The sequence below is a fragment of the Cololabis saira genome, chromosome 7 (genome assembly GCF_033807715.1).
Source record: "Cololabis saira isolate AMF1-May2022 chromosome 7, fColSai1.1, whole genome shotgun sequence".
Lineage (NCBI taxonomy): Eukaryota > Metazoa > Chordata > Actinopteri > Beloniformes > Belonidae > Cololabis > Cololabis saira.
The window spans coordinates 42,308,426-42,434,837 of NC_084593.1; the positions used below are offsets into that span (position 1 = coordinate 42,308,426).

General features: G+C 45.4%; 2 protein-coding genes and 22 non-coding genes across 24 annotated transcripts; all 24 read right to left on the reverse strand.

Moving 5' to 3' along the window:
• Window positions 1-31,753: 31,753 nt before the first annotated feature.
• Window positions 31,754-54,759, reverse strand: LOC133447292 (zinc finger protein 665-like). The gene is made up of 4 exons (XM_061725928.1): window positions 54,701-54,759; window positions 53,918-54,016; window positions 49,481-49,575; window positions 31,754-32,919 (listed from the first exon to the last, which is right to left on the reverse strand). The coding sequence occupies exons 3-4, from the start codon at window positions 49,547-49,549 to the stop codon at window positions 31,813-31,815; spliced, it is 1,176 nt and encodes a 391-aa protein (XP_061581912.1). The 5' UTR covers window positions 49,550-49,575; window positions 53,918-54,016; window positions 54,701-54,759; the 3' UTR covers window positions 31,754-31,812.
• Window positions 54,760-69,763: 15,004 nt separating this feature from the next.
• Window positions 69,764-69,835, reverse strand: trnad-guc (transfer RNA aspartic acid (anticodon GUC)). The gene has a single exon. It is a non-coding gene; the product is annotated as a tRNA-Asp (tRNA).
• A 416-nt stretch (window positions 69,836-70,251) lies between these two features.
• On the reverse strand, window positions 70,252-70,324 carry trnav-cac (transfer RNA valine (anticodon CAC)). The gene has a single exon. It is a non-coding gene; the product is annotated as a tRNA-Val (tRNA).
• A 1,567-nt stretch (window positions 70,325-71,891) lies between these two features.
• Window positions 71,892-71,964, reverse strand: trnav-cac (transfer RNA valine (anticodon CAC)). The gene has a single exon. It is a non-coding gene; the product is annotated as a tRNA-Val (tRNA).
• An 865-nt stretch (window positions 71,965-72,829) lies between these two features.
• Window positions 72,830-72,901, reverse strand: trnad-guc (transfer RNA aspartic acid (anticodon GUC)). Its single transcript has one exon. It is a non-coding gene; the product is annotated as a tRNA-Asp (tRNA).
• A 1,607-nt stretch (window positions 72,902-74,508) lies between these two features.
• On the reverse strand, window positions 74,509-74,581 carry trnav-cac (transfer RNA valine (anticodon CAC)). The gene has a single exon. It is a non-coding gene; the product is annotated as a tRNA-Val (tRNA).
• Window positions 74,582-75,446: 865 nt separating this feature from the next.
• trnad-guc (transfer RNA aspartic acid (anticodon GUC)) lies at window positions 75,447-75,518 on the reverse strand. Its single transcript has one exon. It is a non-coding gene; the product is annotated as a tRNA-Asp (tRNA).
• A 2,367-nt stretch (window positions 75,519-77,885) lies between these two features.
• trnav-cac (transfer RNA valine (anticodon CAC)) lies at window positions 77,886-77,958 on the reverse strand. The gene has a single exon. It is a non-coding gene; the product is annotated as a tRNA-Val (tRNA).
• A 1,568-nt stretch (window positions 77,959-79,526) lies between these two features.
• On the reverse strand, window positions 79,527-79,599 carry trnav-cac (transfer RNA valine (anticodon CAC)). Its single transcript has one exon. It is a non-coding gene; the product is annotated as a tRNA-Val (tRNA).
• An 887-nt stretch (window positions 79,600-80,486) lies between these two features.
• On the reverse strand, window positions 80,487-80,558 carry trnad-guc (transfer RNA aspartic acid (anticodon GUC)). Its single transcript has one exon. It is a non-coding gene; the product is annotated as a tRNA-Asp (tRNA).
• Window positions 80,559-81,002: 444 nt separating this feature from the next.
• Window positions 81,003-81,075, reverse strand: trnav-cac (transfer RNA valine (anticodon CAC)). The gene has a single exon. It is a non-coding gene; the product is annotated as a tRNA-Val (tRNA).
• A 1,053-nt stretch (window positions 81,076-82,128) lies between these two features.
• On the reverse strand, window positions 82,129-82,200 carry trnad-guc (transfer RNA aspartic acid (anticodon GUC)). Its single transcript has one exon. It is a non-coding gene; the product is annotated as a tRNA-Asp (tRNA).
• Window positions 82,201-82,644: 444 nt separating this feature from the next.
• trnav-cac (transfer RNA valine (anticodon CAC)) lies at window positions 82,645-82,717 on the reverse strand. Its single transcript has one exon. It is a non-coding gene; the product is annotated as a tRNA-Val (tRNA).
• Window positions 82,718-83,603: 886 nt separating this feature from the next.
• trnad-guc (transfer RNA aspartic acid (anticodon GUC)) lies at window positions 83,604-83,675 on the reverse strand. The gene has a single exon. It is a non-coding gene; the product is annotated as a tRNA-Asp (tRNA).
• Window positions 83,676-84,119: 444 nt separating this feature from the next.
• On the reverse strand, window positions 84,120-84,192 carry trnav-cac (transfer RNA valine (anticodon CAC)). Its single transcript has one exon. It is a non-coding gene; the product is annotated as a tRNA-Val (tRNA).
• Window positions 84,193-85,078: 886 nt separating this feature from the next.
• trnad-guc (transfer RNA aspartic acid (anticodon GUC)) lies at window positions 85,079-85,150 on the reverse strand. Its single transcript has one exon. It is a non-coding gene; the product is annotated as a tRNA-Asp (tRNA).
• Window positions 85,151-85,594: 444 nt separating this feature from the next.
• trnav-cac (transfer RNA valine (anticodon CAC)) lies at window positions 85,595-85,666 on the reverse strand. The gene has a single exon. It is a non-coding gene; the product is annotated as a tRNA-Val (tRNA).
• Window positions 85,667-86,386: 720 nt separating this feature from the next.
• Window positions 86,387-86,458, reverse strand: trnad-guc (transfer RNA aspartic acid (anticodon GUC)). Its single transcript has one exon. It is a non-coding gene; the product is annotated as a tRNA-Asp (tRNA).
• Window positions 86,459-89,160: 2,702 nt separating this feature from the next.
• On the reverse strand, window positions 89,161-89,232 carry trnad-guc (transfer RNA aspartic acid (anticodon GUC)). The gene has a single exon. It is a non-coding gene; the product is annotated as a tRNA-Asp (tRNA).
• A 1,858-nt stretch (window positions 89,233-91,090) lies between these two features.
• Window positions 91,091-91,163, reverse strand: trnav-cac (transfer RNA valine (anticodon CAC)). The gene has a single exon. It is a non-coding gene; the product is annotated as a tRNA-Val (tRNA).
• Window positions 91,164-97,531: 6,368 nt separating this feature from the next.
• trnav-cac (transfer RNA valine (anticodon CAC)) lies at window positions 97,532-97,604 on the reverse strand. The gene has a single exon. It is a non-coding gene; the product is annotated as a tRNA-Val (tRNA).
• Window positions 97,605-98,478: 874 nt separating this feature from the next.
• On the reverse strand, window positions 98,479-98,550 carry trnad-guc (transfer RNA aspartic acid (anticodon GUC)). Its single transcript has one exon. It is a non-coding gene; the product is annotated as a tRNA-Asp (tRNA).
• Window positions 98,551-98,993: 443 nt separating this feature from the next.
• trnav-cac (transfer RNA valine (anticodon CAC)) lies at window positions 98,994-99,066 on the reverse strand. The gene has a single exon. It is a non-coding gene; the product is annotated as a tRNA-Val (tRNA).
• Window positions 99,067-104,384: 5,318 nt separating this feature from the next.
• LOC133447697 (zinc finger protein 665-like) lies at window positions 104,385-121,582 on the reverse strand. Its single transcript, XM_061726431.1, has 3 exons — window positions 121,488-121,582; window positions 117,786-117,880; window positions 104,385-105,815 (listed from the first exon to the last, which is right to left on the reverse strand). The coding sequence occupies exons 2-3, from the start codon at window positions 117,852-117,854 to the stop codon at window positions 104,538-104,540; spliced, it is 1,347 nt and encodes a 448-aa protein (XP_061582415.1). The 5' UTR covers window positions 117,855-117,880; window positions 121,488-121,582; the 3' UTR covers window positions 104,385-104,537.
• Between the last annotated feature and the right edge of the window lie 4,830 nt (window positions 121,583-126,412).

Consider the following 126,412-nt stretch of genomic DNA (forward strand, 5'->3'; position numbering starts at 1 on the left):
CGCTGTCCGGCTGCAGGAGGAACGTTCTGCCTGAAAACTCATCCTAAATGTCTAAAACAAAGTAAAATGATCAGAACCCACCGCGAGTCGAACCCACAGAGTTCATGGGTGATGATACAAGCTCGGCGGTGAGTTTATTGTGCATTTTGACGGAGTTAGCGTCGAGTAAAAGTGGGTTAGCCACCAGTGCTAATTTAGCTGCTAAATGCTAAGCTCCCGTGTGAATGTATGGACGAGAGAATGTGTGTGTGTGGTTCGTGAACACTGTGTATCGGCTGTGCCGCGTGTGTGTCGCGTGTGTGTGTGTGTGTGTATTGTGTGCGTGTGAGGGAAAAAGGAGAAATTCATTTTATTTCTTTATTTCATCATTTTACCCAAAGAATTGATGCTAAAACGGTTTTATTTGAGTTATTTGATAAATTTCATTTGATTTACACTGGATTTACACTGGTAAAAAATAGATTTGTAAGAAAAAAGTGATAATATATTTTATTATTATAAATAAATACTTTTGTTTATTTAAATTCATACATAGGTTATATTTATGTTATTTTATTTATCTTGACTAAGAATGTATGACCTATACTAAGTTCATTTAACTGAAATGAATGAATATGACCTGTTCTATAGGTCAGGTTTTTTGAGAGGATTTGATTCGGTGACACTTGATGTCGGAAGAGAGGACATCAGCGACACCAGTAGTCGACGCTAGAGAGAGAGAGAGGATACCAGCACTGGATAGCCACCAGGCGGCTTCCAGATACCTGTTGGATCAACGGATCCAGAGAACCAGATGGCGAGCCGGAACAGAGGAATGCAGGACCACTGAACTTACCTCCCAAACCTGCGGTGTGGTAGGACAGTGAGCTACACAGAGATTAAAGGGCCCCAACGAAATAAAACCACTGAGCTCATAACAAAGAAAGAAAAGACGATACAGATTGAACACAACACTATTTTTTATTTTCTTTTATTTTGCGCGCAGTTTGTTATTTTTCTTATTCTATTGATATTGTTGTCATATTGTTCTGTTGTTGACCAACAATATATTTTGGAAACTAAAACTTGTGTGAGTGTGTTCAATGTTGTTGTTCCATCCTGGGCTCCATGAGCGTTAACTTTAGACTTCTGATAACTAGTCCAAACTGAACAGAAACTGAAACCAAATATTAGCACATGTAACTTTATTAGGCAAACAGGGGTTACACAATGTCATTGGAGAGTCAGTGTCCATCTCTTTTTAATCTTTTATATCGGTCCTCGATTCTCGGCTCTCCGCGGTCTCAGCGCGACGGGAATGCAGGTGAAGCCCCGCGAGTCTCGGCTCGGTTTGCCGCGAGGCTCTGGTCCAGCTGGTCCGGGGTTCCCCGCACCTCCGGGGACCCCCTCTCGGAACCTCTGCTGCTGGGGTCTGGTGGTGGAGCTAGTGTACGGTAATGGAGAATGACTGGCTTTTGGTCAGTTGTGGAACTGCAACAAAATTAATTTCTGCATGAGACCCAATGCGAGAAAGAGATGGTCGGCCTTCCTGTCCTGTGCACCAAGAAGAGGACTGGAGTGGTTTTCCAAGTCCAAATAATGTTATTGCAAAGTCATACACGTTTCCGCCCAGTTTCGAACAGGGGACCTTTCACATGTGAGGTGAACGTGATAACCACTACACTACGGAAACAGACATGCTTTGAAAATGGCGGGCCTAAAAATAAAATACTGTAAAAAACTCTGCTACAATTCTTGACAGTAAGATGGATACTGCAGGTTTTCTCCTGGCTGCTCTCAAAGACTCATGCTGATGTTAACCATTACACCATGGAACCCACTTCTGCTGTTATTGTGGTCTGACATTGTGGTGGTGGCACCTGACAGAGTGCTGTCCATGAGTGCTGTCCATGGTACCGAGAGCGTCTGGGTGTTTAGGGTACCAGGGCCCTGGTCCTCCAGCTCCGCGGGCTGGCTCTTTCACTCCGGTGGCTGGTGGGGGGGGGGCTTAACAGCGGGTCCCCGGGTTCGCACGGTGAGCCGGGTCTTTGGGTGGATCCGGGTCTGGATGGTGAGTCAAAGGTGAGTTGCTGAGCAGCGGGGCGGTGAGACGGGTTGGTGAGTGGCTTTCTGCGGGCTGGCTCTTTCACTCCGGTGGCCGGTCGGGGGGAGCTTAACAGCGGGACCCCGGGTTCGCACGGTGAGCCGGGTCTCTGGGTGGCTCCGGGTCTGGAGGGTGAGTCAAAGGTGAGTTGCTGAGCAGCGGGGCGGTGAGCCGGGTTGGTGAGTGGCTTTCTGCGGGCTGGCTCTTTCACTCCGGTGGCTGGTCGGGGGGGAGCTTAACAGCGGGTCCCCGGGTTCGCACGGTGAGCCGGGTCTTTGGGTGGCTCCGGGTCTGGAGGGTGAGTCAAAGGTGAGTTTCTGAGCAGCGGGGCGGTGAGACGGGTTGGTGAGTGGCTTTCAGGGCCGTGCTGTCAGTCTGTGTCTGGGACGAGGCGACAGCGGGCATAAAAAGCGATTCTCCCAGAGATGCTCTAGATGCTGTCCTAAATAACTGCTCTTTTTACTTCTTCAATGACATTTTCTGTGTGTATAAAATCCACCCTCAATCAGAGTTTCCTCTGATCAAGCTGTAGCATTTAGAAGCTTCTTTGGCAGGCAGACAGCAACTGCTAGTCTATTTTCTTAATGACCATTGTTTACTTGACTCAATCATGTAGGTATCATCGTACGAAACAAGAAGTCTCCCCGTCGGGGAATCGAACCCCGGTCTTCTGCGTGACAGGCAGAGATACTGTCCATTATACTAACGAGGACAGCTTTGTGCCAAAAGAACTTCCTGATTGCAGGAACTTAATAACTGTGTACCAATGTCATTGGAAAGTCAGTGTCCATCTCTTTTTAATCTTTTATATCGGTCCTCGATTCTCGGCTCTCCGCGGTCTCAGCGCGATGGGAATGCAGGTGAAGCCCCGCGAGTCTCGGCTCGGTTTGCCGCGAGGCTCTGGTCCAGCTGGTCCGGGGTTCCCCGCACCTCCGGGGACCCCCTCTCGGAACCTCTGCTGCTGGGGTCTGGTGGTGGAGCTAGTGTACGTTAATGGAGAATGACTGGCTTTTGGTCAGTTGTGGAACTGCAACAAAATTAATTTCTCCATGAGACCCAATGCGAGAAAGAGATGGTCGGCCTTCCTGTCCTGTGCACCAAGAAGAGGACTGGAGTGGTTTTCCAAGTCCAAATAATGTTATTGCAAAGTCACACATGTTTCCGCCCAGTTTCGAACAGGGGACCTTTCGCGTGTGAGGCGAACGTGATAACACCTACACTACGGAAACAGACATGCTTTGAAAATGGCGGGCATGAAAATAAAATCCTGTAAAAAACTCTGCTACAATTCTTGACAGTAAGATGGATACTGCAGGTTTTCTCCTGGCTGCTCTCAAAGACTCATGCTGATGTTAACCATTACACCATGGAACCCACTTCTGCTGTTATTGTGGTCTGACATTGTGGTGGTGGCACCTGACAGAGTGCTGTCCATGAGTGCTGTCCATGGTACCGAGAGCGTCTGGGTGTTTAGGGTACCAGGGCCCCGGTCCTCCAGCTCCGCGGGCTGGCTCTTTCACTCCAGTGGCTGGTGGGGGGGGGGCTTAACAGCGGGTCCCCGGGTTTGCACGGTGAGCCGGGTCTTTGGGTGGCTCCGGGTCTGGATGGTGAGTCAAAGGTGAGTTGCTGAGCAGCGGGGCGGTGAGACGGGTTGGTGAGTGGCTTTCTGCGGGCTGGCTCTTTCACTCCGGTGGCCGGTCGGGGGGAGCTTAACAGCGGGACCCCGGGTTCGCACGGTGAGCCGGGTCTCTGGGTGGCTCCGGGTCTGGAGGGTGAGTCAAAGGTGAGTTGCTGAGCAGCGGGGCGGTGAGCCGGGTTGGTTAGTGGCTTTCTGCGGACTGGCTCTTTCACTCCGGTGGCTGGTCGGGGGGGAGCTTAACAGCGGGTCCCCGGGTTCGCACGGTGAGCCGGGTCTTTGGGTGGCTCCGGGTCTGGATGGTGAGTCAAAGGTGAGTTGCTGAGCAGCGGGGCGGTGAGCCGGGTTGGTGAGTGGCTTTCTGCGGGCTGGCTCTTTCACTCCGGTGGCCGGTCGGGGGGAGCTTAACAGCGGGACCCCGGGTTCGCACGGTGAGCTGGGTCTCTGGGTGGCTCCGGGTCTGGAGGGTGAGTCAAAGGTGAGTTGCTGAGCAGCGGGGCGGTGAGCCGGGTTGGTGAGTGGCTTTCTGCGGACTGGCTCTTTCACTCCGGTGGCTGGTCGGGGGGGAGCTTAACAGCGGGTCCCCGGGTTCGCACGGTGAGCCGGGTCTTTGGGTGGCTCCGGGTCTGGATGGTGAGTCAAAGGTGAGTTGCTGAGCAGCGGGGCGGTGAGACGGGTTGGTGAGTGGCTTTCTGCGGGCTGGCTCTTTCACTCCGGTGGCCGGTCGGTGGGAGCTTAACAGCGGGACCCCGGGTTCGCACGGTGAGCCGGGTCTCTGGGTGGCTCCGGGTCTGGAGGGTGAGTCAAAGGTGAGTTGCTGAGCAGCGGGGCGGTGAGCCGGGTTGGTGAGTGGCTTTCTGCGGGCTGGCTCTTTCACTCCGGTGGCTGGTCGGGGGGGAGCTTAACAGCGGGTCCCCGGGTTCGCACGGTGAGCCGGGTCTTTGGATGGCTCCGGGTCTGGACGGTGAGTCAAAGGTGAGTTTCTGAGCAGCGGGGCGGTGAGCCGGGTTGGTGAGTGGCTTTCAGGGCCGTGCTGTCAGTCTGTGTCTGGGACGAGGCGACGGCGGGCATAAAAAGCGATTCTCCCAGAGATGCTCTAGATGCTGTCCTAAATAACTGCTCTTTTTACTTCTTCAATGACATTTTCTGTGTGTATAAAATCCACCCTCAATCAGAGTTTCCTCTGATCAAGCTGCAGCATTTAGAAGCTTCTTTGGCAGGCAGACAGCAACTGCTAGTCTATTTTCTTAATGACCATTGTTTACTTGACTCAATCATGTAGGTATCATCGTATTACGATCAAGACATCAGAGTTGTTTCATCTCAACAGAGGATTTGACCTCTGCAGTTATTGGAGGTTCCTGGAGTTTCCACAAGTGGAATCTGAGACAGAGACTTCAGATATAAGCTGGTTCAGTTCTGCACATGTGCTGTTTTCTGATGACTTTCATACTTGATTCATTCTGCTTATCTTCTGTTTCTTTGGTTTTCCTCCTGCATCTGATGAAAATAAGGACAACAGCAGCCAGAACCAGCATCACCCCCGACTGCTGATCTGATGATCACGCTGGTGTCGATCAGAGAGGAATCTGGAATCAAAGGATTCAACTAAATGAATGCAAAGGAAATATGAACAATCCTCTGAATTAATTATGCATGGATGAGCTTTATTGTGATAATAAACAGTTTAGATGATGTTTTGTACTTCTCTTGGATCCTCTCTGATGTTTCACCATCAGATCAGAAACACAGTTGTTCTGTCTGTTTGTTTTTTCTTTGTTTATTTTTAATTGATTGGCTAAATATTTCCCCGATCTGTTAGCGTGTGCAAAGTTTTCCAGGCGAAGCCTTTGTACTAGAAACTGCGTTTTTGCGTCAACTATTTTATATAATTCTATTTTAGTTTTCCTTATTCTACTAAGGATATGTTCGTCCTCTAGCATTTTAATTTCGCATTCTAATTCTTTCGTTTTTAAGTTATCTTTCCTTTTCTTATTTGAGGAAAAGGAAATTATTTTACCTTGCATTACTGCTTTTCCTGCTTCCCATAGAACGCTCGCTGATATTTCTGGCTGATCGTTATTTTGCAAAAATATGTCCCATTCTTTCTTTAAAAAATGAGCAATGACGTATTAAATCTCCAATTTTTGGAGGATGATACACTCCCCCTCTTCCCCAGAGTGAAAGAAACTGGTGCGTGATCGCTGATAATAATTGGGTGAATTTGTGATTCTGAGATACCTCTCATCAGAGAGCTACTGACTAAAAAATTATCTAACCTAGAGTATGAGTGATGAACAGCTGAGAAAAAAGTGTAGTCCCTGAGGGTTGGGTGGAGAGAACGCCATGTATCACAAAGACCCAGATCATTCATATATTGCTTAAAATACTTGCTGACTGCCAACTCCTGTGTCCGCCTGCATTACTGAGCCTGTCCACTCCAGGGTCCAGAACCATGTTGAGTCCTCCGATGATGACTGTGTTGTCTAGGTGAGCAGAAAGTGAGGTGAAAAAAGAGTGAAAAAACGAGGAGTCATCAACATTTGGACCATATATATTAGAAATACATAAATTCATGCTTTGAATTTGTAAGACTAGTGTTAAATATCTACCCTGAGTCAACGTGTGTGTCCTTTATGGAGCCAAATCAAGGCCAAAAGTTTTGCTAATTTGAAAATAAAATTTGAACCTGAAAATTCTTTTTTACAGTTTCAATGTTATTTTTTTCAGTATCAGATCTTTTTTTCAGTTTCAAATCTTTTTATTTCAGTTTCAAATCTTTTTTTCAGTTTCAAATCTTTTTTTTTCAGTTTCACGTCTTTTTTTTTCAGGTTCACTTCTTTTTTTTCAGTTTCAAATTTTTTTTTCAGGTTCAGACTTTTGGCCCCGATCTGGCGTGGGGGGCGTGGCATCAACTGAGAGGGGCGTGGCATAATGAGTGACAGCAGAACAGAGAAGGCGGGGGACGTTCCTCAGTCATGTTGCCTTCAGGAAACGTAGGTTGCAGAAGTTTAGTAGAGTAGTAGAAGTTTGATTCAACACTGTATATACACCATATTCACGTGATTGGCAGTGGAAAAAACGGATACTAGTGACACATTTCTGTTTAAAAAGCTGTTTTAGACCGTACTTGGCACCAATCGCAGTATAAAAGCAATAAACTATGCCAGACTGTACAGTTCAACAGCCACACTTTAAAGTTTGACATTTCCCACTTCCACATACTACCAAGTACGGTCTAAAACAGCTTTTTAAACAGAAATGTGTCACTAGTATCCGTTTTTTCCACTGCCAATCACGTGAATATGGTGTATATACAGTGTTGAATCAAACTTCTACTGATAACTTCTGCAACCTACGATTCCTGAAGGCAACATGACTGAGGAACGTCCCCCGCCTTCTCTGTTCTGCTGTCACTCATGATGCCACGCCCCTCTCAGTTGATGCCACGCCCCCCACGCCAGATCGGGGCCAAAAGTCTGAACCTGAAAAAAAAAATTGAAACTGAAAAAAAAAGAAGTGAAACTGGAAAAAAAAGACGTGAAACTGAAAAAAAAAGATTTGAAACTGAAAAAAAGATTTGAAACTGAAATAAAAAGATTTGAAACTGAAAAAAAGATCTGATACTGAAAAAAATTAAATTGAAACTGTAAAAAAGAATTTTCAGGTTCAAATTTTATTTTCAAATTAGCAAAACTTTTGGCCTTGATTTGGCTCCATAGTCCTTTACAGTAAAATGTACTCTCTTATTAATGAGAATCGCTCCCCCTCTTTGTCTAGATTTTTTCAATAAAGGATTGCAACAGTTTGCCCTCTAGTTGTTATACAAGGTAACTGCAGTAATTGTAAAGTTAGAAGGTTTAAATGACAAAAGTACATCCTGTTATTCCTTTCAAAATAAATTGACAATAAACAGTTAAAAAGGCACGACAACGAGTCTGTTTCGAGGAGAAATTAGTGCAAAAACAATCTTCATCTGTCTTCTGTCATTAATTAATGTAATTACAGTCGGTAATCTATGAATAGTTCTGTAATTAAAATGAATTACAGACGATAATGTCGTTAAGTGGAAGAAAACGAGTTTCTAGTGTCACCACCAGAGGGCGGTCTGTTCTCATCATCGCAACAACAATCATCAAACTGTCTGCAGAAGAATAAAAAAAAAGCTACGGATTTATTTTATATTTTAGCACTTTAACCAAAAACAGCGGACCAAAGTGCAAAACTGCAATAAAAGACAATATTGACATGACACAAGACACGAAACATAAAACAGATCATGAAACCTAAAATAGAGAAGAATCGAGGACCGGACATGTTTTTTTAATAAATCTTTATTGACAAGGATTACAATTTCCAGTCTAAAGATCTGAACGTCCAGTGAACAGTAAACAGGTGGAACAGAGAACAGAAGAGCCAGGGGTTACAGTGGATTATATACAAACTTTGGAGAGGCCGCAAATATTCACAGTCTTAATCGCCTTTTGATTAGAAGAATTAATAAGTGATTTAAAATAAATTTCCATTTCCTTCTGAAACACAACAAAACAAGGTTTTTTGTTAATGAATTTACTTTTATGTATACATTTTTTTGCCAAAATTAAAAATAGATTCATTAAAAAGAAACATTTTTCTTCTTCTCTAGGAAATTAAAGGAAACCAAAGACAACATTTTCCCAAAGCAAAGAAAATTCTTCGGTGAGATGATCAAAAATAATCTACCGGGTTCTGCCCAAAATGTTTTTGTGTAAGAACAAAACCAAAACATATGTAAAACAGTTTCTGGATAAAGGTCACAAAATGAGCAGTTTGTATTCATGTTTTTCTTTTTAAATTTCTGCATATAATGACTGGCCGGGTAAAACTTATGGATAATTTTGAAGGAAACTCCTTAACCTTGTTTACAATTAAACATTTATGAGGGAGCATCCACACTTTCTTCCAGTTAATACTTTTAATAAATTGATTCCAATAAGCAGTAACATAATGTCTCTTTGGAATAGAGCACGTATTTTCCTGTTAGTATTTCGGGGGTGGAATGAGAAACAGATTTTGTCTCTGGAGAGTTAATTTAACCGGGGAGAGCCTGTCAGCCTGTTACAACTCCAGACAAAGAGGGGGAGCGATTCTCATTAATAAGAGAGTACATTTTACTGTAAAGGGAACACACATTGACTCAGAGGGTAGATATTTAATATTAGTCTTGCAAATTCAAAGCATGAATTTATGTATTTCTAATATATATGGTCCAAATGTTGATGACTCCTCGTTTTTTCACTCTTTTTTCACCTCACTTTCTGCTCACCTAGACAACACAGTGATCATCAGAGGACTCAACATGGTTCTGGACCCTGGAGTGGACAGGCTCAGTAATGCAGGCGGACACAGGAGTTGGCAGTCAGCAAGTATTGTTAAGCAATACATGAATGATCTGGGTCTTTGCTCCCCCTCTCCCTTCCCCTTAGGGGGTCTTTCACCTCCTACCAGGCCATTGCCTTAAATAAGAATGTATTCTTAGCAATTCTTGCCTGGTAAAATGGTTTTCTACTACTACTACTTTGCGATACATGGCGTTCTCTCCACCCAACCCTCAGGGACTACACTTTTTTCTCAGCTGTTCATCACTCATACTCTAGGTTAGATTATTTTTTAGTCAGTAGCTCTCTGATGAGAGATATCTCAGAATCACAAATACACCCAATTATTATTAGCGATCACGCACCAGTTTCTTTCACTCTGGGGAAGAGGGGGAGCGTATCATCCTCCAAAAATTGGAGATTTAATACATCATTGCTCAAAGACCCAGACTTTATTAATTTTTTCAAGAAAGAATGGGACATATTTTTGCAAAATAACGATCAGCCGGAAATATCAGCGAGCGTTCTATGGGAAGCAGGAAAAGCAGTAATGCAAGGTAAAATAATTTCCTTTTCATCAAATAAGAAAAGGAAAGATAACTTAAAAACGAAAGAATTAGAATGTGAAATTAAAATGCTAGAGGACGAAACTATCCTTAGTAGAATAAGGAAAAGTAAAATAGAATTAAATAAAATAATTGACGCAAAAACGCAGTTTCTAGTACAAAGGCTTCGCCTGGAAAACTTTGCACACGCTAACAGATCGGGGAAATATTTAGCCAATCAATTAAAAATAAACAAAGAAAAAACAAAACAGACAGAACAACTGTGTTTCTGATCTGATGGTGAAACATCAGAGAGGATCCAAGAGAAGATTCACCTGCCAGGTTGTTGAAGGAGACAGAGTGAAGATAGATGCTGAATACACGCTGGACTTTACAGGAAAGACACCCTGAAATCATGAAGACAAGGAAATAAAGGAGAGAAGTACAAAACATCATCTAAACTGTTTATTATCACAATAAAGCTCATCCATGCATAATTAATTCAGAGGATTGTTCATATTTCCTTTGCATTCATTTAGTTGAATCCTTTGATTCCAGATTCCTCTCTGATCGACACCAGCGTGATCATCAGATCAGCAGTCGGGGGTGATGCTGGTTCTGGCTGCTGTTGTCCTTATTTTCATCATATGCAGGAGGAAAACCAAAGAAACTGAAGATAAGCAGAAAGAATCAAGTATGAAAGTCATCAGAAAACAGCACATGTGCAGAACTGAACCAGCTTATATCTGAAGTCTCTGTCTCAGATTCCACTTGTGGAAACTCCAGGAACCTCCAATAACTGCAGAGGTCAAATCCTCTGTTGAGATGAAACAACTCTGAGGTCTTGATCGTCCAGTACGGAAGAGTATTAGGGCCATGCAGGAGAAAGAATATTTGAGAGGGGAAGATTCTTTTTTATTGTGCACTTCGAGAAAAAAGTCCAAATCTCGAGATTAATGTTGAAATACAATTTGGTGAATAAAGTGGAAATGTCTCTTCTGGTCCATCAAATCCAGTTAGCAGAGCGACTGACAGCTCTGCAGCAGCAGCCGTAATTAACTAACTAACTACATCCTTGGAGTGTCTATAGGCCTACGAGGCATTTTGGAAAGACAGTCATATGCGCTGTTTTCTATAGTCTCAGAAGGTTGACTTTATTCTCAAAATTTTGCTCAACATTTCAACATTATTCTCGACATTCCGACTTTTTTCTTGAAATTGTACATGGACATTAATCTCAACATTTTAACTTTTTTCTTGACATTTCCACTTTTTTCTCGAAGTGCATAATGAAAAAAGAATCTTCCTCCTCTAAAATATTATTTAAATTTTTCTCCTGCTTGGCCCTAATGCTCTTCCGTACTCCAGAGATTTGTTCCTGGTGTCTTTATATGTGAAGAAAACTACATTTATTCTTCTTTGAAGAATAAGACACTTAAAAAATGCTCAAGTTGAATCTGAATGTTCACATAAAATCTTGCTGGAGTGTTTTGTATCAGCTGGATATTTCTTTGTTGAGACGTCCTGATAATACCTTTAATGCAGAGCAGACGTTTATTAGTAGAACCATTATGTACTGAATTAACCTGATGGACATGTAATGATGATGTTGTTGACTAACTCTTGAAATGTGACCTTTGTTTCAGATGTTCAGCAGCTGATGCTCCACAATGTGAGTATCAGAGCGCCGTTTCTTCCCTTGTGGTCAAACATGGAACTGCAGCAATGTTGATGTTCAGAGGTCGATTCCTCTCTGGAACAGTGGAATCAAGTTGTGCTTTAAAGGAGCTTGAGGCAAGAATAAGAAAAGAGACTCATTAGCGCCACGACGACCGTCGGGGGTACTGCAGCCAACAGCTAAGCCGGCACGGGAGAACGGGCATGCAGCGTCATGTGACGTCACATCCGCAGGACAGCGCGGGAATTTCCGGTCCGGAATTGCAGCACATTTTGCAGCACACAGCCTGTTCAAGGCAACGGAGAGATACACTAGAGGGCTCATTCTTTTTGGTTTGGAACGCTTCATCTGACATTATTACTAGAAAACTTAAAACGTATACTAATTTCTTTAATAAATCCTGCCTCAAGCTCCTTTAAAACAAATGTTGGTGTAACAGAGTTTAAGAGAAATTCCTGCATTTGTGTTTGTCTCCAGAATGATCCAGAGACCAATGTTAGCTATGCCGCTGTTGGTGGTTTCAATCCAAATACTTCCACTCAGATGTGGTTTTGCTTCTTCATAATGTTTCCATCTTAAATGTGGGAGGACTATTGTAGGATTATGGAGAGTAATGAAGAGTTTAGCTGAGAATCTGTGAGTAGATACTTTTACCTCCAGGTGAAGTCAGATAGATGGAGAACAGCAAGTCCTTCTATTTGCAACGGGTCACTGCACAGTACAAAGAATCAGAGTCTTCAAAAACCTGTGGGTGACGTCACCGAGAGCTTGTCTAGTTCTTATAACATTTATGATCTGATCTCCTTCTCGTCTCTTGTGGCTGAAAACAACTTACATTCATCGTGACGGAGAATGAAACCTGTGGTTTCAAACAGCAACACAGATCTTAAAGACACTTCCTGAGTATTTCTTGTTTTTTTTCCTCCAGGGTGAGTCAGAGAACAACGTGACCTACGCCTCTATTGATCACTCTGGAAAGACTTTTGCTAAGAAAAATGTAAGTAAATATAGAAGAACAGGTGATTACACTGGCTGATAAGCAGGATTTCTGATGAATCGTGACGGTTCTGGTTTGTTTATTTCAGGTCAAGGAGGAAGAAGATGTGGTGACTTATTCTGCTGTGAGGATCAACACCAACCAACAGTGACCCCAGCAGTCTCTGCAGCCGCGTCTCCAAACCCAAATAGAGGATAAAATACCTGGAGGACGTCCGGTTGTCCAGCTGCTGACAGGAAGTGGACAGTTGGACTCATGTTCAGTCGCATTAGATGTAGTTGTTCAGCAGGAGCACTTGTTGATCACTTTTCTTCTTTCTCTGCTCTACCCTTCATTTGTACTCTGATGGTAGAATCTGGTCTTTTATATCTGGAACTGTTGATTGCATTTTAGGTTGAGTTTTTTAATAAGTCTTAATTTTGTCTCACTGTCTCATCAACAGTTATGTCTGTTTTACAAGCTTTATTTATTCAGTATCAATAAACTGGACTAAACAAGTGTCTCACTCTAATATTCATTTGGACTTCCTTTAGTTGTCATGTGACCGTGTCCTCGTTTCAGTCAGATCATCATGTATCTAAACATTCATTTCCATCCAGAGCTGCATTTCTATTTCCACCAAATGTTGTGTTGATGATGGGGGAGTGGGACTGATGTGCAAAGTCTTCTTCAGCCCGTCCTGAACATCCTCACTGGGTGAAGGTCTGGATTTAGATTTGATCAAGGCAGCAGCGCGAGTGCTGACAGGAACCAGTAAGAAACCATCTCTCTTGTGTTGGCCTCCCTTCATGGGTTCTCCAGAACATCTACAATCAAAGTCCAAACTTTATTGTTATTTGCGTATAAAGTCCTAAACCAGGAGTGTCCAAACCTGGTCCTTGAGAGCTACTGTCCTGCATGTGGACACCGAGGACGGGGCTGGTGTTGGCCACAAAGGGAGTGCTGGTTCAGTTATTAGAAAGTTATTAATAATTGTCTTACAATAGTTATTAATAACTAATGAAGACGATGACTTATCAAAATGAATCAATTAAAATGGGGCACCACCTGACTTATCAGGAAATAATATCTAAACAGCAAAATGGGTCTCAAAGTAGCTGTTATTCCCTACGTGCCAGCCTGTTGCCCGGGGGGGCGTTACAGAATAACAGTGAAGGAAGGAGTCTGAGCACAGACCTTTACAACCAGCAGCTCTGACAAATATGGATAAAATAAACACAAACAACTTCTCTCATTCAAATTAATCAGAATTTATTTACAAAAGTCTTGAGAGTGAAACAAAACGTGGGATAAACTCAGATGCCTAAACTACACAAACACACACAAATGTGTGTCAGTGCGTATGTGTGAATTATTTCTTTCAAACTAAATTAACTAAATTTGTGCATTTTAACTGAACTCTCAAAATAAATTATATCAGCACTGATCACAAATGTACACTTTTTATCCAGTGTGAAAACGTTGGTGTCTCCTTAGATGACTTGATGTGCCAAAAGCTGCTCCACACTGATCACATCTGTACGGTTTTTCTCCAGTGTGAATACGTTGGTGACTCCTTAAAGCACCTTGATGGGCAAAAGACGCGCCACACTGATCGCATCTGTAAGGCTTGTCTCCAGTGTGAATACGTTGGTGTGTCATCAAATTATCTTGCCGAGCAAAAGCCGCTCCACAGTGATCACATCTGTAAGGCTTCTCACCAGTGTGAATACGTTGGTGACTCCTTAAAGCACCTTGATGGGCAAAAGACGCGCCACACTGATCGCATCTGTAAGGCTTGTCTCCAGTGTGAATACGTTGATGTTGCTTTAGGTGGCCTTGTCGCGCAAAAGCCGCTCCACACTGATCACATCTGTAAGGTTTGTGTCCAGTGTGAATACGTTGGTGACTCCTTAAAGCACTTTGCTGGGCAAAAGCCGTTCCACACTGATCACATCTGTAAGGCTTTTCTCCAGTGTGAATACGTTGATGTCCCTTTAGGTTATCTTGTCGGGCAAAAGCCGCTCCACACTGATCACAGCTGTACGGTTTATCACCAGTGTGAGTTTTCTTATGCCTCTTCAGTTTTGATGAAGTGGTGAAAACGTGCTTACAATCATCACAGCAGTGTCTTTTGGGTCTTCCTTTAAGATTCTGTAACAGAGAGAATGACTTACATTACCAAGGATGCATTATCAAAAGTCTTTTCAGTCTCAATCAAGTGCTGCCTCTCAGGTTGTTTCCTGTGAGACAACTAGTTCTAAACAGTACGACACCTTCAGATGAGACTTCTTATACATCTACGTAATAAGTGTAAAATTTGAGAGCTGCTGAAACACACACTCAAAACCCATTCATGAACTATATATTAAACATAATATTGAACATGAACTATTGTGTGTGTGTAACACACACACACACACACACACACACACACACACACACACACACACACACACACACACACACACACACACACACACACACACACACACACACACACACACACACACACACACACACACACACACACACACACACACACACACGTTCGGTTCGGAGGCGTACCGAACGAGTTTCCACACGGACATATTAAGTAGAGGACCGCACGTCGTGGAGCAGAGCGCTGCTGCAGCTGCCGATAGGCAGTTGCGCTCACACCGAGAAACAACAAGCAACAGTTGTAGCCGACGTCATGGCTAATGCCGCTAGTATTGGCAATAACCCGTGCTTATTAATCACAAAACACAGTTTAAACATCATGACCAAATCCGCTCCGACCCGGTGTGTCAGTATCAGCGCAGACAGACTGCAGCTTCGCCTGATTTATGGTTCCGCGTTAAATCGACAGCGTAGGGACGCGGTGCAGTGTGCGTCACCGCTTTCCCTACGCCGTCGGTTCTGCGTTGGTGTGACGCGGAACCATAAATCAGCCACCGGGAGCAAAGGCTCGCTGGGTTGATGTTGATCCGCAGACCAAACTTGTTAAGGAGCATCAAACTCACTCTTATCTACGCGGAAATAACGCTAAAATATAAAGAAGGCGTCCCAAAGTGTGATCTATGGTGAAATAGGAAAATTAAGATGTGTACGCTATATGTGTAGGCTGTTCCCACTGTTCCCTTCAGTTCTGCAGCGCAGCTTGAAACCCCGCCCGCCCACCCCCGCCCCGCTGCAGGCACTGACGCTTTCAGTGTGAATGCAGGGTTATAAATGTTATTTAATCTGAGCAACAACTTTAAACTGTTCAGTGTTGCATTTGTTCAATTTTGCACATTTGATGTAGAAAAGATTTGTTTTTAAGATTTTGTTGTTTATAAGTCTGAGCCTTATAAATGTTATTTCATCTGAGCAACAACTTTAAACTGTTCAGTGTTGCAACTGTTCAATTTTGCACATCAGGGAGATATTTTTTTTAAGTCTGAGCCAATGTTATTTTGTGTGTGTGTAATAAACAACTAGCACGTTTATATTTTGCATTTTGTTTTCTTACTGTACCGAAAATGAACCGAACCGTGACCTCCAAACCGAGGTACGTACCGAACCGAGATGTTTGTGTACCGTTACACCCCCACACACACCCCCACACACACACACACTTTGGGGGGAAAAAAAATCCAAACCTACATAGCCCTGTGTGAAAAAGTGATTGCCCCCCTCTTTTAAAACAAATTATCTGTGGTTTATGACATCTTTGGAAAGCTGAGTTCAATTTCTCCAGCCACACCCAGGCCTGATTACTGCCACACCTGTTCTCAATCAAGAAATCATTTAAATAGGACCTGCCTGACAAAGGAAAGTAGACCAAAAATCCTCAAAAGCTAGACATCATGCTGCGATCCAAAGACATTCAGGAACAAATGAGAAACAAAGTAATTGAGATCTATCAGTCTGGAAAAGATTACTTCATTCTTAAAGCTTCCATTACATTTCTAAAGCTTTGGGACTCCAGCCATTATCCACAAATGGAGAAAACATGGAAGAGTGGTGAACCTTCCCAGGAGGCCGGCCGACCAAAATTACCCCAAGAGCAGCGACGACTCATCCAAGAGTCACAAAAGACCCCAGAACAACATCCAGAGACCTGCAGGCCTCACCTGCCTCAATTAAGGTAATTGTTCATGACTCCACCATAAGAAAGAGACGGGGCAAAAATGCCCTACTTGGCAGAGTTCCAAGAGAAAAACCACTGCTGAGTAAAAAGAACATAAAGGCTTGTCCCAGTTTTGCCAGAAAACATCTTGATCATCGCCAAGACTTTTGGGAAAATACTTTGTGGACTGAAAGGAAAAAAGTTGAACTTTTTGGAAGGTGCATATCCCATTACATCTGGCGTAAAAGTAACACGGCATTTCAGAAAAGGATCATCATAGCAACAGTAAAATATGGTGGTGGTAGTGTGATGGTCTGGGGTTGTTTTGCTGCTTCAGGACCTGGAAGACTTGCTGTGGTAAATGGAACCATGAATTCTGCTGTCTACCAAAACATCCCGAAGGAGAATGTCCGGTCATCTGTTCGTGACTTCAAGCTGAAGCCACTTGGGTTCTGCAGCAGGACAATGATCCAAATCACACCAGCAAGTCCACCTCTGAATGGCTTAAGAAAACTAAATGAAGACTTTGGAGTGGTCTAGTCAAAGTCCCGACCTGAATCTCATCGAGATGCTTTGGCATGACCTTAAAAAGGCGGTTCATGCTCGAAAACCCTCCAATGTGGCTGAATTACAGCAATTCTGGAAAGATGAGTGGACCAGAATTCCTCCACACCGCTGTAAAAGACTCAATGCCAGTTATTGCTAACCCTTGATTGCAGTTGTTGCTGCTATGGGTGGCCAAACCAGTTAATAGGTTTAGGGGGCAATCACTTTTTCACACAGGGCAAAATAGGTTTGGATTTTCCTTTCCCCTTAATAATAAAAAACCCTGCATTTTGTGTTTACTAGTGTTACCTTTGTCTAATATTTAAATTTTTTTGAAGATCTGAAACATTTAAGTGCGACAAACATGCAAAAAAATAAGAAATCTGGAAGGGGGCAAACCTTTTTTCACACAACGCTAAATGTTGCTGCTTTTCTTTTGACGTGTAAATGAAGCACACCTGAGCAGTGAGCCGAGCCACAATTTGTTTAAAAAGGTTGCGGTAAATAATCTCATGTTCACTCTACTGTTCATCATGCCACCAAAAAAGGCAACAAATACAGAAGATCTGGAAGAGATCAGACTGTCACTGAACTTTATGTAGGAGGAAATAAGCGGTGTGGCCAAGCAGCAGACAGAACTGCTTGGTTTACTGCCCCTGGACTGCTCCTTCAGGGGCATCATGCTTCGTAAACAACTAAAGATGACCAAGGGGATGTCGTCCACTTTGAGGGATTTGATTTTTACTCAACAGACCGATTAAAAGGGGAGGGGGCGTTGAACTTTATGTGAAGTCGACTCAACATTTGTCCTTTTCCCTCGAAAATATCATGGAATGTGTCACAGTTGAAATTAAACATTAAAAAAATAAATGTGATTTTAAGCTGTGTATACAGCGCTCCTGGACCAAATATTGATATGTTTGAGGATAAAATGACAGAAATATATAACACAATCAATAGCAATAAGCATCTATTTGTCTGTGGAGATTTAAATATAGATTCCTTAAATCCGCATTCATGAACTCTGTGTTCTGTATGGGACTGTATCCAACAATTACACATCCAAGCAGGATAACCGTGAACACAGCAACACTTATTGATAATATATTAACAAATGTTACAGAAGGGAATTTAACTGGTGGTTTACTCAATAATAATAATAATAATAATAATAATAATAATAATAATAATAATAATAAAATATTATTATTATTATTATTATTATGTATTATAGTATTATTATGGTTTACTTATAAGTGATGTCAGTGACCATTTGCCTGTTTTTGCTGCCTTTGAATCGTCTGCTGAAAGTAATTATCAGAAAGAAACCAGAAATTTGACGAGGAAAATACATGTAAACATTGAAAATCTTAGAAAGGACTTTATGTATCAAAACTGGACAGAAATCTATGTTGACAAATCATATGGAACATTTATTTCCAATTTCTCCAAGTCATATGATAAACTCTGCCCTCTTGTGGGCAAAGCAGGTAATAAACGGTAAGTAGACAAACCATGGATAACAAACGGGCTACAGAATGCATGTACAAAGAAAAATCTATTGTATAAGCAATTTATAAAGCTTAGAACAAAGGATGCTGAAAGTAAATATAAGATATACAAAAATGACTTAATATCATGAGATCTTGCAAGAAACAGTACTACAGTAAATTATTTGAAAAAAATAGAATCAATATCAAATGCACTTGGAAGATTTTAAATGAAATCATTAAAAAGAAAAAAGTTGTAAAAGATTATCCATCTTACTTTTACTCAAATAATAATACAATTATTAAGGAAAATAAACCTATAGCAGACAAATTCAATGAATATTTTGTTAATGTTGGTGAAAATCTAGCTAATTCTATTGATTCCCTTAAAATGAAAACCTGGGATGATAACAGTACAATCAACATTATTTCAGATTCAATGTTTATTAAAGAAACTGATGAAAAAGAAATAATTGACAGTGTGTAAATCAAAAAGAAAAAAAAAAAATCAACCAACAGTAATAATCTTGATATGTCTTTGATAAAAATTATTATTGATTGTATTGTAAAACCCTTTAATTATATTTGTAACTGGTCACTGATGACTGGAAAATTTCCAGCAAAGTAGCACCAATTTTCAAACAAGAGACGTATTAGTACGGATGCAGGAGCAGTGGTCTGTGGAAGAGGCAACCTGTCTTTTAGTGATTTTGTCCACGGACGATGTTACGTGGACCAAGTCCGTATTAGAGCAAATACGTTGTTGTTGCTTCAACTTTCGCACCAATGCAATGGCTGCGACGTAACTGACGTTTGCAGTGACGTAATGACGTGGCTCCCCTTGGAAACCCAAGCTATGAAAAAGCAAACCGGTTTTCAGCTGGTTCGCAAGTTAAACGAGTTGTGAACCAGCACCGGCCCATAACCAGCCCTGGAACTGGTTTGGTGGAAAAGGGACGTGTGGATGTGTCATTGTCTAGGATTCTTTGTTTCAGCCCATGTGGTCAACTGTAAGACAATGTGGTCTTACAGTTGATGTTAGACCTCAGAGTTTGGCCCCAGGGTTGATGTTAGGCCTTTCCATGTTCAACACGGGGCTGTGGCCAAACACTTGCAAAATTGTTAGACTTGCAAACTTTAAAGTCTTTGGAAAAAAACTTTGGATTTATATTTCAATTAAATATATTCTTTTATTTGCAATTAAAAATTTTTTTTTTACAGTTTGCATAGATTTGCTTTCAATCAGATTTTTTATTGAAAGTTAAGTTTTAGATTAGATTATCCTTTATTTCTCCCTCAATGGGGAAACTCACTTTGTGCAGCAGCAGTAACTTAACACACACACGCAGGGGAGGGTAAAAAAGTTAAAAATATATAATTACGAAATATAAACAGTATATACATTGGAATGAAAATAAAAGTAGTGCAGTACGGTAAATAAAGAAAGAAAAACAGTGCAAAACAGCAGTAGGATGTGTTTGAGGTAGACAGATATTGCACATGTTATTTTCTTTACCGAACCAAAAAGCTCCAGACTGCTGCGTCTGTGCAGCCCCACATTTACAAACACAGGGCTCTCAAGTCTCACGCATTGAGCGTGAGACACACGCATTTCAACCAGTTCACACGCCACACCTGACATTTCTCACGCTGAGAGGTTATAAAGCCGAGCGCACAGAAATTAATACTGAACGGGCGAGACTTCTCCGCTGAGTTTACAGCGGTCCCGCGTCAGCGACCTACCAGCCAATCAGAAAATAGTACGTCTTGTTGCTGGGCAGTTTTTTTCCCCCGCTGCATGCTCGTTCCATGGATGCGCGTGCACGCACAGGTTGCAGACGAGTTGGAAAAGCAAAGCAAGGTATACGGTAGGTAACTACTTCTTTATTATCATTCACTAGGTTAGCCATTGGCAAACTGTAAGTCTTCACTTATTGGGTCTCCTAATGTTGGTTTTATTAATTCAGCGGCGGTTTTGTAGTCTGTTTTGTAGCCGGTTTTGTAGTTTATTGACCAAAAAAAGAATAGCGTGGAAAGCTAGTGCACCTGTTTTGTATGGAAACCTAATGATGCAAATCAAATAAAAATGAGTCACACTACCAAATAAACCACAATTTATGTGTGTTCTATTTGAAATAAATCCAAAAGTTGAGTTCATAAAGTAACTTTCTTTGCATTCATTTGATTCCCAATCAACATACACTGGTAAGAGTTGCTTTACATTGTTAATATGGTCTTAAAAACTGTTGTGAAATGCAAAATAATAGAATTTTTTTTTTTTTTTTAAGATTTTTTTGGGCTCTAGTGGCCCTTTATTGGAGATGCAGACTGGAAAGGGGTAGAGAGAGAGAACGGGGAAGACACGCAGCAAAGGTGCGCGGGCTGGATTCGAACCCGCGACCGCTGCAGGAGGAGGACTGTAGCCTCAGTATATGAGCCGCTGCGCCTCCGAGCGGCCCAAAATAATAGAATTTTATACATGCAAATATGTGATTAATTACTGAAATTCAGCCATTAAGCACGATTAAAGAAAAATTCATCGCTTGACAGCCCTAGAAAAAAGTAATCATGTATTCTTTCAATCCTCATATGTGAGTTTGTCTACCCAAATAGCCCACAACTGTGTATAACGTTATTTGAGCTTGGAGAGCAGCTCTCCCCTATTCTAAGCCAGTGCTTTCTCCACAAACCATAACGAAACAGAGCTACATGTCTGTGGATTAAGCCACAGCAACACAGTCAACTCAATGTAAAGTAAATAAACAGGTGCTTATACTTGTTCTAATGCAAGCCGGCAATATGTATAAACTCAGATAAGTCTAACAATAGGTAAACTAAAGTATTATTAAAGACACCATATTTTTTCATTATTTTGATAATAGTTAGGCCTTCAGAGAAGGTCTAGACGGCCCTGACGGTCCGCCACTGGATTATAGTTTTAGTCTGAAGAGTAAACGATGAACAGAAAGTGTGCCTATTTTTTACTGTTTGCCTTTGTCTATTTCAAAGATGTCAGGGAAGAAGCAAAAGAGCATTCTGTCATTCTGGGCAGCAAATAGTCAGCCCCCTAAAAAGGTTGCCAGGTCAGGCTGAAAGCTGAAAGCCAAACACACACACACACACACACACACACACACACACACACACACACACACACACACACACACACACACACACACACACACACACACACACACACACACACACACGTTGAGCACTGCTGTTGTGAAAAATGTCTTACTTATTATCCATTTGTTGTTGGGTTTTTTCTTAAATGTATAAATAAAACAATTTATTTTAATTAGCTGGATTTGTCTTATTGGATTAACCCATTCTTTTCGTTTCTATTTATGCTGGTCAATTATAAACAGTATGTAAACTTGAACTGGTTTTTAAGTAGCAAAAATAATTGGGAGTCCGGATTGGGCCGAGGGGCCGCTGCGGCCAAAACGCAGAATTTCAAGTCGCTCCAGCCCTAATAGATGTAATCTCACTCCAAACTTTTCATGAAACTTGAGAGCCCTGCAAACATTAACGCGCAGAAACGTTTATATGAACTTGTACAGTAAAATAAAAAAACACAAGTGTCTGTGTTACCTGTGGTTTAGTTCAAACACGCTGATACAGACACAAATAAAGCGTTTGGATCGTCATTAGCAGACAGAAAAACCGAGAACGAGCGGCCACGTGGACCCGAACACTGACCTGCAGACCAGCAGAGGAGAAGCTGGAAAAGCTGGACTCTGGACAGTCCTGGTCCTGGTCCCGGTCCTGGTCCCGGTCCTTCTCTGGATCTGGGTTCTGCTCCGTTTGCATTCTTCCAAAATCGAGCAACTATTCAATCTAAAATCCTCTTTCTATGTCTGTAGAAAACGAGGCTCCTCCGCCGCTGTGAGAACTCTGCCCGGAATCACGTGACCACCAAACTGACCGGATACGACCTTCTTCTTCTTCTTCGCTAGGTTTATTGGCGGATCGCAACCAACGTTATTAGGTTATACCGCCACCTACTGTACCGGAGTGAGTAACATCAGGATTTATACATCAGGTTACAGTCTAACTCAAAGGAAAATGATAGGGGAAGAAAAGAAAGAAAACAAAAGAAAAATAAATAAATAAGCAAATAAATAAATAAAATAAGATAATCACATATATATCCTATTGTCTGGCCCTGTCTCTTTAAGAAAGACAAGGAGTGTCCTGTAATAATCCCTCATGTTCGCACTGCTCCCTAACAACCTTCTAAACTCCATTCACGTCCAGCTCGTACCCCCTGTCTCTTAAAGCCTTCCTTTCAACCTCATACTTGCCACATTTAAGAAGCACATGCTCTAAACTCTCTTTTAGACTTCACACTTTTAATCAGTTAAAGTGTTAATATTGACTTTCTGATCATTTTGTTGACTCCTTTGATTCCAGATCCCAGTGTGATCAATACCAGATTGATTATTGGATGGGTGGTCAGGGGGCTGATGGTGGTTCTGGTCAGCATCGCTACTATTCTCATCATTTACAGCATGAAAGTTAAAATGAACAATCCCAAAAATCAAACAGGTTTGTTTGACCATGTGATGGAAAATTCTCCCTTGGCTACTTGATTAAACCAAAACTGCTGAGAGCAGCAAAATAATAGCCTTGGCCCAGCTAAATGTACAGACTGGTAGTCTGCTGAAAAAAAGATTAACATTGACCTTAAAGATTTTTTTGTCTACTCGAATCGTAAGAATGAATCCTCCTTTATGCCTTGAAATCATTCTGCTTCCTCTGTTTCATTGTCATTCTGCATCGAGACGCCTCATTTATGTTCCAGCCTTTTTTATGCAATTGTTTAATTAAATCTAGTGAAATCTGGATCATTTTTTAAGTCTTATTCTTGCTAACTTAGATACTCAGTTTGTTGTTATTTTCATCATATGCAGGAAGAAAACCAAAGAAACAGAAGATCAGCAGAATAAATCAAGTATGAAAGTCATCAGAAAACAGCACATGTGCAGAACTGAACCAGCTGATGATTGAAGTCTCTGGCTGTATCCGAATTCGGACACTACCGCACTATATGCTACATACTGCAAAGTATGCACTGCAGCAGCGTAGCAACCTCAGCACGGGCCCCAGTGCAAGATATATTGACGGGCCCTAAGTGCATGTTGCTAATTAGGCGTACCCGCGCAATCACGCACATGCATGCGCTCACCCCCACTATGAGGTCTATATAGATTTTACCAACAGTTTGTTCAATTTTACAATCAAATAAATGACTTGGGTTATTGTAGCCTATTAGAAACTTTTTAAGAGGTCAAGATTCTAAATGTAACAGCCCAGCTTGGACTCACCTGCACAACAGTCTGCAGGTCAACAAACCTCACCATCGCATCAGACAGCACGGGAGGAGCTGTCTAATACATGGCGGTGCTGAAATGACCACCAAATCATTTTTCTTACAAAGTCAAGAGTGCATCGCTACATGATAAAGCTTAAGGCAAGAGGAGATAATAAACATTAAGTCAACAATAGCATGACAAGACAGGAGATAGATAGATAGATAGATAGATAGATAGATAGATAGATAGATAGATAGATAGATAGATAGATAGATAGATAGATAGATAGATAGATAGATAGATAGATAGATAGATAGATAGATAGATAGATAGATAGATAGATAGATAGATAGATATATATATAGATAGATAGATAGATAGATAGAACCTTATTCATCTATCTAGTAAAAATAGAGAACATGAAGCTTCACTTTATATTCAGACAAAACTACCAACTACAGACAAAACAAAGCTATAGCTCAACGGGTTTGAGTAGGCGACTTATGTACAGCAAAGATTCCAGTCGGCCCATATTTTGCAAATTTCCCCGATGTGGGACTAATAAAGGATTATCTTATCTTAAATGTTGAAATAGCAGTAAAACCACATTCATTGATGAAATGACATAAGGGATGGAAAGGGATTTTAATAAATGTATTGAAATGAACATATCAGTCTATTGAATTTTTTCATTTTATTTTATTATTAACAAAATTGTCCTCTCTGTCGAGTAGCTCTCTCTCCATCTTCTCCTCCTTGTCCAAACCCTCTCTCTGCATCTATTTATTTCAGCTCCCGGACAAATTCTCTGTCAAAACACAGCAATGAAAAGTAGTTATTTCATGAAAATACAACGAACTACCGATATATAACGTTGTCATAACACTTAGTTCACTTTTATTTACGTAGCAAGCAGGCTAAGATAACCAACAAAAACCTAACATACTATTAAAAACCCACAATTTTTAATTGTTGTCCTTACACTAAATTGAATTAAAAAGGTTATATATTAAAGTTACTTACATTTATATTCCTCCTCCCTCTCCACGGTGTAACTAGTCCTTTCTGCCTTCACATCACATCACTGTCCGGTTGCAGCTGTTTTCTCAATAAAGCTTTGAGAAAAAGAAAAAAAAAGCGCTGCCTGCCGAGGCCGCATTGCATTCTGGGATATTGTAAGCGAGGTAGGCTGGTCTGAAGCATGCTGCGGATTTTTTTCCGAATCAGTACAACATCCGGGTATTTTTCGCACACTGCAGATTTCCTTCTGTTCACATACAGCATACTATTTACTAAACTTTGGCCAAATCAGTGTATACTTGTAGTACAGTATGCGAATTCGGAAACGACCTCTGGCTGTATCCGAATTCGGACACTACCGTACTACATGCTACATACTGCAAAGTATGTACTGTATACTGCCTACTAAATGAAGGATTCAGTACGCTGCTCCAGCAGACCGTTCACACAGCAGTGTGCTACAGTGTATCCCAGAATGCATCTCGCACCAAAACGACAGCGAAAGCTGAGATTTAAAAGCAGACTAGAAGCTGTTGTAATTCCAGCTGTAGCGCTGTTAATATGCCACTTTATTAAGTTTTAATATTTTTTCAGGCGTAAAAGTAACCGTTAAGATCCCCACCCTGGGCTCAGTTTATCCAAATAACGCCTGTTAAGAAATTTGATCCAATGTTTCGGGGATCAGAAGAGCCGCCGGCCCCGGGGAGCATCAGCAGCTCACGGCCGGAGAACAGACGTGATCGCTGGGTCAACCTGCCGTCGTCCCGGGGAGAAACCTGCAGCTCTGGAGAGTTACTGCTGGCTGAAATAAATCATTTAGGAAGATAAATGTTGGTCTAATAGATTAAATCTAACAGTTGTATCTGTCACGTTAGTTTGTCTGAATATAGTGAAGCTTCATGTTTTTACTAGATAGATAGATAGATAGATAGATAGATAGATATTTTTATTCAGAAAAATTACCACACAACAGCGGTCCAACAGTATAGGCTATATGAAAACTTGTTTCTTGTGTACTTATGCTGCTGTTGGTGGTTTTAATCCAAATACTTCCACTAAAATAAAGGTAAATGACTCCCTCAGATGTGGTTTTGCTTCTTCATAATGTTTCCATCTTAAATGTGTTTTACGGGACTATTGTAGGATTACGGAGAGTAATGTAGAGTGTAGCTGAGAATCTGTCAGCAGATACTTTTACCTCCAGGTGAAGACAGATAGATGGAGGACGGCAGGTCCTTCCATGAACTTGTGGGCCGTTTCCGAATTTGCATACTGTACTACTAGTATACACTGATTTGGCCAAAATGTAGTAAGTAGTATGCTGTATGTGAACAGAAGGAAAATACCTGGATGTTTTACTGATTTGGAAAAAAATCTGCAGCATGCATCAGACCAGCCTACCTCGCCTAGTATATCCCAGAATGCAATGCGGCCTCGGCCGGGCAGCGCTTTTTTCTTTGTTTGTTCAAAGCTTTATTGAGAAAACACCAGTGCAGCATAAAGGAGCGGCGACCACAGCACAATTCAGTGATGGCGATGGCGGAATCAACAGGGTGCACCGTGGAGAGGGAGGAAGAATATAAATGTAAGTAACGTCATTACATAATGTGGCCGACACAATTTAGTGTAAGGACAACGATCAAAATTGTGACAAAGCTACGTTGCTCATTTGTAATGAATGTAGAACTTGGCATATTTGTCCTAATAACGTTAATACATAGCGATAACGTAACGTTAAGTTACGTTGGACAGGCGGAAGTCTCTCTGCAGCTCTCCCTCTCCCAGGTAGAGGCGCATTACTGGGGTCTCAGCATTCAGCTGTGAGTAATGCCCTCAACGAGCATGCTGTTGGAGTGGGGGCAGTGTGTTTAATTAACTTTCTATTCTGTGTTTTTACTTCATAACTATACTTTTAGAGTTCACCTTTTCCAATAAACTGTTCTCTAACAAAGTTGTTTGTCACAGAATATTATTTACTGACTTATCTGACAGTATTTGGCTGTTAGCTTTGGAGTTTACTGCTTTACTTAGCCCTAATAAGATTAACCCTTAAAGAAAGTTTGATATACTTACATGGGACACATGTGCACAAAGGATGGCCAACCTATATCGCCACCTGCGCCTCCTTAGGGCCACATTATGATCTGACATTTCTCTCTTGTCTCTGTACTGTCTGTTGTCGCTACTCTCTCGTCTAATTTGATGTTTTATACCAAGTACGTAGAGGTGCACTAAATAAAAACCCAAAAGTAGCTTAATGACATGTAATAAAATGAAATTCGATTGACTGATGTGTTCATTTTAATACATTTATTAGAATTGTGACAGCCTTGATCTGCCGACAGATCAGCGGCGCTGCTTCTGGGGCTCCAGTGAAATCTTGAAGCTTCACTTTATATTCAGACAAACTAACGTGACAGATACAACTGTTAGATTTCATCTATTAAACCAACATTTATTTTCCTAAATAGTTTATTTCAGCCAGGGTTGACCCAGCGATCGCGTCTGTTCTCCGGCCGTGAGCTGCTGCTGTTACCATGGTAACAGCTGCTGATGCGGCCGGACCGGCGGCTCTTTTGATCCCCGGAACATCGGATCAAATTTCTTAACCGGCGTTATTTTGATGAACTGAGCCCAGGGTGGGGATCTTAACGGTTACTTTTACGACTGAAAAGATGTTAAAATGTAATAAAGTGGCATATTAACAGCGCTACAGCTGAAATTAAAACAGCTTCTAGTCTGCTTTTAAATCTCAGCTTTCGCTGACGTTTTGGTGCGAGATGCATTCTGGGATACACTGTAGCACACTGCTGTGTGAACGATCTGCTGGAGCAGCGTACTGAATCCTTCATTTAGTAGGCAGTATACAGTGCATACTTTGCAGTATGTAGCATGTAGTACGGTAGTGTCCGAATTCGGAAACAACCGTGGTTTCAAACAGCAACACAGATCCTAAAGACACTTCCTGAGTATTTCTTGTTTTTTTTCCTCCAGGGTGAGTCAGAGAACAACGTGACCTACGCCTCTATTGATCACTCTGGAAAGACTTTTGCTAAGAAAAATGTAAGTAAATATAGAAGAAAAGGTGATTACACTGGCTGATAAGCAGGATTTCTGATGAATCGTGACGTTTCTGGTTTGTTTATTTCAGGTCAAGGAGGAACAAAATGTGACTTATTCTTCTGTGAGGATCAAAACCAACCAACAGTGACCCCAGCAGTCTCTGCAGCCGCAGATCATCATGTATCTAAACATTCATTTCCATCCAGAGCTGCATTTATATTTCCACCAAATGTTGTGTTGATGATGGGGGAGTGGGACTGATGTGCAAAGTCTTCTTCAGCCCGTCCTGAAGATCCTCACTGGGTGAAGGTCTGGATTTAGATTTGATCAAAGCAGCAGCGCGAGTGCTGACAGGAACCAGTAAGAGACCATCTCTCTTGTGTTGGCCTCCCTTCATGGGTTCTCCAGAACATCTACAATCAAAGTCAAAACTTTATTGTTATTTGCGTATAAAGTCCTAAACCAGGAGTGTCCAAACCTGGTCCTTGAGAGCTACTGTCCTGCATGTGGACACTGAGGACGGGGCTGGTGTTGGTCACAAAGGGAGTGCTGGTTCAGTTATTAGAAAGTTATTCATAATTGTCTTACGATAAATATGAACTAATAAAGACGATGACCTATCAAAATGAATCACTTAAAACAGGGCACACAAACCCCTCCACCAGTAAGGTGGCAGTTCAAGGAGGGGCCTTGAATAAAGATGATGACTTATCAGAATGAATCAATCAAAACGGGGCACCACCTGACTTATCAGGAAATAATAACTAAACAGCAAAATGGGTCTCAAAGTAGCTGTTATTCCCTACGTGCCAGCCTGTTGCCCGGGGGGATGTTACAGAATAACAGTGAAGGAAGGAGTCTGAGCACAGACCTTTACAACCAGCAGCTCTGACAAATATGGATAAAATAAACACAAACAACTTCTCTCATTCAAATTAATCAGAATTTATTTACAAAACTAAAACTACACATAAACAACAACTAACTAAACACAAACACACACTTCTTTCAAACTAAATTAACTAAACTAAATTGGTGCATTTTAACTGAACTTTAAAAATAAATGATATCAGTACTGTTAACAATACATCTGCTGATGCACAAACTTGGACACATCATCAGTGTTGTATCCTGGACTCACTGGGTGTTTCGGGTCTTGCAACAGACACCCTCATCCAGGCGACCCGGCCGAGGTGATCAAGTCTCGGCCTGTGTCCAAGTGGCATGCTACCCCCACTACAACCACTGCTCTCCCCTTTTCAACCAGAGCCACCTGGAGGCTTTTTCTGCTGCCTCCACATTGTTGCCTATGGCCCTTCTACGGTTGGCACCCGTTATGCCTAGTGTGCTGTAGGCTTTGCTCAGGGAGTGGCTGGCAAAGCCCCGACTGCACACCTCCACTGGCATACACTTGGTCTTCCACCCGTTCCTCCGACAGTCCTCCACCAGCTCCTGGTACTTCTCCCTCTTTCTTTCATGGGCCTCCTCCACCCTCTCCTCCCAGAGAACCGTCAGCTCCAGCAAGAAGAGTTGCTTTGTTGTCTATGAAACCAAGATTATATCAGGTCTCAATCTTGACTGGGTGATGTGTGGTGGAATCTTCAGTTGTCTTTCCAGATCAAATGTCATCACCCAGTCTCGGGCCGTGCAGAGCAAACCAGTAGAGCAGTTTCTCTGTGTTTTCTCCGGCCTTTGTCCTTCCCTGACAAAGCGGATGGCCTTAGCTGTGGCTTGGGTGTATCGGCTTCCCTCTATCCCCTTGCTGGTTTGGGTGATTAGGGCTGAACGATTAATTGCATTCGCGATAATATCGCGATGTGATAAAACAAGATTTTCTAAGCGCAAAGGCTGCGATTTGACCTGTCACGTGATCTGGTCACGTAATGTGCGATTGAGCAGAGCGGTGCCGCGTAACCTATCTACCTTAGCGTTAGGGCTCGCCCACGCAGGGATTTATAAATATATGGGCTTTATACATTTATTAAATATATGAGCGCGGAGTCGGCGTGGCGAGGAGCTGCACGCAGCGAGGAGCACGAGCCGGGCGCACGCCGGCGGACAGTGAAGCCTGAATTATGGTTCTGCGTTAAATCGACGCAGAGCCTACGCCGTACTGCGCGCGTCGCCGCGTACCCTACGCTGTAGGTTCAGCGTTGGTGTAACGCGGAACCATAAATCACCCCTGAGTCGCGCTGTGAGCCTGAACCTGCAGCTCGTGAGCTCATCAGGAGAGGTTAAAGAGCGGGGCTGCCAGTTGTTCATTGCTGGTTTGTTTTGTTAACTCTGAGATTTGTTGGTTTGTTTGTTAGTTTGCTGGTGTTTTTTTTCTCCCTGCGATTTTTGAGTTATTTGTGAAGAAGTTTTGAGTTCCCTGTGAGGAAGGTTTTTTTGTTCCCTGTGGGAGTTTTTCTGTTTTTTTCTATTAAACTACGCCTCGTTTTGGCTAACTTTTTTTTTTTTTTTTTTACCTTGTCTGCACACATATTAATGATTGATACCATGACGGTAGAAACCAAAGGCATATATATGTGCATTATAACTATATTTAATATATATACATATATATACGCATACATATGCGTACACATACATATATACTGTATATACACATACAAACGAAGTGATTTCTTTTTTTTTGGGGGGGGCGACCAAAACACAAACAGCAATCGACCCAAATCTTGAGATCTGATCGCAGTCTAAGCTAAGCTACCGCTATCGGTACCTAACCCCAAAAACTACAGAGCAAGCATGCAGGTGAACAAGCCAGTGTGTATGTCTATGTGTGTGTATGCGTGTATGTATATGATCATGCGTGTGTGTGTGTGTATATGTATATGCGTGTGTGTGCATGCGTGTGTGTGTGTGTTTACATGTCTTTGTGGCTATGTGTGTGTGTGTATGTATATGTATATGTATGTGACTAAGTGGCTATATGCGTGTGTGTGTACACATGTCTTTGTGGCTATGTGTATGTGAGTGTGTATATGTCTATGTAGCTATGTGTGTGTGTGTGTGTGTGTATGTATGTGTAATAAACCAAACAAAGCTCCACCTGAAGAGTATCTATAGTGGGGGAGGGGAGGAGCAACCCCGCCACGGCCGACAAGGAAGAACCCGGAACCCAGGCCACCAGCAACCCCACAGAGGGGAGAAGTAGGAGGGAAGCAACCCACCGCCTGCGAGCCCCCCGGCGGCGGCCGAGGGGGCCCCCACGGCGCGGGAAGAAGCAGCCAGAGATCCCGCGGCGGCGGACCGCGACCCAGGCAATCCCCGGCCACCCGGTCCGGGCCGGACACGTGGCCAGGAGGCCCTCACCCTCCAGGCCAGACAGACAGAGCCGCCCCGGCCGCCGACGCGGGCAGGTGCACCCGCCCCCACGAAAGTGGCCCTCCAAGACCAGAGGGGCGACCTGTCGCCGAGGCAGCGGGGGGGACCGGAGAGAGGGAACCCCCCAACAGGGCGACACCCGCGCGGGCCTGACAACGGAGGGCCCCAGACCCAGGCATCCCATTCATTCATCCATTCACCTATCCGATACCTATACTAATAATAAGATGGCTAACGTTTAACCCGGTTTGGTGTCGTGCGATTGGATTCAGAGAGAACGACCCCAACACTTGTGTGTACACACGTGTGTAGACGGGTTAAAGAGGTAAAGCCACAGATTTGTTTTCTTTATTGTTGTAATCTGTGCTTTAAATAAATCTGACATTGTTTATTATAAAACAGACTGATTTATTGCTTGTGTAGTTGAAAAATACATGAGAACAGGACCTTGAAAAAAATAATCGCATGTTAAATCTCAATCGCAATATTGAGGGAAAAAAAAAAATATTAAAAAAATAAATAAAAAAATCGCAATTCGATTTTCAAAAATCGTTCAGCCCTAGTACTGATGACAGATTGACAGACACTTTTTATCCAGTGTGAATACTTTGATGTTGGCTTAGATGACTTGATGTGGCAAAACCTGCTCCACACTGCTTACATCTGTAAGGCTTGTCTCAAGTGTGAATACGTTGGGGACTCTTTAGAGAACTTTGTTGGGCAAAAGCCGCTCCACACTGCTCACATCTGTAAGGCTTGAATCCAGAGTGAATAAGCTGGTGTTGCTTTAGGGGACCTTGTCGGGCAAAACCTGCTCCACACTGCTCACATCTGTAAGCCTTGTCTCCAGTGTGAATAAGCTGGTGTTGCTTTAGGTTACTTTGTTGGGCAAAAGCCGCTCCACACTGCTCACATCTGTAAGGCTTTTCTCCAGTGTGAATACGTTGGTGACTCGTTAGAGAACTTTGCTGGGCAAAACGTACTCCACACTGCTCACATCTGTAAGGCTTTTCTCCAGTGTGAATACGGTGGTGACTCGTTAGAGAACTTTGGTGGGCAAAAGCCACTCCACACTGATCACATCTGTAAGGCTTTTCTCCAGAGTGAATAAGCTGGTGTTGCTTTAGGTCACCTTTCCGGGCAAAAGCCACTCCACACTGATCACATCTGTGAGGCTTTTCTCCAGAGTGAATAAGCTGGTGTTGCTTTATGTCACCTTTCCGGGCAAAAGCCGCTCCACACTGATCACAGCTGTAAGGCTTTTCTCCAGGGTGAATAAGCTGGTGTCGCTCTAGGTTACTTTGTTGGGCAAAAGCCGCTCCACACTGCTCACATCTGTAAGGCTTGTCTCCAGTGTGAATACGTTGGTGACTCTTTAGGTGACTTTGTCGGGCAAAAGCCGCTCCACACTGATCACAGCTGTAAGGCTTGTCTCCAGGGTGAATAAGCTGGTGTCGCTTTAGAGTACTTTTCCAGGCAAAAGCCGCTCCACACTGATCACAACTGTAAGGCTTTTCTCCAGAGTGAATACGTTGGTGACTCTTTAGATGACTTTGTCGGGCAAAAGCCGCTCCACACTGATCACAGCTGTAAGGCTTTTCTCCAGAGTGAATAAGCTGGTGACTCTTTAGGTTATCTTTCCGGGCAAAAACTGCTCCACACTGATAACAGCTGTATGGTTTATCACCAGTGTGAGTTCTCTTATGGATCTTCAGGTTTGCTGAAGTGGTGAAGACTTTCTTGCAATCATCACAGCAGTGTCTTTTGGTCCTTCCTTTATGATTCTGTAACAGAGAGGATGACTTACATTACCAAGGATGCATTATCAAAAGCCTTTTCACTTTCAATCAAGTGCTGCCTCTCAGGTTCTTTCCTGTGAGACAATTAAGTTAATCTTAAATGTTAAACATATTTTTTTACAACTAGTTCTTAACAGTACGACACCTTCAGATGAGACTTCTTATACATCTACGTAATAATTGTAAAATTTGATAGCTGCTGAAACACACAATCAAAACCAAGCCCGGATTACCCAATGGGCATTATGGGGGGGCGCCCAGGGGTAGGGCTGAACGATTTTTGAAAATAATCTAATTGCGATTTTTTTCCTCAATATTGCGATTGCGATTTAATATGCGATTATTTTTTTCAAGGTCCTGTTCTCATGTATTTTTCAACTACACAAGCAATAAATCAGTCTGTTTTATAATAAACAATGGCAGATTTATTTAAAGCACAGATTACAACAATAAAGAAAACAAATCTGTGCCTTTTACCTCTTTAACACGTCTACACATGGGTCGTTCTCTCTGAACCCAATCGCACGACACCGAACCGGGTTAAACTTTAGCCAAAACGAGGCGTAGTTTAATAGAAAAACACAGAAAAACTCCCACAGGGAACAAAAAACCTTCCTCACAGGCAGTACTCGAGTTGTAAAAAAAAAAAAAATCAGGGGGGATGGTGGATTTTATCATATGGGGACAGATAATTTGTGCTGATTACAAATAATATAATATATTATGAATAATAAAAGAGAAATCAGAGGACCGTTACGTCGCCCGGATCGGCGTCACCGGGGCCCCGCCCTGGAGCCAGGCCTGGGGTTGGGGCTCGTAGGCGAGCGCCTGGTGGCCGGGTCTTTGCCCGTGGGACCCGGCCAGGCTCAGCCCGAAACGGCGACGTGGGCCCGCCTTCCTGTAGGCCAGGGGTATTCAATTAGATTCGGCCGGGGGCCACATCTGCAAAAGGACTGTATGGAGAGGGCCGCACAATTTGAAAATTTGGGGGTTTTCAAAATGTATTTTGCACTCAAAGACGAAGACTTATGTATAATATACATTTGAATATATCTAGTTTACATATGAATTATGTATTAATTGTCTCCAGATTTAGTCATTGTGAATGTTAAATATAATATTCAGATAAAGAAATATTATTTTAAATGCAAGTTCATTTTGAAACCATGCATTGTGCAAACTTAATGAAATGGATATTGACCTACTTTTAATAAAACACGCCATAATGACAAAGCACCACTTTCCACCAAGATGGGTAGGGACACTGCGTAGCGTGGGGAAATGGATCTTCCTCCCCGTTATGTCAGGTAGGAACAGACTCAGATTGACCTGAAACGCAGTTACATTCTCGAGGATCTCAGCCACACTCGAGTCTCTCCCCTGTAGCTGCAGATTGAGTTTGTTAAGGTGCCCCATAATGTCACATAAAAAAGCAACTTGTGATATGAAATCGGGTGTTATCGGGTGTTATTATCTCCCATTCAAATCCATTAAATCGGGTTGCGGTGGGGCTGATCTCCGCAATTTGAAGCCTTGTATAATAATTGTAAAAATCTGGGTTATTTTCTTGGAGGATTTCGTCAAATATATAGTGAGGGTTCTCCACAGCATCGGCCCTTCTCTCTGCGCTCTCTCCCCGATCTCCTGCGCTGTGCGCCCCGTGACCGCCTCCATCACCAAGCGGCTTTTCCAAATCCAACTCAGCCTGGATCATTTCTCGTGTCCTCTGCTTTTTCCCCACATCCAAGTAATGATCTGACATGCTGACATGTTTGCTGCGTTTAACACTGCTCCCCCCTCACTCCACGCTGTTCGCTGTTTGATTGCGTCATCACACGGCGTTATTAACTGTTCGTTTTTTTCCCCATTTATTCCACCGAACGTGTTTTTTTGCTATTTTCGGCCGAACATTCGGTGCATCACTATTATAAAAAAAAAAAAAAAAAAAAAATTACATTAATAATTTTTTTTTTTTTTTTTTTTTTTTTTTTAAATATGACCAGGGGCCACATAAAAGCTCCTGGCGGGCCGCATGTGGCCCGCGGGCCGCCAATTGAATAGCCCTGCTGTAGGCCCACCACCCGCAGGAAGGACCATGGCAGGCCGGTGCAATGTGGGCTGGGTAGCAGTCGTGGCGGGGTGCCTCGACGACCCAACCCCTGGACCAAAACCCTCACAGTGGGGACATGGAATGTCACCTCGCTGGGGCGGAAGGAGCCGGAGCTTGTGCGTGAGGTTGAGAGGTACCGGCTAGAGATAGTCGGGCTCACCTCCACACATAGCTTGGGCTCTGGAACCCAGCTCCTTGAAGGGGGCTGGACCCTCCACTACTCTGGAGTTGCCCAGGGTGAGAGGCGGCGGGCTGGTGTGGGCTTGGTTATAGCCCCCCAGCTCAGCCGCCATGTGTTGGAGTTCACCCCGGTGAACGAGAGGGTCGCCTCCTTGCGCCTTTGGGTCGGGAAAAGGTCTCTCACTGTTGTTTGTGCCTACGGGCCGAACAGCAGTGGGGAGTACCCGGCCTTCTTGGAGTCCCTGGGAGGAGTACTTGATAGTGCTCCAACTGGGGACTCCATTGTTCTACTGGGGGACTTCAACGCTCACGTGGGTAATGACAGTGATACCTGGAGAGGCGTGATTGGGAGGAACGGCCTCCCCGATCTGAACCCGAGCAGTGTTTTGTTGTTGGACTTCTGTGCGAGTCACAGTTTGTCCATCACGAACACCATGTTCAGGCATAAGGGTGTCCATCAGTGCACGTGGCACCAGGACACCCTAGGCCGGAGGTCAATGATCGACTTTGTTGTCGTTTCATCTGACCTTCGGCCGCATGTCTTGGACACTCTGGTGAAGAAAGGGGCTGAGCTGTCAACTGATCACCACCTGGTGGTGAGTTGGATGCGCTGGCGGAGGGAGAGGTTGGACAGACCGGGCAGACCCAAACGGATTGTGAGGGTCTGTTGGGAACGTCTGGCCGAGCCCTCTGTCAGGGACATCTTCAACTCCCACCTCCGGGAGAGCTTCTCTCGGATCCCGGGGGAGGCGGGGGACATCGAGTCCGAGTGGACCATGTTCTCTGCCTCCATTGTCAACGCGGCGGCTCGAAGCTGTGGACGCAAGGTCTCCGGTGCCTGTCGTGGCGGCAATCCTAGAACCCGGTGGTGGACACCGGAAGTACAGGATGGCGTCAGACTGAAGGAGGAGTCCTACCGGGCTATGTTGGCCAGTGGGACTCCTGACGCAGTAGATAGGTACCGGCAGGCCAAGCGGGCCGCGGCTCGGGCAGTCCTGGAGGCAAAAACTCAGGTCTGGGAGGAGTTCGGGGAGGCCATGGAGGAGGACTTTCGGTCGGCCTCGAGGAAATTCTGGAGGACCGTTCGGCGCCTCAGAAGGGGGAAGCAGTACTCTGCCGGCACCATTTATGGTGCAGGTGGGGAGCTGTTGACCTCGACTGGGGACATTGTCGGACGGTGGAAGGAATACTTTGAGGATCTCCTTAACCCGACTGACATGCCTTCCACTGAGGAAGCAGAGGGTTGGGGCTCGGAGGCGTGCTCATCCATCACCCAAGCCGAGGTCACCGAGGTGGTTCGTAAGCTCCTCGGTGGCAGGGCCACGGGGGTGGATGAGATTCGCCCTGAGTACCTCAAGTCTCTGGATGTCGTAGGGCTGTCTTGGTTGACACGCCTCTGCGACATTGCATGGAGGAAGGGGACAGTACCGCTGGGGTGGCAAACCGGGGTGGTGGTCCCTCTGTTTAAAAAGGGGGACCGGAGAGTGTGCTCCAACTACAGGGGGATCACACTTCTCAGCCTCCCGGGGAAAGTCTACGCCAGGGTACTGGAGAGGAGATTACGGCCGATAGTTGAACCTCGGATTCAGGAGGAACAATGCGGTTTTCGTCCCGGTCGTGGAACACTGGACCAGCTCTATACCCTCCGCAGGGTGCTCGAGGGTTCATGGGAATTTGCCCAACCAGTCTACATGTGTTTTGTGGATCTGGAGAAGGCATTTGACCGTGTCGCTCGTGCCATTCTGTGGGGGGTGCTGAGTGAGTATGGAGTCCGGGGCCCTCTACTAAGGGCGGTCCGGTCTCTGTATGATCGAAGCAGGAGTCTGGTTCACATTGCCGGCAGTAAGTCAGACTTGTTCCCAGTGCATGTTGGACTCCGGCAGGGCTGCCCTTTGTCACCGGTCCTGTTCATAATTTTTATGGACAGGATTTCTAGGCGCAGCCAGGGGCCAGAGGGGATCCGGTTTGGGAACCTCAGGATTTCATCTCTGCTTTTTGCAGATGATGTTGTCCTGTTGGCTTCATCAGACCGGGACCTCCAGCATGTGCTGGGGCGGTTTGCGGCCGAGTGCGACGCGGCAGGGATGAGAATCAGCACCTCCAAGACCGAGGCCATGGTTCTCGACCGGAAAAGGGTGGCATGCCTTCTCCGGGTGGGTGGAGAAGTCCTGCCTCAGGTGGAGGAGTTCAAGTATCTCAGGATCTTGTTCACGAGTGAGGGAACAATGGAGCGTGAGATTGACAGACGGATCGGTGCAGCGTCCGCAGTAATGCGGTCGATGTACTGGACCGTCGTGGTGAAGAGGGAGCTGAGTCGAAAGGCGAAGCTCTCGATTTACCGGTCAATATACGCCCCTACCCTCACCTATGGTCATGAACTTTGGGTAGTGACCGAAAGGACAAGATCGCGGATACAAGCGGCCGAGATGAGTTTCCTCCGCAGGGTGGCTGGACGCTCCCTTAGAGATAGGGTGAGGAGTTCGGTCACCCGGGAGGAGCTCGGAGTCGAGCCGCTGCTCCTTCACATTGAGAGGAGTCAGCTGAGGTGGCTTGGGCATCTGTACCAGATGCCTCCTGGACGCCTCCCTAGGGAGGTGTTCCAGGCATGTCCCACCGGGAGGAGACCCCGGGGAAGACCCAGGACACGCTGGAGAGACTATGTCTCTCGGCTGGCCTGGGAACGCCTCGGACTCCCCCCGGAAGAGCTGGAGGAAGTGTCTGGGGTGAGGGAAGTCTGGGCATCCCTGCTGAGGCTGCTGCCCCCGCGACCCGGTAACGGATAAAGCGGGAGAAGATGAGTGAGATAAATAATAGCACTGACCTGCAGAAATATTGCAGGAATGACATAGCAGCAGTTAAATGCAGCCTTCTGTAAGCTTTAAATATCCACTGGGCTTACATCAAAACACAACAATAAAAAACACTTTTCTGAACTTATCAATATGACACTGTCTTTCACAGGATAAGTAAAATGGATCACTGCAAAAACTCTAAATCTTAACAAGAATATGTCTTATTTCTAGTTAAAATGTGTCATTTTAGTAAAATAAATCTCATTACACTTAAAACAAGACTCATCACATCATTGAGGACCTGCTGGGAATAAATATATTTCAACTGCTATTTATAGACTATAATAACAATGACCAGAGTTTGGGGGTTTGGTTGTTGATGTACTTGTATTACAAACAAATGTTAGTATTTTTTTTTTAATAATCGAAGTTAAAATGTCTCATTCATTACACTTAAAGCAAGACTCAGCACTGGAAAAAACAAAAAAAATCTGCCAGTGGAACAAGATTTTTTTGCTTGTAATAAGAAGATAAATCTTGTTCCACTGGCAGAGTTTCCTACTTATTTCAAGTGAAAAATGTACTTGAAACAGGTGAAAATTGCCAAATAAATTATTTTTCTGGTGTTATTTTTCTGGTGATGACTCTAAATGTTGAAATAGCAGTAAAACCACATTCATTGATGAAATGACATAAGGGATGGAAAGGGGGGATGGCAGTTTTACAGGGGGGATGATTTTGACCGATTTTATTTCAGGGAGGGGGGGGGGGGGGGGGGGGCATCACACCACCCCTCATCCCCCCTCAACTCGAGTACTGCTCACAGGGAACTCAGAACTTCTTCATAAATAACTCAAAAATCCCAGAGAGAAAAAAAAACACCAGCAAACTAACAAAACAAACAAATAAAGCTCTCAGAGTTAACAAAACGAACCAGCAATGAACAACTAGCAGCCCCGCTGTTTAATCTCCTGATGAGCTGACGGGCTGCAGGTGTGGTTTAAAGCTGATTTATGGTTCTGCGCTACACCAACGCAGGCCCTACGCCGTAGGTTACGCGACCTACGGCGTACCCTACGGTGAAAGCTCCACGTCGATTTAACGCGGAACCATAAATCAGGCTTCACAGCGCGACTCACTGTGCACCCGGCTCGTACTCCTCGCCGACTCCGCGCTCATATATTTAATACATTTATAAAGCCCATATATTTATAAAGCCTCACTTGGCCGAGCCCTAACGCTGAGGCCATGGTAGATTTACGTTACACGCGGACACGCAGCACTGTTGACTTTTCCCTGCCGGCTCTGCTCACTCGTGTACGCTACTCACCGGTATTACGGTATATGAAAAATTCATATCATAAGAAAAAATAAACACCGGTATTCGGTATGAACCGGTATACCGCCCAGCACTAACTGCTGGTCTACAAAGCACTGAATGGTCTTGGACCAAAATACATGGTTGATCTGTTAGTTCCCCATGAAGCTCCCAGACCCCTTAGGTCTTCTGGATCTGGTAGTTGTGTGTCCCAAGAACCAGAACCAAGCAAGGTGAGGCAGCGTTCAGTTATTCTGCTCCTCACCTTTGGAACAAACTTCCTGTAGACCTGAGGTCTGCTCCAACTGTCAGCTCCTTTAAATCAGGGTTAAAAACATTACCGTTTACTGAAGTGTACTCTTAAATTAAACTTACCTGCTGTACTCTACTGCCCTTATTTTTAACAGCTTGTGCTTTTTATTATTTTACTTCTTTTCATATTCTTACCCATTTGTTATTATGTCTTGCCGCTTTTAATGTCAATGTAAAGCACTTTGAATTACCTTGTGTTGAATTTTGCTTAATAAATAAATTTGCCTTGCCTTGCCTTCCTTAACTTTAGAGATAAAGAAAGGGCGATGCGAGCAGCCAGAGCTAAAGGAAAGGTGATGTTTGAAGAGCAGGAGTTGAAATTCTTTCAAGATGTTGCCAAGGAAACACGCATCAAAAGGAAGCGTTTTGATGAGGTGAAGCAGCACCTCAAAGCCCTGAATGTTCAACTGAATGTTCAATACGGGATCCTACATCCAGCCCGGCTCCGGGTGACACACGCAGGTCGGTCCCAAGTTTTTGACGACCCGGGGGATGCTGCGGCTTTCGCCCGAAGCTTCTCCGCCAGTCGGTCGGATTAAAGAGTATGTTACACCGTCACAGATGCTGAGGATAATGACTGAGTAATACGATTTTTTTTTCTCCTTTTTTTTTTTTTTTATTTTTCATTCTGATCAGACAAGCAGCTCTTTACTCCTCTCCGTGAAACGCGGCCGGTGCACTGCCATGGAGAAATATTGTCCGCTAATTTACTGTAACTGTCGAGGTGAGGTCCATGATGAAAACCTTTTATGTTTCCTTTTTCCTCCCTCTATTCAAGACTCTTTTAATTGATATATTACTCAGGGCAATATTACTTTTGTTGAATGCTCTGTTTGAGAGTTTTTGTTGTTTCTTGGCCGTTAGCCAGAGACAGCTGATGTTGGACATGTGTGTAAGTATCGCTATTCTGCTACCGTAGGGTACGGTATTTTGTGCGTGTGTGAATGTGTGTGAATTATGTAGGAATCCGACTCTGAATCCACAATCTGGACTTGTGGAAATTAAGCAGCTTTTGTTTGCAAATGCTAATGAGTAACAATATGCTGATAGTCTTGATATTGTAGCTGCTTGCTGAGGAAAGCTTAGTTGCAAGTATGTGTAAATCCTGTATGATGGAGGATGTCTGCAGGTGCTGATTTTGTCCATTGTAATCATACACACAGTACCCTATCAGTGTAAATCCTGTATAAGCTACAGGTGTTTCCAACAAATAGCAGTCCATAATTCAAAACCCAGTTTGTTTGCATGTTTGTGTGTGTTTTCGGGGGGGGTGTCTGCCCAGGCGCCCCTGCTGCTCAAAAACCATTCATGAACTCATATATATGTGTATGTGTATATATATATATATATATATATATATATATAACGGTTAATGTAGAAAAACGGCTATTTTGCAAAATAGCCGGCTAATGTGCAAAATAACCGGCAGGGCGGTGAATATGTAAAATAGCCGGCCAAACGGTGAATGTGTAAAATAGCCGGCTATTTTGCAAAGTACATACATTTTTAAGCTCATGGTGCGCGGACATCACATTGTTAATCATCTCTCCAGTCTCGATGCGCCGGTCAGCTCGACACAATTGTCTTGAGTATTCCAAAACGAATAATGCAAACTACAGATCACGTCATTGGCACCCCAGAATAGAGCTTTACCACCGAGGTGGCAAAGCGCAGTGGAGTGCGCTCTGAATTTGGGCACATCACCTCTACCAGCCTTATAGGTCTGGGAAATGATCTCGCAAATATCCAGTGTGCCAGTCTTTGTGAGGAAAGATCTATTCCAACCTTCTCTTTGCACCTCCAAAACAGACAAACAGTTCTTGCGTCTCTCTCATGGAAGGTGAAGCTCCTAAACCCGAAGCGCGCGCATGATGAGATGAGGTCTCTCCTCCTCCTCCATTTGCACAAATTGATGAAACCAAAACAAACTAAGCAAACGCAATTCATTTGGTAGATAGAGTCCAGTTACTACAGAATATCCTACAGTTCAGTTGAATGGATGAAATTGGCGCTTCAAACCAGTCACTTACAGTTGCCAATCAGTGCAGTTGGTGCGTAGCAGCCAATGGAAGAAGCCCATATGCTGCACACGCTTGTTGTTGACAAGGCTGTTTATGGCTGTTTGAGAAGCCTAACGTTACACTCCCTAACGTTACACTCCCCGAAAAAGTGTCGGGTCTGACACATCCACAGCATTAACCGGATACTGCCGTTTTTCTACATTAGCCGCCCTGCCGGTTATTTTGCACATTAGCCGGCTATTTTGCAAAATAGCCGTTTTTCTACATTAACCGTAACATATATATCAAACATAATATTGAACATGAACTATTGTGTTTCACACACACACAAAACTAGTTCAGATGAGATGAGACTGTAAAATTTGAGAGCTGCTGAAACACACTCAAAACCCATTTATATTAAACATAATATTGAACATGAACTATTGTGTGTGAAAAAAAATTACACACACACACACACACACACACACACACACACACACACACACACACACACACACACACACACACACACACACACACACACACACACACACACACACACACACACACACACACACACACACACACACACACACACACACACACACACACACACACACACACACACACACACACACACACACCTTATTTTTTTTTTAATGTTGTCACACTTGAATGTTTCAGGTTCTCAAACAAATTTAAATATTAGACAAAGATAACACTAGTAAACACAAAATGCAGTTTTTAAAATGGAGGCTGACTGACTTGTTCATTCTGCAGATCACTAACTGGAATTTGAACTGTTCAGATTATGTGAGTTTCAGCTTCACTGTATAGGTCCAATTATTACGGAATAATCCTTCGCATTTCACCAGCGGGCGACACGCACATTTAAAATACTCCACGAGACGACGACTTCACACTACATTACCCACAATGCAGTGCACACACTAGCATAGCAACGGGCACCATCTCCATGGCAACGGCGGCCCGAGCCCGGTGCAGTCTTTACATGACCAGTGAAGAGAGAGACGATGCAGACGCAGCGTCAGCGAGCCGTCAGATGATGATCCACTTATTATCTGCAGGAATTTTACACACCGTCTCCCAAAAGAGTCCGACGGTAAAAATATAACCTTTCTGTGCAAATTATGTTCACCTGCGCTGAGAAAACAAGTCAGAGCGTCTGCCTCGTCAACTTCAAATTTGAAACGCCATGTGGAGTTAAAGCATCCGTGTGAGAAAATATCTGCGAGTCCTTGACAATCAAACAAAGTCATCAGGAAAGAGCAAGAAGAGCCAACAGCCCCAAACGACCCCAGTCCCACTGCTGCACCTTCAGGGGGTTGATTTCCCAGTAACAGGTAGACACACTGATAATGGACCACATTGTTGGAGATTTACAGCCTCTAAGTAAAGCTGAAAAGCCACTAGGACAATACATGATAGTTTACAGCAGGCTCTCCAACCCTGGTCCTCGGGAAAACCTGTCCTGCATGTTTTAGATGTTTCCTTGCATCATCACACCTGATTCATAAACAACAATTCCTACAGATACAATAGGACCTTCACTGTCAGTGCTCGGGCCCTAATAATAATCCAAAATGACGTGTTCATAGAACATAGCATAGCCCACAGATCTGGAAATAAACTGCTAAACTAAGTTATAGTACCACAGAAACTAGTGGAAACTGAGTTTTATTTTAGATTGAATAAAACGTTAAATGCTGTTATTAAAATGCATGTAAAATATACTTGAGATTTACATTATGATGCTGAACAACTTAACAAGCTTTTTCTTATGTGATTAAAGAAATTATCTGACAAAAACTGAAATAAATATAATCAGATGCAAAGACAGCTTAAAGTGAGCCTCATTGTGATCTCAAAGAAGTGAGATAGGAAACAGGCCTTAATTTGCTTCTCAGGAGAAAAAAATAAAAGATTTTTGCTACTGAGAAGAAGCCTAGATAATTACGAGGGCAATCTGTCATAGTCTAGACGGATTTCAGAAAAAAGGCCTTTTATAAGAAGTAAGGAGCATTTATGGGTACAAGTCGGGAACCGGCCTACCTTACATATTTCAAGGGTGCTGAGTCCAAAAAAAACGGTACCCGAGTGAAATTTTGAGTTTTTGACCTTCTAATTTGCATATTAAAATGGCCGCCAAATTGCCCATCTTGCACAGTTATTGGACCATTTCCTCCTATTTTCTTTTGTAAGTAGGCAATCAAGATGAGGAAATTAAGTTTCTAGATCGATAGTCAAGGGTCAAACAAGGATATAGTGGAGGCTCAGTGCCTTTTTTATGTATATATATATGCAAAATACCAACTTTTAAGGTGAAATTAAGCATTATTTGTGTCATTTTTTAAGGCCGACATAAATATTAAATAAAAGTTACTCTGAAATTTTCCCTGTTGATATGACATATGATGTACACCATATCATATGATAACAAAGAAAAAAATCCATTGCAAGTTGTCTGAGATTTCATGTTTTTTTTGTTTTTTTGTTGTTTTTTTTTTCAAATTAAGCATTTGTTCTCTAAATTCTCTAAAAACCCAGGTAAATAGGGAAAAATAATCAAAAAGAGACCACCATGAAACGTACCAAGTTGAATATTTAGATCAGTACATAGCATGGTCAGTCCCATCGCTGAGGACCCTTTGCCTGAGGTGAATTAACAGCAAAGAGGATCGTAACAGTTTCACACGCTTTGGTACCTGCAGCCAACTGCAGCCACCTATAGCCACCTGCAGCCACCTATAGCCACCTGCAGCCACCTATAGCCACCTGCAGCCACCTATAGCCACCTGCAGCCACCTGCAACCACCTATAGCCACCTGCAACCACCTATAGCCACCTGCAACCACCTATAGCCACCTGCAGCCACCTATAGCCACCTGCAACCACCTATAGCCACCTGCAGCCAACTATAGTCACCTATAGCCACCTGCAGCCACCTATAATAATAATAATAACTAGAAAATTTCATGAAATTTTGATATGGGCATGCCCTACCGCCCATTCGACCCCTCTCGCTGCTTTGGTTTGGGGCTGTAGTGGTTGTGTTTGGGGTGGTTCTATGTCAGTTTGAGGTGTTTACGGTTGTATTGCATTCATTCCTGTGCTCCCAATAGTTAAAAATGGGGCGCGCTTTTTGGCGTCTAGCGCCCCCCACGGTGACACTTTTGACTGAAAAAAGTAATGCCCATCGAGGCAACATGGAGACGCATCTAACGATGTATGCCATGCATGGGTGCACTTTGCGGTTCAGGCTACATGATAGACAATGACAATGGATAGGTTTTTTTTTCACCGTGGTAAAAAATCCCATCCGAATGAATGGGGCCATTTGGCATGGATTTTGACATAAAATTTCCTTAAATCCCAGCTTCATGAAATTTGAATATGTTGACGGCCACAGCGTGCCGAGTCGGGGAACATTTGTACGATGTCTCTACGATAATCTGTCGCCTAGCAACAAGCGTCCAAAGTCAAATGGAAATTTAAAAAAAAAATGAAAGGTCAATATCGCAAAAATTTTAATAATTGGCATAATGAGCTTGTACGGTTTGTTAGTGCCAATCAGGCCGAGTGTTTGAAAGTTTGAACGATGTCTCTACGATAAAGTTCGACCGAGCAATAAGCGTCTGAATTTTTGCCTTTTTTTTTGCTTTATGGCATCTAGCGTTGCCACGGTAATACTTTTGACTGAGAAAAGTAATGCCCATCGAGGCACGATGGAGTCGCATCCAACGATATATGCCATGCATGGGTGCACATTCCGGTTCGGGCAGCATTAACAGATTGTTTATTCACATGGTCCCCCATACAAATGCATTGGTTTTTGTTGCCATGGTAACAAGCCCCATAGGATAGAATGGGACAATTTGGCTTTAATATCTCAAAAGCTGTAAATGACAGCGTAATGAGACCTCAGTATGTTGTAGTCCACATGAAGCTGAGTCTTTTAACGTTGGAACCAAGTCTCTGCGATACCGCGTTGCCGCGCAACAAGCATCCGAAGTTCCGTTAGCATCAAAATGAACAATGTGGAATATCTCAAAAACCGTAATAGCAAGCATGACGAGACTAAAATATGTTGCAGTACAAAGCGTCCCGGGTTGGTCAATGTTGTAATGATGTCTGTACGATAAACCGTTGCCTAGCAACAAGCGTCCAAAATAAAAGTGATTTTTTTTTTAAATTGAAAGTTAAATATCGCAAAAACCGTAATAACTAGCATGATGAAGTTGTATGTTCCTTTAAAGACTATCGGGCCGAGTGTTTGAAAGTTTGAACGATGTCTCTACGATAAAGTTCGGCCGAGCAATAAGCGTGGGAATTTTCGCCTTTTTTTTTGCTTTTTGGCATCTAGCGTTGCCACGGTAACCCCTATTACTGAGAAAAGTAATACCCATCGAATCACGATGGAGACGCATCCAACGATGTATGCCATGCATGGGTGCACGTTCCAGTTCGGGCCGTATTAACGGACGAAAAAAGAGTGCGGAATAATAATAATAATAATAATAAAAAAAGGGAAACCTTTCTAGATACTAATTTAACGCCTTCATTTTTCAGGTTTTCTCGGCCGTGTTTCATTTTTTGGGGAATTTTTTTTTCCACAACAGAGCGGGGTCATGCTTTACACCCGCTGGTGCGCAGTGGGACCTTTGCGACTTTAGCATGTTAGCGAAACGCTAGCAAAATTGCCTTTTGGGCCATTCTGGACGATTGCAATATGGTCATGCCACTACTTGGCATGCCCATAATAATAATAATAATAATAATAATAATAATAATAATAATAATAATGACTTGGATTTATATAGCGCCCTTCAAGGCACCCAGAGCGCTTTACATAGATCATTATTCATTCATACACATTCTCTCTGGTGGTGGTAAGCTACAATTTGTAGCCACAGCTGCCCTGGGGCAGACTGACGGAAGCGTGGCTGCCATATCGCGCCAAACGGCCCCTCCGACCACCACCAACATTCATACACATTCAAACGCATTCACACGGGGCAAGGTGGGTAAGGTGTCTTGCCCAAGGACACTACGACAGCAAACTGGGACAGAGCGGGATTCGAACCGCCGACCTTCCGATCATTGGACGACCCGCTCTGCCACCTGAGCTACTGCCGCCCCCACTAGCCACCTGCAGCCACCTATAGCAACCTGCAGCCACCTATAGTCACCTGCAGCCACCTATAGCCACCTGCAGCCACCTATAGCCACCTGCAGCCACCTATAGCCACCTGCAGCCACCTATAGCCACCTGCAGCCACCTATAGCCACCTGCAGCCACCTATAGTCACCTGCAGCCACCTATAGCCACCTGCAACCACCTATAGCCACCTGCAGCCACCTATAGCCACCTGCAGCCACCTATAGCCACCTGCAGCCACCTATAGCCACCTGCAGCCACCTATAGCCACCTGCAGCCACCTATAGCCACCTGCAGCCACCTATAGTCACCTGCAGCCACCTATAGCCACCTGCAGCCACCTATAGCCACCTGCAGCCACCTATAGCCACCTGCAGCCACCTATAGCCACCTGCAGCCACCTATAGCCACCTGCAGCCACCTATAGCCACCTGCAGCCACCTATAGCCACCTGCAGCCACCTATAGCCACCTGCAGCCACCTATAGCCACCTGGAGCCACCTATAGTCACCTGTAGCCACCTATAGCCACCTGCAGTCACCTATAGCCACCTGCAGCCACCTATAGCCACCTGCAGCCACCTGCAGTCACCTATAGCCACCTGCAGTCACCTATAGTCACCTGCAGCCACCTATAGCCACCTGCAGCCACCTATAGTCACCTATAGCCACCTGCAGCCACCTATAGCCACCTGCAGTCACCTATAGCCACCTATAGCCCCCTGCAACCACCTGCAGCCACCTATAGCCCCCTGCAACCACCTGCAGCCACCTACATCCACCTACAGCCACCTCCAGAAACCCGCAGCCACCTATAGCCCCCTGCAACCACCTATAGCCACCTGCAGCCACCTATAGCCACCTGCAGCCACCTATAGCCACCTGCAGCCACCTATAGTCACCTGCAGCCACCTATAGCCACCTGGAGCCACCTATAGTCACCTGTAGCCACCTATAGCCACCTGCAGTCACCTATAGCCACCTGCAGCCACCTATAGCCACCTGCAGCCACCTGCAGTCACCTATAGCCACCTGCAGTCACCTATAGCCACCTATAGTCACCTGCAGCCACCTATAGCCACCTGCAGCCACTTATAGTCACCTATAGCCACCTGCAGCCACCTATAGCCACCTGCAGCCACCTATAGCCCCCTGCAACCACCTGCAGCCACCTATAGCCCCCTGCAACCACCTGCAGCCACCTACATCCACCTACAGCCACCTCCAGAAACCCGCAGCCACCTATAGCCCCCTGCAACCACCTATAGCCACCTGCAGCCACCTACAGCAACCTGCAGCCACTTATAGCCACCTGCAGCCACCTATAGCCACCTGCAGCCACATATAGCCACCTGCAGCCACATATAGCCACCTACAGCCACCTGCAGCCACCTATAGTCACCTATAGCCACCCGCAGCCACCTATAGTCACCTATAGCCACCGGCAACCACCTATAGCCACCTGCAGCCACTTACATCCACCTACATCCACCTATAGCCACCTACAGCCACCTACAGCCACCTATAGCCAAATGCCGAAAATCGGGGCTGTTATGCACTGCAATGTGTACATTTCAGAGTTATGACCAATGTCCTTGTTTAAATGTGGAGTTGTAGTCCTCAAGCATACCAAGGCAATGGGTAACCAAAGAACTTGGAAAAGGACTGCAGAAAGAAATACTAATCAAAATGAAATTCCAAAGACAAATGGCACACAAGCAAACTAGAAAGGTATAAAAACAATTTACCAAAACAAATGACCTATGGAACTTACAGAAGAAGAGAGATGAAAGCAAAGCAATTCAGCTAGAAACATGAAAGAAAATATACAGAAACAAGATCTGATCTGTAGAACTGTTCAAGGGAAGTTTCATGTTTTTTTTTCCCTATTCACTTAAATTTTTCGATTTTTGAATTAAGAGCATTATGCTTTGTTTGCATAAAAAAATGAATTCTCAGACAACTTGCAATGGTGTTTTTCTTAATTATTATGTAATATGGAATACATCACATATCATATACACACTGGGAACATTTAAGAGTGATATTGACTGAATATTTATGTCTGCCTTAAAAATGACACAAATAATGTTTAATTTCACCTTAAAAGTTGGTATTTTGCATATACATAAAAAGGCACTGAGCCTCCACTATATCCTTGCTCTGACCCTAGACTATAGATCTAGACACTTAATTCATCATCTTTGAATGCCTACTTACAAAAAAACTTGGAGAAAATGGTCCAACGACTGAGCAAGACAGGCAGTTTGGCGGCCATTTTGATATGCAAATTAGAAGGTCAAAAACTCAAAATTTTGCTCGGGTACCGGTTTTTTTGGATTCAGCACCCTTGAAATATGTAAAGTAGGCCGGTTCCCGACTTGTACCCATAAATGCTCCTTACATTCACTTTTTGGTACATCCCGTCTAGTCTATCATGTGGAGGTGGTTCTTTATGGGACAATGTCCAAAACGTGGGTCACAAGCAGCTGGACCCCTGTTATTTTCATTAGGCATCCTGGTTCCACAACCAGCAGAATACTTTGTATGACATCGTTGAAGCTGTCCTATTACTACAATCTTTCACAGTAAAATACAAAAAGAAAGAGCAAAATTACAGTCACAAAAACAGCCAAACAAGCATGATAATTACCCATCTTGGGTTGTCCTCCTTAGCAAGAACCTGCTGTGAGGCCTTGCTTGGTGAATGAACTGCCTCCATTGTGGACGTAATCTTTGGAAAACTACCTGTGATAAAGAAAAAGAACAAACGTAAACACATGGCCATGGGACTTCAAAATAAAATAGGACGTAAATACAAAAACCATGACAAAACCCGTAGACATGGACGTCAACAGGTTTAAAAACATTCAACGTAAGAGTTTAGGGGAGATTTTAGTTAAGGATCTGCGCTGTCATTGTTAGTCATTTAAAACAGCAAAATTAGGACGTTATTTCAACCGTTTTAACACTAAACTTTATACGAAGCAATATTTTCAATGACTGATGTGTATACATGTACATATTATGGATAGGCAGTGTTTCCTCTAGGAATTTTTTCAGCAGTGGGGGCATGCTTCCCGGGGGGGCGGCGGCGGCGGCGTAAATGTACGGCGTACACAAATGACCACTTGACAGCAAATGTAACTTTCAAAACCTATTTATTGGCTTTTATCCCTGAACAATAAATAAATGTTACTTCAACTCTAACCAGTTGAAAACGTAAAAAAAAAATAAAAAAAATAACATAAAATAAATAACATGTAAACATCAGCTAGATGAGGCTGTGTAGACTCAATGACAAAGTTTGCACCCAGGCTCAGAGCACTTAATTTTCCTTGGCTTTTTAAAGAAGAGCTCTAAGGCTCTGTTGTAGGGAAATTCTCCCAGAGGTGGCCCATTGATGCTTAGCAGCATACATGCTGCAAGATGATCCCCCTGCAGCCTGTTTCAAGTCAGTCTTCGCCTACAAATAGAAACAATAATGAGATTGTTTCTCTCAATTTCCTACACCCTAATCATTTAAATTAAAAAAAATAAAAATAAAAATCCCAAAATATCTGTACCGTTTCTGATTGGGTGGGCACTGCGCATCATTTTTAGACACAACAAAGAACGCATACCGCAAAAGTTGTGTCTCGGCGGAGGAACCCGACGTCCCAGCAAAATGAGAAGAGAAAAAAGAGTTGTTCAGAACAGCAGACAGCGCACACACTAAAGGCTGATTTATGGTTCCGCGTTACACCAACGCAGAGCCTACGGCGTAGGGTACGCGGCGACCCGCACCATATGTGGAAATGCGGTCTTTATTTTGCTATTAAAACATGATTTGTAATGTGAATTTGCAACACTTAAACTACAAATAATAGTTTTTTGACGTGACATCAGAGATTGCGCATGCTCTCTGTGAAAGGATGAGGCAAATCGGGTTGTAACTGCTTCAACTGTGCGATTCCTTCACGAGGAGCGACCAGGATTTCAAACACGCTTGATTTTCTTGCGACCTCACGATTTGTGATCGGGAGCTCGTCGTGAGGTGTTAATCTCTCGTCGTTACCCCACGTACACTGCACGAGGCACGAGCAACGATTGGGTCAAAATCAAGCTCGATCAAAAAAAAGTTGCACGACTGGAAAATCGCATCAAAACGAGCCGATAATCACACAGTGTATGCCCGGCTTTAATGTTATCAATTTGTTTACCCACATTAGTGTCACTGAGTTGGCTAATGAGTCTACCTTTTCTCCGGTAATACGCTGCCTTATTTCTTACGACGACTTCTCCTTTTTTTTTTTCTTACGACAACTCTGACCCAGGAACACCCCACTCCCTCCCCCCGCCGTTGCGCTCATCATCACACAGGCTGTGCTGTGAAGGTGGAGAGATGCGGCGATGGTGCATTTGCGACAAAAAAAAAAAAAAAAAAAAAAAAAAAAAAATTCAGGCGTGGCGGCTATGATTTAGCAGTGGCGGGCCGCCACTGCTGAATGAATGTAGAGGAAACACTGATAGGACTAATGTGGAACCGGCTCATCCCTCAGTTTGTTGGGAACTCCCCTACTGGATGGCTGGTTGCCTTAAATGGGCTGAACAATGCACAAAGGTGATAGTTACTGCAAACATTAAAACGTCGAGTCTCAAATACCACTAGCAGCCAAACATACGACTGATGCGCAGCCGCCCCCCCGTCAAAAGCAGACACCGCTGGATAGATGTGAGGGAAGGAGGTTCCTCACCTGGATACATTAGATGAGCAAAGAGAGATCTGTTCCAAAGAATCTGAAGTATTAGCTTATTATAGCCTAACTGCACTTTATAGGTTGAGTTACACTCGCTGCTGTTACATGTGCACTTTATTTTTTTTATCCCCCTGTTTTGATCCCACTGAGGAGAAGGGGATATTTTTTGAGCCTTTTACTTTCCTCCATATGAGGTTAGACATAATTACATGGAAAATGTAACTGACCAATGCACTTCTTGTACAATGTTTGTGATGCATATGGTTCATTGTTTTACATTGATCTGCTTAAAAAAAACAAGGAATCTTAAGTTAGTCTTTACAAGTAAAGTTGGGGACTACATTGTGTTTGTATTTATGAAGGAATGTTACATTCAGGTTAAAAGCTTTTCTTGTGGAAAGTTAAATAAACATTGGCTTAAAGCAGCCTATTTGCCCTTTCTCATGTTGTTAACAGTATTAAAAACATAAAAAAAATACCTTAAGGTAATTTAGAACAGCAAAACAATGTGTGAATAAATGTGCGATTAAGTCAGAGAGTCAGAGTCATTTTTATTGTCCCTCTAGGGGAAATTCTTTTAGCAGTCTGGGAAAACAGTCATCATCATACAAACACAGACATACCAAAAGAACAATTAAAACATTAAAACGTGACATAGTAACCATAATAGTGAGTAAAAGCAAAAGTGCTTTCATCAGTGCAGGCAGAATGATAAAAATATATTAAAAATATTAAAATTTATGCAAGTTGATCATCTTAACAGCGGTTGGTATAAAAGAGAATTTATACCTATTGGTATTGGCCTTGGGAAGCCTATAGCGCCGCCCAGAAGGGAGAGGGACAAACTCTTTTGACAGAGGGTGATCAGGACTGGTCAAGATATCTTGTGCCTTATTCAGGACTCGACCTTCATAGATGTCAGTCAGAGAGAGCTGCTGAGTGCCAATTATTTTACTGGCTGCTCTGACAATGTCCTGCATCCTCTTTTTGTTCTGCACTGTCAGGTTGCCATACCACAATACAATACAGAAAGTTAAAATTGATTCAATAAAAGACTTATAAAATAACACCATTAGTGTTTTCTCCACATTAAAAGTGTTAAAAGTTTATTAATATGCGAGTTAACTATGGAAAACATGTGATTAATCGCGATTAAAAAAATTAATCGTTTGACAGGCCTAATATATATATATATATATATATATATATATATATATATATATTAGGGGAACGATACACTAATCTCACGATACGGTACGATATTGAGGACACAATAACGATATTATAGCAGTATTTTTTTAACAACCTTGAATGAGGAACATATGACTGGAAAAAATTGTCTTTTATTTGAAAGACACAAAATACAAAACAATGCTGTGCATTTGCCCTATTGTTACAGTTTGTAATGCTTTATAACTGTTTAAGTTTTAAAGAGAAAGCCAGGCCAACCATTTTCCAAAAACTGAACTAAAAGTAATTGTCAGGTTTACATTATGCATCTCCAGTTTCATACAAGTACAAATATTTTGCCACAAACTGAATAGTTTCTCTCATGTATGATTTGACTTTTTTCTTTTCCAGAAATGTAACAACTAAAATCAAATAAATAAAAGTAAATAAATACATACAATTTTACATCATAAAAAAGATTGATTCATGCTCACCTTATAAGTGTAAGAGGAGATTTATTTTTGTTAAGAAGGTTATTTTGGTAATTCAGGGTTCATCATTTTATAAATATATTCTTTATATTCTGATGTAAATCAGGGACTATAATGACACTAGTCAGTTTATCTGTAGTGATTAGTCTGTTTTAGATTGGGCGGAGTGATACGCCACAGTACGGCACTAGGTGCTGTGTTGATGTTCTAAAATCCTACACTGTTGAGGGACATTAAAGTACACTGGAACTCAGCAGAAGTTTCCCCGTGTTTATCCTACTCACCACCCCAAAAAGGTTTAATTTAATAAGGTAAGGCTTAACTCTACACCAGACTTACATAAGTAAAAGTTCAGAGCTCAAAACGGGACCGCAAAACGGTACTAGTTTCTTCTGAGGGGAGGAAGATTTTGGTCCGCAGGTCGATGCGCGGTCGGATGTGCGTTACTAGTCAACACAATAGATTAATATTAATAACCCAATATCGCGATACAGTTTGTCACCTCCACGACACGTTTCGTGATGTTTTTGTATCGCGAAATTTCGTGGCACGATATATTGTTACACCCCTAATTTTATATATATATATATGTATATATATATATATATATATATGTATATATATGGGGAGCACTTAAAGCTATAGAGGATGGGTAAGGGTGTGACATATAATAACTGTAGTGTCACTAACCTGATTTCTTCAATCAGTGATGATGTAGGGAGTGACAGAGAGGTGGAAGCCTCAAAACAAGCTGAATCTTGGATCGTATCTTCTGCTTGTTTTTTAGTGCTGGAGGTAGAAACAGAGGATGGTGAGACTCCAGCAAAGACACGGGCTCTAAGGTCAAACACCAGGGACTTCTGCACATCCAAGCCAGCACCACACCTGCTTCCAGTACAATCCCTCATTTCAAACAGGAGAAATACAAATCTGAGACATTGATCCGCAGAAGAATAAAAGAGTAAGTGAGTGAGTGAGAAACAGCCACTGCAGGGAAGTTGCTTGTTACAGCTCAGGACAGTCCCTGTCTCATGTCCAAGACAGGGACTTAGTGATACCACTTCAGCTGCTGCAGAAACTACACCCGCTACCTGGACACAAACTACACTCACAAAACACAAAGAAACTTCCATGAAAATGGAGACCAGTATTAGTGTGAAGCTGATTGAAGAGAAGCTGTTAGAAAAACGAGAGGCAACACCAGACTCATGCAGCTCCTGCAGCCAAATACAGCAGGATTCAACCATTTACGGTGTTTACACCCTATGTAGGTGAATAACGGTATATTATATCATTCAATACAACTATCTAATGAGAAAGACCGTTAGATACAGGCGAACCTGGACTTCCCTTCCCCCGCATGAATAAGAGATAACTCCATCTTTACACCAACTAAACGTCGTCATACGTTAGAACAAAATGTACCAAAAACAAGTTGCAGAACTATTATTTTCCAATAACATTAATACTTACCCTCAAACGTCGAGCGGTGCTGCCGATGGGGTCGAGAAACGAGCTCAGTCGTTTCATCAGCTGGTCCTGGAGATGGAGCTCAGAGAGCTGCACGGCGCATGCGCACCTAGTGGCTGCTGCACGGCGCATGCGCACCTAGTGGCTGCTGCACGGCGCATGCGCACCTAGTGGCTGCTGCACGGCGCATGCGCACCTAGTGGCTGCTGCACGGCGCATGCGCACCTAGTGGCTGCTGCACGGCGCATGCGCACCTAGTGGCTGCTGCCGTAAAGAGTTTTTGTTTTCCAAACTTTATTGAACAAGGATTTACAATAAAAGACAAATCAATCAATTAGGGAGAACCGGGAGTTCAGGCTACACAGTGTAAATATGTAGCCTATAAGCCCTGGCCTTGAAATTAAAATAAGGATTGGCATTTTAAAATTACTGATTTACAAGATATAATTATAATTACGGTATAATTATTATTTACTGATTTTGAAATTATTTATTTGTGCAACAAATGGGATATAATCATTCCATTATATACATGAATACAAGGCCAAATCAAGTGAGACATAGGCTACACTATCTTCCTGTAAGAACTATAGTGTATGAAAATCACTGTAAGCACATGTTTGCTATTCAAAGGTGGTGATGGTGATGACACCAGTCCTGCTGTTGGTGATGGTGGTGACACCAGTCCTGCTGCTGGTGATGGTGGTGACACCAGTCCTGCTGCTGTTGATGGTGATGACACCAGTCCTGCTGCTGGTGATGGTGGTGACACCAGTCCTGCTGCTGTTGATGGTGATGACACCAGTCCTGCTGCTGGTGATGGTGGTGACACCAGTCCTGCTGCTGGTGATGGTGATGGTGATGACACCAGTCCTGCTGCTGGTGATGGTGGTGACACCAGTCCTGCTGCTGGTGATGGTGGTGACACTAGTCCTGCTGCTGGTGATGGTGGTGACACCAGTCCTGCTGCTGTTGATGGTGATGGTGATGACACCAGTCCTGCTGCTGGTGATGGTGATGACACCAGTCCTGCTGCTGGTGATGGTGATGGTGATGACACCAGTCCTGCTGCTGGTGATGGTGGTGACACCAGTCCTGCTGCTGGTGATGGTGATGGTGATGACACCAGTCCTGCTGCTGGTGATGGTGATGACACCAGTCCTGCTGCTGGTGATGGTGATGACACCAGTCCTGCTGCTGGTGATGGTGGTGACACCAGTCCTGCTGCTGGTGATGGTGATGACACCAGTCCTGCTGCTGGTGATGGTGATGGTGATGACACCAGTCCTGCTGCTGGTGATGGTGGTGACACCAGTCCTGCTGCTGGTGATGGTGATGACACTAGTCCTGCTGCTGGTGATGGTGATGACACCAGTCCTGCTGATGGTGATGGTGATGACACCAGTCCTGCTGCTGGTGATGGTGGTGACACCAGTCCTGCTGCTGGTGATGGTGATGACACCAGTCCTGCTGCTTGTGATGGTGATGGTGGTGACACCAGTCCTGCTGCTGGTGATGGTGATGAAACCAGTCCTGCTGATGGTGATGGTGATGACACCAGTCCTGCTGCTGGTGATGGTGGTGACACCAGTCCTGCTGCTGGTGATGGTGATGACACCAGTCCTGCTGCTGTTGATGGTGATGACACCAGTCCTGCTGCTGTTGATGGTGATGACACCAGTCCTGCTGCTGGTGATGGTGATGGTAATGACACCAGTCCTGCTGCTGGTGATGGTGGTGACACCAGTCCTGCTGCTGGTGATGGTGATGACACCAGTCCTGCTGCTGGTGATGGTGATGACACCAGTCCTGCTGCTGCTGGTGATGGTGATGACACCAGTCCTGCTGCTGGTGATGGTGGTGACACCAGTCCTGCTGCTGGTGATGGTGATGACACCAGTCCTGCTGCTGGTGATGGTGGTGACACCAGTCCTGCTGCTGGTGATGGTGGTGACACCAGTCCTGCTGCTGGTGATGGTGGTGACACCAGTCCTGCTGCTGGTGATGGTGATGGTGATGACACCAGTCCTGCTGCTGGTGATGGTGATGACACCAGTCCTGCTGCTGGTGATGGTGATGACACCAGTCCTGCTGCTGGTGATGGTGATGACACCAGTCCTGCTGCTGGTGATGGTGGTGACACCAGTCCTGCTGCTGGTGATGGTGATGACACCAGTCCTGCTGCTGCTGATGGTGATGGTGATGACACCAGTCCTGCTGCTGGTGATGGTGATGACACCAGTCCTGCTGCTGGTGATGGTGATGGTGGTGACACCAGTCCTGCTGCTGGTGATGGTGATGACACCAGTCCTGCTGCTGGTGATGGTGATGGTGGTGACACCAGTCCTGCTGCTGGTGATGGTGATGACACCAGTCCTGCTGCTGCTGCTGGTGATGGTGGTGACACCAGTCCTGCTGCTGGTGATGGTGGTGACACCAGTCCTGCTGCTGGTGATGGTGGTGACACCAGTCCTGCTGCTGGTGATGGTGGTGACACCAGTCCTGCTGCTGGTGATGGTGATGACAGCAGTCCTGCTGCTGCTGCTGGTGATGGTGATGACACCAGTCCTGCTGCTGGTGATGGTGATGACACCAGTCCTGCTGCTGGTGATGGTGGTGACACCAGTCCTGCTGCTGGTGATGGTGATGACACCAGTCCTGCTGCTGGTGATGGTGATGGTGATGACACCAGTCCTGCTGCTGGTGATGGTGGTGACACCAGTCCTGCTGCTGGTGATGGTGGTGACACCAGTCCTGCTGCTGGTGATGGTGATGACACCAGTCCTGCTGCTGGTGATGGTGGTGACACCAGTCCTGCTGCTGGTGATGGTGATGACACCAGTCCTGCTGCTGGTGATGGTGGTGACACCAGTCCTGCTGCTGGTGATGGTGATGACACCAGTCCTGCTGGTGGTGATGGTGATGACACCAGTCCTGCTGCTGGTGATGGTGATGACACCAGTCCTGCTGCTGGTGATGGTGATGACACCAGTCCTGCTGCTGGTGATGGTGATGGTGATGACACCAGTCCTGCTGCTGGTGATGGTGATGACACCAGTCCTGCTGCTGGTGATGGTGGTGACACCAGTCAGCTTCAAAATATTTGGTGGTTCAACACCTCCACAACTGAGTCCTGGCCTGAAAATGTCCATGTGACATTAGGGTGAGTGTTTTAGTGGCTATTATTCTTATATTGGTGTGCATTTTGTTTGAAATCAGCCAAAAACATACTACTGTGTGCGTGTGTGTGCGTGCGTGTGGGCAAGGCCAAGCAAGGTGGCCTGGTTACATGACTGACTCCTGGCCAGAAAAAGTTTCCCTGTCCGACCCTGATTGTACATCTGAAAAATTAATGTAAACTGTACTTAGCGTCTCTTAAACTGTGTGAAAAAAACGATATTGCCAAAAGCTTATATGAAACGATGTCTGTTTCCTAATTAGGGCCCGAGCACTTGCAGTGCGAAGGCCCTATTGTATCTGTAGGAATTTTTTTTCTTTCTTTCTTTCTTTCTTTCTTTCTTTATTTTTCTGACGAAAGGAGGGCCTTTTTGCCCCCCTAAACGTCCCCAAAAAGTCACCAAATTTTGCATGCAAGTCAGGCCTGGCGAAAAATTTGATATTTAATGGTTTGCATTAATGGGCGTGGCAAAATGGCTCAACAGCGCCCCCTTGAAAACTTTGTGCCTCAAGCCCCACGATACGGTTTGACATACATGCACGAAAATCGGTGCACACCTGTATCATGGGACAACTTAAACAAAAGTCTCTTGGCGTCATGCCCGAAACCGAACAGGAAGTCGGCCATTTTGAATTAATCGTGTCACTTTGGCGCAATTTATGCCATTCCTTCGGCAGTTAATAAGGCCCGAACCGTAACGTGCCCCCAAGTGTGTTATACATCAAAATGTGCGTCTCCCTCTTGCGACCACACGCATTACTTTTCTCTTTCAAAAGCGTTACCGTGGAGACGCTAGACGCCAAAAAGCGCGCCCACCCTTCATCTGGTTGGTTCAGACAGAAAAAACTTTGCGCCTCAAGCCCCATAATACGGTTTGACGTACATGAACGAAAATCGGTACACTCCTGTATCATGTCGCATCTAAAAGAAAAGTCTCTTGGCGCCATGGCCGAAGCCGAACAGGAAGTCGGCCATTTTGAACATTCTGAATTAATCGCGTAATTTTGGAGCAATATATGCCATTCCTTCGAGAGTTAATTCAGCCCGAACCGTATCGTGAACCCAAATGTGTTATACATCAAAATATGCGTCTCTATCCTGCGACTACACGCATTACCTTTCTCTTTCAAAAGTGTTACCGTGGCGACGCTAGACGCCAAAAGGCGCACCCCCCCTTCATCTGATTGTTCCATATTTGATAGTTCCCCAAAAGGCACCAAATTTGGCACGCAAGCCAGGCTTGGCAATAAATTTGATATTTCATGGTTTGCATTAATGGGCGTCAACAGCGCCCCCTAGAATACTTTTATCTGCCATAACTTTTGAATGGTTTGACATAGAGAGTTGTGGGTGGTGTCATGGGACTCTGTAATGAGTCCTTAAGCTTCGTTGGCCTTAATTAGCCCCGCCCCTTCTTCTGATTGGTTGTCCCGATTTTCTGCTATAACTTTGGAATGGTTTGACATAGAGAGTCGTGGGTGGTGTCATCAGATTCTGTATGGAGTCCTTGACCTTCATTGGCCTGAATTAGCCCCGCCCCTTCTTCTGATTGGTTGTCCCTTTTTTCTGCTATAACTTTTGAATGGTTTGACATAGGAAGTCGTGGGTGGTGTCATTTTTGATATGCTTATGGGGGGCGGTGGCCGTGAGTGCGAGGGCCCGTTCATCGCTGCTCGCAGCTTTAATTTTTATTATTACACTTCCCATAGCATGTCAGTAAATATATCTTTTTTTTTGTTTTTTTTGCTCTCAACCCCCCCCCAAAAGAATAAAAACATGGTTTGATGTAAATAAATTATCGCTGAATCTTAAAACAAACTTCATGATATTTAGTAACAGAAGGAGAGACACGGACACTTCAATTAATATAGATAGTATTGAAATTAATTGAGCAAGGGGAACCAAGTTTTTGGGTGTCATGCTAGATGAGAATTTGAATTGGAAATCACATATACATTATACAAAGATAAAAAATATCAAAAACAATTGCTCTGTTACACAAAGTAAAGGATTTATTGGACAACAAAGCATTGTACATTTTATATAACACCTTGATTGTTCCATATCTGACCTACTGTGTTGAAGTTTGGGGAAATGCCTGTAAAACATTTATTCAGTCAATTTTCATTTTGCAAAAAAGAGCCATAAGAATAATCAGTAGAAAACGATATAGAGATTCAACAAATCCATTATTCCTTCAGTTAAAATTGTTAAAATTTCATGAATTAGTAGAATATAGTATTCTGCAAATTATGTTTAAAGCTCTTAAAAAAAGTTACCAAATTACATTCAGAAAAGATTCGAAAAAAGAGAAAGCAAGTATAACTTGAAAGGAACAGAGATCTTTAAAAAACCAAGATTCAGGACTAAATTGATGGAACATTGTGTTTCTGTGAAATGAGTCAATTTATGGAACAATCTGAATAAAGAAACCAAAGAATCCAAATCAAACATTACATTTAAAAGAACAATTAAAGCCAATATCCATCCATCCATTGTCCATCGCATTATCCGAGTCCGGGTCGCGGGGGCAGCAGTCGGAGCAGGGATCCCCAGACTTGAGAGGGACCTGGCTGCAGGCAAGATGGCCGACAAGGGCGCGGCCATTTTTTCCAGCCATACCGGAATTCCAGACCGGAAGTTGGTCTTCTTCGTGTATATTATTCGTCGCGCTGATCCGGAGGTTTGTCTTTCCTTGTGTAACTTGGTGTGCTATCTTTTTTTTTTTTTTTTTTTTTTTTTATTAACAGAACAAACAATCAAACAATACAAACGCAAGTCTTATCAATGAAATATCAAACATCAGCCAGGGGGTAGGCTGCTAAATAAATACAGAAAATAAGGTGCACAAATCACAAGTTTTCATAGCTTTCTTGTTATTCGAGTCACAAATACTTTGTAAGTACTGTTCAGTTTCCTTTTGGAATGCAATAAAGCATGGTTTCGAGTGAGTAAATTTCCCTTTGTGTATGTGATACTTCCCTAATATTATTAACAAGTTTATGACATACAGTTCTTTCTGTTTCTTACTTTTGACATCGTGGACACCAAAAAGTACATTGTTCCAATCTAAAGAAAAATCTGAGTCAATCTTCAAGGTGATGTAACGGGTTACTTCTCTCCAGAAGATGGCAGTAGAGTTACACAACCAAAATAAGTGAATTACAGTTTCAGGTTCAGATTCACACAGGGAACAATCAACACACAAATCTTTCTTAAATTTTAACAAATAATGTTTGGCTGGGTAATATCTATGAATTAGTTTGTAAGACACTTCTCTAACTTTATTTGTAATTAAATATTTGTATGGAAGGTTCCATATATGGATCCAGTTCAGTCCAGGAACAATATTAGACCAGTATGGAACAACATATGGAGTAGAGGTGATGTCAGTCTGAAAAAGAGATCTTATTAAATAATTCCTTTTTTTAGTTTTAACAGAAAAACACACTCGCCCCACTGGTGTTAATAAATGAAATAAATAAATAAATGAAAATGCCATCAGTCATGTATACGTGTGTTCACAGATATATAACATATAAAAGATGAATTTATTGATTTGTACTTTTATTTTCAATAGATCTTTGCGTTACTGAGGGTGATTGAGGAGGTCACTGGAATAGGAGCAAAAATAAAGGGAGGGGAGATAAGACTACTGGATTTTGTTTTCGATGTAATGCTCCCAGAGGTAAGATGGTCAATAGAGCTTCCTTGGGAAATGGAAGGAAATTATTAGGTGGTCAATATTTTATTCCTTTGGAAAACATGAAACCAAAACAGTGCACACGTTAGAGTATGATTAGATCATTTAACTGTTTTTCAGATATTGATCAAAATCCTTGAAGGAGAGGGCATGACCAGACTGAAGGCTGAGATCATGCTGGCCAGTGGGAGCCTTTTTTAAGGCCCCCCCCCCCCCCCCCCCAAGAGGTCAAGATGGCCAGTGGGAGCCTTCTTTAAGTCTTTTTTTTTTTTTTTAATCTTTTGATCTTTGATCTTGATATTTTTTCCATTATGTTCAGTGTAATTTGTTCCTGCTCATTGTTCATGCGTTTACCTTGTTTTGTGTCTTTTTTTCTATGCATGTTTGTTTTTCTATTTGATATTCTGAGAATAAAAAGTTGATTTCAAAAAAGAACTCCAAGTCAAGTTCTTACTGTTGCCAGCATGATAGTGTAATGTTGTGTTTAAGTGGATTCCAGAAAATAAGATAGAATTAATAGAAAACGGATAAATAGGAAAATATAAATATTGTTGACAATTTGAAATAAAGAATTGTGAAAAAAAGACCAACTTCCTGTCTGGATCAGCGCGACGAATAATATACACGAAGAAGACCAACTTCCTGCAATACAACTTTTGAACACAATTGAAGAATATAATTTATTGGATAAGCCCTAGCCCTTTGAGTTATTTTCCTTTTTCTTTTTAAATTTAATTTATTTTCCTCTGTACTCTTTATGCACCTTTTCCCTGATACATGTTGGAAAAAAGATATGATGCCTTGTTGTTTGTATATGAATATATTTTCAATAAAGTTAAAAAAAAAAAAAAGACTTCCTGTCTGGATCAGCGCGACGAATAATATACACGAAGAAGACCAACTTCCGGTCTGGAATTCCGGTATGGCTGGAAAAAATGGCCGCGCCCTTGTCGGCCATCTTGCCTGCAGCCAGGTACTCTTGCCAGACTTCCCTCTCCCCGGACACTTCCTCCAGCTCTTCCGGGGGGACTCCAAGGCGTTCCCAGGCCAGCTGAGTGACGTAGTCACTCCAGCGTGTCCTGGGTCTTCCTCGGGGCCTCCTCCCGGTGGGACATGCCCGGAACACCTCACGAGGGAGGCGTCCAGGGGGCATCCTATACAGGTGCCCGAGCCACCTCAGCTGGCTCCTCTCGATGTGGAGGAGCAGCGGCTCTACTCATTAAAGCCAATATGTTAAGTAAATATAATGATAAATGTTAGTTAAGTTTGATTGACATACCCATAGCCGACGGCTATTTGATTTGATTTTAGTTTTTTTTTATTTACTTAGTTGTTGCTTTTTAAATTTTTTGATTTAGGTTCTTTGTAATTTGACTTCTTGGAAAAAAGGGGCAGAGTAAATAAGATTCTTCTTCTTCCTGCCCCCTTTCACTCACGGGTTAGGAACGTTTGTGTTTGTGTTGAGTTGTTTGTTGTATTATTTTGAATGAAATAAATAATACAATTTAAAAAATAAAAAAGGAGGGGTGTTATGTCTTGTTCAGCCACACTGCAGCGTTTTTCAGGTATTCCCATTGTAGAGCAACAGCGCCACCGTATGGTGGTAAGTGGTACAACAGCTGTCTTACTTCTGCTGAAGCTGCAGAACCTCCAAAGTTTGATGTCCCATCCGTCATCTCCCGTCAAATAAAAGAGGAGCTGTTTCCAAGAAGAGACTCTACTCAGGATGGCTTCCCTGTGCACGTGCTCGGTATTAAATATCTGCCAAATGTTCAGGTCCACGGGTTCCAGACAGCTAAATCACCATGGTTACTGGCCCAGCTCTCACTGTGTCGATTCGGTACACACAATTAGATCAATTGTTAATTTGCTCAGCCACTTTTTGGTCCTTTTATCACGCTTCCATTTCTGGTAGAGTCCATCACGTTATCCAGCCAGATTATTCGCTTATCATTGTTTTAATTTAACAGTAACAAAACCAGAGACTTTTAAATTGCTTTTTATCTGTTGACAGAAAAAAAGATTCTTCTTCACATAATGCTGCCCCTCCAGCTGTTACAGTCCATCCCAATCCTGTTAGCAGCTGCTGGTGAATGGAACGGGTTTTGATTCAGACAGGAATATATGTTTGCAGAAAAGGGAGTGATGCACTATATCAGGATAAACAGCTATTTTAAGCCTCCAACAAAACTCAGCAATGGTCCTATTTGAGCAATAGTATGGATAGGGTCCCCACAGATAAACTTGGGACATTTCAACTTTTGATGTGCGCAGCACATGCATGAATGATCTTTTTCTGGTTGTTTATTGCTGTGTTGTTGCTACCTACGTCAAAATGACAGTCAACAGACTCAAATATCTTTGCTTTTATTTATTATTCGGAATCACACGAGCATTACAGCAGCATAACATCAGCCACATTATATCTACACTGCAATCCATTTTTCTTTTTTTTCTCTGTCTTCAAACAGAAAAAGAACAAAAACATAAACATAGGGCCAAATCCACAAAAGGATTGCGCGGCTTTTGCGGCCGCTAAACCGGTGCAAATGAGACAAAAAGAGAGCGTCCAATTCACAAAGCACCCGCAAAGGGCGAATTGCTCCACAAACTGCACTGCCAAGCAAATAGTGGCAGTCTGCGCCGGTACCATTTGCATGCATGCAAATTAGGTAATTCGGCGCAAAATTGCCCCCTTTCTATGCAAATAAGCCTCATTGCAAAAAGCACCTAATTCACAAAAGCCAGGGCTATTTGCCACACGCAAAAATAGTGGAGCAAATACCGTCTTTCAGAAGCGTGTATTAAACTGCGCGCAAACTCCTCACTCCCCATCTCTCTGTTTCTCTCTCTCAATGTCATTCAAGCCTGTGTGATACTGAATGATATTAAGGGTGAAATCTACAGTCAGACATGACTGTACACAGTCAGATCAAGTGGGGTTGTGGACTTATCTCGGATTTAAAAATAAAAATAACAGGACGGAGCTCAGGATTCATCCATACAGTAGGGGCAGCTTTATTACAAACAATTCCACCATATAAACATAATCTAGAATGTGTGTGTTTAACAGCTTAATAATGTCATCACATATCACAACATATATCAGACTTAAAATAATAAAATAATAAATTAAAATAGCGCTGATCGTGTCCCTCTGTGTGAAGCTCAGTCAGTCAGGACTCTGGTGCTGCTGCTGCCGTGGTGACATGCGGGGAACCTCCTCACACTTTAGGACAGAACAAATGAGGGGCTGCGTTTAGGGAGCCCCACGGAGCCCCTAAAGGGACTCAGATTTTTTTTCATATATATGAGTTTTACTCGCGCGTGAAACCTTTACGTGCAGGTGTATGGTGCCTAAATTAGGGTCCCGCGTTAAAACGACGCAGACCCTACGGCGTAGGGTACGCGGCGACGCGCACCTACGCCGTAGGCTCTGCGTTAAAGGAACGCAGAACCATAAACCCGCCCTGAGCAGCTCTGATGGGAGACGGGAGAGGAGGAGAGGGAGCGGGGGGTGAAGCGGGGCTGCGGGGCCGTTTTCGTATCGCTTTCATACAGTGTACACATACAGCTTTCATACGTGTAGCAAAACAAAGAACATGAATTACCATTAGATCCTGATCTGATCCCGATCCAGTACCGGTGCTGTGCCTTGTGCGTAAATGCGCACAGCCTCTTAACATTTGACATTTCATTAGCTTATGTCATACAGACACTGAGGTCTTCTCTATCTATCTATCTATCTATCTATCTATCTATCTATGCGAAATACTAGTACAAATACGTGAAAGTTGAAGCTATTGTGCTCTCTGCAGTTTTCATTATGGACCAATGTGTGTGCTGAAATACGGAGAACACTGGAAACAGCTCCGCTCACTCAGACAAGTGCAAATTGCACTCAGCCGCAAAACTTTATGGGCGTGTTTGCGCCGGTATATCATTAGAGCAAAATCTTTTGTGAATAGGACCTTAAAGCAGGGCAAATTGCGGGCGCAAATGCAGCGCAATTCACAGCGCTATTTGCGGGCGCAATCTGTTCTTTGTGGATTTACCCCATAGGGTGTTTTCATTAAGATAAAGAGAAAAAAAAAACATTATATAAAGACAAATGGGTAAATGAAATACATTTCAAACAAAAGCAGGGCGTCTCAGGGAAATAGAACTTTTCCAATCTTCCCAGAATGCTTCAAATTATGATTGTTGCAGCCTCATAGAGAATGTTATCCTCTCCATTACAAAGATACCGTAAATGATGTCGGACCAATCATCTAATGAAGGAGCATCTGGCTTAAGCCACTTCTTGGTAATAGCTTTGCGCACAGCTACACTTAGCAAACCAAACAGGTATCTTGATTCCACAACCACAAATACAGAGTGCACAAACCCAAAAAGAAAACCTCAGCTTCTAACTGTCTGTTAGGCAAGACTGCAGCAGCACTGATTTGATGAAAAGAGGTTTTCCTGCACGTCAAAAAGTTACTTTTGGAAAACTCGATTCTTGGACTGAGTTTGTACGAGTTACTCACCAGAGTTTTTGAGTCATTCCAGTCTCTGAACCGGAAATGTGTTGCTACCAAGCAAACCAATCACAGCCATCTCAGTCTGCGTTGGGTCTGCGTCACCGCGACGTGTATTTACATTTTTTGGGAAGTGCAGGTCAGGCTACGGCGTAGGCTACGGAGACACTCCCGCGTAGCCGCGTACCCTACGGTGTAGGCTCTGCGTTGATTTAACGCAGAACCATAATTCAGCCTTAATACTGCAGACTAACTGGAGATAATCAGACAGCAGTTGCTCAACGGCAGCATGTTGTCTGGTCAGCAGCAACATCCAGGACTTGCACATTGTTCATCATGTTCACAGAAACGAGACGTAAGAGAAGGTCATAAGATGGAAAAGAAGCTTTGGACTGTAATCAAACAAGTTATATTTGTGTTAAAGTGACATTTAGCATCGTTTACATGTCAAATAACCGAGTTTTATAGTTTGGTAGAATATTTACACAGAAATAGAAGATATTAATGACATGTTCAATCTTCCCTGGTCTGGTAATACCTCTCACAAACCTTAACGATGTTTCTTTTCAGGTTATACATACTGAGGTACTCTCATTTACAGTAAATCTTTCATTATTCACTTTTAGTAAGGAAACTCAGAAATGAGTCTCATTGGGAATTGGCTTTCTCAAAAAAAAAAGCTGCAGTCTCAGTTCTCATGTCTTTCTTCAACATACATTGGTGACAGACTTTGAATAAGTGCAGCACAGTGAAGGTGTATTTGAACTCTGTTGGGTCAGAATGATAAATCAGCCTCTCAGAAACCTCCGTAACGCCCTTATAACCCACTTTGACCACAGAGTGGCAGTAGAGGTTTAAAGATGTTTCCTGAGCTGCAGCTCTTACAGCATTGCAGTCAAACCTGGATCTCTCTCCTTTCATTTTCCTCTGTCTCAGCCTCTCTTTCCTCTCCTTCCTTTTATCTTTAATGCTCCCTCCTTGCTGCCCAGCTTCTTTTCTTTTTCAGTCTTGCCATATACCTAAGAGCATCACCCCTCTCTGCAGCAAGAGCATCTGGCTACAAGGAAACTGGTTTATGTTTCTCTCAGCAGGAGACTGAGTAACAGTAGGACGCTCAAGCATTTGCTCTTCTTCTTTTGGCATGTTTCAGGACAACATGGACCACCAGACGATAAACACACAGGCTCCATCCTTTGGCAGCTCGCACACATTCTGAGCTCTGACTCTGATTGGACCTTCATCACTTGCCATCTGTCAATCAAATGAATGTCCATTTCCCTGAGCAACCTGAATCTGCTGTCAGGAGCTGACATAAGACAGCGGCGCCATTATTTCTGCGGAGTGTAACACTGTTTCCTGGGAGTAGAAACAATGTCAAACTCAACATTAACCCTGAGGAAACATCTAGATTTCAAAGTAACCTTCCCAGGATGAGCTGAGTTTGAATTCACATGGCAGGAGTTGGAGGAAGCTGTGTTCCTGCTTCCTGCTGCGGTGTCCTCTCTGTCGTACATCAGGTCCAGCCTTCAGGTCCCCGCCATTCGCTCTGCCCGTATTCTGTTAACAGGCAGGGCAGCACGCAGCAGCATGTCAAGTGTGCTGCAAACCTGCAGCAGTGAGTGTTTCATGCTCACACATTATTCAGTTCTCCCTGCCGTCCAACCAGCGTTTCCAGCTGTGACTTTAGACACATTAGCTTTATAACATTTTACAACATTTAACATCAACCGAAGACTTTCACAGTCACAGTTGCAGTAAAATGATCATATGTTCATGAGCAGCTGCACAACCTCTAGTCACGTGAGCACTTTACTGAGTCATACAGACGGAGTGGTATTGATTTACTGGCAAGTGGATAAAAAAAAGTTTATTTGTATTACTGCATATAAATGCTTGATTCATTAGCATCACATTCAGTTATGTGTAAAAATCATGACAAAAACATACGAGCTGGTTTGTGTTATTGAGCAAGTACAACATAAGATGAACATCAAATTTTTTATTTAAAAATTGAGGCAGAAAGAAAAACTCTCCTAAGTACCCCCTTACTGCTTTCATAGGATTTAAGATAAGTTACAGCCAGGTGCTGCTAATCGTCAGCCCTCGTTGAACTGACCATTAACATGTGTCCAAAGCTCTACAAAAGGCAAGGCAAGTTTATCTGTATAGCACATCTCAGCAAAGAGGCAATTGGGGGTTCTTTACATGATGAAAACAGAACAAGAGAAAAATAGAGGGACAAATAGTAACAAAGAAAAGTTAGACTTAAACTAGAGTTACAATGTAGTACTGAATTGTTTAAAGTTAAATTCAGAATAGTTTAAATAATTCAGTCAAAAGCAGCTGTAACAAATGAGTTTTAACCTTTATTTAAAGGAACCGAGGGTTTCAGCGTTCCTGCAGTTTTCTGGAAGTTTGTTCTAGATTTGTGGAGCATAGAAGCTGAATGCTGCTTCTCCATGTTTGGTTCTGGTTCTGGGGACACAGAGCAGAAACAAACCAGACGACCTGAGAAGTTTGGACGGTTGCTATGGCAGCAACAAGTCTGATGTATTTTGGTCCTATTCATTCAGTGATTTATAAACTAACAGATGTCACGGGCTGTGGCAGGACGCAAATGCAACACAACTCAGATAGCAGTAACAGTGATCTTTATTTATACTCACAGCAGGTAAACAGCCAAACAGACTCCTCTCGTGGTGAGGAACAGAAGGCAGTAGTGTTTACCGGGGCAGAGACAAGAAGAGAAGAGAAGATCAGAGGGAAGATCAGTCGGTACCGGGAAGTCAGTCCACAGGTGAATGCTGGAAGGTCAGGCATGAAGCTCAGACAATCTGGCAGTGAGTGAATGAACTGGAGCTGCTTATAAGGTGTGTTGGGAATGGGATGCAGCTGGGACCAGGTGTGGCTGATTGGGCTGATTGGGAGGTGTGGCCAGAAGGTGAGTGAGTGGAATTTTACACCACAGCCGGAGAACAGCAAAGTTTGAATTTGGTTGTTTTGTTTTGTTTGTTTTGATTGTTTTGTTTGTTTTGTTTGTTTTGTTTGTTTTGTTTGACATACATTCATTTTGAATACGTTAGAGATCGTTTAGATACCTAGTCCATATTCCAGATCAGTGGGTGGCGGTAATGCACCCGAAAGCTGTTTGCCAACCGCCAATAAAATCAAAAGAAGAAGAAGAAGAAGAAGAAGAAGAGAACAGCAGAGTGGTACGGAGCCCCTAAAGCAGTGTTTCTCAATCCTGGTCCTTGAGTACCACTGTCCTGCATGTTTTAGATGCTACCCTGCTTCAGCACACCGTGATAAAAGTACCTGTGTCATCAACAGAACTGTGCAGACCTTGGTGACAAGCTAATGAGGACCTTTAATTAGAATCAGGTGTGTTGGTGCAGGGAAACATCTAAAACATGCAGGACAGTGGTACTCGAGGACCAGGATTGAGAAGCACTGTTTTAGATGCTGTCCTAAATAACTGCTCTTTTTACTTCTTCAATGACATTTTCTGTGTGTATAAAATCCACCCTCAATCAGAGTTTCCTCTGATCAAGCTGCAGCATTTAGAAGCTTCTTTGGCAGGCAGACAGCAACTGCTAGTCTATTTTCTTAATGACCATTGTTTACTTGACTCAATCATGTAGGTATCATCGTACGAAACAAGAAGTCTCCCCGTCGGGGAATCGAACCCCGGTCTTCTGCGTGACAGGCAGAGATACTGTCCACTATACTAACGAGGACAGCTTTATGCCAAAACAACTTCCTGATTGCAGCAACTTAATAACTGTGTACCAATGTCATTGGAAAATCAGTGTCCATCTCTTTTTAATCTTTTATATCGGTCCGCGATTCTCGGCTCTCCGCGGTCTCAGCGCGACGGGAATGCAGGTGAAGCCCCGCGAGTCTCGGCTCGGTTTGCTCTGGTCCAGCTGGTCAGGGGTTCCCCGCACCTCCGGGGACCCCCTCTCGGAACCTCTGCTGCTGGGGTCTGGTGGTGGAGCTAGTGTACGTTAATGGAGAATGACTGGCTTTTGGTCAGTTGTGGAACTGCAACAAAATTAATTTCTGCATGAGACCCAATGCGAGAAAGAGATGGTCGGCCTTCCTGTCCTGTGTGGTTTTCCAAGTCCAAATAATGTTATTGCAAAGTCATACATGTTTCCGCCCAGTTTCGAACGGGGGACCTTTCGCGTGTGAGGCAAACGTGATAACCACTACACTACGGAAACAGACTTGCTTTGAAAATGGCGGGCATAAAAATAAAATCCTGTAAAAAACTCTGCTACAATTCTTGACAGTAAGATGGATACTGCAGGTTTTCTCCTGGCTGCTCTCAAAGACTCATGCTGATGTTAACCATTACACCATGGAACCCACTTCTGCTGTTATTGTGGTCTGACATTGTGGTGGTGGCACCTGACAGAGTGCTGTCCATGAGTGCTGTCCATGGTACCGAGAGCGTCTGGGTGTTTAGGGTACCAGGGCCCCGGTCCTCCAGCTCTGCGGGCTGGCTCTTTCACTCCGGTGGCTGGTGGGGGGGGGGCTTAACAGCGGGTCCCCGGGTTCGCACGGTGAGCCGGGTCTTTGGGTGGCTCCGGGTCTGGACGGTGAGTCAAAGGTGAGTTGCTGAGCAGCGGGGCGGTGAGACGGGTTGGTGAGTGGCTTTCTGCGGGCTGGCTCTTTCACTCCGGTGGCCGGTCGGGGGGAGCTTAACAGCGGGACCCCGGGTTCGCACGGTGAGCCGGGTCTCTGGGTGGCTCCGGGTCTGGACGGTGAGTCAAAGGTGAGTTGCTGAGCAGCGGGGCGGTGAGCCGGGTTGGTGAGTGGCTTTCTGCGGGCTGGCTCTTTCACTCCGGTGGCCGGTCGGGGGGGAGCTTAACAGCGGGTCCCCGGGTTCGCACAGTGAGACGGGTCTTTGGGTGGCTCCGGGTCTGGACGGTGAGTCAAAGGTGAGTTTCTGAGCAGCGGGGCGGTGAGACGGGTTGGTGAGTGGCTTTCAGGGCCGTGCTGTCAGTCTGTGTCTGGGACGAGGCGACGGCGGGCATAAAAAGCGATTCTCCCAGAGATGCTCTAGATGCTGTCCTAAATAACTGCTCTTTTTATTTGTTCAATGACATTTTCTGTGTGTATAAAATCCACCCTCAATAAGAGTTTCCTCTGATCAAGCTGCAGCATTTAGAAGCTTCTTTGGCAGGCAGACAGCAACTGCTAGTCTATTTTCTTAATGACCATTGTTTACTTGACTCAATCATGTAGGTATCATCGTACGAAACAAGAAGTCTCCCCGTTGGGGAATCGAACCCCGGTCTTCTGCGTGACAGGCAGAGATACTGTCCACTATACTAACGAGGACAACTTTGTGCCAAAAGAACATCCTGATTGCAGGAACTTAATAACTGTGTACCAATGTCATTGGAAAGTCAGTGTCCATCTCTTTTTAATCTGTTATATCGGTCCTCGATTCTCGGCTCTCCACGGTCTCAGCGCGACGGGAATGCAGGTGAAGCCCCGCGAGTCTCGGCTCGGTTTGCCGCGAGGCTCTGGTCCAGCTGGTCCGGGGTTCCCCGCACCTCCGGGGACCCCCTCTCGGAACCTCTGCTGCTGGGGTCTGGTGGTGGAGCTAGTGTACGTTAATGGAGAATGACTGGCTTTTGGTCAGTTGTGGAACTGCAACAAAATTAATTTCTGCATGAGACCCAATGCGAGAAAGAGATGGTCGGCCTTCCTGTCCTGTGCACCAAGAAGAGGACTGGAGTGGTTTTCCAAGTCCAAATAATGTTATTGCAAAGTCATACATGTTTCCGCCCAGTTTCGAACGGGGGACCTTTCGCGTGTGAGGCGAACGTGATAACCACTACACTACGGAAACAGACATGCCTTGAAAATGGCGGGCATAAAAATAAAATCCTGTAAATAACTCTGCTACAATTCTTGACAGTAAGATGGATACTGCAGGTTTTCTCCTGGCTGCTCTCAAAGACTCATGCTGATGTTAACCATTACACCATGGAACCCACTTCTGCTGTTATTGTGGTCTGACATTGTGGTGGTGGCACCTGACAGAGTGCTGTCCTTGAGTGCTGTCCATGGTACCGAGAGCGTCTGGGTGTTTAGGGTACCAGGGCCCTGGTCCTCCAGCTCCGCGGGCTGGCTCTTTCACTCCGGTGGCTGGTGGGGGGGGGGCTTAACAGCGGGTCCCCGAGTTCGCACGGTGAGCCGGGTCTTTGGGTGGCTCCGGATCTGGATGGTGAGTCAAAGGTGAGTTGCTGAGCAGCGGGGCGGTGAGACGGGTTGGTGAGTGGCTTTCTGCGGGCTGGCTCTTTCACTCCGGTGGCCGGTCGGGGGGAGCTTAACAGCGGGACCCCGGGTTCGCACGGTGAGCCGGGTCTCTGGGTGGCTCCGGGTCTGGAGGGTGAGTCAAAGGGGGGTGAAGGGTTGGTGAGTGGCTTTCAGGGCCGTGCTGTCAGTCTGTGTGTGGGACGAGGCGACGGCGGGCATAAAAAGCGATTCTCCCAGAGATGCTCTAGATGCTGTCCTAAATAACTGCTCTTTTTACTTCTTCAATGACATTTTCTGTGTGTATAAAATCCACCCTCAATCAGAGTTTCCTCTGATCAAGCTGCAGCATTTAGAAGCTTCTTTGGCAGGCAGACAGCAACTGCTAGTCTATTTTCTTAATGACCATTGTTTACTTGACTCAATCATGTAGGTATCATCGTACAAAAACAAGAAGTCTCCCCGTCGGGGAATCGAACCCCGGTCTTCTGCGTGACAGGCAGAGATACTGTCCACTATACTAACGAGGACAGCTTTGTGCCAAAAGAACTTCCTGATTGCAGGAACTTAATAACTGTGTACCAATGTCATTGGAGAGTCAGTGTCCATCTCTTTTTAATCTTTTATATCGGTCCGCGATTCTCGGCTCTCCGCGGTCTCAGCGCGACGGGAATGCAGGTGAAGCCCCGCGAGTCTCGGCTCGGTTTGCCGCGAGGCTCTGGTCCAGCTGGTCCGGGGTTCCCCGCACCTCCGGGGACCCCCTCTCGGAACCTCTGCTGCTGGGGTCTGGTGGTGGAGCTAGTGTACGTTAATGGAGAATGACTGGCTTTTGGTCAGTTGTGGAACTGCAACAAAATTAATTTCTGCATGAGACCCAATGCGAGAAAGAGATGGTCGGCCTTCCTGTCCTGTGCACCAAGAAGAGGACTGGAGTGGTTTTCCAAGTCCAAATAATGTTATTGCAAAGTCATACATGTTTCCGCCCAGTTTCGAACAGGAGACCTTTCGCGGGCTGGCTCTTTCACTCCGGTGGCTGGTGGGGGGGGGGGCTTAACAGCGGGTCCCCGGGTTCGCACGGTGAGCCGGGTCTCTGGGTGGCTCCGGGTCTGGAGGGTGAGTCAAAGGTGAGTTGCTGAGCAGGGGGGCGGTGAGCCGGGTTGGTGAGTGGCTTTCTGCGGGCTGGCTCTTTCACTCCGGTGGCTGGTCGGGGGGGAGCTTAACAGCGGGTCCCCGGGTTCGCACGGTGAGACGGGTCTTTGGGTGGCTCCGGGTCTGGACGGTGAGTCAAAGGTGAGTTTCTGAGCAGCGGGGCGGTGAGACGGGTTGGTGAGTGGCTTTCAGGGCCGTGCTGTCAGTCTGTGTCTGGGACGAGGCGACGGCGGGCATAAAAAGCGATTCTCCCAGAGATGCTCTAGATGCTGTCCTAAATAACTGCTCTTTTTATTTGTTCAATGACATTTTCTGTGTGTATAAAATCCACCCTCAATAAGAGTTTCCTCTGATCAAGCTGCAGCATTTAGAAGCTTCTTTGGCAGGCAGACAGCAACTGCTAGTCTATTTTCTTAATGACCATTGTTTACTTGACTCAATCATGTAGGTATCATCGTACGAAACAAGAAGTCTCCCCGTTGGGGAATCGAACCCCGGTCTTCTGCGTGACAGGCAGAGATACTGTCCACTATACTAACGAGGACAACTTTGTGCCAAAAGAACATCCTGATTGCAGGAACTTAATAACTGTGTACCAATGTCATTGGAAAGTCAGTGTCCATCTCTTTTTAATCTGTTATATCGGTCCTCGATTCTCGGCTCTCCACGGTCTCAGCGCGACGGGAATGCAGGTGAAGCCCCGCGAGTCTCGGCTCGGTTTGCCGCGAGGCTCTGGTCCAGCTGGTCCGGGGTTCCCCGCACCTCCGGGGACCCCCTCTCGGAACCTCTGCTGCTGGGGTCTGGTGGTGGAGCTAGTGTACGTTAATGGAGAATGACTGGCTTTTGGTCAGTTGTGGAACTGCAACAAAATTAATTTCTGCATGAGACCCAATGCGAGAAAGAGATGGTCGGCCTTCCTGTCCTGTGCACCAAGAAGAGGACTGGAGTGGTTTTCCAAGTCCAAATAATGTTATTGCAAAGTCATACATGTTTCCGCCCAGTTTCGAACGGGGGACCTTTCGCGTGTGAGGCGAACGTGATAACCACTACACTACGGAAACAGACATGCCTTGAAAATGGCGGGCATAAAAATAAAATCCTGTAAATAACTCTGCTACAATTCTTGACAGTAAGATGGATACTGCAGGTTTTCTCCTGGCTGCTCTCAAAGACTCATGCTGATGTTAACCATTACACCATGGAACCCACTTCTGCTGTTATTGTGGTCTGACATTGTGGTGGTGGCACCTGACAGAGTGCTGTCCTTGAGTGCTGTCCATGGTACCGAGAGCGTCTGGGTGTTTAGGGTACCAGGGCCCTGGTCCTCCAGCTCCGCGGGCTGGCTCTTTCACTCCGGTGGCTGGTGGGGGGGGGGCTTAACAGCGGGTCCCCGAGTTCGCACGGTGAGCCGGGTCTTTGGGTGGCTCCGGATCTGGATGGTGAGTCAAAGGTGAGTTGCTGAGCAGCGGGGCGGTGAGACGGGTTGGTGAGTGGCTTTCTGCGGGCTGGCTCTTTCACTCCGGTGGCCGGTCGGGGGGAGCTTAACAGCGGGACCCCGGGTTCGCACGGTGAGCCGGGTCTCTGGGTGGCTCCGGGTCTGGAGGGTGAGTCAAAGGGGGGTGAAGGGTTGGTGAGTGGCTTTCAGGGCCGTGCTGTCAGTCTGTGTGTGGGACGAGGCGACGGCGGGCATAAAAAGCGATTCTCCCAGAGATGCTCTAGATGCTGTCCTAAATAACTGCTCTTTTTACTTCTTCAATGACATTTTCTGTGTGTATAAAATCCACCCTCAATCAGAGTTTCCTCTGATCAAGCTGCAGCATTTAGAAGCTTCTTTGGCAGGCAGACAGCAACTGCTAGTCTATTTTCTTAATGACCATTGTTTACTTGACTCAATCATGTAGGTATCATCGTACAAAAACAAGAAGTCTCCCCGTCGGGGAATCGAACCCCGGTCTTCTGCGTGACAGGCAGAGATACTGTCCACTATACTAACGAGGACAGCTTTGTGCCAAAAGAACTTCCTGATTGCAGGAACTTAATAACTGTGTACCAATGTCATTGGAGAGTCAGTGTCCATCTCTTTTTAATCTTTTATATCGGTCCGCGATTCTCGGCTCTCCGCGGTCTCAGCGCGACGGGAATGCAGGTGAAGCCCCGCGAGTCTCGGCTCGGTTTGCCGCGAGGCTCTGGTCCAGCTGGTCCGGGGTTCCCCGCACCTCCGGGGACCCCCTCTCGGAACCTCTGCTGCTGGGGTCTGGTGGTGGAGCTAGTGTACGTTAATGGAGAATGACTGGCTTTTGGTCAGTTGTGGAACTGCAACAAAATTAATTTCTGCATGAGACCCAATGCGAGAAAGAGATGGTCGGCCTTCCTGTCCTGTGCACCAAGAAGAGGACTGGAGTGGTTTTCCAAGTCCAAATAATGTTATTGCAAAGTCATACATGTTTCCGCCCAGTTTCGAACAGGAGACCTTTCGCGGGCTGGCTCTTTCACTCCGGTGGCTGGTGGGGGGGGGGGGCTTAACAGCGGGTCCCCGGGTTCGCACGGTGAGCCGGGTCTCTGGGTGGCTCCGGGTCTGGAGGGTGAGTCAAAGGTGAGTTGCTGAGCAGGGGGGCGGTGAGCCGGGTTGGTGAGTGGCTTTCTGCGGGCTGGCTCTTTCACTCCGGTGGCTGGTCGGGGGGGAGCTTAACAGCGGGTCCCCGGGTTCGCACGGTGAGCCGGGTCTTTGGGTGACTCCGGGTCTGAATGGTGAGTCAAAGGTGAGTTGCTGAGCATCGGGGCGGTGAGACGGGTTGGTGAGTGGCTTTCAGGGCCGTGCTGTCAGTCTGTGTCTGGGACGAGGCGACGGCGGGCATAAAAAGCGATTTTCCCAGAGATGCTCTAGATGCTGTCCTAAATAACTGCTCTTTTTACTTCTTCAATGACATTTTCTGTGTGTATAAAATCCACCCTCAATCAGAGTTTCCTCTGATCAAGCTGCAGCATTTAGAAGCTTCTTTGGCAGGCAGACAGCAACTGCTAGTCTATTTTCTTAATGACCATTGTTTACTTGCCATAGAGACATAGAGATTGTGGACTCTTATAAGTACCTGGGTGTTCACCTCAACAATAAACTGGACTGGACTGTTAACACTCAGGCTCTCTACAAAAAGGGCCAAAGCCGACTCCACCTGCTGCGCAGACTGAGGTCCTTCGGAGTGAGGGACGGCCTCCTGAGGACCTTTTATGACTCTGTGGTGGCGTCGGCCATCTTCTATGGTGTGGTTTGCTGGAGCAGCAGCATCACTGCAGCAGAGAGGAAGAGACTGGACAGGGTGGTGAGGAAAGCCGGCTCTGTCCTGGGCTGCAGTCTGGACCGGGTGGAGGTGGTGGGGGAGAGGAGGATGGTGGCTAAACTGTCCTCCATCATGGACAATGTCTCCCACCCCCTTCATGAGACTGTCAGAGCCCTGGAGAGCTCCATCAGTGACCGGCTTCGTCACCCACGATGCACCACCGAGAGGCATCGCAGGTCCTTCCTCCCTGCTGCCATCAGACTATATAACCACGCCTCTCAGTAGCCAACAGACAATAATATGTGCAATAACTTGAGATGTGCAATATCTGCCAATCTACCTCACACTCCACCTGCTTTTCTGCACTGTTAACTGTATATACATAAAAGTGATTTTTATACATATCCTGTTTATACATATTTTATACGTATCTTTTGTATTTTTTATTGTCTTTTACCCCTCCCCTATATGTGTGTACTGCAACAAATAAGTTTCCCCACTGAGGGAGAAAATAAAGGATATTCTATCTATCTATCTATTCTACTTGACTCAATCATGTAGGTATCATCGTACGAAACAAGAAGCCTCCCCGTCGGGGAATCGAACCCCGGTCTTCAGCGTGACAGGCAGAGATACTGTCCACTATACTAACGAGGACAGCTTTGTGCCAAAAGAACTTCCTGATTGCAGGAACCTAATAACTGTGTACCAATGTCATTGGAAAGTCAGTGTCCATCTCTTTTTAATCTTTTATATCGGTCCTCGATTGTCGGCTCTTCGCGACGGGAATGCAGGTGAAGCCCCGCGAGTCTCGGCTCGGTTTGCCACGAGGCTCTGGTCCAGCTGGTCCGGGGTTCCCCGCACCTCCGGGGACCCCCTCTCGGAACCTCTGCTGCTGGGGTCTGGTGGTGGAGCTACTGTACGTTAATGGAGAATGACTGGCTTTTGGTCAGTTGTGGAACTGCAACAAAATTAATTTCTGCATGAGACCCAATGCGAGAAAGAGATGGTCGGCCTTCCTGTCCTGTGCACCAAGAAGAGGACTGGAGTGGTTTTCCAAGTCCAAATAATGTTATTGCAAAGTCATACATGTTTCCGCCCAGTTTCGAACAGGGGACCTTTCGCGTGTGAGGCGAACGTGATAACCACTACACTACGGAAACAGACATGCTTTGAAAATGGCGGGCATAAAAATAAAATCCTGTAAAAAACTCTGCTACAATTCTTAACAGTAAGATGGATACTGCAGGTTTTCTCCTGGCTGCTCTCAAAGACTCATGCTGATGTTAACCATTACACCATGGAACCCACTTCTGCTGTTATTGTGGTCTGACATTGTGGTGGTGGCACCTGACAGAGTGCTGTCCATGAGTGCTGTCCATGGTACCGAGAGCGTCTGGGTGTTTAGGGTACCAGGGCCCTGGTCCTCCAGCTCCGCGGGCTGGCTCTTTCACTCCGGTGGCTGGTGGGGGGGGGGGCTTAACAGCGGGTCCCCGGGTTCGCATGGTGAGCCGGGTCTTTGGGTGGCTCCGGGTCTGGATGGTGAGTCAAAGGTGAGTTGCTGAGCAACGGGGCGGTCAGACGGGTTGGTGAGTGGCTTTCTGCGGGCTGGCTCTTTCACTCCGGTGGCCGGTCGGGGGGAGCTTAACAGCGGGACCCCGGGTTCGCACGGTGAGCCGGGTCTCTGGGTGGCTCCGGGTCTGGAAGGTGAGTCAAAGGTGAGTTGCTGAGCAGCGGGGCGGTGAGCCGGGTTGGTGAGTGGCTTTCTGCGGGCTGGCTCTTTCACTCCGGTGGCTGGTCGGGGGTGAGCTTAACAGCGGGTCCCCGGGTTCACACGGTGAGCCGGGTCTTTGGATGGCTCCGGGTCTGGACGGTGAGTCAAAGGTGAGTTTCTGAGCAGCGGGGCGGTGAGACGGGTTGGTGAGTGGCTTTCAGGGCCGTGCTGTCAGTCTGTGTCTGGGACGAGGCGACGGCGGGCATAAAAAGCGATTCTCCCAGAGATGCTCTAGATGCTGTCCTAAATAACTGCTCTTTTTACTTCTTCAATGACATTTTCTGTGTGTATAAAATCCACCCTCAATCAGAGTTTCCTCTGATCAAGCTGCAGCATTTAGAAGCTTCTTTGGCAGGCAGAGGGCAACTGCTAGTCTATTTTGTTAATGACCATTGTTTACTTGACTCAATCATGTAGGTATCATTGTACGAAACAAGAAGTCTCCCCGTCGGGGAATCGAACCCCGGTCTTCTGCGTGACAGGCAGAGATACTGTCCACTATACTAACAAGGACAGCTTTTTGCCAAAATAACTTCCTGATTGCAGGAACTTAATAACTGTGTACCAATGTCATTGGAAAGTCAGTGTCCATCTCTTTTTAATCTTTTATATCGGTCCTCGATTCTCGGCTCTCCGCGGTCTCAGCGCGACGGGAATGCAGGTGAAGCCCCGCGAGTCTCGGCTCGGTTTGCCGCGAGGCTCTGGTCCAGCTGGTCCGGGGTTCCCCGCACCTCCGGGGACCCCCTCTCGGAACCTCTGCTGCTGGGGTCTGGTGGTGGAGCTAGTGTACGTTAATGGAGAATGACTGGCTTTTGGTCAGTTGTGGAACTGCAACAAAATTAATTTCTGCATGAGACCCAATGCGAGAAAGAGATGGTCGGCCTTCCTGTCCTGTGCACCAAGAAGAGGACTGGAGTGGTTTTCCAAGTCCAAATAATGTTATTGCAAAGTCATACATGTTTCCGCCCAGTTTCGAACAGGGGACCTTTCGCGTGTGAGGCGAACGTGATAACCACTACACTACGGAAACAGACATGCTTTGAAAATGGCGGGCATAAAAATGAAATCCTGTAAAAAACTCTGCTACAATTCTTGACAGTAAGATGGATACTGCAGGTTTTCTCCTGGCTGCTCTCAAAGACTCATGCTCATGTTAACCATTACACCATGGAACCCACTTCTGCTGTTAATGTGGTCTGACATTGTGGTGGTGGCACCTGACAGAGTGCTGTCCATGAGTGCTGTCCATGGTACCGAGAGCGTCTGGGTGTTTAGGGTACCAGGGCCCTGGTCCTCCAGCTCCGCGGGCTGGCTCTTTCACTCCGGTGGCTGGTGGGGGGGGGGGCTTAACAGCGGGTCCCCGGGTTCGCACGGTGAGCCGGGTCTTTGGGTGGCTCCGGGTCTGGATGGTGAGTCAAAGGTGAGTTGCTGAGCAGCGGGGCGGTCAGACGGGTTGGTGAGTGGCTTTCTGCGGGCTGGCTCTTTCACTCCGGTGGCTGGTCGGGGGGGAGCTTAACAGCGGGTCCCCGGGTTTGCACGGTGAGCCGGGTCTTTGGATGTCTCCGGGTCTGGGCGGTGAGTCAAAGGTGAGTTTCTGAGCAGCGGGGCGGTGAGACGGGTTGGTGAGTGGCTTTCAGGGCCGTGCTGTCAGTCTTTGTCTGGGACGAGGCGACGGCGGGCATAAAAAGCGATTCTCCCAGAGATGCTCTAGATGCTGTCCTAAATAACTGCTCTTTTTACTTCTTCAATGACATTTTCTGTGTGTATAAAATCCACCCTCAATCAGAGTTTCCTCTGATCAAGCTGCAGCATTTAGAAGCTTCTTTGGCAGGCAGACAGCAACTCCTAGTCAATTTTCTTAATGACCATTGTTTACTTGACTCAATCATGTAGGTATCATCGTACGAAACAAGAAGTCTCCCCGTCGGGGAATCGAACCCCGGTCTTCTGCGTGACAGGCAGAGATACTGTCCACTATACTAACGAGGACAGCTTTGTGCCAAACGAACTTCCTGATTGCAGGAACTTAATAACTGTGTACCAATGTCATTGGAAAGTCAGTGTCCATCTCTTTTTAATCTTTTATATCGGTCCTCGATTCTCGGCTCTCCGTGGTCTCAGCGTGACGGGAATGCAGGTGAAGCCCCGCAAGTCTCGGCTCGGTTTGCCGCGAGGCTCTGGTCCAGCTGGTCCGGGGTTCCCCGCACCTCCAGGGACCCCCTCTCGGAACCTCTGCTGCTGGGGTCTGGTGGTGGAGCTAGTGTACGTTAATGGAGAATGACTGGCTTTTGGTCAGTTGTGGAACTGCAACAAAATTAATTTCTGCATGAGACCCAATGCGAGAAAGAGATGGTTGGCCTTCCTGTCCTGTGCACCAAGAAGAGGACTGGAGTGGTTTTCCAAGTCCAAATAATGTTATTGCAAAGTCATACATGTTTCCGCCCAGTTTCGAACAGGGGACCTTTCGCGTGTGAGGCGAACGTGATAACCACTACACTACGGAAACAGACATGCTTTGAAAATGGCGGGCATAAAAATAAAATCCTGTAAAAAACTCTGCTACAATTCTTGACAGTAAGATGGATACTGCAGGTTTTCTCCTGGCTGCTCTCAAAGACTCATGCTCATGTTAACCATTACACCATGGAACCCACTTCTGCTGTTATTGTGGTCTGACATTGTGGTGGTGGCACCTGACAGAGTGCTGTCCATGAGTGCTGTCCATGGTACCGAGAGCATCTGGGTGTTTAGGGTACCAGGGCCCTGGTCCTCCAGCTCCGCGGGCTGGCTCTTTCACTCCGGTGGCTGGTGGGGGGGGGGGGCTTAACAGCGGGTCCCCGGGTTCGCACGGCGAGCCGGGTCTTTGGGTGGCTCCGGGTCTGGATGGTGAGTCAAAGGTGAGTTGCTGAGCAGCGGGGCGGTGAGACGGGTTGGTGAGTGGCTTTCTGCGGGCTGGCTCTTTCACTCCGGTGGCCGGTCGGGGGGAGCTTAACAGCGGGACCCCGGGTTCGCACGGCTAGCCGGGTCTCTGGGTGGCTCCGGGTCTGGAGGGTGAGTCAAAGGTGAGTTGCTGAGCAGCGGGGCGGTGAGCCGGGTTGGTGAGTGGCTTTCTGCGGGCTGGCTCTTTCACTCCGGTGGCTGGTCGGGGGGGAGCTTAACAGCGGGTCCCCGGGTTCGCGCGGTGAGCCGGGTCTTTGGATGTCTCCGGGTCTGGGCGGTGAGTCAAAGGTGAGTTTCTGAGCAGCGGGGCGGTGAGACGGGTTGGTGAGTGGCTTTCAGGGCCGTGCTGTCAGTCTGTGTCTGGGACGAGGCGACGGCGGGCATAAAAAGCGATTCTCCCAGAGATGCTCTAGATGCTGTCCTAAATAACTGCTCTTTTTACTTCTTCAATGACATTTTCTGTGTGTATAAAATCCACCCTCAATCAGAGTTTCCTCTGATCAAGCTGCAGCATTTAGAAGCTTCTTTGGCAGGCAGACAGCAACTGCTAGTCTATATTCTTAATGACCATTGTTCACTTGACTCAATCATGTAGGTATCATCGTACGAAACAAGAAGTCTCCCCGTCGGGGAATCGAACCCCGGTCTTCTGCGTGACAGGCAGAGATACTGTCCACTATACTAACGAGGACAGCTTTGTGCCAAAAGAACTTCCTGATTGCAGGAACTTAATAACTGTGTACCAATGTCATTGGAAAGTCAGTGTCCATCTCTTTTTAATCTTTTATATCGGTCCTCGATTCTCGGCTCTCCGCGGTGTCAGCGCGACGGGAATGCAGGTGAAGCCCCGCGAGTCTCGGCTCGGTTTGCCGCGAGGCTCTGGTCCAGCTGGTCCGGGGTTCCCCGCACCTCCGGGGACCCCCTCTCGGAACCTCTGCTGCTGGGGTCTGGTGGAGGAGCTAGTGTACGTTAATGGAGAATGACTGGCTTTTGGTCAGTTGTGGAACTGCAACAAAATTAATTTCTGCATGAGACCCAATGCGAGAAAGAGATGGTCGGCCTTCCTGTCCTGTGCACCAAGAAGAGGACTGGAGTGGTTTTCCAAGTCCAAATAATGTTATTGCAAAGTCATACATGTTTCCGCCCAGTTTCGAACAGGGGACCTTTCGCGTGTGAGGCGAACGTGATAACCACTACACTACGGAAACAGACATGCTTTGAAAATGGCGGGCATAAAAATAAAATCCTGTAAAAAATTCTGCTACAATTCTTGACAGTAAGATGGATACTGCAGGATTTCTCCTGGCTGCTCTCAAAGACTCATGCTGATGTTAACCATTACACCATGGAACCCACTTCTGCTGTTATTGTGGTCTGACATTGTGGTGGTGGCACCTGACAGAGTGCTGTCCATGAGTGCTGTCCATGGTACCGAGAGCGTCTGGGTGTTTAGGGTACCAGGGCCCCGGTCCTCCAGCTCCGCGGGCTGGCTCTTTCACTCCGGTGGCTGGTGGGGGGGGGGCTTAACATCGGGTCCCCAGGTTCGCACGGTGAGCCGGGTCTCTGGGTGGCTCCGGGTCTGGAGGGTGAGTCAAAGGTGAGTTGCTGAGCAGCGGGGCGGTGAGCCGGGTTGGTGAGTGGCTTTCTGCGGGCTGGCTCTTTCACTCCGGTGGCTGGTCGGGGGGGAGCTTAACAGCGGGTCCCCGGGTTCGCGCGGTGAGCCGGGTCTTTGGATGTCTCCGGGTCTGGGCGGTGAGTCAAAGGTGAGTTTCTGAGCAGCGGGGCGGTGAGACGGGTTGGTGAGTGGCTTTCAGGGCCGTGCTGTCAGTCTGTGTCTGGGACGAGGCGACGGCGGGCATAAAAAGCGATTCTCCCAGAGATGCTCTAGATGCTGTCCTAAATAACTGCTCTTTTTACTTCTTCAATGACATTTTCTGTGTGTATAAAATCCACCCTCAATCAGAGTTTCCTCTGATCAAGCTGCAGCATTTAGAAGCTTCTTTGGCAGGCAGACAGCAACTGCTAGTCTATTTTCTTAATGACCATTGTTCACTTGACTCAATCATGTAGGTATCATCGTACGAAACAAGAAGTCTCCCCGTCGGGGAATCGAACCCCGGTCTTCTGCGTGACAGGCAGAGATACTGTCCACTATACTAACGAGGACAGCTTTGTGCCAAAAGAACTTCCTGATTGCAGGAACTTAATAACTGTGTACCAATGTCATTGGAAAGTCAGTGTCCATCTCTTTTTAATCTTTTATATCGGTCCTCGATTCTCGGCTCTCCGCGGTCTCAGCGCGACGGGAATGCAGGTGAAGCCCCGCGAGTCTCGGCTCGGTTTGCCGCGAGGCTCTGGTCCAGCTGGTCCGGGGTTCCCCGCACCTCCGGGGACCCCCTCTCGGAACCTCTGCTGCTGGGGTCTGGTGGAGGAGCTAGTGTACGTTAATGGAGAATGACTGGCTTTTGGTCAGTTGTGGAACTGCAACAAAATTAATTTCTGCATGAGACCCAATGCGAGAAAGAGATGGTCGGCCTTCCTGTCCTGTGCACCAAGAAGAGGACTGGAGTGGTTTTCCAAGTCCAAATAATGTTATTGCAAAGTCATACATGTTTCCACCCAGTTTCGAACAGGGGACCTTTCGCGTGTGAGGCGAACGTGATAACCACTACACTACGGAAACAGACATGCTTTGAAAATGGCGGGCATAAAAATAAAATCCTGTAAAAAATTCTGCTACAATTCTTGACAGTAAGATGGATACTGCAGGATTTCTCCTGGCTGCTCTCAAAGACTCATGCTGATGTTAACCATTACACCATGGAACCCACTTCTGCTGTTATTGTGGTCTGACATTGTGGTGGTGGCACCTGACAGAGTGCTGTCCATGAGTGCTGTCCATGGTACCGAGAGCGTCTGGGTGTTTAGGGTACCAGGGCCCCGGTCCTCCAGCTCCGCGGGCTGGCTCTTTCACTCCGGTGGCTGGTGGGGGGGGGGCTTAACATCGGGTCCCCAGGTTCGCACGGTGAGCCGGGTCTCTGGGTGGCTCCGGGTCTGGAGGGTGAGTCAAAGGTGAGTTGCTGAGCAGCGGGGCGGTGAGCCGGGTTGGTGAGTGGCTTTCTGCGGGCTGGCTCTTTCACTCCGGTGGCTGGTCGGGGGGGAGCTTAACAGCGGGTCCCCGGGTTCGCGCGGTGAGCCGGGTCTTTGGATGTCTCCGGGTCTGGGCGGTGAGTCAAAGGTGAGTTTCTGAGCAGCGGGGCGGTGAGACGGGTTGGTGAGTGGCTTTCAGGGCCGTGCTGTCAGTCTGTGTCTGGGACGAGGCGACGGCGGGCATAAAAAGCGATTCTCCCAGAGATGCTCTAGATGCTGTCCTAAATAACTGCTCTTTTTACTTCTTCAATGACATTTTCTGTGTGTATAAAATCCACCCTCAATCAGAGTTTCCTCTGATCAAGCTGCAGCATTTAGAAGCTTCTTTGGCAGGCAGACAGCAACTGATAGTCTATTTTCTTAATGACCATTGTTCACTTGACTCAATCATGTAGGTATCATCGTACGAAACAAGAAGTCTCCCCGTCGGGGAATCGAACCCCGGTCTTCTGCGTGACAGGCAGAGATACTGTCCACTATACTAACGAGGACAGCTTTGTGCCAAAAGAACTTCCTGATTGCAGGAACTTAATAACTGTGTACCAATGTCATTGGAAAGTCAGTGTCCATCTCTTTTTAATCTTTTATATCGGTCCTCGATTCTCGGCTCTCCGCGGTCTCAGCGCGACGGGAATGCAGGTGAAGCCCCGCGAGTCTCGGCTCGGTTTGCCGCGAGGCTCTGGTCCAGCTGGTCCGGGGTTCCCCGCACCTCCGGGGACCCCCTCTCGGAACCTCTGCTGCTGGGGTCTGGTGGAGGAGCTAGTGTACGTTAATGGAGAATGACTGGCTTTTGGTCAGTTGTGGAACTGCAACAAAATTAATTTCTGCATGAGACCCAATGCGAGAAAGAGATGGTCGGCCTTCCTGTCCTGTGCACCAAGAAGAGGACTGGAGTGGTTTTCCAAGTCCAAATAATGTTATTGCAAAGTCATACATGTTTCCGCCCAGTTTCGAACAGGGGACCTTCGCGTGTGAGGCGAACGTGATAACCACTACACTACGGAAACAGACATGCTTTGAAAATGGCGGGCATAAAAATAAAATCCTGTAAAAAATTCTGCTACAATTCTTGACAGTAAGATGGATACTGCAGGATTTCTCCTGGCTGCTCTCAAAGACTCATGCTGATGTTAACCATTACACCATGGAACCCACTTCTGCTGTTATTGTGGTCTGACATTGTGGTGGTGGCACCTGACAGAGTGCTGTCCATGAGTGCTGTCCATGGTACCGAGAGCGTCTGGGTGTTTAGGGTACCAGGGCCCCGGTCCTCCAGCTCCGCGGGCTGGCTCTTTCACTCCGGTGGCTGGTGAGGGGGGGGCTTAACAGCGGGTCCCCGGGTTCGCACGGTGAGCCGGGTCTTTGGATGGCTCCGGGTCTGGACGGTGAGTCAAAGGTGAGTTTCTGAGCAGCGGGGCGGTGAGACGGGTTGGTGAGTGGCTTTCAGGGCCGTGCTGTCAGTCTGTGTCTGGGACGAGGCGACGGCGGGCATAAAAAGCGATTCTCCCAGAGATGCTCTAGATGCTGTCCTAAATAACTGCTCTTTTTACTTCTTCAATGACATTTTCTGTGTGTATAAAATCCACCCTCAATCAGAGTTTCCTCTGATCAAGCTGCAGCATTTAGAAGCTTCTTTGGCAGGCAGACAGCAACTGCTAGTCTATTTTCTTAATGACCATTGTTTACTTGACTCAATCATGTAGGTATCATCGTACGAAACAAGAAGTCTCCCCGTCGGGGAATCGAACCCCGGTCTTCTGCGTGACAGGCAGAGATACTGTCCACTATACTAACGAGGACAGCTTTGTGCCAAAAGAACTTCCTGATTGCAGGAACTTAATAACTGTGTACCAATGTCATTGGAAAGTCAGTGTCCATCTCTTTTTAATCTTTTATATCGGTCCTCGATTCTCGGCTCTCCGCGGTCTCAGCGCGACGGGAATGCAGGTGAAGCCCCGCGAGTCTCGGCTCGGTTTGCCGCGAGGCTCTGGTCCAGCTGGTCCGGGGTTCCCCGCACCTCCGGGGACCCCCTCTCGGAACCTCTGCTGCTGGGGTCTGGTGGTGGAGCTAGTGTACGTTAATGGAGAATGACTGGCTTTTGGTCAGTTGTGGAACTGCAACAAAATTAATTTCTGCATGAGACCCAATGCGAGAAAGAGATGGTCGGCCTTCCTGTCCTGTGCACCAAGAAGAAGACTGGAGTGGTTTTCCAAGTCCAAATAATGTTATTGCAAAGTCATACATGTTTCCGCCCAGTTTCAAACAGGGGACCTTTCTCGTGTGAGGCGAACGTGATAACCACTACACTACGGAAACAGACATGCTTTGAAAATGGCGGGCATAAAAATAAAATCCTGTAAAAAATTCTGCTACAATTCTTGACAGTAAGATGGATACTGCAGGATTTCTCCTGGCTGCTCTCAAAGACTCATGCTGATGTTAACCATTACACCATGGAACCCACTTCTGCTGTTATTGTGGTCTGACATTGTGGTGGTGGCACCTGACAGAGTGCTGTCCATGAGTGCTGTCCATGGTACCGAGAGCGTCTGGGTGTTTAGGGTACCAGGGCCCCGGTCCTCCAGCTCCGCGGGCTGGCTCTTTCACTCCGGTGGCTGGTGGGGGGGGGGCTTAACATCGGGTCCCCAGGTTCGCACGGTGAGCCGGGTCTTTGGGTGGCTCCGGGTCTGGATGGTGAGTCAAAGGTGAGTTGCTGAGCAGCGGGGCGGTGAGACGGGTTGGTGAGTGGCTTTCTGCGGGCTGGCTCTTTCACTCCGGTGGCCGGTCGGGGGGAGCTTAACAGCGGGACCCCGGGTTCGCACGGTGAGCCGTGTCTCTGGGTGGCTCCGGGTCTGGAGGGTGAGTCAAAGGGGGGTGACGGGTTGGTGAGTGGCTTTCAGGGCCGTGCTGTCAGTCTGTGTCTGGGACGAGGCGACGGCGGGCATAAAAAGCGATTCTCCCAGAGATGCTCTAGATGCTGTCCTAAATAACTGCTCTTTTTACTTCTTCAATGACATTTTCTGTGTGTATAAAATCCACCCTCAATCAGAGTTTCCTCTGATCAAGCTGCAGCATTTAGAAGCTTCTTTGGCAGGCAGACAGCAACTGCTAGTCTATTTTCTTAATGACTATTGTTTACTTGACTCAATCATGTAGGTATCATCGTACGAAACAAGAAGTCTCCCCGTCGGGGAATCGAACCCCGGTCTTCTGCATGACAGGCAGAGATACTGTCCACTATACTAACGAGGACAGCTTTGTGCCAAAATAACTTCCTGATTCCAGGAACTTAATAACTGTGTACCAATGTCATTGGAAAGTCAGTGTCCATCTCTTTTTAATCTTTTATATCGGTCCTCGATTCTCTGCTCTCCGCGGTCTCAGCGCGACGGGAATGCAGGTGAAGCCCCGCGAGTCTCGGCTCGGTTTGCCGCGAGGCTCTGGTCCAGCTGGTCCGGGGTTCCCCGCACCTCCGGGGACCCCCTCTCGGAACCTCTGCTGCTGGGGTCTGGTGGTGGAGCTAGTGTACGTTAATGGAGAATGACTGGCTTTTGGTCAGTTGTGGAACTGCAACAAAATTAATTTCTGCATGAGACCCAATGCGAGAAAGAGATGGTCGGCCTTCCTGTCCTGTGCACCAAGAAGAGGACTGGAGTGGTTTTCCAAGTCCAAATAATGTTATTGCAAAGTCATACATGTTTCCGCCCAGTTTCGAACAGGGGACCTTTCGCGTGTGAGGCGAACGTGATAACCACTACACTTCTGAAACAGACATGCTTGGAAAATGGCGGGCATAAAAATAAAATCCTGTAAAAAACTCTGCTACAATTCTTGACAGTAAGATGGATACTGCAGGTTTTCTCCTGGCTGCTCTCAAAGACTCATGCTGATGTTAACCATTACACCATGGAACCCACTTCTGCTGTTATTGTGGTCTGACATTGTGGTGGTGGCACCTGACAGAGTGCTGTCCATGAGTGCTGTCCATGAGTGCTGTCCAAGGTACCGAGAGCGTCTGGGTGTTTAGGGTACCAGGGCCCCGGTCCTCCAGCTCCGCGGGCTGGCTCTTTCACTCCGGTGGCTGGTGAGGGGGGGCTTAACAGCGGGTCCCCGGGTTCGCACGGTGAGCCGGGTCTTTGGATGGCTCCGGGTCTGGACGGTGAGTCAAAGGTGAGTTTCTGAGCAGCGGGGCGGTGAGACGGGTTGGTGAGTGGCTTTCAGGGCCGTGCTGTCAGTCTGTGTCTGGGACGAGGCGACGGCGGGCATAAAAAGCGATTCTCCCAGAGATGCTCTAGATGCTGTCCTAAATAACTGCTCTTTTTACTTCTTCAATGACACTTTCTGTGTGTATAAAATCCACCCTCAATCAGAGTTTCCTCTGATCAAGCTGCAGCATCTAGAAGCTTCTTTGGCAGGCAGACAGCAACTGCTAGTCTATTTTCTTAATGAACATTGTTTACTTGACTCAATCATGTAGGTATCATCATACGAAACAAGAAGTCTCCCCGTCGGGGAATCGAACCCCGGTCTTCTGCGTGACAGGCAGAGATACTGTCCACTATACTAACGAGGACAGCTTTTTGCCAAAATTACTTCCTGATTGCAGGAACTTAATAACTGTGTACCAATGTCATTGGAAAGTCAGTGTCCATCTCTTTTTAATCTTTTATATCGGTCCGCGATTCTCGGCTCTCCGCGGTCTCAGCGCGACGGGAATGCAGGTGAAGCCCCGCGAGTCTCGGCTCGGTTTGCCGCGAGGTTCTGGTCCAGCTGGTCCGGGGTTCCCCGCACCTCCGGGGACCCCCTCTCGGAACCTCTGCTGCTGGGGTCTGGTGGTGGAGCTAGTGTACGTTAATGGAGAATGACTGGCTTTTGGTCAGTTGTGGAACTGCAACAAAATTAATTTCTGCATGAGACCCAATGCGAGAAAGAGATGGTCGGCCTTCCTGTCCTGTACACCAAGAAGAGGACTGGAGTGGTTTTCCAAGTCCAAATAATGTTATTGCAAAGTCATACATGTCTCCGCCCAGTTTCGAACACGGGACCTTTCGCGTGTGAGGCGAATGTGATAACCACTACACTACGGAAACAGACATGCTTCGAAAATGGCGGGCATAAAAATAAAATCCAGCTCCGCGGGCTGGCTCTGTCACTCCGGTGGCTGGTGGGGGGGGGAGCTTAACAGCGGGTCCCCGGGTTCGCACGGTGAGCCGGGTCTTTGGGTGGCTCCGGGTCAGGACGGTGAGTCAAAGTTGAGTTGCTGAGCAGCGGGGCGGTGAGACAGGTTGGTGAGTGGCTTTCTGCGGGCTGGCTCTTTCACTCCGGTGGCCGGTCGGGGGGGAGCTTAACAGCGGGACCCCGGGTTCGCACGGTGAGCCGGGTCTCTGGGTGGCTCCGGGTCTGGACGGTGAGTCAAAGGTGAGTTGCTGAGCAGCGGGGCGGTGAGCCGGGTTGGTGAGTGGCTTTCTGCGGGCTGGCTCTTTCACTCCGGTGGCTGGTCGGGGGGGAGCTTAACAGCGGGTCCCCGGGTTCGCACGGTGAGCCGGGTCTTTGTGTGGCTCCGGGTCTGGACGGTGAGTCAAAGATGAGTTTCTGAGCAGCGGGGTGGTGAGACGGGTTGGTGAGTGGCTTTCAGGGCCATGCTGTCAGTCTGTGTCTGGGACGAGGCGACGCCGGGCATAAAAAGCGATTCTCCCAGAGATGCTCTAGATGCTGTCCTAAATAACTGCTCTTTTTACTTCTTCAATGACATTTTCTGTGTGTATAAAATCCACCCTCAATCAGAGTTTCCTCTGATCAAGCTGCAGCATTTAGAAGCTTCTTTGGCAGGGAGACAGCAACTGCTAGTCTATTTTCTTAATGACCATTGTTTACTTGACTCAATCATGTAGGTATCATCGTACGAAACAAGAAGTCTCCCCATCGGGGAATCGAACCCCGGTCTTCTGCGTGACAGGCAGAGATACTGTCCACTATACTAACGAGGACAGCTTTTTGCCAAAATAACTTCCTGATTGCAGGAACTTAATAACTGTGTACCAATGTCATTGGAAAGTCAGTGTCCATCTCTTTTTAATCTTTTATATTGGTCCGCGATTCTCGGCTCTCCGCGGTCTCAGCGCGACGGGAATGCAGGTGAAGCCCCGCGAGTCTCGGCTCGGTTTGCCGCGAGGCTCTGGTCCAGCTGGTCCGGGGTTCCCCGCACCTCCGGGGACCCCCTCTCGGAACCTCTGCTGCTGGGGTCTGGTGGTGGAGCTAGTGTACTTTAATGGAGAATGACTGGCTTTTGGTCAGTTGTGGAACTGCAACAAAAGTAATTTCTGCATGAGACCCAATGCGAGAAAGAGATGGTCGGCCTTCCTGTCCTGTGCACCAAGAAGAGGACTGGAGTGGTTTTCCAAGTCCAAATAATGTTATTGCAAAATCATACATGTTTCCGCCCAGTTTCGAACGGGGGACCTTTCGCGTGTGAGGCGAACGTGATATCCACTACACTACGGAAACAGACATGCTTTGAAAATGGCGGGCATAAAAATAAAATCCTGTAAAAAACTCTGCTACAATTCTTGACAGTAAGATGGATACTGCAGGTTTTCTCCTGGCTGCTCTCAAAGACTCATGCTGATGTTAACCATTACACCATGGAACCCACTTCTGCTGTTATTGTGGTCTGACATTGTGGTGGTGGCACCTGACAGAGTGCTGTCCATGAGTGCTGTCCATGGTACCGAGAGCGTCTGGGTGTTTAGGGTACCAGGGCCCTGGTCCTCCAGCTCCGCGGGCTGGCTCTTTCACTCCGGTGGCTGGTGGGGGGGGGGCTTAACAGCGGGTCCCCGGGTTCGCACGGTGAGCCGGGTCTCTGGGTGGCTCCGGGTCTGGACGGTGAGTCAAAGGTGAGTTGCTGAGCAGCGGGGCGGTGAGACGGGTTGGTGAGTGGCTTTCTGCGGGCTGGCTCTTTCACTCCGGTGGCCGGTCGGGGGGAGCTTAACAGCGGGACCCCGGGTTCGCACGGTGAGCCGGGTCTCTGGGTGGCTCCGGGTCTGGAGTTTCTGAGCAGCGGGGCGGTGAGCCGGGTTGGTGAGTGGCTTTCAGGGCCGTGCTGTCAGTCTGTGTCTGGGACGAGGCGACGGCGGGCATAAAAAGCGATTCTCCCAGAGATGCTCTAGATGCTGTCCTAAATAAATGCTCTTTTTACTTCTTCAATGACATTTTCTGTGTGTATAAGATCCACCCTCAATCAGAGTTTCCTCTGATCAAGGTGCAGCATTTAGAAGCTTCTTTGGCAGGCAGACAGCAACTGCTAGTCTTTTTTCTTAATGACCATTGTTTACTTGACTCAATCATGTAGATATCATCGTACGAAACAAGAAGTCTCCCCGTCCGGGAATCTAACCCCGGTCTTCTGCGTGACAGGCAGAGATACTGTCCACTATACTAACGAGGACAGCTTTTTGCCAAAAGAACTTCCTGATTGCAGGAACTTAATAACTGTGTACTAATGTCATTGGAAAGTCAGTGTCCATCTCTTTTTAATCTTTTATATCGGTCCGCGATTCTCGGCTCTCCGCGGTCTCAGCGCGACGGGAATGCAGGTGAAGCCCTGCGAGTCTCGGCTCGGTTTGCCGCGAGGCTCTGGTCCAGCTGGTCCGGGGTTCCCCGCACCTCCGGGGACCCCCTCTCGGAACCTCTGCTGCTGGGGTCTGGTGGTGGAGCTAGTGTACGTTAATGGAGAATGACTGGCTTTTGGTCAGTTGTGGAACTGCAACAAAATTAATTTCTGCATGAGACCCAATGCGAGAAAGAGATGGTCGGCTTTCCTGTGCTGTGCAGAGCAGCGGGGCGGTGAGCCGGGTTGGTGAGTGGCGTTCTGCGGGCTGGCTCTTTCACTCCGGTGGCTGGTCGGGGGGGAGCTAAACAGCGGGTCCCCGGGTTCGCACGGTGAGCCGGGTCTTTGGATGGCTCTGGGTCTGGAGGGTGAGTCAAAGGTGAGTTGCTGATTAGCGGGGCGGTGAGCCGGGTTGGTGAGTGGCTTTCTGCGGGCTGGCTCTTTCACTCCGGTGGCTGGTCGGGGGGGAGCTTAACAGCGGGTCCCCGGGTTCGCACGGTGAGCCGGGTCTTTGGATGGCTCCGGGTCTGGACGGTGAGTCAAAGGTGAGTTTCTGAGCAGCGGGGCGGTGAGACGGGTTGGTGAGTGGCTTTCAGGGCCGTGCTGTCAGTCTGTGTCCGGGACGAGGCGACGGCGGGCATAAAAAGCGATTCTCCCAGAGATGCTCTAGATGCTGTCCTAAATAACTGCTCTTTTTACTTCTTCAATGACATTTTCTGTGTGTATAAATCCACCCTCAATCAGAGTTTCCTCTGATCAAGTTGCAGAATTTAGAAGCTTCTTTGGCAGGCAGACAGCAACTGCTAGTCTATTTTTTTAATGACCATTGTTTACTTGACTCAATCATGTAGGTATCATCGTACGAAACAAGAAGTCTCCCCGTCGGGGAATCGAACCCCGGTCTTCTGCGTGACAGGCAGAGATACTGTCCACTATACTAACAAGGACAGCTTTGTGCCAAAATCACTTCCTGATTGCAGGAATCAAAAAACACAGGACAAGATGTTAAATTGCCCCTTGTGCCAATAGGTGGTGAGCACTCATTAAAGATATGCCATGTTGTTGGGAGTGGTATGTAGTCAACAGGTCAGGGTTCTCCGAGTTGTTTGGGAGGTGAGTCTTGGCCAGGGTAGAATTTCAGGACAGCCGGGCAAGAGACACATCTTCAGTAGTGTATGCCCTTGCATCATTGGGTGTTTCGGCCTTCCAACACTTTACACCCTCCACAAGGGTGGCCCGCCGCAGGATGATCAGTCCTCAGCTTGTGTCCCATGCTCAGCCGCCACCGAAATCCATCCTGTTAATCTGATGTTGGGGCCCAGCACGAGTCCTTCCACTTGAGCCAAATCCACTGGCTGCTTCTTTCAGCCGCCTCTGAGACTGCTCTGATGGTCCTCCGAAGAACCTGGCCGTGGCTTCCGAGTTCCTTCAACAGTCTGATGGTAGACGATGCCACAAATCCTCTGCATCCCACTTCAACTGGATAGACTTTGGTGTTCCAGCCACGCTGCCTCGCATCTGCTGCTAGCTCTGAGTAGCGCAGCATCTTACGCTCATAGGCCTCCTCAACAGAGTTCTCCCACGGGACTGTGAGCTCTATGATGTACGCAGTCTTCAGTGAAGGGGACCAGAGCACCAGGTCTGGTCTGAGGTTGGTGGCGGCAATCTCAGGTGGGAAGATTAGTTTTTTGCCGATGTCTGCCAGCATCTTCCAGTCGCGGGCCACGTGTAGGTGTCCTGCTTCTGGCTTGGTGGAAGGATGTTTGGGTGTTTTCTGTCCCTCTCGGACAAACCTTGTTGTTTTCGGGGGATTGGTTGCTCTTGGTGGCAAGGCGTTGGTCACACTCCGCATGCTCTCCAGGGCTGATGCCAGGCTTTTGAGGACCTGATTGTGCCGCCAGGTGTATCTCCCTTGCGTGAGGCTAGTCTTGCAGCCTGTCATGATGTGTCTGAGGGTGGCTGGAGTTGGGCAGAGGGCGCAGGTTGGATCCTCGCCGTACCATTGATGGAGGTTCTTTGGTGATGGGAGCACGTCATAGGTTGCTCTGATGATAAAGCTGATCTTATTTGCTTCCATTTCCCAGAGGTCCCTCCAGCTGATCTTTCTCCTCTCCACACCTTCCCACTGCATCCATTGCCCCTGTTTAGCAAGAGAGACAGCCTTCGCACTCCTCAAGACCTCCTCCTGTCGACGCACCTCCTCGACCACTAGTGCCCTCTGCTCTGATGTTGTAGCCTTTTTCCAGGTTGGTCCTCTTGTGGTCAGGCCTAAGCCTCCTCTCCCCTGCTGGACTACCCACAATGTCTTTGTGCCTCAGGGCTGATGTAACTTGCTGCACTGCATCGGATGGTGTCCACTTCCGTCCAGTTGCTAGGGGCGGTGCAGCAGTACTGATGGTCTTGTCTCTGGAGTCCTTCAGTGTCATCTGGAGTCTCACTTTAGAACACTTGTATTCCTCAGTTAGACTAGTGAGAGGTAGCTCCAGGATCCCTTTGCCATAGAGGCCGATGTTACTGAGACATCGTGGGACGCCAAGCCACTTTTTTGCATATGAAGTGATGGTTCGCTCCATCTTCTCCACAGTTGTTATTGGGACTTCATACATGGTGAGTGGCCACATTGTTCGGGGGAGGAGTCCAAACTGTAGGCACCAGAGCTTCAGTTTCCCGGGCAAAAGAGTCTTGTTGATGTTCTCCAGGCCATTAGCGATCTCTTGCCTTAGTTGTTGCACCTGCTCTTTGTCCTTGAGGCTTGCGTTGTACCACCTGCCCAGGCTTTTGACAGGCTGCTCAGACACTGTTGGTATTGGGTCTTCATCAATGTAGAACCTTGTGTCTCTAAGCACCCCCTTGACTATGGAGATGCTTCGAGATTTGGTTGGTTTTATTTTCATTCGGGCCCACTTGATGTTCTCCTGAAGCTTTCCAAGTAGACGCTTGGTGCATGCTGCAGTAGTGGTCAGTGTTGTCATGTCATCCATGTAAGCCCTGATAGGTGGAAGACGGAGCCCAGCCCTGGTTCGTTCACCGCCTACCACCCACTTTGAGGCCCTCATGATGACTTCCATGGCCATTGTGAAAACCAAGGGTGAGACTGTGCAGCCTGCCATGATCCCTACTTCCAAGCGCTGCCATGTTGTAGTGAAGTCGGCTGTTGTGAAGCACAGTTGCAGGTCTTGGAAGTAGTTCTTGACCAGTGTGGTGATGAATTCTGGTACATGGAAGAAGCTGAAAGATTCCCAGAGAAGTTCATGGGGAACTGAGCCAAATGCATTGGCCAGGTCGAGGAAGATCACATGTAGGTCTCGCTTGTCCTTCTTGGCTGCTTGGATCTGATGCCAGATCATGCTTGTATGCTCCAAGCAACCAGAGAATCCTGGAATTCCAGCTTTCTGTACAGATGTATCGATGTACTTGTTTCTTTCCAGGTAGGTGGACAGCCTCTGTGCTACTATGCTAAAAAAGATTTTCCCCTCGACGTTGAGAAGGCAGATTGGCCGGAATTGGCTGATGTCTGATGCATCCTTTTCTTTTGGTATTAGCACGCCACCAGCCCTTCGCCAAGCCTTGGGTATTCCTTGCTTCTGCCACACTACCCTCATGAGTCTCCACAGAAAGCGTAGCACATCCGGTGCGTTTTTATAGAGCTTATATGGTACTCCGTTAGGTCCCGGAGCCGAAGCTGCTCTTGCTCGCCGGACTGCGTTCTCCACTTCTTTCCATTTTGGAGGGCTAGTGTCCAGGTTGGATACAGGTGGATGAATTGGCGGGATGTCAGGCGGGATTGTTATACGCTCATGCCTTTTTGAGTCATGGTGAACCTTTTCCAGGTGATCCTCCAGTTCCTGCTTTGATGTTTTCAAGGTTCCGCTTTTTTCCTTTGCAAAGAGATCTTTGACAAACTTGAAGGGATCTTTGTAGAAGCGTGTTCTAGTATGTTCTTTCTTCTTGCGAAGTTTCCTCAAGTTCTCTGCTCTTCGCAAAGTTGCCAGCCGACTCTTGATGTCTGCTTGGAGTAGCACGAGACCTTCCCTCTCAGTGTCGGAGGCTTTTTTCCATTGCTTTTTCAGCTGCCTCCTCTCTCTGATTAGTCTTTCGATCTCCTGCTGCCTCCTGGACTTGGCTGGTGTTGGTAGTTTCTTTCCACTTCTTCCTTTGCTCACTCCAAAACATTCTTCTCCATAGTTGTAGATTATGTCACCCATCCTTTCAAGCTTTCCCTCTGCTGTGCCCGTTTGTTGCTCCAAGATTTGTGTCAGGTCACTGTTGATTGTTTCCCACTCTTTTTTGTCGACAGCTTTGGGCCACTTCACACAAGGTTTGTGCCCTTTGATCTTTCTCTCCATTGGAGGTCTCTGTGGTTGTGTGGGCTCCTCCACCGGCGTTTCTGTGTTTGTTTCACCCTCTTCAGTGACAGGGGTGCTGATGCTCTGCAAACTTTGGTTTGAGTCCTGTTGCTGTGCTTCACTCGACTGATTTGACTTGTTGCTTCGTAAAAAGTACTTGTCAATGCGAGGCCCTTGTCTCTGCTCTCTCAAACACCTTTTCCTCCCTTGGTGGATCCTCAAGCCCATCGCTGATGTTTCTTTCTTCCAACCACAGATGCACACCTGAACCTTGCATTTTGCTGCTGTCGTGGATATCTCGCGTGCTGTGTTCTCCTTGTCGGTAGTCGTTTCCGTTCCTGGGTCTGCAACCGTGTGATCAGTCGGTGAGCCATCTTGCGCCCCCGCTCTCGCAGGCTCTAGGGGTATGTTCCTTTGTAGACTTTCTGTAGCATTTAGCGGGTGTCTCCAACTAACTGAATCAGTGTTGGGGACTGCTGCCATGGGTAGCTAGCCCATGGCAGCCCCAACTTAATAACTGTGTACCAATGTCATTGGAAAGTCAGTGTCCATCTCTTTTTAATCTTTTATATCGGTCCGCGATTCTCGGCTCTCCGCGGTCTCAGCGCGACGGGAATGCAGGTGAAGCCCCGCGAGTCTCGGCTCGGTTTGCCGCGAGGCTCTGGTCCAGCTGGTCCGGGGTTCCCCGCACCTCCGGGGACCCCCTCTCGGAACCTCTGCTGCTGGGGTCTGGTGGTGGAGCTAGTGTATGTTAATGGAGAATGACTGGCTTTTGGTCAGCTTTTGGTGGACTGCAACAAAATTAATTTCTGCATGAGACCCAATGCGAGAAAGAGATGGTCGGCCTTCCTGTCCTGTGGACCAAGAAGAGGACTGGAGTGGTTTTCCAAGTCCAAATAATGTTATTGCAAAGTCATATATGTTACCGCCCAGTTTCGAACAGGGGACCTTTCGCGTGTGAGGCGAACGTGATAACCACTACACTACGGAAACAGACATGCTTTGAAAATGGCGGGCATAAAAATAAAATCCTGTAAAAAACTCTGCTACAATTCTTGACAGTAAGATGGATACTGCAGGTTTTCTCCTGGCTGCTCTCAAAGACTCATGCTCATGTTAACCATTACACCATGGAACCCACTTCTGCTGTTATTGTGGTCTGACATTGTGGTGGTGGCACCTGACAGAGTGCTGTCCATGAGTGCTGTCCATTGTACCGAGAGCGTCTGGGTGTTTAGGGTACCAGGGCCCTGTTCCTCCAGCTCCGCGGGCTGGCTCTTTCACTCCGGTGGCTGGTGGGGTGGGGGCTTAACAGCGGGTCCCCGGGTTCGCACGGTGAGCCGGGTCTTTGGGTGGCTCCGGGTCTGGATGGTGAGTTGCTGAGCAGCGGGGCAGTGAGACGGGTTGGTGAGCGGCTTTCTGCGGGCTGGCTCTTTCACTCCGGTGGCCGGTCGGGGGGAGCTTAACAGCGGGACCCCGGGTTCGCACGGTGAGCCGGGTCTCTGGGTGGCTCCGGGTCTGGACGTTGAGTCAAAGGTGAGTTTCTGAGCAGCGGGGCGGTGAGACGGGTTGGTGAGTGGCTTTTAGGGCCGTGCTGTCAGTCTGTGTCTGGGACGAGGCGACGGCGGGCATAAAAAGCGATTCTCCCAGAGATGCTCTGGATGCTGTCCTAAATAACTGCTCTTTTTACTTCTTCAATGACATTTTCTGTGTGTATAAAATCCACCCTCAATCAGAGTTTCCTCTGATCAAGCTGCAGCATTTAGAAGCTTCTTTGGCAGGCAGACAGCAACTGCTAGTCTATTTTCTTAATGACCATTGTTTACTTGACTCAATCATGTAGGTATCATCGTACGAAACAAGAAGTCTCCCCGTCGGGGAATCGAACCCCGGTCTTCTGCGTGACAGGCAGAGATACTGTCCACTATACTAACGAGGACAGCTTTTTGCCAAAAGAACTTCCTGATTGCAGGATCTTAATAACTGTGTACCAATGTCATTGGAAAGTCAGTGTCCATCTCCTTTTAAACTTTTATATCGGTCCGCGATTCTCGGCTCTCCGCGCTCTCAGCGCGACGAGAATGCAGGTGAAGCCCCGCGAGTCTCGGCTCGGTTTGCCGCAAGGCTCTGGTCCAGCTGGTCCGGGGTTCCCCGCACCTCCGGGGACCCCCTCTCGGAACCTCTGCTGCTGGGATCTGGTGGTGGAGCTAGTGTACGTTAATGGAGATTGACTGGCCTTGGTCAGTTGTGGAACTGCAACAATATTAATTCCTGCATGAGACCCAATGCGAGAAAGAGATGGTCGGCCTTCCTGTCCTGTGCACCAAGAAGAGGACTGGAGTGGTTTTCCAAGTCCAAATAATGTTATTGCAAAGTCATACATGTTTCCGCCCAGTTTCGAACAGGGGACCTTTCGCGTGTGAGGCGAACGTGATAACCACTACACCACGGAAACAGACACGGTGAGCCGGGTCTTTGGGTGGCTCAGGTTCTGGACGGTGAGTCAAAGGTGAGTTGCTGAGCAGCGGGGCGGTGAGACGGGTTGGTGAGTGGCTTTCTGCGGGCTGGCTCTTTCACTTCGTTGGCCAGTCAGTAATATAATATGAAAACATGGTACAAACAATTATAAATAAATGAAATACATCACATATAAGTAAAATAATACAGCAATGTCCATCGTACAAGAGGTAAGTAAGGATATCAGTCTTCTAAATCAGTGGGAAAATGTCTTAACACTTCATACATTTTTTGTGCTTTTGTTTCATTTATTAGTTTTAAAGATTTTAAATATTATCCAAATTAATTTAAATCACAGCCTTAAGACAGAATTGTAAGCGTAAAGCCTTGTTTTTATTTTCCAAACACCTTCCAACAGATCTTTGTTTCTTTCAGGAATCTCATTCCTTATCTGCCGATGTAAATGTTTGGAGGTCACAATGGGTAATGACATGTGGTTTTCTCCCAATTCTGAGCGTCTGCTGGAACCAGCACAGATAAAAATGTCTTTACTGGAGATTCCTGCATGCAGACTGGGACAGCCATGCTCATTACACTTTAGTGCTAGTTACACTTAATACCATTACTTTGATTACTGCTAACATTTATGGATACAATTCTAAACCAGAAAATGATTGTCTACTTGACTGGATAGAAAATAGACTGTTATTATTATTTCAGCAGTTTGTATTAATGTGTTTTTTTTTATTTCTGCATATAATGACTGGCCGGGTAAAACTTATGGATCATTTTGAACGAAACCTCCTTAATCTTGTTTACAATTAAACACTTATGAGGGAGCATCCACACTTTCTTCCGGTTAATATTTTTAATAAATTGATTCCAATAAGCAGTAACATAATGTCTCTTTGGAATAGAGCACGTATTTTCCTGTTAGTATTTCGGGGGTGGAATGAGAAACAGATTTTTGCCTCTGGAGAGTCAATTGAACTGGGGAGAGCCTGTCAGCCTGTTAAAACTCCAGACAAAGAGGGGGAGCGATTCTCATTAATAAGAGAGTACATTTTACTGTAAAGGACACACACATTGACTCAGGGTAGATATTTAATACTAGTCTTGCAAATTCAAAGCATGAATTTATGTATTTCTAATATATATGGTCCAAATGTTGATGACGCCTCGTTTTTTCACTCTTTTTTCACCTCACTTTCTGCTCACCTAGACAACACAGTCATCATCGGAGGACTCAACATGGTACTGGACCCTGGAGTGGACAGGCTCAGTAATGCAGGCGGACACAGGAGTTGGCAGTCAGCAAGTATTGTTAAGCAATACATGAATGATCTGGGTCTTTGCTCCCCCTCTCCCTTCCCCTTAGGGGGTCTTTCACCTCCTACCAGGCCATTGCCTTAAATAAGAATGTATTCTTAGCAATTCTTGCCTGGTAAAATAAAGGTTTTCTACTACTACTACTTTGCGATACATGGCGTTCTCTCCACCCAACCCTCAGGGACTACACTTTTTTCTCAGCTGTTCATCACTCATACTCTAGGTTAGATTATTTTTTAGTCAGTAGCTCTCTGATGAGAGATATCTCAGAATCACAAATACACCCAATTATTATTAGCGATCACACACCAGTTTCTTTCACTCTGGGGAAGAGGGGGAGCGTATCATCCTCCAAAAATTGGAGATTTAATACATCATTGCTCAAAGACCCAGACTTTATTAATTTTTTAAAGAAAGAATGGGACATATTTTTGCAAAATAACGATCAGCCGGAAATATCAGCGAGCGTTCTATGGGAAGCAGGAAAAGCAGTAATGCAAGGTAAAATAATTTTCTTTTCCTCAAATAAGAAAAGGAAAGATAACTTAAAAACGAAAGAATTAGAATGCGAAATTAAAATGCTAGAGGACGAACATATCCTTAGTAGAATAAGGAACGCGCAACACGCAAAAAACAGATCGGGGAAATATTTAGCCAATCAATTAAAAATAAACAAAGAAAAAACAAACAGACAGAACAACTGTGTTTCTGATCTGACGGTGAAACATCAGAGAGGATCCAAGAGAAGATTCACCTGCCAGGTTGTTGAAGGAGACAGAGTGAAGATAGATGCTGAATACACGCTGGACTTTACAGGAAAGACACCCTGAAATCATGAAGACAAGGAAATAAAGGAGAGAAGTACAAAACATCATCTAAACTGTTTATTATCACAATAAAGCTCATCCATGCATAATTCATTCAGAGGATTGTTCATATTTCCTTTGCAATCATTTAGTTGAATCCTTTGATTCCAGATTTCTCTCTGATCGACACCAGCGTGATCATCAGATCAGCAGTCGGGGGTGATGCTGGTTCTGGCTGCTGTTGTCCTTATTTTCATCATATGCAGGAGGAAAACCAAAGAAACTGAAGATCAGCAGAATGAATCAAGTATGAAAGTCATCAGAAAACAGCACATGTGCAGAACTGAACCAGCTTATATCTGAAGTCTCTGTCTCAGATTCCACTTGTGGAAACTCCAGGAACCTGCAATAACTGCAGAGGTCAAATCCTCTGTTGAAATGAAACAACTCTGAGGTCTTGATCGTCCAGTACGGAAGAGAATCAGGGCCATGCAGGAGAAATAATATTTGAGAGGGGAAGATTCTTTTTTATTGTGCACTTCGAGAAAAAAGTCCAAATGTCGAGATTAATGTTGAAATACAATTTGGTGAATAAAGTGGAAATGTCTCTTCTGGTCCATCAAATCCAGTTAGCAGAGCGACTGACAGTTCTGCAGCAACAGCCGTAACTAACTAACTAACTTACATCCTTGGAGGGTCTATAGGCCTACGAGGCATTTTGGAAAGACAGTCACATGCGCCGTTTTCTACGTATAGTCTCAGAAGGTTGACTTTATTCTCAAAATTTTGCTCAACATTTCAACATTATTCTCGACATTCCGACTTTTTTCTTGAAATTGTACATGGACATTAATCTCAACATTAACTTTTTTCTCGAAGTGCATAATGAAAAAAGAATCTTCCTCCTCTAAAATATTATTTAAATTTTTCTCCTGCTTGGCCCTAATACTCTTTTGTACTCCAGATATTTGTTCCTGGTGTCTTTATATGTGAAGAAAACTACATTTATTCTTCTTTGAAGAATAAGACACTTAAAAAATGCTCAAGTTGAATCTGAATGTTCACATAAAATCTTGCTGGAGTGTTTTGTATCAGCTTGATATTTCTTTGTTGAGACGTCCTGATAATACATTTAATGCAGAGCAGAAGTTTATTAGTAGAACCATTATATACTGAATTAACCTGATGGAAATGTAATGATGTTGACGACTCTTGAAATGTGACCTTTGTTTCAGATGTTCAGCAGCTGATGCTCCACAATGTGAGTATCAGAGCGCCGTTTCTTCCCTTGTGGTCAAACATGGAACTGCAGCAACGTTGCTGTTCAGAGGTCGATTCCTCTCTGGAACAGTGGAATCAATTGACAATAATTATTAATAACTAATGAAGATTACTCATCAAAATAAAATCAATTAAAATGGGGCACCACCTGACTTATCAGGAAATAATAACTAAACAGCAAACTGGGTCTCAAAGTAGCTGTTATTCCCTACGTGCCAGCCTGTTGCCCGGGGGGACGTTACAGAATAACAGTGAAGGAAGGAGTCTGAGCACAGACCTTTACAACCAGCAGCTCTGACAAATATGGATAAAATAAACACAAACAACTTCTCTCATTCAAATTAATCAGAATTTATTTACAAAACTAAAACTACACATAAACAACAACTAACTAAACACAAACACTAACTTATTTCAAACTAAATTAACTAAACTAAAAATTGGTGCATTTTAACTGAACTTTAAAAATAAATGATATCAGTACTGTTAACAATACATCTGCTGATGCACAAACTTGGACACATCATCAGTGTTGTATCCTGGACTCACTGGGTGTTTCGGGTCTTGCAACAGACACCCTCGTCCAGGCGACCCGGTCGAGGTGTTCAAGTCTCGGCCTGTGTCCAAGTGGCTACCCCCCCTACAACCACTGCTCTCCCCTTTTCAATCAGAGCCATCTGGAGGCTTTTTCTGCTGCCTCCACATTGTTGCCTATGGCCCTTCTACGGTTGGCACCCGTTATGCCTAGTGTGCTATAGGCTTTGCTCAGGGAGTGGCTGGCAAACCCCCGACTGCCCACCTCCACTGGCATACTCTTTGTCTTCCACCCGTTCCTCCAACAGACCTCCACCAGCTCCTGGTTCTTCTCCCTCTTTCTTTCATGGGCCTCCTCCACCCTCTCCTGCCAGAGAACCGTCAGCTCCAGCAAGAAGAGTTGCTTTGTTGCCTCAGGTCTCAATCTTGACTGGGTGATGTGTGGTGAAATCTTCAGTTGTCTTTCCAGATCAACTGTCATCACCCAGTCTCGGGCCGTGCAGAGCAAACCAGTAGAGCAGTTTCTCTGTGTTTTCTCCGGCCTTTGTCCTTCCCTGACAAAGCGGATGACCTAAGCTGTGGCTTGGGTGTATCGGCTTCCCTCTATCCCCTTGCTGGTTTGGGTGATTAGGGCTGAACGATTAATTGCATTCGCGATAATATCGCAATGTGATAAAACAAGATTTTCTAAGCGCAAAGGCTGCGATTTGACCTGTCACGTGATCTGGTCACGTAATGTGCGAGTGAGCAGAGTGGTGCCGCGTAACCTATCTACCATGGCCTTAGCGTTAGGGCTCGGCCACGCAGGGATTTCTAAATATCGTTGGCGTGGCGAGGAGCACGAGCCGGGCGCGCGCCGGCGGACAGTGAAGCCTGAATTATGGTTCTGCGTTAAATCGACGCAGAGCCTACGCCGTAGGTTCAGTGTTGGTGTAACGCGGAACCATAAATCAGCCTTGAGTCGCGCTGTGAGCCTGCAGCTCGTCAGCTCATCAGGAGGAGAGGTTAAAGAGCGGGGCTTTTTGTTAACTCTGAGCTTTGTTGGTTTATTTTGTTAGTTTGCTGGTGGTTTTTTTCTCCCTGTGATTTTTGAGTTATTTGTGAAGAAGTTCTGAGTTCCCTGTGAGGAAGGTTTTTTTGTTCCCTGTGGGAGTTTTTGTGTTTTTTTATTAAACTACGCCTCGTTTTGGCTAAGTTTAACCCGGTTTGGTGTTGTGCGATTGGGTTCAGAGAGAACGACCCATTCGTGTGAACAGACGTGTGTAGACGGGTTAAAGAGGTAAAGCCACAGATTTTTCTTTATTGTTGTAATCTGTCCTTCAAATAAATGACATTGTTTATTATAAAACAGACTGATTTATTGCTTGTGTAGTTGAAAAATACATGAGAACAGGACCTTGAAAAAAAATAAATCGCATATTAAATCGCAATCGCAATATTGAGGAAAAAAAAAAAAAGAAATCGCAATTCGATTGTCAAAAATCATTCAGCCCTAGTACTGATCACAGATGTACACTTTTTATCCAGTGTGAATACTTTGATGTCGCCTTAGATGACTTGATGTGGCAAAACCTGCTTCACACTGCTCACATCCGTAAGGCTTGTCTCCAGTGTGAATACGTTGGTGATCCGTTAGAGAACGTTGTCGGGCAAAAGCTGCTCCACACTGCTCACATCTGTAAGGCTTGTCTCCAGTGTGAATACGTTGGTGACTCGTTAGATTACTTGATGTGGCAAAACCTGCTCCACACTGCTCACATCTGTAAGGCTTGTCTCCAGTGTGAATACGTTGGTGACTCGTTAGATGACTTGATGTGGTAAAAGCCGCTCCACACTGATCACATCTGTAAGGCTTGTCTCCAGTGTGAATACGTTGGTGACTCGTTAGAGTACCTAATGTGGCAAAAGCCGCTCCACACTGATCACATCTGTAAGGTTTGTCTCCAGTGTGAATACGTTGGTGACTCGTTAGAGAACTTTGTTGGGCAAAAACCGCTCCACACTGCTCACATCTGTAAGGCGTGTCTCCAGTGTGAATACTTTGATGTCGCCTTAGATGACTTGATGTGGCAAAAGCTGCTCCACACTGCTCACATCTGTGAGGCTTGAATCCAGAGTGAATAAGCTGGTGTCGCTTTAGGTTACTTGGTTCGGTAAAAGCCGCTCCACACTGCTCACATCTGTAAGGCTTGTCTCCAGTGTGAATACGTTGGTGACTCGTTAGATAACCTAATGTGGCAAAAGCCGCTCCACACTGATCACATCTGTAAGGCTTGTCTCCAGAGTGAATAAGCTGGTGTCGCTTTAGGTTACCTTGTTGGGCAAAAGCCGCTCCACACTGCTGACATCTGTAAGGCTTGTCTCCAGTGTGAATACGTTGGTGACTCGTTAGATGACTTGATGTGGTAAAAGTCGCTCCACACTGATCACAGCTGTAAGACTTTTCTCCAGAGTGAAAAAGCTGGTGTCGCTTTAGGTTACTTTGTTCGGCAAAAGCCGCTCCACACTGCTCACATCTGTAAGGTTTGTCTCCAGTGTGAATACGTTGGTGACTCTTTAGAGAACTTTTCCGGGCAAAAGCCGCTCCACACTGCTCACATCTGTGAGGCTTGTCTCCAGAGTGAATAAGCTGGTGTCGCTTTAGGGTACCTTGTTGGGCAAAACCTGCTCCACACTGCTCACATCTATACGGTTTATCACCAGTGTGAGTTTTCTTATGGATCTTCAGGTTTGCTGAAGTGGGGAAGACTTGCTTGCAATCATCACAACAGTGTCTTTTGGGTCTTCCTTTATGATTCTGTAACAGAGAGCATGACTTACAGTATCTTGGATGCATTATCAAAAGCCTTTTCAGTTTCAATCAAGTGCTGCCTCTCAGGTTTTTTCCTGTGTGACAATTAAGTTTATCTTCTGAGGACTAATGTTAAACATATTTTGTTACAACTAGTTCTAAACAGTACGACACCTTCAGATGAGACTTCTTATACATCTATGAGTGTAACATTTGAGAGCAGCTGAAACACACCCAAAACCCATTCATGAACTATATATATTAAACATGAACTATTGTGTTTATTATATATTTAGTGGGGGTGTAACGATACACTAATCTCACGATACGGTACGATACACGATATTGAGGTCACGATAACGATACGATATTAGCAGTATTTTTTTAACAACTTTAAATGGGGAATATATGACTGGAAAAAAATTGTCTTTTATTTGAAAGACACAAAATACAAAACAATGCTGTGCATTTGCCCTTTTGTTACAGTTTGTAATGCTTTATAACTGTTTAAGTTTTAAAGAGAAAGCCGGGCCAACCATTTTCCACAAACTGAACTAAAAGTAAATGTCAGGTATGCATTATGCATCTTCAGTTTCATACAAGTACAAATATTTTGCCACAAACTGAATAGTTTCTCTTATGTATGATTTGACTTTTTTCTTTTCCAGAAATTTAACAACTAAAATTAAATAAATAAAGTAAATAAATGCATACAATTTTACATCATCAAAAAAGATTGATTCATGCTCACCTTATAAGTGTAAGGCCCTGTCCCAATACTCCCCCTAGCCCTCGTTTTCATCCCTACCCCTAAATTGTGTGTTCCCGTGAGGGTAGTGGTGTCCCAATTCCTCTTTTCACCTAGGGGGAGTGCTGAAAACGAGGGGTAGTAGCTATGAATTGTCCCTACGGAGCGAGGGTTTTGCGATTCTCACTAGTTTTCTAGGGACAAAAAAATTTCCCAGAATGCCTTTCATCGTAATTTGCGGACTGAATCCCAAAAAAAAAAAACATGGCGGACATTTCTTATTTTTTAGAGAGTAAAAATCAATATTTTGAGTTAGTTTCTGCATAAAAATGCGTTTTGATTACATTTCTTTTTTTTTTTTTAAAGATTTTTTTTGGGCTCTAGTGGCCCTTTATTCAAGCTGCAGATATGAAAGGGGTAGAGAGAGAGAGATCGGGGGAGACATGCAGAAAAGGTGCGCAGATTCGAACCTGCGACCGCTGCAGGAGGACTGTAGCCTCAGTATATGAGCCGCTGCTCACCCCACTGCGCCACCGAGCGGCCCGTTTTGATTACATTTCTAGCGAGAAATATATATTTTACTTTCATAATATTCACTCAGTGAATGTACATAATCACTAGTTTTCCCGTTTGCCGAAGATCACGCCAGAATAAAAGGGATTTATGGTTCCGCGTTACACCAACGCAGAGTCGCAGAACTCTGCGTCACTGTTACGCGGCTACGCGCGCCGTACGCCGCCCCCTACGCTGTAGGCTCTGTGTCGATTTAACGCGGACCCATAAATCAGCTCCGGAGCCGGCAGGAAGAAATCTCGAAATTTTCGGAGCAAATTTCTTAACAAGCGTAGCTACAACTTCATCTATTAAACCAACATTTATCTTCCTAAATGATTTATTTCAGCCAGCGGTAATTCTCCACAGAGCTGCAGGTTTCTCCCCCGGGACGGCGCAGGTTGACCTGGTGATCACGTCTGTACGTGAGCTTCTGCTGCTGCTGCGCCCCGAACCGGCGGCAAATTTCTTAACAGGCGTAGCTACAACTGTTAGATTTCATCTATTAAACCAACATTTATCTTCCTGAATTATTTATTTCAACCAGCGGTAATTCTCAACAGAGCTGCAGGTTTCTCTCCCGGGACAACGGCGCAGGGCGATCACGTCTGTACTCGGGCTGTGAGCTGCTGCTCCCCGGTCTCATCATCGCCGAAAACATCGAATCAAATTTCTTAACAGGCGTTATTTGGATAAACTGAGCCCAGGTTGGGGATCTTAACGGTTACTTTTACGCCTGAAAAAATATTAAAACTTAATAAAGTGGCATATTAACAGCGCTACAGCTGAAATTAAAACAGCTTTTGGCTCTCAGCTTCATGATTAGGGGTAGGGATGAAAACGAGGGGTAGTGCCCTAAAATCTGTCCCTTCTTTTTTAGGGGTAGTGAAGAAAAGTAGGGCGAGTGAAGAAAAGTAGGGCTAGTGAAGAAAAGTAGGGGGAGTATTGGGATTTGGCCTAAGAGGAGATTTATTTTTTTTAAGAAGGTTATTTTGGTAATTCAGGGTTCATTATTTTATAAATATATTCTGATGCAAATCAGGGACTATAATGACACTAGTCAGTTTATCTGTAGTGCTTAGTATGTTTTAGATTGGGCGGAGTGATACGCCACAGTACGGCACTAGGTGCTGTGTTGATGTTCTAAAATCCTACACTTATAAGGTGAGCATGAATCAATCTTTTTTGATGACGTAAAATTGTATTTATTTATTTACTTTTATTTCCTTGAACCGCCACCTTACTGTGGTGGAGGGGTTTGTGTGCCCGAGTGATCCTATGAGCTATGTTGTCGGGGGCACTTACGCCCCTGGTAGGGACTCCCATGGCAAACAGGTCCTAGGTGACGGGCCAGACTAAAAGCGGTTCACAAGCCTATCATGAGAAGAATTCAACCAAGGACCGTAACGTCGCCCGGATCGGCGTCACCGGGGCCCCGCCCTGGAGCCAGGCCTGGGGTTGGGGCTCGATGGCGAGCGCCTGGTGGCCGGGTCTTTGCCCGTGGGACCCAGCCGGGCTCAGCCCGAAACGGCGACGTGGGCCCGCCTTCCTGTAGGCCCACCACCCGCGGGAAGGTCCATGAGAGGCTGGTGCAATGTGATCTGGGTAGCAGTCGTGGCGGGGTGCCTCGACAACCCAATCCCTGGACCAAAACCCTCGCAGTGGGGACATGGAATGTCACCTCGCTGGGGGGGGAAGGAGCCGGAGCTTGTGCGGGAGGTTGAGAGATACCGGCTAGAGATAGTCGGGCTCACCTCGACACATAGCTTGGGCTCTGGAACCCAGCTCCTTGAAAGGGGCTGGACCCTCCACTACTCTGGAATTGCCCAGGGTGAGAGGCGGCGGGCTGGTGTGGGCTTGTTTATAGCCCCTCAGCTCAGTCGCCATGTGTTGGAGTTCACCCCAGTCAACGAGAGGGTCGCTTCCCTGCGCCTTCGGGTCGGGAAAAGGTCTCACTGTTGTTTGTGCCTATGGGCCGAACAGCAGTGCGGAGTACCCGGCCTTCTTGGGGTCCCTGGGAGGAGTACTGGATAGTGCTCCAACTGGGGACTCCATTGTTCTACTGGGGGACTTCAACGTTCACGTGGGCAATGACAGTGATACCTGGAGAGGCGTGATTGGGAGGCCTCCCCGATCTGAACCCGAGCAGTGTTTTGTTGTTGGACTTCTGTGCTAGTCACGGTTTGTCCATAACGAACACCATGTTCAAGCATAAGGGTGTCCATCAGTGCACTTGGCACCAGGACACCCTAGGCCGGAGGTCAATGATCGACTTTGTTGTCGTTTCATCCGACCTTCGGCCGCATGTCTTGGACACTCGGGTGAAGAGAGGGGCTGAGCTGTCAACTGATCACCACCTGGTGGTGAGTTGGATGCGCTGGCGGAGGTTGGACAGACCGGGCAGACCCAAACGGATTGTGAGGGTCTGCTGGGAACGCCTGGCTGAGCCCTCTGTTGGGGACATCTTCAACTCTCACCTCCGGGAGAGCTTCTCTCGGATCCCGGGGGAGGCGGGGGACATCGAGTCTGAGTGGACCATGTTCTCTGCCTCCATTGTCGACGCGGCGGCTCAAAGTTGTGGTTGCAAGGTCTCCGGTGCCTGTCGTGGTGGCAATCCTAGAACCCGGTGGTGGACACCGGAAGTACAGGATGCCATCAGACTGAAGAAGGAGTCCTACCAGGCTATGTTGGCCTGTGGGACTCCTGACGCAGCAGATAGGTACCGGCAGGCCAAGCGAGCCGTGGCTCTGGCAGTCCTGGAGGCAAAAACTCGGGACTGGGAGGAGTTCGGGGAGGCCATGGAGGAAGACTTTCGGTCGGCCTCGAGGAAATTCTGGAGGACCGTTCGGTGCCTCAGAAGGGGGAAGCAGTACTCTGCCGGCACCGTTTACGGTGTGGGTGGGGAGCTGTTGACCTCGACTGGGGGCATTGTCGGACGGTGGAAGGAATACTTCGAGGATCTCCTCAACCCGACTGACATGCCTTCCACTGAGGAAGCAGAGAGTGGGGACTCGGAGACTTGCTCATCCATCACCCGGGCCGAGGTCACTGAGGTGGTTCGTAAGCTCCTCGGTGGCAGGGCACCGGGGGTGGATGAGATTCGCCCTGAGTACCTCAAGTCTCTGGATGTCGTAGGGCTGTCTTGGTTGACACGCCTCTGCGACATTGCATGGAGGAAGGGGACAGTACCGCTGGGGTGGCAAACCGGGGTGGTGGTCCCTCTTTTTAAAAAGGGGGACCGGAGAGTGTGCTCCAACTATAGGGGGATCACACTTCTCAGCCTCCCCGGGAAAGTCCACGCCAGGGTACTGGAGAGGACAACACGGCCGATAGTTGAACCTCGGATTCAGGAGGAACAATGCGGTTTTCGTCCCGGTTGTGGAACACTGGACCAGCTCTATACCCTCCGCAGGGTGCTCGAGGGTTCATGGGAATTTGCCCAACCAGTCTACATGTGTTTTGTGGATCTTGAGAAGGCATTTGACCGTGTCCCTCGTGCCATTCTGTTGGGGGTGCTCAGTGAGTATGGAGTCCCGGGCCCTCTATTAAGGGCTGTCCGGTCTCTATACGATCGGAGCAGGAGTTTGGTTCGCATTGCCGGCAGTAGATCAGACTTGTTCCCGGTGCATGTTGGACTCCGGCAGGGCTGCCCTTTGTCACCGGTCCTGTTCATAATTTTTATGGACAGGATTTCTAGGCGCAGCCAGGGGCCATAGGGGATCCGGTTCGGGAACCTCAGGATTTCATCTCTGCTTTTTGCAGATGATGTTGTCCTGTTGGCTTCATCGGACCGGGACCTTCAGCATGTGCTGGGGCGGTTTGAGGCCGAGTGCGACGCGGCAGGGATGAGAATCAGCACCTCCAAAACCGAGGCCATGGTTCTCCACCGGGAAAGGGTGGCGTGCCTTCTCCGGGTGGGTGGAGAAGTCCTGCCTCAGCTGGAGGAGTTCAAGTATCTCGGGGTCTTGTTCATGAGTGAGGAAACGATGGAGCGGGCAGGGCTCCAGACTAACTTTTTCCACAGGTAGCACTAGTGCCACCTAGCTTTTCATTTAGTAGCACCAAAACAAATTAGGTAGCACCATATTTTTATAATAAACAGTTAATTAAGCATTAATTAACTGTTTACAGATTAACAATCATTATGTATAGGAAACACATATAGCCTACAGTTAGGCTAATTAATGTGATGAGTTAGTTAATAAATTAAAAGTTGGATAATATAATTTATATAAATGCTTAGTAGTGTTAATGTACTAACTAATGTTAGGCTAATTAAGGTGACTTTATGGTAAAGTGCATTTTTGCAGCAATATTGCTGCAGAACCAAGAAAATGCTACATTTAGTGTCGACTACCTCACCCATCAGACAATCTAGCAACAGAAAATAAAACATAGCAACAAAAATAAATATAACCAGGATAAATATACAGGACTGTCTCAGAAAATTAGAATATTGTGATAAAGTCCTTTATTTTCTGTAATGCAATTTAAAAAAAAAAAAAAAAAAAAAAAAATTTCATACATTCTGGATTCATTACAAATCAACTGAAATATTGCAAGCCTTTTATTATTTTAATATTGCTGATCATGATTTACAGCTTAAGAAAACTCAAATATCCTATCTCAAAAAATTGGAATATTCTGGGAATCTTAATCTTAAACTGTAAACCATAATCAGCAATATTAAAATAATAAAAGGCTTGCAATATTTCAGTTGATTTGTAATGAATCCAGAATGTATGACTTTTTTTTTTAAATTGCATTACAGAAAATAAAGGACTTTATCACAATATTCTAATTTTCTGAGACAGTCCTGTAATCTTGCTTGCGTGGTTGTGCTTGAACCACTGAATATCCATCGTTACTTTGTGTTAACGGAGCAGCGTCTTGCAGATCAGTGACGTACACTGGCTGATTTATGGTTCCGCGTTGCACCAACGCAGATCTTACGGCGTAGGATACGCAGGGACGGTGCGTACGGTGCGCGTCGCCGCGTACCCGACGCCGTAGATTTAACGCGGAACCATAAAAGAGGCTTAACGCGCGCGCATTTGTCAGTTTTCCTTTTGTCTTTTCAACTGAGCAAACAAACTGAGGGTGCAATGCTTATGCACCCTCGTAGAACCGGGCCTGGGCCTGTCCCTCGTATCTTAACCACGGGAACTGGCCAGAAAGCTGTACTTTTTTTTCTTCTCCCCACTCTCCCCCGCCTGTTTCGCCAACCTGTCACTCTCTTCATCAGAAGAGAGTGACAGGTGTCGCTTAGCAGAGGGAGTGTCGCCCCCTCTGCTAACCCTTCTTCTCCTCCTCCTCCAACAGCCTCGTTTGTTGCCTCCGGCACATGTTTCTTCTTAAAATAATCGACTATAGACCGCTTCATACTGCATCTGCTTTGTTTACCTTTTTGAGCGCGCTGCGTGTACGCGCGCGTGCACTGCTGTGCACGTAACGTGCGCAGACCGTACCAGGTGTAGTCAGACAGAGATAAAGGAGAAATAGGACTGGCAGGAATGAGCCAGAAAGTAAGATTGTATTATCAACCACTCCATTAATGCACTAACACAGCCAGGTGAAAAAAAAAATATATATATTTTTTTTTTCCACTAGTCCTCTTGCAAGTAGCACCGGAGCGACCTCATTAAATGTGAACTCGCACCTTAATAAATTAGGTTGCATATGCGACCTAATAGGTCGCACTCTGGAGCCCTGGGAGCGGGAGATTGACAGACGGATCGGTGCAGCGTCCGTAGTTATGCGGTCGATGTACCGGACCGTCGTGGTGAAGAGGGAGCTGAGTCGAAAGGCGAAGCTCTCGATTTACCAGTCAATCTACGCACCTACCCTCACCTATGGTCATGAACTTTGGGTAGTGACCGAAAGGACAAGATCGCGGATACAAGCGGCCGAGATGAGTTTCCTCCGCAGGTCTCTCGGCTGGCCTGGGAACGCCTCGGACTCCCCCCGGAAGAGCTGGAGGAAGTGTCTGGGGTGAAGGAAGTCTGGGCAACCTTGCTGAGGCTGCTGCCCCCACGACCCGGGAACAGATAAGCGGAAGATGAGTGAGATGAGTATTTATTTAATTTTAGTTGTTAAATTTCTGGTAAAAAAAAAAAGTCAAATCATACATGAGAGAAACTATTCAGTTTGTGGCAAAATATTTTTACTTGTATGAAACTGAAGATGCATAATGCAAACCTGACATTTACTTTTAGTTCAGTTTGTGGCTTTCTTTTTAAAACTTAAACAGTTTTAAAGCATTACAAACTGTAACAATAGAGAAAACACAGTATTGTTTTGTATCTTTCAAATAAAAGACTATTTTTTCCAGTCATATGTTCCTCATTCAAGGTTGTTATAATTAACAACCTTTAATGCTGGTAAAATACCGGTACTGCTAATATCGTGTATCGTATTGTTATCGTGACCTCAATATCGTACCGTATCGTGACATTAGTGTATCGTTACACCCCTAATACATACATACTTGTGAAAAGGTTTTTGCCCCCTTCCTGATTTCTTATTTTTTTTTAATGTTTGTCACACTTAAATGTTTCAGGTTCTCAATCAAATTTAAATATTAGACAAAGATAACACTAGTAAACACAAAATGGAGTTTTTAAATGGAGGTTTTTATTATTAAGGGGAAAAAATCCAAACCTACATAGCCCTGTGTGAAAAAGTGATTGCCCTCCCCTTTTAAAACATAAATTAACTGTGGTTTATCACATCTTTGGAAAGCTGATTTCAATTTCTCCAGCCACACCCAGGCCTGATTAATGCCACACCTGTTCTCAATCAAGAAACCACTTAAATAGGACCTGCCTGACAAAGGGAAGTAGACCAAAAATCCTCAAAAGCTAGACATCATGCTGCGATCCAAAGACATTCAGGAACAAATGAGAAACAAAGTAATTGAGATCTATCAGTCTGGAAAAAGGTTACAAAGCCATTTCTAAAGCTTTGGGACTCCAGTGAACCACAGTGACAGCCATTATCCACAAATGGAGAAAACATGGAAGAGTGGTGAACCTTCCCAGGAGGCCTGCCGACCAAAACTACCCCAAGAGCAGCGACGACTCATCCAAGAGTCACAAAAGACCCCAGAACAACATCCAAAGACCTGCAGGCCTCACCTGCCTCAATTAAGGTCAGTGTTCATGACTCCACAATAAGAAAGAGACGGGGCAAAAATGGCTTAAAGTTCCAAGACCAAAACCACTGCTGAGTAAAAAGAACATAAAGGCTTGTCTCAGTTTTGCCATAAAACATCTTGATGATCCCCAAGACTTTTGGAAAAATACTTTGTGGACTGAAAAGACAAATGTTGAACTTTTTGGAAGGTGCGTGTCCCATTACATCTGGTGTAAAAGTAACACGGCATTTCAGAAAAGGAACATCATAGCAACAGTAAAACATGGTGGTGGTAGTGTGATGGTCTGGGGCTGTTTTGCTGCTTCAGGACCTGGAAGACTTGCTGTGGTAAATGGAACCATGAATTCTGCTGTCTACCAAAACATCCTGAAGGAGAATGTCCGGCCATCTGTTGGTGACCTCAAGCTGAAGCCACTTGGGTTCTGCAGCAGGACAATGATCCAAATCACACCAGCAAGTCCACTTCTGAATGGCTGAAGAAAAACTAAATGAAGACTTTGGAGTGGCCTAGTCAAAGTCCCGACCTGAATCCCCTTGAGATGCTGTGGCATGACCTTAAAAAGGAGGTTCATGCTCAAAAACCCTCCAATGTGGCTGAATTACAGCAATTCTGAAAAGATGAGTGGGCCAAAATTCCTCCACAGCTGGAAAAGACTCATTGCCAGTTATCGCTAACGCTTGATTGCAGTTGTTGCTGCTAAGGGCCCAACCAGTTATTAGGTTTAGGGGGCAATCATTTTTTCACACATGGCCATGTAGGTTTGGATTTTCCTTTCCCCTTAATAATAAAAACCTTCATTTTATGTTTACTTGTGTTATCTTTGTCTAATATTTAAATTTGTTTGATGATCTGAAACATTTAAGTGCGACAAACATGCAAAAAAAAAAATTGTACACACACACACACACACACACACACACACACACACACACACACACACACACACACACACACACACACACACACACACACACACACACACACACACACACACACACACACACACACACACACACACACACACACACACACACGTTCATTTCTGTGAGAACGTTGAACTGAACGCAACCTGTTTGCAAATAAAGAAGTAGTGCTGGGCGGTATACCGGTTCATACCGAATACCGGTGTTTATTTTTCTTATGATATGAATTTTTCATATACCGTAATACCGGTGAATATGTACAGTAGCGTACACAACGTTAGGAAGGCCGCGCTGCGCTACGTTCCGCCGCACGCCGGAACGTAGCGCTGCTGGACACTGTTTGTGAGGGGACTGTTTAGCAGTAGTGATGCAGCGATTGTTTGGTAACCGAAATTGTTCGGCCGAAAATGGCAAAAAAACACTTTTGGTGTTCGGTGGAATAAGTGGGAAAAAAAACGAACAATTAATAACGGCGTTGTAATATAAGGAAATAGACTGGCCGCTCCCGTAACTGTTGCGCACCACAAGAGTCCGACGGTAAAAATCTAACCTTTCTGTGCAAATTATGTCCACCTGCGCTGAGAAAACAAGTCTGAGCGTCTGCCTCGTCAACTTCAAATTTGAAACGTCATGTGGAGTTAAAGCATCCGTGTGAGAAAATATCTGTGAGTCCTTGACAATCAAACAAAGTCATCAGGAAAGAGCAAGAAACGACCCCAGTCCCACTGCTGCAGCTTCAGGGGTTTGATTTCCCAGCAACAGGTAGACAAACTGATAATGGACTACATTGTTGGAGATTTATAGCCTCTGAGTAAAGTTGAAAAGCCACTAGGACAATACATGATAGTTTACAGCAGGGTCTCCAACCCTGGTCCTCGGGAAAACCTGTCCTGCATGTTTTAGATCAGTGGTCCCCAACCTTTTCTGAACCGCGGACCGGTTTAATGTCTGACAATATTTTCACGGCCCAATCTAAAAGGTGTAGTTGATAAAAACTAAATAAAATGACAAGATCAGCATTAAAAACTATCGTATTTTCTCTATAGTAATAATAATAATGAATAATAATAATAAAACATAATTTTCGAAGAAATTAAATAAAATAATGGAAATTGTAAATTACCTTTAATATGAGTATTTCTATAAATGTGTTTTTATGTCTCATTAACGTTATTTAAAGCCAGGCTTTTATTTTATTTATTAAGGAGACGGATATTTAGTGCTTTTATTTTGAAGGTGTCTCGCCGATACCTTGTAAACATCCGGCGCTTCGGACTTTAATGGTAAAAGTTTAACGGCAGTAGAAAGTGTTTCTGAAAGACTAAACTAGTGTCGGGAATGCTGAAGTGGTGGCCAACTGACACAAAAAGCACCTTCTGATAAGGATTGGTTTTCTTTGCAAATGCTATGCTGTATTTATGTACATATTGAGTTTGGCTGTCATGGTTACTCATGTATTGTGGTTAGCGGTAGGCCTGATTTATGGTTCCGCGTTAAATCGACCGCGTAGCCTACGGCGTAGGTTGCGCGGCGACGCACACCCTACGCCGTTGGCTCTGCGTAGGTGTAACGCGGAACCATAAATCAGCCTGTAGCTGTTATTACCGAGCGAGCAGCAGCTGGGTCGGTCTGTATTTAAGTTAAATGAAACTTATATGAATGTAGAAAGACTAACTCTATTTTATTGTATTCCTTTATAGCTCTTACAGTGTGTTTGCAGTGTATTTACATCCAAGGAATAAAAACATCGTGAAACATCAGTTTGAGAGTCATCCATCATCAGGGGATGCTACAGAAGTTATTTTTTCTCTCCGTGCGGCCCAGTACCAGATGACCCACGGCCCGGTACCGGGCCGGGGCCCGGGGGTTGGGGACCACTGTTTTAGATGTTTCCTTGCATCGTCACACCTGATTCATAAACAACAATTCCTACAGATACAATAGGGCCTTCACTGTCAGTGCTCGGGCCCTAATAATAATCCAAAATGACGTGTTCATAGAACATTCTCTGAAAGTAGCCCACAGATCTGGAAATAAACTGCTAAACTAAGTTATAGTACCACAGAAACTAGTGGAAACTGAGTTTTATTTTAGATTGAATAAAACGTTAAATGCTGTTATTAAAATGCATGTAAAATATACTTGAGATTTACATTATGATGCTGAACAACTTAACAAGCTTTTTCTTATGTGATTAAAGAAATTATCTGACAAAAACTGAAATAAATATAATCAGATGCAAAGACAGCTTAAAGTGAGCCTCATTGTGATGTCAAAGAAGTGAGATAGGAAACAGGCCTTAATTTGCTTCTCAGGAGAAAAAAATAAAAGAATTTTGCTCCTGAGAAGAAGCCTAGATAATTACGAGGGCAATCTGTCATGTGGAGGTGGTTCTTTATGGGACAATGTACAAAACGTGGGTCACAAGCAGCTGGGCCCCTGTTATTTTCATTAGGCATCCTGGTTCCACAACCAGCAGAATACTTTGTATGACATCGTTGAAGCTGTCCTATTACTACAATCTTTCACAGTAAAATTAAAAAAGAAAGAGCAAAATTCCAGTCACAGAAAAACAGCCAAACAAGCATGATAATTACCAGTCTTGGGTTGTCCTCCTTAGCAAGAACTTGCCGTGAGGCCTTGCTTGGTGAATGAACTCCCTCCATTGTGGGTGTATTCTTTGGAAAACTACCTGTGATAAAGAAAAAGAACAAACAAACACATGGCCATGGGACTTCAAAATAAAATAGGACGTAAATACAAAAACCATGACAGAACCCGTAGACATGGATGGGACATGGACGTCAACAGGTTTAAAAACATTCAACGTAAAGGCTGAATTAGGCTTCTGCGTCACACCAACGCAGAGCACACGCCGCAGCCGTGACGCCGTCGTGAACCCTTCGGACTTCTCCGTCACTCCATTTCGCCGCGGTGCAGTACCCCCCGCGGCCGCTAGTTAGCGATCTTTTTCTGAATGGTTTATCCGACTTTTTCCGGTCACAGTAAAACAGAGATAAGGACAACTATTGTGCAAAAAACCAAAACAAAAAAAAACAACAAAAAAAAACAAAAAAAAAACAAAAAAAAAAAAATCACATAAACGAAGAAAAGAACCCTGAAAGTTCACTACTGATTCAAACTGGAAACCGGAAATGCTTCGCTTCCAAGCGAACCAATCACAGCCCTCTCTGTCTGCGTGTGGTCTGCGTCGCCTCGACGCGTAGTTACAATTTTCGGGAGGTACGCGTCAGTGACGCCGCAGGTGACGGCGTGTCGTCTGCGTCGACCCAAACTACACGCCGTAGGCACGGCGCCATTTTGACGCAGAAGCATAATTCAGCCTTAAGAGTTTAGGGGAGATTTTAGTTAAGGATCTGCGCTGTCATTGTTATAGTCATTTAAAACAGCAAAATTAAGACGTTATTTCAACCGTTTTAACACAAAACTTTATACTAAGCAATATTTCCAATGACTGATGTGTGTATACATGTACATATTATGGATAGGACCAGGGTTTTTCCTGCATTCAAAATTAGGAGGCGGCCGCCTCCGCCTCATTTCGTGCCGCCCCCAGCTGTCAAAACTCCGACGTCATGAAAATTGTTATTTTCTGGCAGGCGTTGGACTGGATGGATGTTATTTTGACTGCAGTTGCAGCATTGCACCGCTATGGGGGCGCTGTATCAACGACACAGCACCAGCAGAAGAAGAAGAAGAAATCTCGAGAATTATTTTCCGCGGTTTTCCGCTATTTGTTGTATTAAAAATCGGCGTCCTGGTTTTCCCTGGCTGTTCAAACAGGTAAATATTGTTTCTTTTGCATCCGAGCATGTCTTGTTTATTTGTCTTATATTCGGTATATATACACACAGTACTTTAAAAAGCGACCTCGCAACCAGGAGAAGCAAGAGTGCAGGTGAAACAGGGCAGACGTTACAGGCAGTTAAAAAGTAATAAATCATGTTAACGACAAGATGCGGCAATTTTGTCAGGGCTGAAAGTAGTGCACAAATATGCATGAAAGGTGATAGCGAGGGTCAGAGTGCAGGACAGGACGATTTGCGAGGCGAGGGTAACGTTAAGGCTGATTTATGGTTCTGCGTTAAATCGCCGCGGCCCTACGGCGTAGGTTACGCGGGGCGCGCACCGTACGCCGTAGGCTCTGCGTTGGTGTAACGCGGAACCATAAATCACCTGTTAGTCAGTTTCCAAGTCATTAGGCGCATATCAACGCGAAGCCAACGTGTACGTGATTTAAACATGACTTTTTATTCATCTTCACAGATCTTCTCAAAAACACAGAGCCAGTGGGTTTGACAAATGGTGGCTGAACAAATTTACCTGCTCAGGCTTACTGAGGAAGGTATGGTCTGTTATTTATGCCAAAAGCACTGTGACCCCCATGGAGCAGGCACTATCACTATTTATGTCTGTATCAAAATAAATACAAAAATACGTAATACATGAATTGTTTTGTTTAAGGTGAAGACACCTCTGTGCAGCAGACTGCAGGAGAGGCACTGGGATGTCTTTTGTAAGGAGGCCATGGATGGACCAGACCAGGAGGTCTTGGACTACAAGGAGCATGAGGATCTACAGATGGAAAGATAGGAGGCTGAAATGTTCTCGGTCTGGTTGCAAGATTTGTCAGTAAATGTCTGAAACCCTGCAAAAACTCAGTCTTACCAAGACTACTTGTCTTATATCCAGTCAAAATGTTTTATTTCTAGTCCAAAAAAAAAATCATTACATTTAAAATAAGACAGTCACCTAAAAAGTAACTTGTTCTAGAAAACCATTTTCACTCATTTCAGCGAAAATTTTCTCTTGTTCCATTGGCAGTTTTTTTTTTCCTTTTTATTTTTGGTAAGATTGAGTTTTTATATTTGTATTTATATTTTTATGTTAATAAAATAAAACTTTAACATGATAATTGTCATATTTTTTTACATCTAATTTTCATCTAATTTACATTCTTTGTAAATTGGTTTCTTGGGAAAAAGGGACAGATTAAATAAGATTCTTCTTCTTTCTGCTCCCTTTCATTCAGAATTTAGGAATGTTTGTTTTTATATTAAATTGTTTGTTTTATCAATTAATGAAATAAAGAATAAATAAATAAATTTTTAATCATATTAGAACTCCCAAAATGTAAAATATCTTGTAAAAAGTGTTTGCTTGAGGCAGTTGAAGGCACGGTATACCCGCACGCGTGTGCACATGACCAGGATGGTGCCACCTCCGCCTCAATTAGAGCCAGGAAAAACCCTGTAGGACTAACGTGGAACCGGCTGATCCCTCAGTAGTTTGTGTCCAGTTTGTTGGGGACTCCCCTACCGGATGGCTGGTTGCCTTAAATGGGCTGAACAATGCACAATAGTTAGGTGATAGTTACTGCAAACATTAAAACGTCGAGTCTCAAATACCACTAGCAGCCAATCACACAACTGATGCGCAGCCGCCCCCCCGTCAAAAGCAGACACCGCTGGATAGATGTGAGGGAAGGAGGTTCCTCACCTGGATACATTAGATGAGCAAAGAGAGATCTGTTCCAAAGAATCTGAAGTATTAGCTCATTATAGCCTAACTGCACTTTATAGGTTGAGTTACACTCGCTGCTGTTACATGTGCACTTTATTTTTTTTATCCCCATGTTTTGATCCCACTGAGGAGAAGGATATTTTTTGAGCCTTTTATTTTCCTCCATATGAGGTTAGACATAATTACATGGAAAATGTAACTGACCAATGCACTTCTTGTACAATGTTTATGATGCATATGGTTCATTGTTTTACATTGATCTGCTTAAAAAAAACAAGGAATCTTAAGTGAGTCTTTACAAGTAAAGTTGGGGACTACATTGTGTTTGTATTTATGAAGGAATGTTACATTCAGGTTAAAAGCTTTTTTTGTGGAAAGTTAAATAAACATTGGCATAAAGCAGCATATTTGCCCTTTCTCATGTTGTTAACAGTATCAAAAACATAAAAAAATACCTTAAGGCAATTTAGAACAGCAAAACAATGTGGGAATAAATGTGCGATTAATATGCAAGTTAACTATGGACAACATGTGATTAATCGCGATTAAAAAAATTAATCGTTATTTTTTGTCCACTTAAAGCACTGTGTGTGTGTGTGTGTATGTATATATATATACACACACACACACACACACACACACACACACACACACACACACACACACACACACACACACACACACACACACACACACACACAAAGCTATAGAGGATGGGTAAGGGTCTGACATATAATAACTGTAGTGTCACTAACCTGATTTCTTCAATCAGTGATGATGTAGGGAGTGACAGAGGGGTGGAAGCCTCAAAACAAGCTGAATCTTGGATCGTATCTTCTGCTTGTTTTTTTAGTGCTGGAGGTAGAAACAGAGGATGGTGAGACTCCAGCAAAGACACGGGCTCTAAGGTCAAACACCAGGGACTTCTGCACATCCAAGCCAGCACCACACCTGCTTCCAGTACAATCCCTCATTTCAAACAGGAGAAATACAAATCTGAGACATTGATCCGCAGAAGAATAAATAGTGGTGCAGATAACCAAAACCATTGTGCATTTTGTGATAAAAGTGTCAAATTTGGTAGACTTATAGCCAAAGACATGTAGAAAAAAATTAGATGGCCGCCGGTGACCACTGTTTTAGATACAGATAGCCGCAATTCAAGACTCAATTTCATTTCATTTTTATTTGTTCCATATCATGGAAATAGTTCACATATGTTCCATTCCATGATGGAAAATATGCAATACTGTCTAACTAGGTCCAGCGCGGGAAAGTCTATTCAGCACTCCCCTTCAAAGTAACAGAGAGCTGTGCACTCTAAGGCAGCTTTTTTGCACTTGCACCGCCTAACACAACCCTTCTTACATTGGCAGGAGACAAGTTGTTGTTGAAGTTGTTTATTTATAGTAGGATAAGCCCCTTGAGTTGTAACAACTCGTTTACGAGGGGGTCCTACAAATTCATAGCTGCATTGGCCAGCATCTGGTAGGCATGTTCCTCTAGGGCAGCCTTTGTTGGTGGGATTGACAGCACATTGTGCCTCTTCACAAATAACTTCCTCCTTGCCGTGTCTATTTCTGTGTATGGGCTGGTTCAGTCATGGAGCAGTATAACAAACCTCTCAATCGTAGCCATTACCTCCTTTGGTATGTCATCTGGGGCAGAAGATAGTTTTAACAGGGCATGTGTAAGCTCTGGAAAGACAGTCCATACAGCCCATGCAGTCTTCTTCCCATGGCCAGCAAAGCTGGATACAGTGTCACAGCCCGTCAATGCATGGAACACTGGAAGTGCACGTGCCTTCTCAGGCCCCAGCCCTGCTGCTATTTCATGGGCTGCAAGGTATCGAAAACCCTTTCCAGTTCCAAATGCCAGCCAAAGCTCATCTTCTGGCTGGAGACCCTGAGCAACTGCGACAGCCAGCACCACAACATCAGTTTGTATCATGATTTTCTGATGGCCATTTCTTGCTGCGTGGGCCACATGTAATAACATGCGACTATCAGCTTCCTCGTGTGTAAATGGAGCAATTGAAGAAAGATCCTGAAGTGGTGGCTTGCTGAGGACATCTACATCATTTGTGACAACAAGCCGTTTGTTGTGCAGCACAAACTCCCTGAGCAGAGCATCTGAGAGTAAGGTGAACAACTCAGTCTTATTGTTGTCAACTCTGAGAAAGCTTTGCCAGTTCCTGGGAATGGGTGCAGAGCCTACCACACGTCTCTGCACCCCTTCTCCACGCATTGCTCTTGTAGCAGCTTTCAAGGACTCAGACAAGTAGCGGTCCCACACCAAATCAAGCCTGGTCACATGTCCAAGTTTTCTGTTGAGATATGGAATGAAGATCTCTTGGGTGTACTCATTGAAGGTCTTTACAGACTTTGGTTTGAGCATCTGGATAATGGCCGCCCCATCTACAATAGTGCAGGTAACCTTGGGGCCATCAGAATATGCACTATGAACATCTTCCAGGCATGAAAGAAGATCACTCTTCATTCCGAAGCGAAGGCCTCCCCCTTCAGATAGCGCTGGGGGACATGGCTGGTTCTCGTGTCTGAAGAACTCATGAAGGTTTCCATCTCTGGTCTGGCAAGCAATGAAGAGCCTTGAAAAGAGCTGCATGTCTTGTTTGAGAGAGACCAATTTCTGCTTGTCTTTTGATACTCTCCTCACAGGTGAAGTCCCAAACACCATCAGCTTATTCCTTGGTATGGGATCATCTATTGGCTTTGTTCTTTTCACAAGACACTCTCTAGTAAAAGCTTCAAACTGGTGCTGTCCTGTCTGCTTCACCTTGCTGACTGCCTCAACAGCTGAAGGCCCAGCAATTTCTTTTGAGTAGAGTGCAATGAGGTCCTTGCTTTCCTCTTCAAAGGGGTTTCCAAGGTGTTCCACTGCGCTGACCAGAGAGCGTATATCCTTGATGAATGCAACTTGGACACTTGTTGTTTGATCATGGTGACGTAGATGTGGGGCTAACATTAAATAGCATTTAGGAAACTAAACTACACTACCACTAAAAAGCATTATTAAGCAGAGTGTATTTAGCTGACACTGAACTCCAAGCTGAGTTTCACAGCAGTGGTGTCACCAGTGTGCCCTGGTTGTGCTTTGACATCCATTCTATTTTGTGCAATTTTATTTCATAGAAATGTGATTGGACACAACTCTACACACAATACCCGAACTCTAACCTTAACTACAATTTTGATAGGCTACTGGCTTGAAAAAATATATTGTCATGACATATTTTGAGTCTTGAATTGTAGCTTCTGAGGAATAGTAAAGTTCATAATTTGAACTTCACCCCCCAAAAAAAGTGAATCGACTCAAAGATAACTCAAATCAGACGAGTATATGCAGCTATATTGCAACAGGTAGTTGGCTGCCATTTTGGCCGCCATCTTGAAAAATGTATTATCTTAACGATAGTTCCCAAGTACTATGCATAGTAGATAAATTCAATTTAAAGCCTCAATATCACATTATGTCCATTGTTAAGATGAAAATTGACCTAAAAACAGTTGTCAATGGCGGCCATTTTGAAAAATAGCAGCCATATTGAAAATTCATGATGGCTGCATATCTTTATTTTGTTCTTCATGTTTTTGGCCATAACTGTACCAAATTTGATGTTTCTATCACATTTTATCCATTGTTTATATGAAATTGTATCTAAAACAGTGGTCACCGGCGGCCATCTTGAAAAATGGGCGCCATATTGAAAATCCATGATGGCTCCATATCTAATTTTTTTCATTATGCCTTTGGCTACAAGTGTACCAAATTTGATGCTTTTATCACAAAATGCACAATGGTTATGGAATTTCTAGCTAAGCTGCCCCACTAAAAAGAGTAAGTGAGTGAGTGAGAAACAGCCACTGCAGGGAAGTTGCTTGTTGCAGCTCAGGACAGTCCCTGTCTCATGTCCGAGACAGGGACTTAGTGATACCACTTCAGCTGCTGCAGAGACTACACCCGCTACCTGGACACAAACTACACTCACAAAACACAAAGAAACTTCCATGAAAATGGAGACCAGTATTAGTGTGAAGCTGATTGAAGAGAAGCTGTTAGAAAAACGAGAGGCAACACCAGACTCATGCAGCTCCTGCAGCCAAATACAGCAGGATTCAACCATTTACGGTGTTTACACCCTATGTAGGTGAATAACGGTATATTATATCATTCAAGACAACTATCTAATGAGAAAGACAGTTAGATACAGGCGAACCTGGACTTCCATTCCTCCGCATGAAGCTACCTAGCGAGCTAGCTGGAAGAGATAACTCCATCTTTACACCAACTAAACGTCGTCATACGTTAGAACAAAATGTACCAAAAACAAGTTGCAGAACTATTATTTTCCAATAACATTAATACTTACCCTCAAACGTCGAGCGGTGCTGCCGATGGGGTCGAGAAACGAGCTCAGTCGTTTCACCAGCTGGTCCTGGAGATGGAGCTCAGAGAGCTGCACGGCGCATGCGCAACTAGTGGCTGCTGCACGGCGCATGCGCCACCTAGTGGCTTTTTTCTTCTTCTTCTTCTTCGGGGTTTAACGGCAGCTTGCATCCAGTTAGTTGCATTGCTGCCATCTTCTGGATCTTTCAGGAACTCATATTCTCCTCATCAGACCAGTATTATAGTGGCTTTTTTTTTTTTTACAAACTTTATTCAACATTACAAAATTACAAAATTCCTTAGTTTCCTTCCATTAGTTTGCAACTGAAACATAAGTTCACAACACACAAGCGAATATGTAACCATACATTTTTTCCAAGATAAACTTCTAAAATTAAATAAAAAGAAGATAAAGAAAATAAATTAAAATAATCACAAAATAAAATAATCACAGGGGTTGACATTTCAACAAAAGTGTATAAGCGTAGCAAGATTGTATCTTAAAGAGCAAGAGACTCTAACATGGTTTCACATAAATCATTTATAGACTGACTTTCTTTTGAAAGTACCTTAATAGATGTTATATAACTTTTTATTTCGTTTTTAAAACATACTATGGAGGGTTTGCTGTTTTTCCATTTAGTTTTATGTATCTGATATTTACCCAAAATTAGAATTATGTTCACCATCTTGGATACCTTCTTTGGCAGACCATCCAGCATGAAAAAGCTTTGTGACCGAACAAGAAAAGAATAAGTGTTCAATTGTTTCGTGTTCTGTTTTACAAAATATACCGGTACAAGGATCTACGTTAAAATTGAACCTTCTCCTTAGGGTTTCAGCGGCAGGATAAATATTGTTTATTATTTTAAACTGAATTTCTTTTGCTTTGGGTGAAATTGGCCATTTAAGGTAGCTGCTGTATATCTTTGTTAACGTTACTTCAATTTATGTTCTGATCTTTATTTTTGTTGATTTTTTGATATCATTGAGCTTTTCTTTAAACACATTTCCAAGTACTTTGTTATTACATCTTCTTTCACCAAATTTCAATTCACCGACTTTTAAATCAGGCAGTTTGACAATCACATTTGAGTATGTAAGAATATTTTTAATCATGTAATTCAAGGGAAGTGGAATAGCTCTACAGATTTGATTGAATTCTCTTTAAGAGCAATTTAAACTAAACTTTTCTACAAATGTATTAAATTGCAATAAATTGCCATTTACATCCAACAAGTCAGTAACATATAGGACTTTCTTATCATACCAT

What these genes read in the sequence shown, in the direction of transcription:
- LOC133447292 (XM_061725928.1), bottom strand. Translation starts at nt 49,549, where the DNA reads ATGGAGGCAGTTCATTCACCAAGCAAGGCCTCACAGCAGGTTCTTGCT. An exon ending in AGGAGGACAACCCAAGATGG is followed by an intron (nt 32,920 to 49,480) that starts GTAATTATCATG and finishes TCTCTGTTACAG; the next exon opens with AATCATAAAGGAAGGACCAA.
- LOC133447697 (XM_061726431.1), bottom strand. Translation starts at nt 117,854, where the DNA reads ATGGAGGGAGTTCATTCACCAAGCAAGGCCTCACGGCAAGTTCTTGCT. An exon ending in AGGAGGACAACCCAAGACTG is followed by an intron (nt 105,816 to 117,785) that starts GTAATTATCATG and finishes TCTCTGTTACAG; the next exon opens with AATCATAAAGGAAGACCCAA.